This window comes from Mytilus californianus, unplaced genomic scaffold (genome assembly GCF_021869535.1).
Source record: "Mytilus californianus isolate M0D057914Y unplaced genomic scaffold, xbMytCali1.0.p SCAF_9, whole genome shotgun sequence".
NCBI classification, from domain to species: Eukaryota; Metazoa; Mollusca; class Bivalvia; order Mytilida; family Mytilidae; genus Mytilus; species Mytilus californianus.
Window position 1 is genome coordinate 51,499,101 of NW_026262745.1, and position 144,179 is coordinate 51,643,279.

The 144,179-nt window shown below is 32.0% G+C and overlaps 3 protein-coding genes and 1 long non-coding RNA gene across 9 annotated transcripts in view; 2 read left to right on the forward strand and 2 right to left on the reverse strand.

The window, feature by feature from the left end:
- The first annotated feature begins 1,325 nt into the window (after positions 1-1,325).
- LOC127715153 (uncharacterized) lies at positions 1,326-5,381 on the forward strand. Its single transcript, XR_007988195.1, has 3 exons — positions 1,326-1,791; positions 2,599-2,933; positions 5,110-5,381. It is a non-coding gene; the product is annotated as an uncharacterized LOC127715153 (long non-coding RNA).
- Positions 5,382-24,702: 19,321 nt separating this feature from the next.
- Positions 24,703-46,060, forward strand: LOC127715221 (slit homolog 3 protein-like). 3 transcript variants are annotated; one of them, XM_052221242.1, is made up of 14 exons: positions 24,703-24,877; positions 26,404-26,475; positions 28,219-28,290; positions 29,919-29,990; positions 30,873-30,944; positions 31,216-31,287; positions 33,092-33,163; positions 34,089-34,160; positions 36,722-36,793; positions 37,935-38,089; positions 39,919-40,086; positions 41,979-42,146; positions 43,912-43,950; positions 45,391-46,060. In XM_052221242.1, the coding sequence occupies exons 1-14, from the start codon at positions 24,753-24,755 to the stop codon at positions 45,465-45,467; spliced, it is 1,308 nt and encodes a 435-aa protein (XP_052077202.1). In that variant the 5' UTR covers positions 24,703-24,752; the 3' UTR covers positions 45,468-46,060. The 3 variants fall into 3 exon arrangements, with proteins under 3 accessions (XP_052077202.1, XP_052077203.1, XP_052077204.1); XM_052221243.1 differs by lacking the exon at positions 41,979-42,146; XM_052221244.1 differs by lacking the exon at positions 39,919-40,086.
- A 13,006-nt stretch (positions 46,061-59,066) lies between these two features.
- On the reverse strand, positions 59,067-64,725 carry LOC127715228 (A disintegrin and metalloproteinase with thrombospondin motifs 1-like). The gene is made up of 4 exons (XM_052221252.1): positions 64,574-64,725; positions 62,635-62,802; positions 60,836-60,874; positions 59,067-59,509 (listed from the first exon to the last, which is right to left on the reverse strand). Exons 1-4 carry the CDS (start codon positions 64,695-64,697, stop codon positions 59,433-59,435), a joined length of 408 nt encoding a protein of 135 aa, XP_052077212.1. The 5' UTR covers positions 64,698-64,725; the 3' UTR covers positions 59,067-59,432.
- Positions 64,726-97,703: 32,978 nt separating this feature from the next.
- The window catches only part of LOC127715216 (beta-alanine-activating enzyme-like), a 47,861-nt gene continuing 1,385 nt past the window's right edge, over positions 97,704-144,179 (reverse strand). The window contains exons 2-21 of one of the 4 annotated variants that reach the window (XM_052221234.1): positions 140,918-141,022; positions 139,355-139,438; positions 138,404-138,445; positions 135,250-135,315; positions 124,149-124,301; positions 122,732-122,823; positions 120,514-120,631; positions 119,933-120,150; positions 119,072-119,261; positions 117,929-118,158; positions 117,469-117,578; positions 116,178-116,359; positions 114,923-115,136; positions 110,563-110,675; positions 106,386-107,161; positions 105,005-105,156; positions 103,584-103,747; positions 102,813-102,938; positions 99,462-99,593; positions 97,704-98,332 (exon numbers count right to left, since the gene is read on the reverse strand). In XM_052221234.1, the coding sequence (XP_052077194.1) occupies positions 97,763-98,332; positions 99,462-99,593; positions 102,813-102,938; positions 103,584-103,747; positions 105,005-105,156; positions 106,386-107,161; positions 110,563-110,675; positions 114,923-115,136; positions 116,178-116,359; positions 117,469-117,578; positions 117,929-118,158; positions 119,072-119,261; positions 119,933-120,150; positions 120,514-120,631; positions 122,732-122,823; positions 124,149-124,301; positions 135,250-135,315; positions 138,404-138,445; positions 139,355-139,438; positions 140,918-141,022 (3,837 nt within the window). In that variant the 3' untranslated portion in view covers positions 97,704-97,762. Of the gene's footprint in view, positions 98,333-99,461; positions 99,594-102,812; positions 102,939-103,583; positions 103,748-105,004; positions 105,157-106,385; positions 107,162-110,562; positions 110,676-114,922; positions 115,137-116,177; positions 116,360-117,468; positions 117,579-117,928; positions 118,159-119,071; positions 119,262-119,932; positions 120,151-120,513; positions 120,632-122,731; positions 122,824-124,148; positions 124,302-129,304; positions 133,281-135,249; positions 135,316-138,385; positions 138,446-139,354; positions 139,439-140,917; positions 141,023-144,179 lie in introns of those variants that run through there. The other 3 variants (XM_052221233.1, XM_052221235.1, XR_007988236.1) reach the window with 3 other exon arrangements.

Genomic DNA, 144,179 nt, shown 5'->3' on the forward strand with positions numbered 1-144,179 from the left:
ATAAGAATAGTTTATCAAACTAAGGCATTACTTTTTATGTATTCTTGTTAGTGAATGTATGTATAGGTCATTATACTATTTGTTAACATGCAGTACTTTTTTTTTAAATCCTTTAAGTTTTTGTTCATATACATGTAGATTATTCATCTACCACTTCATAGTCCTTATCTTGATCATCACGCATATAAAAAAAACAAGATTGGAAGTTCTGTTTCATGTAAATATGTTTCCTTAAATTACTGTGGATTCATTTATTTTCGTAGGTATCAATTTTCGTGGATTGAGGAAAACTTGCATTTTCGTGGATATTTGATTTCGTGGTTTTTAAAAAATCTGCATATAATCATACAGCAGATTTGTAATTCGTTGAACATTTAAATTCGTCGTTTCCCTGTAACCACGAAATCCACGAAAATTGGTATCCAACGAATAATAATGATTCCACAGTAATATCGAAGGACAAACTAATAATACGATATAATGATAAAGACTATAATTTCGTTTTTCAATTTGAGGTTCAGTAGCTGATCATACAATATGTACATTTTATCTGCTTACCTGTTGTGCTAATCTGATTTGATACGAAACTTCTCTTCAGTCCGATTTCATATTTTGACTTCAGATTAAACATCCGCTTAAGTAGAATTTTGAAAATGAAAGACTGAAATCCATTATATAAATTACACATAGCTGAGAGGGTGATAAAGCAGATTGTTACCCAGAGAAAACTGAGGCAAAGCCGAGGTTGATAATGCTTTTTTAGTGGTACCAATCTGCTCTATCACCCTCTCAGCTCTTTGTTATTCATTTATTATACTAAATGTTCTATCATTATTGTCTTTTACTGTTTTTTGAATTTAGTCTACTTAACTATGACGTCACGCACATAACAACGTAATAGTTATTTAAAAAACAACAGAATGGAAGCGAGACAATTTTTTTTTTTCATTTTAACAGTCTACGAAAAGGTTCTTCTGAGGCCCGAACGAAGACCATGAACATTGTCTTCAGTTCATTGGTGTTAATTCAATTCATTGTCCTTTAAGTAAATAATCGATTTTTGATTAGTCTGCACGAAAGGGTGACATTCAAAAAATTGTCTCCTTCTGAGCCATTGGATAAAGTAAATTATCTTCCTCGTATTATCCAATTTAAATCTGGCATTTGACGTGAAGTATAATAATATAGGTTATTCGTTCCAAACAGCAACTGTTACAATATCACATTGTTTTGACGTTTGAATCAAATCAGTTTTATTATCTCTAATCATTTCCACATTTGAGAATCCGATCACTTTTTTTAACTTGAATTACACTTTTTTCAGAGATCACTGACAAAAGAACAAACCAATGCAACGCGTTTGTCAATCAATTCACTTTCAGTTTTAACTGATGTTCTTTATGATCGTTTATGTCTGGATTCGGCGCCATTAACACCTAGGAGTCAGTGTGATGTAACATTTTTATATGCAAAACTTAGAAGATTTGGTCAATATATGCCAACTAAAGGAACATATGGTGGAGAATTTAAAGACATTAAAGATGTCCATAAGAAAATCGGTGATGATATAGAACGAGTTCGACTTATCCGAAATGAAATCCAGCATTTTGGCCTCATTTTCAATGACCCACGACAGGTTCATGGAAATAAGACGAATGTGTCAAACTATTGCAAAAAGAATTGAACTCCATAACAAAAAAGGCACGGCATACAGCGATGACATCAGAGCTGTTTTACAAAAAGACATAAGCAGCCGTCAAGCAGAGGCTATGGAAACTAAAATTATGTTCGGTAACTATGATTTAAAATATGTTCACTTATTATGTTGTTTAAAAATAATGATAGCTTCTAATCTTTGTTTTTCAAGTTACCTAGGATGTTGCAAGGTGATTAACATTGACTAAGAAGAATTAATAGAACAAAGTATGATAAGCCAAAACAGGACACAGACACCCTGTAACAGTAGCTCAAAAATATAAGTGTTAATTTACTTTTTCAACATCAGGCTAATATCTGTAAAATATTTACAAGTGGTCAAGAGCCCGTGTTTACCATTGTGATTGTAAATTTTTAACCGTTCTATTCAGGCCATTGGAGCAATTTTTCACCAAACAAATATTTAATTTAAATTTATGATAGAAACACTTTGCTATTATCATGATTATCATGGAACATGTCTTGCTACTTTATAGCAATATTATCACTACATGTAGCGACAACATAACACTGCTGCCATACTTTATAAGGTATTAATCTTCATAAATGCATATTCCAAAAATATCACATAATTTTGAAAAAGAAGAATGTGGTATGATTGTCAATAGACTATCCTTCATTGCTCAAATGCACTGGATTTAAACAAAACAGTAACCATTTGGCATTAAACATTGAGAAAATCCATACCATAAAGTTAGCAATAAAAAAGCCACTTCATGACAAAACTTAAATAAGTTCAAACAAATAAAGATTCCCTTGGAGGGGGTACCGATCGCAAAAATGACTAAAATAGCTAGATGGATGAAATATGCCTTTACGAAATGTGTAATACATATAGTTTTTTTAGCTGTACGATATTGCTAAGCAGATATGTTTTTACAGAAAAACCTAGACTTAACATCAAGAAAACGTTTTACAAAAGTACAGAAGGAGAAGGTTGCACATTGGAATGCCAAATCCTGGTACCGTTGCCAGATGGTGCAACTATTCAGTGGTTTAAAGGAAAAGATGATAACAGGACAAATATCAAGGATGATCCAAACTGGGAAACAAAGTACAGCGGCGCTTCTATGCAGTTTCCATCCCTGAATATTTTAAACTGTGACGAATCTGATGAAGATTTTTATTCCAGCATAATAAAATACCCACAAGACAGCGCCGAGCATGACGATAGTGCGAGAATCGAGTGGCCGACTACGTTCCTTCATGTTCGTAAAGTAAGTTAGCTTAAACACTAATTCCAACAAAAAATATTATATGCTACCGCTTAAATATCCTTTTACAACATGATTTACTGTTGGTCGTGAATTTGTTACCTTATATTATTAATTTAATCATATACACATTGAAAAGTTTTTAATGATAATCAAACAGTAAATATGTTAATACTTTACTGTAATTAGTAACAGAGAAATACTTAATTTATACATATTAAGATGAATTGTTCGAAATCGGTAATGAGTGTCGTTTATTATTTTCTTAGTTTATGAAATAGTTAAACTACATGTACCAACAAAGAACTTATTGTTTATATTCAACATGTTCAAGAGAAATAAACAAAATTAATAAAAAAAATATAAATAAAACCCGAACCAAAAGTTACCTTTTTCTAGAGATACTGGAAAACAAATAATGAATTCAAGAAACAAAAGCGATGTTAGTTTTGTTCCTTAATAATGTCCAATTTTAAATTAAGACTAAAATCAAGTCCGTACGGTGACCTATAGTTTCCACCTTGTATGTCATTTAAATCATGGAAGAAAGTTGACTCATTAGCAATCATACAGTAACTTTTTATTTTTTCATCTTTGGTAATCAATGTTATTAAATTTTCGATAGCCCATTAGAAAAAACGACGAGTACAGTCAATATATCAAGTCTCAAGTTAACTTTCCGGGTGCATTTAAATATTTCAAAATTTTCATAATGTTTTTTGTGTTATAGAAAAAAACAACAAACATTAGATAAAACTATTTAAATGCTCAAAATTTTTTAAAGTTAGACAAACGGGCCGCAAACTTTATTGAACTTTAATATTTTAGTTAAAAGTTTGAAATATAAAGAAGAAATGTATTTGTAACTGTTCTGTGTTTTGAATCATTGATATAAGCGACATTTCAAATGTCAAAAATAATAAAATGTTACGAAATGGAGTTTTGTAGTTCGAGTTTCCGACATATTTCAATATTAAATGTATTCTGTTCCTTGGGTGGTCCACATTATTATAATAAAAGTTTGGTGTAAAAGTGAGTAATAATCATAAATATGTTGTTTTTTAATTATAGTTCAAGTTATATTGCATCTGCAGATGAATTAAAGTTAGACAAAAGAAAACACGAAAGGTTTATATTAACTTTCGTCCTATTTGAACATCTATATAAATGTAAAATGATATTGTATGATTTAAAAAAACTATCCACTACAGACAAATGACATAGATGTTCATGATGTTAGCAATTATAGGTTACCGTATGAATACTGCCTTCAACAATGAACACAACTCATGTCGTCATTTGCTTTTTGTGTGTTTTTTGCTCTTTATGTACTGGTTTTGTGTCATGAATGGATACCCCATATCCTTTAGTTTTTTCTAAAATGATTCTAGTGGCTTAATGTCGAGCTCTAACTTAATAATAAGCATAAAATAAGTTCAATGTTTACTTGGATATCGAAATTACACTCGAGTAAACGTTAAATGTTAGATGCGAATTGAAAATGTGATTTTTGGTTGAAATTAGAGTAACCCTGGAATTGCATATTAACTGTTTCATATAAGATTAAAATATATTTTAAAGGACCATTTTGAAAGTTCAATGCATTAAAACAAAATAGGTAACAATTAATTAAACTAGATGCGCATTCCGGTAATTTACATCTCGTCTAAGGTGCTCGGGACCAAAAATCCTAAATTCAGAGATCTGTTTTGAACGTTGTTGACATTTTATAACCGACAACGGCCAAACGTTGATAACCCAATAGGAACATGTCTTAAGATTTAACTGTTGTTTTTATTCGGTTTCATAACCTGACAACAGCATTTCAATAAATTAAGTAATAATGTGTTTTTCATGCATGTACTAACGTACTTAGCTACTGCGGTAGTGTTATTAACGCAGTTCCCTAGCAGATGTGTCTATCCAGCTGAAACACTAATGAGGTCGTGGTCAACATATTTGAAGATCTCAAACTTAATAAAACGTTGACGTGCTTTAAAGAGCTGACAAAAAGAACAATATATATTTCATAAACCTTTTTGTGCTTAGAAAATTTCATTGATTTTACAATTTGAAAAAAAAACGTTTTTCATTTCCAAATATGACTTGACAAAGACCGTTATTTCACTATGTCTACACAAACAGCCAAAAATGAAGATTTATGTTTAATATTTTGTAGAAGACTGAGTAAAGTAGTGGATCGGTGAACAAGTAGTTTTATCATAAAGACATAAGTCGATGCATGCCTGAATATTTATAATATTCTGACAGCAAAAACAATTATTATCAATGGAGAGAGGGACTTGTTCTGTAAGACATTTTGACGAAAAATTTGTGTAAAATAGTATTTTCGTTGTATTTTTATATATTTGTAGAATATGTACCTTCTATATTTTCAGTGTATATATCATACTCTATATAAACTACCAAATAATGTATTGTTTTAATGTACTCTTTTGTTTGTTGTATTTTTTTCATGTATTCGTTGCATTTACATTCGCTGTATGATGTCTGATCTCCGAATACTGCAACTTATCCAATAACAAAAATAGGACAAAATACGATGGGTGTTACACGTGGAATGGTAATCAAGGCAACGATTCACTGCGATTTTACGGCATGAGTTCGTGTTGTTCAATCTTTGTATTGTTTTCATCTTATTGTTTCAATATATATGGGAAATAATAGACTCTGAATAATTGGTGTTTGAAAGGATCTTTACAAATCTTTCACATCTGGTTCAAATTAAACATAAATACATGAATGTCCTCCAAATGCAATCACTGGTAGCATTCAAATTTAAGAGATCCTCTATAAAGAAAGATATATTTTTCAAACAAATTATTTCTGGTAAGCGATTCTGAATTTATGAAAGTTGAAGTTTATTCTCAGGACGGTGTGTTCTCTCTTCCTTAAAATAGTGTTTTAGTTTGGGTTTTTTTTATTTTATTTTTTTGTTGTTGGGACGGGGTTTTTTTTCAACTACTTTATTTTCTTACTTTTAAACTTGAATCTTACTCTTATTATAACAAATCCAGCAAAATAACCTAATGACCGATTCCTGCGATTTCCATCATTGGAGGCTCGTGTCTTGAGTTATAAACAGTCGTATTGTTCTCGTATTTTTGTATTCATAATGTTTGGAAACCTAACTGAATTTTATGAAGATCTTCGCATGTCACTTTAAAGTTGTTTCTGCAGTTTTGTCGTCTTTCTTCTTTTTCTATTGTCTCCTTTTTAAATTGATTTTTAAATTCTTTTTCTTTTTATTACATTCCGGTTGCCCTTTTTAGGGAGAATTTTGACAGTAGAATTAAAAATGTTATTGTGCAACCATTTTGTAATTCGTACAGATATTATAAACTGATTGTTGTATACTAAGTAGTTCATTTCAACATATCTTTTTTAGGCACCATCATTTCGTAGACAGATTTAATTTCACTTCTTTCATGTAGTTGTTTCTGTATATTCATATTTTGGTTTATGTATAAATAAGAGACACCGCTTAAGATAATATATGTATAATCCCAATTGATAAATTGTATCAATAATTTCACTGCAGTCCGTGCGTCAAAGGAAAAGGCAGTCACATACATCTCTTAACTATCGTCCTATTTCTGTTACTATTACTGTTTGTAAGATTATTAAACAGATTCGTTTTTAACATTTGACGTATATGTCTATGTAGAGTAACAACTTGTTGACAAAGTTTCAATCTGGATTCAAGCCATGATGCTCTACTGATACTCAGTTAATTATAATTTAGAATATAATAAAACAAATCATAAAATTTACAGTAATATGGATAACGTTATAAGTGGTATTTAAAGTTTGTATTTTTTTATGTACCTAGAACTTTTGATAAAGTTTGGCATAACTCACTCTATTAAATCTTTAACCGTCTGTTTTGAATGATCAGGTGTTATCTTGGGTAGATATTTATCTTTCAGATCGTCAAAAAAATTTGTTTTTAAGAAGGCTTTCCATCAACTCTTAAAAGTATACATGAACAGATTCTTCAAGGTTCAGTTTAAAACCCTTTCTGTTTAACATTTATATATAAATAGTTAAGTAAATGACATTGAAGATGCCATAAACTTTTTCAAAGACAATTTATTAGTTGTTATAGACGATGAGTAGTATACAGCAGCTGCTTCTTTGAATGAAGACTTTCTGTAGATGTTATATCAAAATGGGCTAAATCATGGACTGTTCAAATTAACTCCAAGAAAGAAAAAATATAGTGTACTTACTAGTAGGGATTAGGAACATCAGTTTGTATTTTTTGGGGATTGATAATGAAGAGGTTGGGGAAATAAATGAATCACTGTCATCTTGTGATAACATTTCAGTCTTCAATGAAAAGAACATATAAATAATTTTTTTTTAAAAGCATGCTCTCGTTTATCTGTTCTTCGACAAATTCAACGTTTGTAAGACATGAATTGATTTCTACGTATTTACTAAGCTTTTATTATACCCATATAAGAGTATGATGATGTTGTTTGCGGTAACTGCTCTCAGCATCGTTCCGAGCTTCTTGAAAATATTCAAATAGAAGCTGCTAGAAATATTACTGGACTTTGGCGTAATTCCCCAAGATATAATCTTTACATTGAAAAGGGATTAGAAACTCTTGAAAATACTCAAAATAAAACATAAGTTTATACTCTTTTATCAAATATTGAAAGGGATGACACCTGCTCAACCCCTCATACTTTGACGAATGAAAATAATTCTCCCCCTCCCTTTCCGACGTGTTAGAACTAGCTCTTACTTAATTAGTTTCATTCCTTTCACTATAAGGCTTTGGAATATTGTATAAAATAATCCCAAAGTTTATGTATATCTAAATCATACTAGACAACTTTTATAGGACTGATGAAATATTTAAGACTTTCAATTGTGGAAAAAGAAAATATAAAATCAATCATTGTCAACCTAAATTCCATTTGTTTAGAATACTATTTGTTTAAACTGTAACCACCGTGTTGAGGATAACCAAGACGTCTTTTTTTATTTGCCATTACAATTTTACAATGATGTAAGCCAGATCGCACTTAATTCCATTCACTCAATTGTCGATAATAAGGTGACATAGATAAATTGACCTATTACTTTTTGGAAATAGATTATTTTTGTCTGATGTAAAATTTGCTATTTTTAAATGGTGCAGTAATAATAAATCAGTGACACTCATCTTTTTGTTTGATAAAAAAAATATTTAACACTGTTTGTTTTTCCTTTCCTTTTTTTCACAATGTATTTTTTTTATTTCCTTTTTTTTTTCCCAAGCATCATTTCATTTATTCCACTAAGTAAGCTTTAGGCCCCTTTTACTCATATATTTCTTCAACTGTTTCGGTTCATATACATTCTTGGTTTTCAAATATTCGGCTTTGAGCGTTCCTGATGAAGGAAAATCTAGAAAAAGGCAGCGGACGCATGAAATATATAACGTGTTGTTTTCATTTTTAGAATCTATTCCAAACCTAATGTATATTTCTTATGATTTTTAAATAGTGTTGATATGTATATGTCTGAGAGTGTTCGAATAACTAACGCTTACATACTTAAAGATAGTACACATTTTGTTATCAACATTTTCAACATGTATTTTTGTGTGTGTTTTCGTGCATTTTCTACTGTAGCTCTAATATTCTAAGTCCAGTTTTTAATATATGATTGCTACATTGTACATGTTGTATTGAGCGAGGTTTTAAAGGCTGCACTTGTTGCTTAATTCTTTTCATATCTTAATGAATAAAATATGTTTAAAGTAAAAAAAATCTACAGAAGTCTTTTCAAAACAAGTTTACATTTGTTTTTATAAACTAAGATAAATAAAGTGTACATTCATGTAAATTTGCCAATCGGTATTGCTGAGAATCAATACATTTGCGAAATTTTATATATTAATATAAAATGTTTACTGGAAATGTAGACAATTTCATACGTAAAATGTTAGTTGGAACTTCGAGATAACTATTACTGTACAGTGGTAATTGTGTAAAGGTTAATAATTTCGTTGTTTTTTTTTAAATAGAAAATATTGTTTATTAAATATATGGCATATTTTGTTTGTTTCTTTATCTTAGTCACATCTAGGAGCCAAATTGTGAAGAACTTGTCTGTCTACGACTATAAGACTATATTTTGTTTCAATGCTCCGTCATTTTTAGGGGTCTCGGTGGCCAAGTGATCTAATAGTTCCTCTACTATATCACTAGGCTGTCAACACTGAGCTTGTGAGTTCGAACCCCGTAAGTGACAGGTGCGTTCGAATCTAATCTTAATATATTAGGATTAATTGTTTTTCCAGCCGAGCATTCTGGTCTCCCCAACCTATAAAGACAAACCGAAAACACAGAAAAAGTCCTGCAAGTTTTTCAACACAAACAAGCAATCATATTTTTCCTGTCATAGTCTTGTACAGTCGACTATACGGGATTGATTTTTCTCATTGTTGAAGGCCGTCCGATTGCCTATAATTGCCTACATCCACACCATTTGAATTCTGAAGTATAGTTGTCTTATTGGCAATAATACCACATCTCCCTATTTTTCTGATCAATCCGTCCTTTTTTTTTAATCCTCTGGAAGAAGAAAAACATGAAACACATCAATTTGAAAGTGGTATTTTAAATTAAGATTTGGACGAACAAATATCCCTGAGCCGACTATTAAATATCGATCTATATGCCCTTGTACATTCGTTTATATTGGTTAATCTGTTTAATGTTTCGATATTAAAAATATCGACAAAATAGATTCTATATCGACATTTTGTAATTTCCGTCTTGATTTGATTCTCTTTCCGTTTCCTTGTTATGATTAATGCGAAAACAATAAACGATAGAAAAAATATGGCAGACAGCGATCAACACAACCGCCGAGGAACATGCTCCTTACTTGAGATCAAATCATAAAAGAAAAAGACTTGTGTCCAACAATTTTAATGCAATTATAAACCTTGATGGATTTATAAAATCTTTGAGTTTATGATGTTGATAATATATCTTTTTCGTAAAGATTTACCGATTTTGTTACAAAAAAAAGTGCAAGTTCGAGGGGTTTTTTTTTAGGTCGTCTGCTTCAAATTCAAAAAGGCACATTATAACTAGAAAACCAATTTTAGTCTGAAACTGCAATTTTGACCCTAACATCACATGAATAGTCTAAATTCGAGACCGTTAAGTATTCTAGGATTTAAATACTTTTCAGATACTTTCTCGTACATGCTGTTTATATATATATATATATAGGTTATAACTACAGTACAGTCAAAACATAGACCTAACAGATGTTAAATGACAATATAGACATATCGACAGTTGAGCAGATACACCAGCATTCTAATTGTTGATATAAATTGAAATCGTCGATATCAAATCGAAAATGACGATATTGAACAAAAGTCGTCAACGTAAATTTGAATTATATCGCTGATATCGACCACTGTAGCAAATATATAAAGTAAACTCAAACGATAATGATGATTTCGCTATTGAATCGATATATTACTTAATTTGGACGGTTTAATTATGGATATTGATATCAATGATAAGATTTCAAGTTACGGGTCAAGTCACTTATATTCAGAAAGTTATGGTTAAGATATCTATCGATATTGATTCGATGTTGATGATAATGTCGATATCGTGACTTCATGGTGTACTTGGAAAGGCAATATTTTTTTTGGATCATATGCTGCAGTTTTCCATATTGACGATATCGCTTTTATTTGGACAATTCATGTTCCAAATTTTCATATTTTATAGTTGTCGATATCAATCATGCGTATTACTGGTTAATCTGTTTGATCGGTCGATATGGATACAATAAATTAGATATCCCCATTTTGTAATTTCTGTCTTGATAGGTTTCTCTTTTTGTTTCCTTGTTTTGATTAATTTTGAAACAATAAACGATAAACAAGTATGACAGACAGCAAACAACGACAGCTTAAACAGATAATCCAGGATTTTGATTGTCGATATGAAATCGAAATCCTCGATATCGAACCGAAATCCTCAATATCGAATCGAAATCCTCGATATGGAATCGGAATCGTCGATATTGAATCGAAATTATCGATAAAGAATCAAAATTGTTAATATCGGCCACATAGGAAATAAATTGAGTAAATTCAAACGATAATGATAATTTGGATATTGAATCGCGATATCAGCGATATCGCAACATGTAGCAGTTGAATTCAGACTTGCTTAATTTTGAAAGTTTGTTTGTTTATAACTTCCTTTTATGTGCAAGGTTATGGTCAAAATAAATATCGATATATATTCGATGGCGATGATATCGTCAATATAGTGACTTGACAATGTTGTTGGATAAACGATATTAGTATATTTTCTAGAATATACTGCAGTTTTCAATATTCATGATAACGATTCGATTTCGATAATTTATGTTCCAAATATTACTCTGCGACTTTTGTCGATATCAACAATTTGTGTAAAATGGTTAATCTCTGTAATGTGTCAATATCGACAAAATCGACGAAATAGATTCAATATCGACATTTTGTGATTTCCGTCTTGATTTATTTCTTTCTTCGTTTCCTTGTGATAATTAATACTTAAACAATAAACGATTAATAAATTCGTCAAACAACAACAAACGACAACCCCTGGTTAACAGGATCCTGACTTGGGATCAATACATAACCAAAAAGAAATAATTAACAAAATCGTTACTCAATTCATGCTCTACCGAAATTGTTGCATTTAGTGTAGTTTAAACATACAATCTACAAATGAACATTAGTGACATAGACATGTCCAAGACAAGGGGTTATAATTAGAGAAAAATGCTTAATAACAAAGTACTTTTGCTCTACAACAAATGTGCGAATGGCACATTATCAATCATAAACGATTTGTAGTTTTTTTTTTTTAAAAAGTCTAGTTTAAGAGTTTGTTGTTGTAAATTAAGTACTGTTTAGATATTATCAGTGCAATCAGTACTGTACTCATCAGTAGCGTGTCCGGTAATATCGTATGCTGTTTTCATTTATAGTTAAAAACTACAAAACAATCTAAATATAAACTTAACAGATATTAAATGACGATATACACAAATCAACAACTTAAATAGATAAAACCTTAACGTGAATTGTCAATATGGACTCGTAATCGTCGATATCGAAACTAATGTCATTGATATTGACCCCTGTGACAAATAAATGAAGTAAACTCAACCGACAATTACGATTTCGATATTGGATCGATATCAATTGAATCAGTATCTGCAGCAGTTAGATTCAGAGTTAACTTATTTTGAAAGTTTAATTGTCCATAATGATATCATAAATAAGATTTTAGCTTATTATTCAAGTCCCTTTGCAGAATTATGGATAAGACAACAATCGATATCAATTTGATGTCGATGATATCGTCGATGTCTTGACTTTGCCGTGTCTTAGACTAACAATATTAGCTTTTTTCTTGTACATATGCTGCAGTTTGTAATAGTGACGATACCAAATCGATTTCGACAATTTGTGCTCCAAATGTTCATCTGCTACATTTGACGATATCAACAATTTGTTTATTCTGATCAGTGTGTTTAATGTGTCGATATCGAAAATATCGACGAAAAAATTTCGATATTGACATTTTGTAATTTTCGTCTTGATTTGTGTACCTTTCTGTTTCCTTGTTATGATAAATACTGAACAAAAAACGATTAACAAATATGACAGACAGCAACCGACGACAATCAATGAATAAAAGATTCCTGATTTGGGATCAAAACATCACAAAAAGGGATCAATTAACCAAAATTGTACTGCAATTGTGCTAATTGATGGATTTATAAAATCACTGATTTTATGAAGTTGATTATATTTTTTCGAATTTCCTTTTTATAAACGCACACGTTTGAGGTTTTTCACGTCGTCCATTTTAAATTCAAGATTTCGAATTACCGAAAAATTACTTTTGGAATAGTTAAAAGATACCTTTTATAAATGAGCATAAGTGACTTAATCATATGTTAAATAGTAATAATTTAGTAAAAATGTATAATTAAGTACTTATGCTCTACAAGAAATGTGCGAATGGCGATTTATCACTAGTAACCGATGTTTAGTCTTAAACAGCCACTTTAACCTGAACATCACCTGCAAAAAGTAAAGATTAAGATCGTTAAGACTTTTAAAGGATTTGCGTACTTTTCATATATTTTGTTGTTGCAAATTCAGTGCTTTTAAGACAGCTTCCGTGGACTCAATCCCGTACTGTTTAGTAGCGTTTCAGATAATACTGTATGCTGTGTTTATATATACATGATATATTTAACAACTACAGAACAGTCTAAATATAGACCAAATTGGTTCTAAAATGCGACAACTTGCAAAGATATATCAAGATAACAAGTTCGAAGTTTTGTTTATACGTTGTCTGCCTTAAATAAAAAAAATGAATATACCAAAAATGTTTCTTTTGGACCATTTTAAAGATTTGCAATATAAAGGTATACGTAACAATCATTCATTTCCTGAACATAAGATTTATTTGTTCTCGGTTAAAAATAGGATAACATTGATTAGAAAAGGTTGGCAATACCTTGCGTTCTACTTTTTTCTGAGTTTTGCACAATTAAATTTTTATATTAAAACAAGGTATAGTTAGGGGTCTGGATGGGGTTTATAGAATAGAAAATAATGGGCAAAAAATGCAATATAAAGGGCAAACAATATAAAGAATAGAGAAACATATGCCGAAAAAATAAATAATATAGAATAATGGGGTTCTAAAATATAAACAATAGAGAATAATGGGGTGTTAAAATATGAAGAATACAGAAATATGGGGTGCTAAAATATAAAGAATAGAGAATAGTGAGGTGCTAAAAGATAAAGAATAGAGAATAATGGGCAAATAATATAAAGAATACAGAAAAATGACTTAAAAAATTAAAGAATACAGAATTGCCACCCCCCCTCCACCCCCCACCCCCCCCCCCCCCCCCCCAATCCACACCCTCATGTAGACTTGCAAAGAGAAACACTGCAGATACCATTAGTTGAGAAACACTTGCTAACCAAGTAAAATTTACCACGGTTTTTGGCGGGGTTCCTGTTGCTCAATCTTTACACTGTTGCATTTCTAACTTTTTGTGGTCGTAATGGTGTTTGTATTTATCAATATAACCCCTCCTCTTATAGTATCTTATTCCAATTTTGTCATGAAGCAATATTCGTGTAAAATATAACGAAATCGACTGATTTCAGATTTCTACCGTTCAGAAAATACTTATCGAACTGTAATGTTTTAAAATTTAAAATTATCATGAATCATAAACAGCAATCAAGACTTCGAAAACTGTGCCAATTTATTAGAATTATAGATGAAAAACTGGGTTCTCTCTGATGTTAACCTGTCGGCTGTGCTGTTACTTATACCATTATAATGTAACTCGTATTATATTTTCCCTCAACAAATGTACAACGCAATGTAATGTAAAATAATATATGTTTTTCTGCATACCTTTGTTCAGCTTAGGTGATACCAGAATGACAAAACAAACTATCAACAAAGTGGAAATACGAAATACATGCTGAAACATCGAAAATTTCTGCAGGAATCAGCATTAAATTGTATTTACTGAATATTGCTGTTGTGTGCGATGAAGAATTCATAGCTTGATTAGGGAAGATTTTATAATCAATCGTCCATAGCCTTGGATTATGATCAATATAAAAAACAATATTTATACTTGACAATTTTATCGCCACTTCGTCATTATGTGGGTATTTGATTTTAATATGGCCATAACGACCAATGTTTGTCTCAGTTGCTTTTATCAATATATATTATATAATTTCTACACTTATTCTTTACTCCATGACATGATATAATAGACATTTAATATATTGATAGATTTTAAATCATCGTTTTTTTATTATAAAATTACAATGTGTTACATCATTATTCTAAATATAAATTTTCTAGGTGTGAAAAAATACTTAATTACCTTTCTCAAAGAAATTTTTCTTACAATGAAGATGTGATTGTTTGAGTCATCGTAAGCTTGAATCTGCCACATACGCACACATTCTCATTTGAATAAAGAAAACCACAGCTAACGGTAGGATTTCTTAGTTATATCTCGCCAAGAGAAGACGTTTCAGAATCGCTCAAAACGTAAGTAAACATTTACTAGTAAATTGTATTATATTAAATTTTATATTTTACACCTACAAATGTACAAGTGAAAATTTTCAAACTGAATATACAGTTTAACTTACGTTTTGATTGTAACAGACTATTTTCATATTACCGACTTTTGACTCCGGATTATATAATTTTTCGACAGGATACAATCTTTGTGGTAGGACATCTTGGTACTCAGTCAAGTACGACCAACCAAAAGAAGAAAATCAAATATATAATCGGTGCAATTTGGGGGAAAATCTTACTGTTTTCCGATGATTTTGTCGTGTATAGAAAGCATAAAACAGTTAATTTTTCCCCCAAAATTGTACCGATTGAAAGCTTGAATTTACTTCTTTTTCGTTGCTCTCACTTAAACAAGTACCAGAATGTTCTACGACAGAGTAGGTAGCTTGTCAAAAAAATATAAACTCCGGAGTCAAAGGTCGGTAATATGAAAATAGTCTATTGAAACATAGGCTGCCGTAATGGTTCCTTCTAACATGACACATAGCATTTGTTGCATCATACTTTCCAACGTTACAGTTTCATAGATATCAAAAATTGTTGTAAATAGAACAAAGAACTGTGAAAACTTTTATTTTCTTTTGGAACGAAGATTCTATTTTGATATTCTTAACTAAATTATAACTGATAGAAGTAGGGGCATCAAGATCCGGTTTTGGCCAAAAAAATTAAAGTGTTTGAGAACTATTTCAAATTAGCACATAATCATGATAATGTTTGGAAATGCATAAAATAAAGAAATTAAAATGTGAAACACAAGATTTCTTATGTAATGACGTCACAATTACGTCATAATATGTACCAGTATGCAATAATGAAATAGTAATTATGTTATGCCTTAATGCCAGTTGTCTATTTGGTAATTTGGTTTTGATGGTAGATCTTTGATGTTCTTACAATTTATTGACATCAATCTAGTTTCACCTCTTTGCATATTGTATGAACATGTTGTATATATTTGACCTTTAATGCTTGTATCGTAATATCTTGTCTCATTGAAATATACCAAAATATCAAATATAACAATCTTAACCTTAAGCAAACTCTTACCGAAAGTTCGATTTCTGATAACGAAGTGGTTTTTGAAGTAAGGAATTGCATTGGTTGTGCCAGTATTGAATAAAATATAGTTAAAACTTATTTTATAATATATAATTCATTTGGACTGTAATTAAAACAAGATAATCCTTCACTAAACAATTATATGAATTTTAAAAATGCATACTCACAATGAAGAAACGTATACAATCCCTAGGATATCATCGTTCCGTTCTGTTGTTGCATTTAATATCGATAAAGCAAGCTATATAAATTTTCCGAATTATTAGAAATTCTTAACATCACTTAAACTAACCCATAAAAGAAATGCCTAAGAAGGAAGGAAGGCATTGATCCTGAACACTGCACTGACTGACCAAGAAACCAATTTTTGATTTAAAAAAATCAAGATGTCATTTGAGCCTTGAGCACTTGACAGTATTCTAAATTTAAAATGTTAAAAGAGAATGAGAATCCCTTTCTTTATGATACTCTTAATCACGCAGAAAGTGACTATCATTATCTTACATACACTTTTTGTACAAACATAACTTTGCTTTATATCACATTGTTCATGTCAATGTTTTTTGAAGCATAACTTAACGGCATACGATACAGTTACAGGGGAGGTAATTACGACGCTAACGTAAAATGTTATTTTTCGCGACGTCAAACTGTGACATATCGGGAAAAGATGCATTTTTTGACTGATTTTTTTCATTCAGACTGATTTAACTCGAAAACGAGTTCATGGACCCCTCTCTTTAAAAGTGACATTTGGCTTGATTATGTGTGAAAATTATTTGTGCCAATTTTTATAAACATTTCACCGATGTAATTTTTTTAAATTAGATAAATATGCAGAAAGAAATGCCGGTTTTTGACTAAAATCAGGAAACTGGGATAAAAATGAATTACTTCCAAAGATTTGTTACACAAATTCAAAGACACCTTATGTAGAGAAGATATTATAAAGGTTTTTATAAAAATCCGCTTGCGTTTATCTTTTCAAACAAAAAAGTTTGGTATGTCTTTCCAAAGGATAGAAATATCCAAGAAACCGAAATTTCCAGTAACTGTCAAAAATTTCGACCCCATTTATCTCTAAAAGTAGCACATGAAGGTATTTTTTTATTACATATTTGAATTTACTAGGTGAAAAATAGCTTGTATGCAAACTTTCGTCAAAAATTCAACGTGGGATCAAACTGTATCGTATGCCCTTAATACGAACAGTTATCGTACATGTGAGTGAGAACTTGTCCAGATTTCGTAAATTCAACCGGCCATTGATTTTCATTTGAAACGTTCAAGTAAGAATTAATTTCATAACATCTAAAGCTTACCGTGCGTAATCAAGGTGGTTCAACACCCTCGTAGTAGTAACTATAAAAAATCACAAAAAAATAACAATATTTGATCAAGAAATCATTGAAATGTTTATGTTTTATTATATCATTTTAAATGTATCAAAAACAAAAATAGATGTGTCAACCATCCAACCACCATGCTTTTGTTCGTGACTCAATAAAAGTTTTGTTATGAGTATTTTATCTATATCTTTCATTGTTCTGAAATCGTTATCTTTATCATATGGCAAAATTTGGGGTACTTAGCTAATTTGCATAGCGGCCATATTGCCTTGTCATGACGACAACCATTGCAACGAGACTACGCATGCCCCTAAAAAAAATGCAAATATTCCCATTCCTAAGTCGAATCAACAATTTGTCCGCATGTAGATGAATTGTACATGTTTTTTCGCCTTGTGAATGAACATTGTCTCCTTTAAACACTTTTGACCTTTTCAGTTTTAAGATCAGAAGCCAAGCCGAAATATAATCGCTATATAAAATAGCGCAAAATCGTAAAAAAGCAAGATTTAAAATAGAAATGATAATACAAGAAGAGGTTTGTCCTGATTGTCCGCATATAACAATGCACCTTTTTTGCAGGTTAAATATCTTTAATCTTTTAGGTTGCAATTCTGTAAATACAGACAATGCAATTTCCCATAGGAACTCCCTTTTCGGCTAAAACTGTGACACTTTTACTATGAAGTTTCGTGAAAAAAAATATCCCAGAACGGAAAGTTTATATGCACTACTATTTTATTCAAAGGTCAAAATATAGGGCTGTGCGGCATATTTTCAACATTTATATGCCCTGAAAATCAAAGAGTTTAAACTAATAACTAAAAATCTATACTACCCTTACCTCCATTTTTGGACCTCCTAAGAATTAAAATTTAGCCGCTACCATGTTTTTCTTTACTGGTTACATTCCCAAGTGATGTCTCTATGAGATTAAACACAGAGATCATCAATGGGAACCAGTACGTCAACAAATTAACATACCTATGAATATTAAATATCTCCCCAAAAGAGGCGTGGTTTGAGAAACAGCTGTATTTACAAAGTGCAACCTATACCAACATTTATTCAAATAGAAAACTCTATAAAAACACTTTTTCTCACAACAATACTTATTTATCAGAATTATAGCCTTAAAGAAATCACTGCATATACTCTAAGTTTCCTTTTACAGTACATTATATACCCCTACCCCTGTTTCAATTTTTTAAAGATTTTTAAAACAAGACTCTTATTATTGCCAGCTTACCCTATGTGCATATTTTCTGACATGAACTGTCTAAAACCTGTTTGAAACTATTCTGATAACAAATTGAAAGCATTTTAGAATACTATAAATGTATTGTTTAGTAGTTAAGCATTCCAACATTCACGACTTATTGAGGTATTTTTGTAATTCTAGCTTGTTCTTTTTTATGCCGCGGTCACAAAAAAAACACATTTAGGCGTTACGGCTTACTTTTGGGTTATCGACAGGACAAAAACACCCCATCAAAAATATTTAGGAAGGATCAATGAGTTGCAATTACTGCGAAGAGTAAATATAAGCACTTCTAAACAATTTAAATTACAAATAGGCATATATTATGAATTTATTTTGAATTCAGGGCTTTAAGTTAACCATGCATACTGTAAACTGTGAATTTATGCTGAGTCATCATAATTAAGGCCCAGGATTTTCTCAATCTTCATGAAATATTTATAAAACTTCATATTTAAGTCAAATTCTTTAAAATCTCTGAGATAAACCAGATTTTGTGAAATTCTGTATGTTCTATTTTTTAACCCTATATACAAACTTTTATTCAAATAGAAAACTCTCTAAAAACACTTTTTCTCACAACAATACTTATTTATCAGAATTATAGCCTTAAAGAAATCACTGCATATACTCTAAGTTTCCTTTTACAGTACATTATATACCCCTACCCCTGTTTCAATTTTTTAAAGATTTTGAAAACAAGACTCTTATTATTGCCAGCTTACCCTATGTGCATGTTTTCTGACATGAACTGTCTAAAACCTGTTTGAAACTATTCTGATAACAAATTGAAAGCATTTTAGAATACTATAAATGTATTGTTTAGTAGTTAAGCATTCCAACATTCAAGATTATACAAAGTATCTAATCCTGCCTGTGTCTCAAGTCCACATCTTACTGTATGCCTATTTGTCAATGAAAGTTCACAATTTCTGCCTCAAATGGTCAGTTTAGAATTCTTGTCACAACAGTATCATCCCTAACCATATATCTAACATAAGTTAGTTAATATATGAACTAGAAATGTTTAAACAAAGCCATATTTGCAAAAGTTGTATTTATGAAGATATCAGTCTGGTGCATAAATTCACTAAAAGTTTGATTGAAAAAACTGCTTACATCTGATTTTTGCATAACTTCCTAGCACAGTTATTGTTTACTTTACAAAAGACCTTTAAAATAAAAAAATCATAGCATTTACAAGTTAAATAATCTGTTTTATGACTCAGGGGTAGGCATTTTTCTCTGTTTTTTGTCCCTGGGGCCTCACAATTCCTAATTTTTTTCCCTGTTTCTAGCAATGTGGAATATTTACTACTATTACATATTTAGGGTAGAACACACTATTGTAAGTTTTATTGAGGTCTTTTTGTTATTCTAGCTTGTACTTTTCTATGCCGCGGTCACAAAAAAGCACGTTTAGGCGTTACGGCTTACTTTTGGGTTATCGACACGACAAAAACACCCCATCAGAAATATTTAGGAAGGATCAATAAGTTGCAATTACTGCGAAGAGTAAATATAAACACTTCTAAACAATTTAAATTACAAATAGGCATATATTATGAATTTATTTTGAATTCAGTGCTTTAAGTAAACCATGCATACTGTAAACTGTGAATTTATGCTGAGTCATCATAGTTAAGGCCCAGGATTTTCTCAATCTTCATGAAATATTTATAAAACTTCATATTTGAGTCAAATTCTTTACAATCTCTGAGACAAACCAGATTTTGTGAAATTCTGTATGTTCTATTTTTTAACCTTATTTATCTCACCTGCTTTTTGAAGTTTTCGGTCAAACTCTTTTGAAAACATGATGATTTTATCCTTCCCATTTCGTCAATTCCCTCAGTTCTTGGTCATTACCTTCATTTGTTTCTTCTTAATCGATTATAAAGGTTTTATCATCGGTTCAATACTGTCGCCTTAACTTTGCAACTCTTTTCATTTGGTATTTTATATATGTGTATGAATAGTATTGTGTGATTTTATTTGGGTTATGGATTGAATGAGGAGTTCCTCGATCTCCTATAAATGGAAGTTACGATTACTTACAGATACAGACACAGATATGGCCTCAAATCTTTTTTTAATTGATTTTATTTTATTATTGGTTGCTTAATGTCCAGTGGCATATATTTCATGCATGTTCAGGACGAGAACAAATTAACAATAAATACTATAATGGGTAGGTCCTGTTATAGAAGTCGTCTGGGATGAAGGTCGGGGATATTTGGACTGCCACTTGAAAATTAGGGTAAATTGGATTGGGACAGAAATTTTGCCTTGCAACAGCCTACCTACGGACCCCTCAAAGAGTTGCTGCAAGGGTTCTTGATGTGCAGAGAGCGCAGCGGATTCAAGTCCCCATTCTGACCGGACCTGGCTGCATACTTAAAGCCGACTATACGTTATGAGCTTTTCTCATTGTTAAAGGCCGTTCGGTTGCCTATAACTGCTTACATCCACTTCATTTGAATTTTGGTGGATAGTTGTCTCAATGGCAATCATTCCACATCTCCTTTTTTAATATTGTACATCCTGCACAGCCTAACGGACGCATCACTTTGGCAAATGTTTTACTATAGGTCGGAGGAAGACCTGTAGTGACTATATTTTAATTCCCCAGTCACTCTTGTTTTTTTTTAATTGAACATACGTGTTTAACCAAAAAATAAGAAAAAAACTAAGGATGTATATGTGCTTGAATGAGTGAGCAGCTAATGAGTGGGACATACAAAGAACAGCAAAATCCATATCAGGTAAGTTTTGGCTGAGGAAATTGGAACCTTTTTTTTTAAACTAAATACATCGGTTAATAATTTCTAGATTTTTCAACAGCGATTTACGAAAAAATGTTATGTAATTGATATCATTACATAAGTAGTGACTACTGAGCTGATGCGGTTCATTCATTTGTTGATATTCAGAAACATAGTTTTTTTTCGTCTTTAGTGTTCGGTTTACATTGATGCATTAACAGTTATATCACACGCCCTGACCGTAATATGATACATAATATTAAGCCCAACATCAATTAACCACGGTTTTATCGCTGATATTCTATTCTTGAAGGTAAACGGAAACCAATTATACATTTTAAATTTTCAAACCTCACTGCAGTTTACAGATGGTCTTCAGCACGTGGTGTTGTCCATCTGATTGCATTATCCGGCTTTGACTCATTACCTTTTTAAAAATAATTTCGACTTTCAATGACTATGAAAATATGTTCCGTAAATTTATGTTTAAATATATAAAACCGATCATCTGAGAAAAAAAACATTCAAACCGGTGCTAGGACGTTCTTGAACTTGCAGTGGGGTGAGAGTTTTTTTTTTTTTTTTTTTTTGTTGCTCCGTGTTGAAGACCACTCTGTGACTTTGAGACGAAAAACAGCAATAAAAGCGCTGTTCCTATGCTTTTTGTATTTCTTGCTGTGCATATACTGATTTTGGATCATGGATTGATACCCCATATCCTTTCTTTTCTATGGAAGTATCATTTACAGCCAAAATTATTATTATTCTCTGTTTCCTTTATCACTCAATCTTCCAAAAAGACTTATCTTAATGACCCAAATACAAGATTTGCTATGAAATCATATTCATTAGTTTGAATTATTTTTCATTACTTTCCCTTGTTAAATATTTCGCAATTTCATCTGAATATACATGATAAACGTGTTTTAGTTTTTATCTGGGATTATATAGTGTACCTTTTTTGTAGAAAATCATTTTTTGTATTTCATCATCTTTAGAGGTTGTCTAGATTATAATTTGATTATTAAAGGTACTGTATTGTAATTTAATAAAAAATATAGCTTAGCAGAACATTTCATAATGTAAATTTCTACCGACATTTAGTTTTTTTTTAAATCAGTGAGATGATTAATGTAATTTGTATTGCCCTAAAATAACTACAATTTATCATTTATTTTAGCGTACTTGTTTTTCTCATTTTTTTTGGAAAAAAAATTAAATGATACACATTCCTTAACTCATGATATAAAATGTGATGTACAAAAGGACCAATATGTCTGGAACTGTCTTTCCAGTAATTATATGACCTTTTGCAATTAATCACGCTTAGTCAAACGTTTTTTTTTCTCATGATATTGTGTGTTACAAGTCCGGAATATAATACTAATTTTATAGTACATGCTACAGTAGTAGTGCTTGTTTGCAATTAATAGATTATGTGCTCTTATGTTGTATTGTTAACCGGTCCCAGGTTAGGAGGAATGTTTGGCACCAGCAAACATATCTTACCCCGCCATATTCTGTATGTGCCTAGATTTTATACACACAGAAGAAGAAGTTTACTTAACAAGAAAATTATTTTCATTTATCTGTGTATAATATGACGCAGGTTTTTTTCAAAAGTGATGATTTTGTAAATATTGTTTAACAATTCACAGTGGTATCATACTTTAACTTTGTTTCGACCTGTTTATTTACTTTTGACTTTAGTTATTTATCCCTTATAATTTTTAATAACTATGTATTTGCATTCAGGTATCACAGATCAAAGTTATTCGTTCATTGTGTGTTAATTTACGTTTTTTGATTGAGTTAAGTCTTCCAATTGATATTTTATAGTGTGTCTTTCTATGTTGTGATGTTATACTATTGTTTCAGAAAAAGGGAGAAGGTTTGGTACCATTAAAACGTGTAATCCCGCTGCAAATGTTTGCACCTGTCCTAAGTCAGGAATCTGATGTACAGTAGTTGTCGTCTGTTTATGTAGTTCATACGTGTTTCTCGTTTTTATATAGATTTAGACCGTTGGTTTTCCCGTTTGAATTGTTTTACACTTGTAATTTTTGGGGCCCTTTATAGCTTGCTGTTCGGTGTGAGTCAATGCTCCGTGTTGAAGGCCGTACCTTGACCTATAATGATTTACTTTTTTAAAATGTTACTTGGATGTAGAGTTGTCTCATTGGCACTCATACCACATCTTCCTATATCTATCCAAAGTCACCAAACTGTAATTCAGTTGTTGTTGTTTGTTGTTATGTGTCATTTTTGGTTTTCGTTAATGGTTTTGTATATAAATCAGGCTTTTAGTTTTCTCTTTTGAATTGTTTTATATAAATTCGTCATTTCAGGGATCTTAATAGCTAATAATATGCGAATGGGTTTTGATCATTGGTGAATGTCGTAAGGCGGGCTTATAGTTGTTAACATTTTCATTTAGTCTCTGGCGAGGAGTTGTGTCATTGATAATCATACATAATCTTTTTTTCAATATAATTATATAACTTTTGAAGAATATTTGGACTTTTATAACATCTAGGTATTTCAAAGTTGAAGTTATTCTGTTTGTGAATGATATCTTGCCTGTTTATCTGTGAATAAGAACGAGATGCACTGAAACATAGAGCTACCGCTATTGAACACAAATTAAGAATACATTTTCAATTTGGGCCCTTTATATGCGCTATTGGTTTTGCTCATTCTTGAAGGCCATACCTTGACCGATAGTTGTTAACTTCTATGTCATTTGGCCTCTGGTGAAGAGTTGTCTCGTTGGCAATCATACCACATCTTATAATTTTTATTAAATTGTTTTCAAGACATTGGTGGTCCAAACGTTTTCGAAAAGGAAATTAAAAGGTTCCTTACTTGTCATTTGAAAAACGCTTTGACTTAAAATAGCAGTGATGATAGACCATTTTGTCAGTAAAATAAAATTGCGTTGAAATCTGAAAACATTTTGAATGCTGTTATTTTCCTATATTTTTATCTACCTGTTGTCAAAGATTGCTATGTTTAACACCGAAACCGATAGTTTTTGCTAAAGTTAACAGATTTGGTGGTACGTAATTCGCGTTAAACAATTATTTAATTTAACTTGTTTGAATATGTTTATTTTCAAAAGAGAACGAGAACAGTTTTGGAATCATGTACATCGTAACGATCATTGTAATAATAAGTTCATGCAAACGGCTTGTGCTAATCCGTGTATAGAATTGTCCTGTGTTTGCCAAGGCACAGAAGTGAAATGTAACCAGAAAAAATTAGTGAATATACCTGATGGTATACCTACTACTACAAAAACATTGTAAGTATGGTTCGCTTTTGTTTTTTACCATCTCTCTCTCTCTCTCTTTCTCTCTCTCGCCTCTCTCTCTCTCTCTCTCTCTCTCTCTCTCCTCTCTCTCTCTCTCTCTCTCTCTCTCTCTCTCTCTCTCTCTCCTCTTCTCTCTCTCTCTCTCTCTAAAACAATTGTAAGTATGGTTCGCTTTTGTAATTTACCATCTCTCTCTCTCTCTCAAAACAATTGTATGGTTTGCTTTTGTATTTTACCAACTCTCTCTCTCTCTCTCCTCTCTCTCTCTCTCTCTCTCTCTCTCTCTCTCTCTCTCTCTCTCTCTCTCTCTCTAAAACAATTGTAAGTATGGTTCGCTTTTGTAATTTACCATCTCTCTCTCTCTCTCAAAACAATTGTATGGTTTGCTCTTGTATTTTATCATATCTCTCTCTCTCTCTCTCTCTCTCTCTCTCTCTCTCTCTCTCTCTCTCTCTCTCTCTCTCTCTCTCTCTCTCTCTCTCTCTCTCTCAATATAGACATATTAATCATAAACACTTCTTTGGCTGTTCGTCAAATAAGTAACACGAAGCCTTTAAAAACATACAGTAAAACATAATGTTGATCATTAAGTTGCGTCTTTTGTGCTTCTGCTTTTTTGTTATGTGATCTATGTGTCGCTCTAATTGGTAAAGCCCTTTCACACATTGTTTTTTCAATTTGAACTTATTTTATGTTGTTACACCATGGTCACAGGTAAACTTTGACGGTTGACAGTGGCGTATATTAGCTTTCATTTCTTGTAAGGTAAATGATTGAATGACTCAATGTGCTTAGGAAGGGATGACCAATGGACAAAACCCGCGTCCCAAAACAGTTTTCAGCATGGTTTTCAGCAAAACAGTTTAAGCCTTCCGGAGTACCTGAGATCACCCTTAGTATTTGGTGGGGTTCGTGTTGCTCAGTCATTAGTTTTCTATGTGGTGTTTTGTATACTGTTGTTTGTCTTTTTATTTTTTGGCCATGACGTTGTCAGGTTATTTTCGACTTATGAGTTTGAGAGTCCTTTTGGTATCTTTCGCCTCACTTTTAAAGATGAAAAAGGCAATTTTGTTTATGCTTGCTTTTCGTACAGTGGAACATATTTCGTACATATTCGTTTCGAAAACAAATCAACAATAAATCCAGTAATTCTCTAGTTGCGCTAAATGAACCCCAACATAGTTTTTATGAGCATGCCCCCAGTCACGTCACATTACGGAAAGTGTCCACCTTATGAAAAGGACACTGTTTTGAGTAAACAAGAAAATCCACAGATTTGAGTGTCATGACGTCACGGATATAGATTTAAGGGAAGGTTATATATTTGAGCTGTACATAGATTTGACGCTTACACAGTTTCTCCGTGTTGATACACGTTTACCTTTTTTTCTCCTGAGTTTTATAGATGAATGAGATTGCAGGATAGTTTGAAAAAGCTAATTTAAAAACGCGTGTCTAGTTCAATGAATTTGAATAATGGTTTAATGACTATTCATTGATCCTTTATCTATTTCTAGAGATGTGCAACAAAACAAAATTTCAACTATAGCAGAAGATACGTTTAGTAAACTTACGTCATTGGAAATGCTGTAAGTATTGTTTATTCAATTAATGTATGACTTAAATTCCAGCTGTCTAATTCAATGGTCGACATTTTAAATTTTTTATCGTCTCTTATCATGTTTATGGTCATACTGCTTTTCAAACATGTATACATCCTTGAATTTCAACCTTTAGTAACTGTTAAGAATTCCTAAATAATTCAAAATCCAGAAAAGCGCCTCAATTTGCAAACACCAAATGTAAGAAGTTTTGCTTGTATTAATATTTATCATTTTTGCATCTTAACCATTCCTAAACTGTCCGTGTATCAATTTATTAATCATTAGAAACAAAGTTTATAATACACTCAGACAAAGTTGATTTTGGTTTGATTTGGCTATCATGTCAAGGTACCTTTTGGTCATAACGCTCTTTATTTGTACGGTTACTTATTAATCCTTGGCTTTCAAATATGTGGCTTTGAGCGTTCGTGATGAAAATAAATCTAGAAAAGCGCTTCAGACGTATAAAATGTATACATGTAACTTGCTATTTTCATTTGTGTCAGGTAATTTGTAAACAATCCCATGTTCTAACTTGTGTCATAACGACACTGTTGTGTGTACCATTGGTCGCATATTCCTCCTACTTTGCACTTAGATATTGGTGTGACCGTGGAATCACTTAATTGGTGATGCCAAAAAGCCAGAGATGCTTCACCTACATAATTGGATTTAGCAACATATGAATCTCTTTTCTTTTTATAAATTACTGGCATCATTGTAAGTTTTAAACAAACAAACAAATGTATAAACGAACATGAAATGTATTAAAATGTAAGATCCTTCAGTTGTTTTTTTGTTTTTTACGATCTTTGCGTTGGCCTTTCATTATATCAAATATCTAAATTTTTGAAAATATGCGTCAAATTAGAACAATTACATGTAAAAGATTAAGTCAATATGTGCGTTTAATGTTTTAACAAGTGTACTTGTAAATACAAATGTATGTTTATTATTAACGTTTTCAGCCGCCACATCACTGCTAAGCTTCAATGGTGTGTAAAAGAAGATCATTGTTTTTTTTAAGTATTCGTTATTAGTCTTACATTAGTGTGAATTGTGCGCCTGTGCAGCTAAAAAAGACGTCTTATTGACTTGAATATGTTATAGTCATTAAACGCCTCTCTGAAAACATTGATTTGTTCTAAGTATTAATTTAGACAACATTATGGCACAAATAATATTCAGTGTGGGCTTAAATGCAATTCAGGTCAAATGTCCATAGAAAATATAAACATCAAGTAAGGTAATATAGGAATGTTCAGTCAAATCATTTTAAAGTACAAACATTTAACATTCCAGTAATCAACATTGCATTAAATCCATATACGAAGCTAAGGTCGAAATGCTCACCTGGAATACAATTCACCAACTCCTTATCAACTCTTAATGGTTCCAAGGACAACTATTATCCAAGGAAAAATATTATGTACTTTTTTTCCCCGGAAAATATTTTAGAGAGGTGATAAATTCTCAAAATACCTTGATTTCAAGCTATATTGTAAAGGTTTAGATCTAAGATCAGTGTTGTGTTAACTAAATGTCAATAGTGGTTTTTATTTACATTTCATTAAATCTTTACCTCTTTAAAATTTTAACTGGAAATCCAATTTCCGCTACAACAGTCTATGCGTTAGGTCCTCCTATTTTCTGTTAAAGCAGTAAATTTCAATAGTTTTTTTTTATTAACGATATCTTAATCATGATAATTTTTGCATCTATTTTCAGACATTTAGGATTTAACCAAATTTCAACTTGTACAGCAGATATGTTTAATGGTCTTGTATCATTAAAAGTCCTGTAAGTACTTTTTTCATTAATGTTTGACTAAAATTCCAGTTCTCCAATTCTTTGGCAGAAATCGTAAATTGGTTGATCGTCCCTTTTTCGTCAAACAGTTTCCAGAGTATTTATACGAATTGACTTCAATCTTGCTTTTATATTGAACGTTCCGATTGATTGACCCCAATCCAGATTGTTTTATATCAAAAACACGTGTCACGGTCAATAAATTCAAATCATCTTTTACTGTGGATTCATTTATTCTTTTACAATTGTACTTTAACATTGTTATTACATTGGTATTTTCAGATCTTGATCCACAAACTTAATGTCTTTATTCACCTACCATTTTCAGATCTTGATGCATAAACCAAATGTTTGTATCTATATGGTATTTGCAGATATTGACCCACAACCAAAATGTATTTATCTACATTTTATGTGCAGATCATGATCCACAAGCCAAATGTATTTATCTACATTTCATGTGCAGATCATGATCCACACGCCAAATGTATTTATCTACATGGTATGTGCAGATCATGATCCACAAGCTAAGTGTATTTATCTACATGGTATGAGCAGATAATGATCCACAAGCCAAATGTATTTATCTACATGGTATGTGCAGATCATGATCCACAAGCCAGATGTATTTATCTATATGGCATTTTCTTGTAGGTTTTGACCCACAACCCAAATGTATTTATCTACATTTTATGAACAGATCATGATCCACAAGTCAGATGTATTTATCGACATGGTTTGTGCAGAATTTGATCCCCAAGCCAAATGTATTTATCTACATGGTGTGTGCAGATCATGATCCACTATCAAAATGTATTTATGTATATGGCATTTTCAGATCTTGATCCACAAACTAAATGTTGTTATTTACATGGTATTTTCAGATCTTGATCCACAAACTAAATGTCTTTATCGATATGGTATTTTCAGATCTTGATCCACAAACCAAATTCAATTTTGCACAAGCTGCGATTAATGGTGTTGTGTCCTTGTATTCCTTGTTATAATTTGTTTTATGATAGAATAACAAAAGACGGACATTCCAGTTTTCCAATTCTATGGTCGATAACAAGAATTAGTTGATGGTCCCTTATGGTTTTATAGCTTCCCAATTACTTATAAATCATTGGCTTTCTATATTGTTTAGCATTCCTGATAAATGTAACAATTCCGAAAAGGGATTCAATTGGCAAACAACAATTGTATAAAGTTTAATCTTTATTATTATCTCTTATTTTAGCATATAGGTATAATTTGTTATCTTTGTCGACAACCTCACTTCACCACTTATGTCATTATGGCACTGTTGTGTATACCATTTGTCTTATATTCCTTCTAACTTGTATTTAATAACAAATGTGACTGCAGAATCACGTAATTGGTGTCACGTGATTGATGATTCCGAAAAACCAACATTGGTCATGCGGCAGATCTTTTAGTATCAGATGTATTATTACCAAGAATACATTGATAAATCTGGTTAGAAGCATCTCATCCCAATATTTATTTAAGGACTTGTTTACTGTAGTAGTGATAATAGAATAAGATTTTATCAATCTGATTATATAAATTATATAGTTCTTGTGGTATTTAAATATGGAGTACTAATCTATTTTCAGGGTTCTAAGCTATAACCAAATCTCAATAATCGCAGCAGATACGTTTAAGGACCTTCTGTCACTGACAACCCTGTAAGTATTGATTTCAAAATGAAAAAAAGACAAATTCCAGTATTCCAATTATATGATCGACATCATGAATAAGTTGATCGTACACTGTACATTACATTTAAGGAGTTTTATTGTTGTGGTAGAATATTTTCACTGACCAATAAGAACAGACAACGCTATCTATGAACCTTTCAGGAAGTAGTGTCAGCACAGCATGACTCAAGTTCATTCGAGATTGCCAAAACGCAATGTATTGATTGCAGACCTACCGGAAGCATGCAAAAAATCCGTTGTTTATCGTCATTGTCTCATCCAAGGATAGATAAGGCTGTTACCGGTATAAACAACACTGACATGCAAAATATTTTTATGATATATACGTTATTGGAAAATATTTAAAAATGCCATGCATGACTCCTTCGAAGTCTAAAAGGGGTAAGCCTTTTCGATAGCTAGTTACATCAAGTACGACTAGAAAGTCAAACAACAAACACAACTGTTGTATTCGAAAAATGTAAATATTGTTTTACTTACAATTCATTAATTCCTTATCTATTTTCAAATTTTCATTAGGAAACCAAATTTTAATTATAGTAACATATATGTTTACCTTGCTTAAGAATTAATTTTTGAGTCATTGAAAACCCTGTTAGTGTTATTGTTTACAAATGGTTGTCTTAAATAAAAGTCTAATCTTTCAGTCGACATCATCAATTTGCTTATCATCCCATTTGATTCAAATGTTTTTCGACTATTGATAGGCCTTGTCTTTCAATTTTTGTTTTCTTTTGTGCGTTCCTGAGGAATATGACGTCCAGGCTCCTATCAAAAACACATGTCGTGTTCAATAAATTTGAATAATATTTTATTGACGTTCATTAATCTCTTATCTTTTTTTTTCAGAGTATTAGATAATAATAAAATTTCAACTATAGCATCAGATATGTTTAAGGATATTATGTCATTGGATGTCTTGTAAGTACTGTATTTAGGATAAAGAAGTACAGAAATTTGTATTCTCCATTTCTATGGTCGACATTATGAAATTAGTTCATCGTCACTGTTGGTCAAAAAGACTATTGACACACATTGAGTGTCAATAGTTTGGATTTTCGTGAGTGTTCCTGTTGAATGGGACTTTTAGTCTGACTGTAAAGGTTAAAATAAAAGATGTCGTGTCGTGTTCAATAAATTCAAATAATGTTTTACTGACGATTTATTCATATGTTACATGCTCTATTTTCAGAGGTCTAAGCAATAACCAAATTTCAATAATCACAGCAGATACGTTTAAGGGTCTTATGTCACTGGGAACCCTGTAAGTATTGATTTCAAAATTTAAAAAAAAGACTGAAATTCCAATTCTATGATCGACATTATGAATAAGTTGATCGTCCCGAATGGTAATACAGTTTTTCAAGCTTTTATAAATTGGTGGCTTCCTATTTTTAATATTCCAGATTAATGAATTCATCAAGAAAAGCGTTTTGATTGGCATACACCAAATGAATAAACTATTTTTTATCATTATCTTTATTTTCGCTCTTAGCTTATAACATTTATTCTTTGTCATCAATGCTACATGGCCACTTATTTATTCTGATATTGTTGCTTGTACCAATTGTGTTATGTGCTTGGAATCATGTCATTGGCGATGCAAGAAAAGCAACAGATACTTAAACGACAGCATGATTATTAAACAACAGATGTAACTCTTTATATAAATTACTAAGATGTTAACGAACGTAAAAAATGTTAAAAAAAACCGAATATGGGATATATAAAATTGCTACTCCTGAGATTTTCCGTTTTACGTGCTTTTCGTTGACTTTTCATACTCACAATTATTCATTTTAAATGTTTCTCAATCAAAGGGTCTAGACAGTATATGCAGTCAATTTTCAAATAATGTAATACCTATGTAAACGACGGTTACCAGCCGCAACATCTTTGATAACTTCGATGATGGATACAAAATATCATATGTTTTTTTTTAATGAGTTCGTAATCATTCTGACAAGCGATTTAACGAGGTATGACAAATAGGGCTGTTTGAATATCTAGAAAACAAGGATAACATAAAAAAAAAATGAGCAATAAAAAGACATATATTTGATGAATGCTTAAACGCGTTTTTTTTGTTTTGTTTTTTTTCTGTTTAATTAAAGGAATAACTGCACAATAGAGACGCTCTATACGCTGTATACTACTCAAAATAAGTTTCTCACACCCCATTTTAAACATGTTACAAGTTCCTAGAATAATATATGAATAGGAAATACACAAACAAATTGTTGTCTGCATTCTGGAGAATTTGTGTTTCTTCTATTGTTAACTGTTTGTAATTTACATTAAGTTGTTGATATTTTGGAATATTTTGGAAACGAGGTGACGTCATAAGATGAACAACTCAATAGAAAGTGCTAAGACAATAATGGCCCACTTGAATCGATTTTTATCAATTACAAAATTTATCTGTACGGGACTTGCAAATCACAATGCCTTATTAGCCCGTGCAATGCGGTTAAACATGAATTTGTCCACCTTATATAACGTGTGTGCTGTTTTATTGCTATCGGTAGAGAATGTTAAATGAACGATGTGGACACACAACAATATCTATGGATGTTTCCGGAAGGTTAGTCAGCACGAAATGATTGAAGAACGTTATGAGTCTTGATGACAGACCTGTTCGAAGCATCCGAAGAGCCTTTTGCCTGTCCACATTGCTCAGACAATGTGAGGACCAGAGTTTTTGAGGAATGTTATGATTTTATTCAGATGATGACGTCCCTTCATGTACGAAGGTCGAAAATATGGAGTTCGATAAAAGTAACAAAAGAAAAAAAATAGTTTCATGAATTAAGCCATGCATTTAATCCTTGTACCATGCTGTTAAAACGGGTGTTGCTAAACATGTTTTAGTTATATACCAATTATTAGAAACTATATATTTCCAACTGACGAGAATCATGCCTTTAAAGTCTTAAAAGGATCAGTTATTTTCGATAGGTAGTGACTTCAAGTCAGATTCTAAAGGTGTATATCAATACTAAATGTCGTATTCAATAAACCTGAATAATGTTTTACTGACGATTCATTAATCCCTTGTCTATTTTCAGCATTTTATCAAGAAACCAAATATCAACTATAGCAAAAAATGCGTTTAAGGATCTTATATCATTAAAATATTTGTAAGTTATATTTTTTACTAATGGTTATCCTAAATTTCATTCTCCAAATATTTTGTCAACATTAAAATTTGTTTATCGTTCCGTTTGGTCAGACCTTTCTCAGCTATTTAAACACATTGACTTTTAAATTTTTAGTTTGCTTTGTGAATATCGAATGAATGCGAATTCAATTCAGACTGGAAAGGGTCTTTATATTGGAAATAAACACATTTATTCTAAAACCAGTTGTTAGTATGATAAGGTATTGTTCTTCTCATATATTTTATAATGGTATGATACTAAACACCTAACGAGGGGCATGATGCTTGATTTTCACATAATGAATACATAATCTTTCAATCAGTTTAATTGAGGTCTGGAGCTGGCATGTCAGTAACTGCTAGTAGTCCTTTGTAAATTTATGTATCATTGTCATTTTGCTTAGTTTCTTTTGTTACTTATTCTGACATCGGACTCGGACTGCTTTTAAACTGAGTTTTACTCTGCGTATTGCTGTGTGTTTGTTTATTCTACATTGGCTAGATGTATAAGGGGAGGGTGGAGATCTCCCAAAACATGTTTAACCCCGCCGCATTGTTGCGCCTGTCCCAAATCAGGAGCCTCTGACTTTGTTAATCTTGTATGTTTTTTTTAATTTTAGTTCATTTATATGTTTTGGAGTTTAAGTATGATGTCCATTTTCACTGAACTAGTACCCTTTTTTTTTTGTTTAGGTGCCAGGTGAAGCCCGCCTCTGGGTGCGGGATTTTCTCGCTGTGTTGAAGACCCATTGGTGGCATTCGGCTGTTGTCTGCTCTTTGGTCGGGTTGTTGTCTCTTTGACACATTCCCCATTTCCATTCTCAATTTTATTAATATCATATGTTTTGTACAATAAATTTAAATAGTGTTTTACTGACGATTCGTTAATCTATTATCTATTTTAGATATTTAGATTACAACGAAATTTCAACTATTGCAAGAGATACGTTTAAGGGTCTTGTGTCATTAACTTACATGTAAGTATGTTTTTTTACAGAAAAAAGTACTGAAATTCTAGGTCTCCTAATATATGGTCGACATCATATATTGGTTCGTAAAACTATTATTCGACTATTGACACATTGAGTGTTATTTTGTTTTTCGTGAGCGTTCTTGGTGAATGTGACGTTCAGCCTGACAGGATAGGTTAACAATTAAAAAAACTATAATTGTGTTACTGCCTATTCATCAATGTCAGTTATAAGAACATATACTTTTAAGGATCTTGTGTCATATGCATACTGGTTAGTATTGTTGTTATGACAAGAAAGACTGAAATTCTGGTTCTCCAATTCTACTAATTGTAAACAATTCTGACCTAAAACAGTCAATTTGATCTGTACAGCTCTTTAGAAAACTGAACAATAAATGAGATAAATCAGACTTTTTCACTGCGGTAAATTCAGTACTGTTGAGACAATTCGCTTGCAATGAAGTAAGATCGTTCCGTCTACAGGTCTATGTGCAGTACAAGTTATTTACCTGTGCATAACAACAACATTATAAAATTGTCTGAAAAGCTTCTGAACAGTAATGGATTGACTGCCAGACAACTGTCTGAACGGGATGGAATTTATTAATGTTTTTACGTATTAATAATTGCATTGTTTTCAATTGTTTAGGTCTGAGCGTTCGTGATGATTGTAAAAAAAGCGCTTCGGACGCACGAAATTTATAAAGTATCATTTTAGAAAAACTCTATGTTCACATTAGTTTTCCGTGTATGCTAAAGGTTGAAACGTCTCGTACAATTTAGGTTTGTTTTAATATAACCATGTGGAGAATCAAGTTTGAATGGTAGATATTTGGTTGTTACTGTTATAGAGGTAGTGTTCAGTCACAGTGAAAAAAATTGTAAAGATGTTGAAACGATCCAGATAATATTACAGAGTCCAAGTTATTATAACAAGTAATCTATTCAAGGGGCTAATTTTTATAGCAATAATTTTCTGGAATGTATTACAACAACTGTTACACAAATCAAAATTCGTATCAAGTAAAGCGACTGTCAGGCAAGAAATAAAAAAAAAAGAATAATAATCATGTGAAACTAACGGTTTCCGTTAAACATGGAAATCATTACAGTTTATTGCAACGTATTTAATAATATTAGGTAACCTTTGCCTGTTTTCATGACAAAACATTATTGAAAGTGAATAACATTAACAACACTACCTAAATATCCCAAACAGGTTAAAAAATGAGTGTTTCCATGTCATATGCATGTTTCGACTGATATGAAAATTTTCAAACTAATACATGAATCTGAATTTTGAAAAAACGAAATCAAAAGGTAAATGCTTTGGGTTGAAAACTCTGTTATCAGCCATTGTCATTATCTGGAACATTAATTGGGATTTAAGATTATGTTGAAACAGGGGATGCTGATAGAGTTTTTTTTTTTGTGAATGGGATGTATACACAACAGTTTCTGCATCAATGATCGAAAATAAGAAAATTCATTGAAACAAGAAAAGGTTGAGGTAGGTTTAAAATGTAGATAGAACTTTAAAAATGGGGAATCATAATTCCTAGAAAGACGAATATTGTGAAAAGAAAAAAAACCGAATAGATAAGAATCACATATATATTTTCCTAAAAAATAATAGTTGAACACATGGTAAACACTGCGACGTTATGAGGGCCTTGTATAACATTGGTATCTATTGAATAGTTGGTAGGTAATCCATGTTGCCAATGGCGGAATAGAATAGATAGACTTCTGAATTTGAACGTTTCCGTTGTAGCGTGCCTGTAGCTATTCCCGGATGTCGTTATTTTGGTTCAATGATTGTCTTATCTTAAAATGTTTAATTGTTTCTTAATTCATCTTGCCAATGGCATGATATCCAAAAGTAAAAACATAAACAAGTCGACTTGGAGTCTATCGATTGTTATCTTTAACGTAGCGCGTTCAATTAGGGGGTCAGTGAAGTAAAAAGAGTGTCTTCGTATAATTTCCAATTTATGTCCTGCATATCCACAGTATAAGTGTTCCAAGCCATGAGACATATATCAATCAATTAGTGTTTTTCATTTTCCAGTGTAGCTCTTTTCATGACAATATTCACTAAAAAATCAATCTTAAAAAAATATTGTTTAATGAATATAATGGGATCTGATGTGATTGCCAATGATACAAATACTCACAGAGCCCACATGACGTGGATGTAAGCAACTGTAAGTCATAGTTTTTGGCCTTCAACAATGAGCAAAACCATTCAGTTAAGTTCGCTAAAAAAGGCCCGACATGACAAAATGTGAGACAATTCAAACGCAAAAAATCCAACGGACAAAACATTAAAAACCTTAGATTGGTACGAAGCACAAAAAAGAGACAACAAACATAATGACAAAACGCACAGTGTACCGATATAAGAGTACTAGCTGTTACTGAAAGCTAGTTAAAAGCCAAAATATTCTATCATACTAAAGGATGGTTCAAAACTGTTATAAGTTGAAATCGTAAAAAAGTCTCAGATATTATATCATTTAATTCAATTTGACAAATCTAACTTTTTAAATGTTTTCATTTCAGAACTTTAACTGGCAACGACTTTACATCAATATCACCCAATATATTTAGAAAAATTACAAATATAACCAGACTGTACGTGATGTTTACATATTTATTTTACTATAATAAGCAATGTCATATGATAATAAAAATAATCAAAGAACAAAAGAACAAATAAATGAAAAAAAGTTTGTTTACCTTAAGTCGTTTTGTAAGTTGCTTCTTGTGTATATATTTTTGTTTTTTATTTTGTTTTAACTAGAAACAAGTTTATTATATATCATCGCTGCAAAGAACTAGTTAACTTTGATTTTATTATCAATTTAAGACGACGTGCTATGATTGCCAATGAAACAAATCTCCACAAGAGACCAAATGACACAGAAATTAACAACTATAGGTCACCGGACGGCCTTCAACGATGAGTAAAAATTATACTGCATAGTCATTTATCAAAGGCCACGAAATGACCAATGTAAAACAATTCGAACAAACGAGCAAACTAACGGCCTAATCTATGTACAAATTGATAAACGAAAAACAAATATGCAGCCACAAACGACAACCACTGAATTACAAGATCCTGATTGGGGACAGGCACATACAGAATGTGGCGGGTTTGAACAAGTTTGTTGGCGCAAAAACCTCCCCTAACCTTGGACAGCGGTGTAACCGCTCAAAATAAGAATAAAATATGCAAAACAATAAACGACAAAAAATATGAGAAAGAGCAAAACACTACAACGACTCAATTACAGGCTCCTGACTTGGGACAGACACATGTAGTATGTGGCGGGGTTAAACTAGTTTAAAGGCGCGCCAACCCCCTCCCTAACCTGAGAAAGTGGTATAACAGTTCAACATAAGAACAATCTATAAAAATCAGTTGAAAAGGTCTTAACTTATCAATTCGATACAGAGCAAAAATACATCTAACAAAATCACAGAGTAGACGTGGCAGGGTACTTATACATCCCCACAACAAAAAGACATCAAGTACCGATCTGATAGTTCTCGCAGTTACTAACAGCTAATTCAAAGCCAATAACAACCAATTAAAAAACAATCATGCATCTAAGACTAAAATATCAATCAGTACACATCAAACATCCAATGGATTAAGAGTAAAGACGTCATAAACATGACCTTGATGTAACTTCTTTTGTTTTTGTTGTTTTATTTTTAAACACCATTATAATGTAATAGTTAAGCGCACTCAACGTTTATTTTTCAGCTATCTTGGCTACAACTCAATATGTTGCAATATGACCGATTTGTTCAAATGGAAAGCTTCTCAAACTGAACTCAATGAATTTGTAGGAAATTGCCTTGACTTTGATGCACTCACGGAAATCTCTGACTTTAACATATCAAACTGTACAATTCAGGGTAAGCCATTAATTTAAATGACTATCAGGACTAAAGCCTTGATTATAAGGTCAGTCATCTCTAAACGATAATAAATTCATTCCACAGAGAGAGAAAGTTCATAAAATAAGAAACAAACTATAAAATAAAAGGCACCAGTAAATGAGAAATTAAATCGGGTTCTAAAGCATAGTATGTTGTCCATGCATCACTAGTGACATTAATATTGTTGCTATTATCACATTAATTGTCTGTCTACGTCATCGGTTGTTAGGGGCGAATCATATTGGGTGATGTGGCGGTTGTGACTACTAAAACGGAACAAAACGTTGGTATTTTTTGTTAACAGAATTGTTCATCAAATATCTAATAGAAACATAACATCTTCATTTTCATGTCTATTTGCAAATCATTACGTATGAGTTCTCTTTCCCAGTCGTCTGAGTCATCCTCTGTTGGTATCGAATCGTCGAACTATGGGTCTATGTTGGGTGACAAATTAAGTTGTTTAGCAAGTTCACCCAGTGGTACATCATCGTCGTCGTCGTCGTTATCATCTGCGGTGCTATCAACTGTGTCTTGGATCACAAGATGGAAAGCCTGCCACTCAAAAGCACTTCTGAATTGTGGATTCTTTTGTGTTGTTCCACGCTCTAGTTACCCAGTAAATGGCGTCTAGCACATTTATCTCTCTGCAGAGTTCAGCGGCTGATTGTGTCTGATCTATCTTGGTGAGTAAGGAGGAAATCATTAATTTGCGGTAGCGTGCTTTGAAAGCTCTAATGCCCTCGTCTAATGGCTGAAGTACTGAAGTAGTGTTTGCTGGTAGGAACTTGAGTTTCAGATTGCTTAGACTGAGTTCTTTGAGTGGGAAGATGCGTTGTCAAGGAACATGAGTATGTGTCGGCGCTGTAGTCTCATAGTTGTGTTGACTGTGCGTAACCAGTCGATGAAGGCATTAGTTGTCATCCAGGCTTTCTTGTTCGAGAAGAAGGTAACTGGCAGGTTTCCTTCGTTGACGTTCTTGAAGCAGCGTGGGTTGAACGACTTTCCTACGACAAATGGTTTCAACTTTTCACCAGTGGAGCTGCAGGCGAACATGACGGTATTGATTTGAAATTGGCAGGTAAACACTAGTCAGTCGCCATGCAGGTGTTCTAATTGACCGGATTAACGTGTTTGTTTACATAACAATAATATGTATGGATGGATGATTTCAAATGACAAGGCCTGTTTTATGAGGTGATATTTTATTGATTTTGATTACACAAATACACAAATAACGGCCGGTATCCGGTTTAAAGGGATGGCCGGTTTTATAAGGTTACCTGACCGTTTATTTACGTACACGTCGGCCGGGACTTCTTGATTTGGCCAGTATGAAGGGAGAACCGGTATTAAGAGGGACCGGTTTAGAGAAGTTTAACTGTTTACTCTATAATCAGATGCATTTCTAATAAATACACACATGATACAAGTTACAATTCGATGTTCCAAGAAAATTTTCTCGCATATACGATTTGTTAACTTAATTAAAAAAATATTTCATCATTGTAATGATATTTGCATTGCCGGTGTTTATGGTCACCAAGTCCTGTGAGAGTCTAGTTGCATGTTATGGTAAGTTCAAGATGGCAAAATAACCTGGATCACTGTTGATAAAATAGTTTTTAACGCATATGACATGTTTATGGAATTTTGAAAGGACAATATAGTTTCAGATAGATATTTAATATCAAACAAATATATATAGTAAAAAGAATGTATCAAATATATTGTTTACAGATAAAAAAAATATATATATCTTAAAAATGTTTCTGAATTCTTTTATTATGATATTTGTATTTCAGTGGATGGTCAGTGGGGCTCTTGGTCAACAACATTATGTTCCGTGACATGCGGAAGTGGCACAAAATATAGGAATCGAATTTGCAATAACCCTTTGCCTTCTGACGAGGGAAAATATTGTGTTGGTAATGACACCGAGATATCACAGTGTAACCTAGGAGATTGTTCAGGTACATGTTGCGTTCATTTCAGGGAGAAAATGACCTGAAGATATGGTTCACACAGATTTTACTGCAACTAACTATAAAATTTAATGTTGTTTTTGAAACTTTGTTATTTATATGAAACAAAAGAAAGTGATGATCATGTTTTTAGCAAGAAGCGCTTCCTCCACAGCATCATTTTGTATTTACAGATCTTCATATATAGAACGTATACATAATAGGTAATGGGTTGGTGTCGTTCGTGTTGCTCAGTCTTTAGCTGTCTATGTTTTTGTTGTGGACTGCTGCTTGCTTCTTGGTTGTTTTTCGTTTTTGGCTATGGCTTTGTCAGTTCGTTTCGACTTATGAGTTTGATTACCCCTTTGGAACAAAACGTTGGTATGTTTTGTTAACAGAATTGTTCATCAAATATCTAATAGAAACATAACATCTTCATTTTCATGTCAATTTGCAAATCATTACGTATGAGTTCTCTTTCCAAGTCGTCTGAGTCATCCTCTGTTGGTATCGAATCGTCGAAGCATGGGTCTATGTTGGGTGACACATTAAGTTGTTTAGCAAGTTTACTCAGTGGTACATCATCGTCGTCGTCGTCGTTATCATCTGCGGTGCTATCAACTGTGTCTGGATCACAAGATGGAAAGCCTGCCACTCAAGAGCACTTCTGAATTGTGGATTCTTTTGTGTTGTTCCACGCTCTAGTTACCCAGTAAATGGCGTCTAGCACATTTATCTCTCTGCAGAGTTCAGCGGCTAATTGTGTCTGATCTATCTTGGTGAGTAAGGAGGAAAACATTAATTTGCGGTAGCGTGCTTTTAAAGCTCGAATGCCCTTGTCTAGTGGCTGAAGTACTGAAGTAGTGTTTGCTGGTAGAAACTTGAGTTTCAGATTGCTTAGACTTAGATCTTTGAGTGGGAAGATGCGTTGTCCAGGAACATGAGTATGTGTCGGCGCTGTAGTCTCATAGTTGTGTTGACTGTGCGTAACCAGTCGATGAAGGCATTAGTTGTCATCCAGGCTTTCATGTTCGAGAAGTAGGTAACTGGCAGGTTTCCTTCGTTGACGTTCTTGAAGCAGCATGGGTTGAACGACTTTCCTACGACAAGTGGTTTCAACTTTTCACCAGTGGAGCTGCAGGCGAACATGACGGTATGATTTGAAATTGGCAGGTAAACACTAGTCAGTCGCCATGCAGGTGTTCTAATTGACCGGATTAACGTGCTTGTTTACATAACAATAATATGTATGGATGGATGATTTCAAATGGCAAGGCCTGTTTTATGAGGTGATATTTTATTGATATTGATTACACAAATACACAAATAACGGCCGGTATCCGGTTTAAAGGAATGGCCGGTTTTATAAGGTTACCTGACCGTTTATTTACGTACACGTCGGCCGGGACTTCTTGATTTGGCCAGTATGAAGGGAGAACCGGTATTAAGAGGGACCGGTTTAGAGAAGTTTCACTGTTTACTCTATAATCAGATGCATTACTAATAAATACACACATGATACAAGTTACAATTCGATGTTCCAAGAAAATTTTCTCGCATATACGATTTGTAAACTTAATTAAAAAAATATTTCAGCATTGTAATGATATTTGCATTGCCGTTGTTTATGGTCACCAAGTCCTGTGAGAGTCTAGTTGCATGTTATGGTAAGTTCAAGATAGCAAAATAACCTGGATCACTGTTGATAAAATAGTTTTTAACGCATATGACATGTTTATGGAATTTTGAAAGGACAATATAGTTTCAGATAGATATTTAATATCAAACAAATATATATAGTAAAAAGAATGTATCAAATAATGTTTGTTACAGACAAAAAACTATATATATATAGCTTTAAAATGTTTCTGAATTCTTTTATTATGATATTTGTATTTCAGTGGATGGTCAGTGGGGCTCTTGGTCAACAACATTATGTTCCGTGACATGCGGAAGTGGCACAGAATATAGGAATCGAATTTGCAATAACCCCTCGCCTTCTGACGAGGGAAAATATTGTGTTGGTAATGACACCGAGATATCACAGTGTAACCTAGGAGATTGTTCAGGTACATGTTGCGTTCAGTTCAGGGTAAAAAATGACCTGAAGATATGGTTCAAACAGATTTTACTGCAACTAACTATAAAATTTAATGTTGTTTTTGAATTTTTTTTTATTTATATGAAACAAAAGAAAGTGAAGATCATGTTTTTAGCAAGAAGCGCTTCCTCCACAGCATCATTTTGTATATACAGATCTCCATATATAGAACGTATACATAATAGGTAATGGGTTGGTGTCGTTCGTGTTGCTCAGTCTTTAACTGTCTATGTTTTTTGTTGTGGACTGCTGCTTGCTTCTTGGTTGTTTTTCGTCTTTGGTTATGGCTTTGTCAGTTCGTTTCGACCTATGAGTTTGATTACCCCTTTGTTAACTTGCGCCTCTCTCTTTAACGATGTTGGGGCCTCGGTGGCCGAGTTGTTAAAGTAGCAACTACTGTAATCACTAGCCAGTCAACACTGAGGTTGTGAGTTCGAACCCTGCTCGTGCGGGTGCACTCGACTCTACTCCTAATTGACTAGGATTGTCAGTTTTCCTATCGAAGGTCGGTGGTTTTCTCCGGGCAATCCGTTTTCCTCCATCAATAAAAACTGACCGCCACGAAATAGCCCAAAAGCGGTGCTTAAAAGTGGCGTTAAAACACCAAAAATCAAAATCAAATCTTTAACGGTGTTTCAAAATGTTTGAAATTTTGATTTTGCCATTTGATTGATAACTTTCCTTTTTGAATTTTCCTCGGAGTTCATTATTTTTGTGATTTTACTTTTTTCATATAAAAGCTTCGTATCGTTATAAAACAAGATACTGTAAACTATACACAAAATTGATAAATGTTTATTGAATGAACAACATCAAAATAAAAAAAAAAAAAGGAAAAGAAATAAAAATATTAATATTTAGGATTACATATTATCATGATTATGCTTAATAAGCATGAACAGTCAGTTGTAAAATGACGTCTTAATGTATGCTGATTTTAAGAAATCTTGAATTAAATACAAATCAAAAACCGTACAAATCTTGTAGAAAAGTAATTTTGATAATTCTGAAATCGGGAAGTACATGCAATATAAATATTTACAATAGACGGGCTGCGTATGTATACATCCCAAAATTGAAACATAATCGAATTAAGACATTAGGCAGATCGACTATTACCAAAATTGACTACAACACAGCTAGGTTGTTAAGGAGAGAGTCAATCGGGAAAGATTCATTTGGGATGCAGCACGCCAATAGAACTGAAAACAGATTTGTTTTCAGAAATATTTATTATTTTTTGTATTCATTTACATTTTTGTTATTAATTTTTGTATTGCACATTGTTAGAAATATCTATATATGCATCAGTTTATTTTCAAACAACCATGTCAAGATAGATTGAATGTTGATTATCATCATATAATAATAATTATCGTAACATTTGATTTATAAAAAAGAAATATTAAATTAAACATATTCATACCAAAAATGTATATAAAGTCAGCTATTTTTACGAATTTCCAGTTTACAATTATTATGTTAGTTCGAAATTTTTTTTTATAAAAAAAACATTATCGTAAAAACAATATATAAAAAAAATTTCAAGAAAAACAGGGAAAATATCTTTACAAATTCATCTGAACCCTTGTTATGTTTTTTATTTTTATTTTTCAGTTACGTTTTGTGAAACTATTAATAAATTGTGTTTTTATATAAAGCCAAGTGACAACTAAATTATGTGTGTATATCAACTTTTCATGGAATTCAATCTCTGGTAATTGTATTTACAGTACTCTGCAAACATGGAAAAAGAACACACAAGAAATCAGGTATGTTGTTTAAAACATACAATACATACCTCTTAACTTTACCGTGATGATATTTATGTGTTAAATGATCAAGAACTCTTTAATCATACTGCGGAAATCTTTATCAAGGAAAATTACTTTAAACAAGTCTAATATAAAGAGCAATATCTGTCATTGTCTACATTTAGATATTTAAGTTTCACAAGAGAAATGTCATACCTAAATTCACGATAAACAATTTTTCGCTCTTTATTGCTGGTTTTCCATTCATGTCGGTGATGGTCGTTTGACCTCATCGTATGATGTTCATATTTCCTAACAATTTGTTTTCCTCGTAACTGTAGTGACGTTTTAGATTTCAATGAGCGTGATTTATGTTTAACTTGAAAATTAAAAAAAAGTCAAGAATTTCGATAACACGACTTACGTTAAGGCAAGAACGTAAATCAGTTTTAGTTTGTGACCCGGATTTGTTTTTATCTCTATCGATTTATGAGTTTCAAACAGCGGTATACTACTGTTGCCTTTATTTACGTTAAATTTTAACTGAAATATTTCATAGATACAAAGATTTGGTTTGGAAGTTTTGTAAAGACACATAACGTTTTATTTTTCTTCCTTTCGTTTTGTTCAATTTTATCTTCTTACTGATTTTTGTTTCTAAATATGTGTATATATGCAATCAATTCTTGATATGTAAATACCTTAGTAGCACAGGTTGCATTCTTTGGGATCCCTGTATTTTTAACAGCCTCACTTGACTAGGAGGAAAATAAATGAGTTTAAACATCAATAGTTTTACATATTTAAATAACCAGCACTTGCTTCCACAGAACCTAAAGGTTTAAGTGCCACGATGCCTAAGAATCAGGCAATGGTGAAAACATGACAAACAAAAACCCACTCAAGTTTACATTAGGTCAAAATGTATAATGGTGCACAAATGTAACATTTGTTTCCTTTTCCTTGTCCTGATAATTAAAGATATAATTCGGTTGAAATGCACTAGAAATTATTAATTAAGGGGAGCTAGCTCCTTAATTTTCTATAATTCTAACCAAAAGATATTTGGAGATTTCTTACATTACCAGACACGCAGAAACGAAAGACCTGCCATTTCTAACTCAGGACGAGAGAACTTCAAAATAGGATGGTTAGTTCGGCGGGTATTTTTCAGCCATGTTTTGAATTCTTCTAAATTGCCTGATTCTAACAAAGACTGGCACTTTATTATCAATCTTAGCAGTCATTTAAGCAATCAGATATAGTGATCTCAGTATATAGAATACATATTATATTTCTCAAAAAATGCGTTTAAAAATTGAGGACGAAGCATACGCAATTGGAATGTGTCATATTGGTAGAGTAGTTTAAGGAGATGATTTAGTTTTCGTAATATAGTTTTGACAATAAGGCAAGAACGTAAATCAGTATAATTTTCCAGTATTCAATTTTCTTCAGATAAGAGATTGCAGAAGACAAGGACATGGTTAGGAATCTTCATCAGTGATCTTGATTTGACGCATACACATAAATAAAAGGAATAAAAAAGAAGAGGGATCATGGACGTCATGTTTTAACATGATGGTGTATGAATGAATGCAGACTTTGGTTTTCTTTTCTTTGAAATATTACTTTGAAGGATAATCGGTTTAAATTATTCTGGTTTTACTTATTACATTTATCTACTATGTTACTTTAACAATGGGAAAAAGTTAGGTTAAACAAGTTCATTGGTAGCTTTCAAATACAAAATCTAATTTCATTTAGATATAATCGTTGCTAACATTCACATTATCATTTTGTTTGATTTTATTTGATGTTGCATTGTGGGGATATACGTAGGTCCATGTTGGCATTTATTTCCGTTGGATTTTTTTTGTATTTGTTATAAAAGATGAAAATAATGAATTTTATGTTTGTTTTTTGTTTTGTTTTGTTTGGTTTTTTTTTATTATTAATTCATATCATACATTCATTTAACTTACCCTCGTTCTTGACATTTATATTATCATGTTGTTTAATTTTATTTGATGTTACATTGAGGGGATTTACATGGGTACATGTTGGCATTAATTTCCGTGGGAGTGATTTTTGTTGGTTTTTGGAATAAAATATGGGATGAATGTTATGTTTTATTTCTTATTTGTTTGTTAACTCTTATTATTATTTAGCTCTCTCACTGCTGACATTTATATAAGTCGAAAAAGAACTGGTAATGCCTGGTAAAAACAGAAAAAAAAATGAAAACCAAAATTCAAACAACAGGTTTCAAAACACAACATAGTAATATTAGGTGCACCAGATGAGTAAACAAATCCTATTTCACATGTGGCATCTGTCATCTTACTAATGTCCTGTTCCGCATGTGGCATCCGTCGTCTTATCAATGTAAGTACATACCGTTGATATATATCATATTCGTAATAAACGATAAACATACTATCAATGACGTTCAATATACCTCATTGGTGATATAACCAACATACCATAAGATGACCATAAAGATGCTTTCCCCAGCACCATCACATACTGAATAGATTAATCGTATCTGCGACATGTCATTTACTTTCTATATACTTAAGCTTAATTCTGATGACTAAAACTGGTTAAAAAGAAATACCTAGTAATAAATCATCAAATGTTGTGCTTATATGTGCTCTTTGTAATAAAGGTGAGGCAGATTTCAATATAAGTTTCTAAGTTATCACGATTTTGAGCGGTCTGTGAAAGTTGAACTATTTCTTCACTGTTGATTCATCTTGCCATTATATATTGTTTATTAAGTAGTGTTTAAATAGTTTTATAACTTGTTGGCAGAGAAATTGTACGATTACCAATGTCCATATATTAAAAAAACTAAACTTAAAATCCATCTAAGACATAATCAGTACATACAAAGCAGGAAACTTAAAAGTCAAAGGAACAGCACTTTTATTTTATTTTATTATTTATCTCAAATCACAGTAAGGCCTTCACGGAGCAAATACTTTCACCACACGTCAAGTTCAAGACGGCACCTATCACCGGTTTAAAGGAATTATTTGCAAACTGACGATCACACCATAATTATGAATTGAAGAACAAAGCTATGGTGTAATATCAATAAAACTAATCTAGCAAAGAAATCAAACATGTATGTCATAATTTAGCCCAACAATCACACTGAGACGTGTTAAAAAATACAAACATTTAGACAACCACGGGGCACATCGAGATATGTGTTAGATAAGTTAATCCACCGGGTGGTCGAAAACAGACGCAACGCACGTCTGGTGTACCAAATTATAATCTTGGTATGTTTGATTAAGATCAGATTAGAAACTAGTGGGAAAAAAACCTGATGATATATCATATATTTCAAAAATAACATTCAGGTTCGTAGACTGCCCAATCTTCTGCTACTATTCAGATATCATCCATCATGCATATCCAGACTACTACTCTTCAATAACCTCCACCAGATACAAGATCGTTAGTTTAGACACAATGTTTCTTTCATCCAATTCATGATGGTGACCGTCAAACTCGTTTACTTATGATTTCAGTCGTTCTTCCTTTTAACTACTCAAAAAAGTTTTCCATTATAACAACATCATTTCCAATTCCACTATACAACATTGTTGAATCGGGGTTTGAACTAACAACTCCAGCGTTGACAGACAAATGATCATTGTAGATAAACAAATTAGTCAAATAACAAAAATATCGAACTCCAAGGAAAATTCAAAACGGAAATTTCCTCAATATATGGCAAAATCAAAAGCCCAAACACATCAAACGAATGCAAAACAAGTGTAACATATTAACATATTAACTATAATCTTAATTACTATAAAAACTATGTCAACAAAGAAAATCAAAATGGCATGTAGACACTCTATAGACAAAGCACAGAAGCAAAAATGAAGGACAAGAATATAAAAAAAAGACTATATCACAAAAAGATATAAACCACTTGTCCACTGAGGTTCCTTTTATTTTTTGCTGGCAACATTTGCAGTAAAATTTGACCCATTGTAACGGCAACTTAATTTGTTAACTTTTGATTTGGTTCAATGGTCAAAACATACATGATGTTAGGATTTTTTTTTCGTTACTTCTAAAATGTTTGATAGGAATAATATTGAAAAAGGCGGACACCAATAAACTAATGTCAAAAACCAAGAACAAGACAAGAATGATTGCCCATATTATGAATAACACAATAACAGGTGGAAAAGGATATGGCACAAGACTAAGTAATAATCAAGTGAAACCTAAAAACAAACATTCTCCAAAACATATATACTTGTCAAATACAGATATTCAAAGATCAGGGGGAAAGGGGGAAAAGGGAAGGGGGGGTCGATGTTTGAGTGGTCTAAGTAGTCCAACTACTGTATCACTAGCATGTCAACACTTAGATTGTGAGTTCGAACCCCGCAAATGCTTGATTCAGATCAAAACACAGAGCACTCACCTACGACATAAATTACGAAAATTTTCCTCAGAATAAAACAATCCTCAGCAAAATACTTGTTGTTGTGCTGTGAAATTAAAATCAGAGGTACATGAAAGCACTAATAACTTGAACATAACATCAATTATGTCCATTCTGTGTTGATTAAAACGATACTATTAAACAGAATAATTTGATTCCGTTAGGGCTTTATCAAACGAAAAGGTAATCTATTCCTTAGGATAGCTAAATAGCAACATATGAATAGTAGAACAATCAAACTTTACTCGTCATATATAGAAATTGACAATGAGGTCCGGTTGAAACAAAACTTTACGACAAAAGAGATGTGTTAGCTCCCCAATTGTAAACTTTCTATTTCTATGTAGCAACATTCCAGCAGCGCCTGCATACGGAGTATATATCTCCCAGTTGCTGCTTATAACATGTTAAAGGAAGCTATGAAACCAAGAGTTCACAGTGATAAAGTTGAAATCATCTTTTCGTAAATTTCACGAATTGGTTGACCGTTATGGAATATCTGTTTCACAGATGACGATTGATATGTTCCAATTGTCGTGACTACAATCCTGTCCCTTTTACTCCGAATGTGACCTACCGAATTAGACTTATCACCGGGTTTGTACTTACATGAGCAACACGACGGGTGCCACGTGTGGAGCTGAATCTGCTTACCGTTCCGGAGCACCTGAGATCATCCCCAGTTTTTGGTGGGGTTCGTGTTGCTCAGTCTTTAGTTTTCCATGTTGTGTTTTGTGTACTGTTGTTTGTATGTAGGTCTTTTTCCATTTTAGCCACGGCGTTTTCGACTTATGAGTTTGAACGTCCCTTTGGTATCTGTCGCCTGTCTTTAACTGTTTTGTATAAAAAAGAGAAAAGTAAGTATAAAAAAGTTTGTTCTGTACCACATGGTATACTAAAATTCAAACAGTTACAAGTATCCTAAGTTTGTAGACAGGGACAAATCTGCTGGAATGCATGCATCAACCATCGCACAACTTATACATTATGAAATCATTTGAAACTAAGTTCTAAACTACCTCAGCCAATGTTTACCTTATATTGTTTATGTTATTCAGTTAAGGTTCCTCTCGGTCTTATAGCTGGTCTAGAATTTATACATCCCTGGTCCTCAAGATGTTGAAAATGATTTTTCATGATAAATTAAAACATTTCAGTAACTAAGTTCAAAACCGCACTAGACTAAAATGATCTTACCATGATTCGTTATGCTGTTTTATTTCCTGTTGGTCCTCTATCTCGTCAAACACCCATTGCTCTCAAATACATGTACTTGGTTTTTTTTTTATTCCAAATGAAATTAAATTTATAACATTCACTATATAGATTAGTACTATCAACCCACTGATCCAACAAATTTAACATTGATAATGATTTTATCTTATTTACAAAATTCATTTACGAAGTTTTACTTTCTCTCACAAGCTTTTAACTGCTGTATCTTGGTCAATGTTTGCGTTTACCAAGTTTATTTGCCATGGATAGAAAAAAGGCGCTATCGCTAATGCCGTTTGAATATCAAAGACAACAAATGAATGTACATTGATATTGAATTACAATACGATTGATATGAGGTACGTATAAATAAGAACATTACAGCATGCATATTCATAAACAGCGAGATTTGGTAAGATAATGCATTCCTCTTGCATACGTTTAGACATGATATATTGTGTGCGGTACGTACCGACTGAGTATTTGTAAACTTTTTCGCTTGTACATTTATATGTGTTGCTAAGTAACTTGTCATTGTGTTCTAACCTTATGCATTTACATTTACTACAAATATTGATTTGGTGGTTAGACTCTAGCTGGTGGATTTATTTTAGAAAAATTAAATACTACTTCATAAATGTGTTGCGTCCGAAGCGCTTTTAAATATGTTCATTCAAAGGGAACGCACATAACAAAGCAATTGAAAACCTTGATGTGTAAGTACCTACACGCGTGGATAGCTATATGACCAAAAGAGGTTTAAAAAGAATCAAACAAAAACATCTAAAATTGATAACTCAAAACTGTCCCGTTGATATGTCTACTATACATACATATTTGAAACTGATGAGAGTATTTTTTTTTTTTTTGGAATGGTGAGGACGTCGTTTATTTTCAGGTGTATAGACATGTTGTAGCTGTTTTCACAAGTTTCACAAGTTCAACATTAATATGATTTTTTTAAGTTTGTTAAGGAACTCGATCCATTTCATCATTAACTGAAATACCGTGATAACGTCTGAAGGGAATGTGGAACCTATATCTATACTATGATAAAACTGTTAGTTTTTAGCTTATAATCTTCAAATTGATCTATTGGTAATCGTTTTTGGTAAATTTATTTTGTCATCTTACCATGTAGATAAGTACATGTAGAACGACACCGCTATATATCGATATACATACTTACACCAGCAGCTATCATTTTTTATTTTACTGGAGTCAAGGGCATTTTAAATTCACATATTTTTATGTGAGATTGACTTATGAACCGCTATTTTTCCAATTTGTGTTTCCTGCATTAATAAACTCATGATCTGGTAAATCACTGTCCCAAATTGAACAAATATGAAAGCTATGATACTAGTGAATGAATTTACAAAACATAAAACTTAGTTCATGATATCCATTTTACAAACACCAGTCCTGTTATACAAGTAGTCAGCAAAAATAAACCAATTAAAAGATTACTTGAGTTGTAAATATTTGTAAATTGAATAATCTTTGAAAAGGTATATACTTTGAAAGTCAGTTCTGGTGGCATTCCTTTTCATAAACTAACCGATACATAACCGTTTAAAGACCATTGACTATTTTGGTAAATATTACAATCACTACGTCACTTTCGAGTTTGTCCTTATTCATGTTATTTAATATCGATTGCACGTGAATCTACAAAGCGTATTCTGATTCAAAAACCTCTGTGATAAACCACCAAAAAATATATTACGACAAGACGTAAATACCTTTATCGCCATTTTGGGGGTATGAGTGATGAATTATAAAAAATGAGATGTGGTATGATTGCCAATGAGACAACTCTCCACAGGAGACCAAATGACACAGAAATTAACAACTATAGATCACCGTACGGCCTTCAACAATGAGCAAAGCCTATACCGCACAGTCAGCTATAAAAGGCCCCGAAATGACAATGTAAAACAATTCAAACGAGAAAACTAACGGTAAAAATTTATGTACAAAAAATGAACGAAAAACAAATATGTAACACATAAACAAACGACAACCACTGAATTACAGGCTCCTAACTTGGGACAGGCACATACATACAGAATGTGGCGGGGTTAAACATGTTAGCGGGATCTCAACCCTTCCCTAACCTGGGACAGTGGTGTAACAGTACTACACATTGTCCGTATTACTAAACAAATTTAAAAATGTGGTACAAACGAGTTTGAAAAGAAATCCTTACTAGATCGTAGTGATGAATGCAACAAGGTAAATTGGAATAAGATTGTTAAGAAAACCACTTTCTTGGCTGTATAAGAGACAGTTTGACAAGTTGGTCAAAGAATTAATTTGTGCACATAGACGCCTCACATGGCGACAACAGGGAAGCAACACTTGCTCAACTTCGTCTATTGAAATTTGTCTTTTAAGAAATAAATGAACAAGTAAATAGTAACGAAATATCATAATTTATTATTTGCAATAAAACAACTAATGAAATACGAGAACAAAATAGTTTCTGGTTGCTTTACCTTTCACGAGGTTTTAAACACGAGTTATAATTCAGCAGACTAAGCAGTATGGTGTCATTTTTAATTTGAAAAAATAATAGTTGTTAGATATGTTGTCTGTTAAAGCGTTTATTTGTCAGATGAAAAATGGAATGTAAACAGATAGCTATTGCCAATATACTGTAGATTCATTTATTTTCGTGGGTATCAATTTTCTCGGATTGAGGAAAACTTGTATTTTCGTGGATATTCGATTTCATTGTTTTCCAAAAGTCTGCATATAATCATACAGCAAATTTGCAATTCGTTCAACATTTAGATTCGTGGTTTCCCTGTACCCACGAAATACACGAAAATTGGTATCCAACTATTAATTGATTCGTCGTTCGTTGATGAAATTATAAAAAAAACTGTACTGCTCATTCAAATCTTAAAAGAGGAACGAAAGATACCAAAGGGACAGTCAAACTCATAGATCGAAAACAAACTGACAACGCCATGGCCAAAAATAAAAAGACAAACAGACAAATAATAGTACAGATGACAAAATATAGAAAACTAAAGACTAAGCAACACGAACCCCACCAAAAACTGGGGATGATCTCGGGTGCTCCGGAAAGGTAAACAGATCCTGCTCCACAATGTGAATAAGATTTATATATTAAAGAAAATAAGGTTCATATTTTAAAGAAAAATAACTCTCCTTTAAATACATAACGGAAATTAAATTTACTCTATTTAAGGCGTTTCTTTCTACCATTTCTTCGGAAATAATTTCATTTTCCAACACTTTCGTTGCCACAAATATAAGCACAAACTGAAATACTTCCAAAATATGAACAACCAGAGACCTAATAATCGTTACTGTCAATTCCCACAATTGTAGAATATAGGCTTTAGGACTAGTCATGGTCAGTTCCGGTTCAATTATTCTTACGTCAAGCTATCTATTCCTGCCTGACAAGACGAATGCTGAAGGATTTTGGCAGCGAGAACTACTGCGCATAGTTATATAATGACATCTTTTATCATTGAAGGACAAGTCTAATTAAATTAGATTAAAAGGGATTGCAGAGATACACATTTATATTAGTACTAGTCTTATGATGGTCTTGATGGAATTTACAGAATCTAGAATAATTGGCCAATACAGCAGACAAACATGACAAATAAGCCAAAAAAATACAGAACAGAGCAAAATAGGCCAAGACAAAATAAAGAATAGACAATAATAGAGTATTGAAATGTAAAAAAAATAGAGAAAAATGGTCAAAATCACCCTTCATCCATTCAGACCCCCTTTTATTGGTTGACGGTGCATTTTTCTCCTTTTCATGTTGAAGAAAACAATCAAATACGTTAAGAAACCCTACATGTATTAGAATTACAGAAAGTGCGACTTAAGATAAAATGATGCACCGATAAATAATTATCCACTTACAATCCTTCAGCTACCACAAACTGAAAGCTATACCAACAAACACATGAAAACCAGTTTTCCTAAATATATAAAAACTCATACTTTTGCACGAGGGACATTGATAAAGATGGAATGAAGGAAAGGCAACCATACATACATGCTGTATCATCACTTCTCTTCTCACATTGCAATGTTTCTTTTTATCTTGCTGTTTATCATTTTCTGCTATTACAAACATACATGTATCCGGGAAGACATAATACTCACAGAAATTACCATAACCTTGACTTCAAAGTGCAATTCTAAGAATATCTCGGGTCGAGTGTCGTAGACTTCCAATTATCGATAAAGTCTTTTGTAATAGAGTAGATATTTACAGAGAAAAATAAAGATATATAATCTGTATATGAACCAGGTAAATATTGACACACTTTTTGTTTCATATGGATTACTTCCTTTTGTCTAGTATTTTACATGTTAATATTTATATTTCTTATTCAATATAAAGCTGCTTCCTTCCAATGAAAACGCATTACAATAAATTGATTACAGCTCTAAGTTTGCTGACATTTTAAAGCGTAACAAATATTAATAAGTTGTTGTTTTGTTACCAATGAAACAAATATCCACCGGTGAAAAAGGAATATTATGACTTGGTTTTGCAGTCATTATGAGAACAAAAAATGAGTGGCTTGAGATAAGCACAATATCTGATTAACTTTCCAACATAAAAATCATTTTTTTATCTGAATTAAATAAAAACAAAGAAATTAATAGTTCCCATTGGAATATGGCTATTTCCCTGGTATTCTAATATTTTCCCATGAGAGTTTACTAGTTTCCCAAGGGAATTGTACAATTTCAAATTTTAGATCACTCTTATTGTTGGAATTAAAAACTCTCATGGGTAAAGTTTTTCCCAGAGGATATAAACATTCTCATGGGAGATAAGAAATTTGCATGGAGATAAAATGTTCATTAGGAAAGAAATATTCATATTGGAGAAAAAGTAACATAAATGTTTGTTATGCAGATTTATCAATCAATCCACAAATAGTCAACAGTCAGTTCACAATGCACAGTTATACTGCTGTATTGTCAATACATTCAAATAACTAACATGTAATAAAATTAAACTGATAACTTTTAATATTAACACAATTCAATACCTTTATAAGATATTTTTACACAAATTGTGCTAAATTATGTTGGGTTATAAGTCTTCAAAGTGTCTACATAGAAATGATTCATACCAACTAATTATCAACTATGGAATTCAATGAGCTTGCATGAACCACCTTAAATTTATACAAATAGTCCACAGTGATGTTTAAAATTATCTTAAATGTCGTTAGAAGGAGACGGTGCATTTTTTGGGCAGTGAATTCCAAAATATAAAACCATAAAAAGTTTAACGATACCATTACAAATCACTATTAGTTGTGCAATAATTATTTCTAAGAATAGATAAATCAAAAACTAAGTTGTCACTTTGTTAGTTATTTTTTGGGCTTCGTGCCAATGTGATGAATCAACCCGTTTCCAATGACTAACGAAGTTTCAAGCATAAAAATGTTGTGTTGCTACACTAACGTCCCAGGTAAGGGTAGGGTTGAGCTCTCACAAACATGTTTAACCCCGCCACATTCTTAGCGTATCATATGTATATTGTTCAATAGTCGTCTTTGGTTGCTGTCTGTCTTATTTGTTTACTCGTTTATCGTTTTATTATAAATATTCTGCCTTAAATGTTTTCACAATTGGTTGGGCAAAAGTCTTGTATAGCTTTCTATGCCTTATAGGTTTCGCTCATTGTTCAAAATTTACTGTGACTAATAGTATCGTATTTCAAGTTATTTCGTCATTTGTGAATAGTTGTCCCCTTGGCAATCATACCATATCTCTTTATTCTTACATAGATAGTCATGGGTAAGGCCTTATTTCGTCTTTATTTGAATTCGAAGTAATTGCATTGTTGTTTTATCATGAAAAGGGAATATCTTACACCAATAATTCATTTTAGGTAGGATATATAGATGAAAAATTTGAATTTGTAAATCAGAGATAGTTCCAAACACAATTGATCTATTTAGCAAAAATGTACCTTATCCTTTTAAAAGAGCATGGTGCCTTGGAAGCTAAACAAGTATTCGAATTGCAAAAACTTCTTTATTGTAGGAACATTGGGTTACACCTCACTGGTAGACATTGGCGAAAAAATCCATGCTCAGTTGGTATGATTAAAATGCATAATGCCATCAAATCAGGAAGTGAAAGTCTGGCTAACATGGATGGCTCACATGGTAGGACTTAACATAATGAATTGCTTACTAAATGTCACATATATCCTTAAAACAAAGCTGAGAATCAAGAAAAATTATATATTCAGTGGGTAATATGAAAATAAGAATATTTTAATAATAAGAGTCATATGAAACGAGTTTCCTGTAATTCTAATGTTATCGAAATTATTGAACCAATGCATGCCTATATACTAAATTATTTTCTGCATGCATGTTTTTGTTATATTTATTACGAATCTATAGCGCATTATCGACACATAATATTTCATTCGGTGATTGTTGATTGATAAGCTTTGGGTGCTTAACATCCAGTGGCAAATATTTCATGCATGTTCAGGACGAGAACAAATTAACAATAAATACAAAAGGTAGGTTCCGCGATAGCGTGCGGGATGGAGGTCGGGAAATTTAGACTGCCACGGAAAAATGATGGTACATTGGATAGGGACAGAAATTTAGCCTTGAAACATGGCACCGACGGACCCCTCAACGAGATGTTACAAGGGTTCTTAACGTGCGAAGAGCGTGACACTCTCTTTACACGAGGCATCGGATTTAACGTCCCTATTCTGACAGGACGTGGCTGCAAACTTTTACATCCCGCACAGCCAAACGGACGCCCCACTTTGGCGAGGATTTTACTGCCGGTCGGAGGAAGACTAATGGTGACCATATTTCTATTCCCCAGCCACCCTTTCAGTGATTGTTTATCGCACGCTAATTAACATTCGAGTTTGTTGCCGAAGTTTACCGGATCGTGACATTGATAAACAATCAACACAGAGCACGTGAAGCGCGAAACAAATAAGTGAGTTGACAGAGCCATGATATTGTTTTTCATATTTTCCCTGCGTTCCCATTTGTTTATTTAAACTTTTCCTTAATAGTTGTTAAATGATTTGTTGTATTAAATTTACTATTTGCCTTCCACAGCACATTTGTTTACATTCTTTAATTTCGGTTTTCCCCCTCGCTGTGCGGTGGCCAAAGTGAAAACGAGAGGTCTCGTAAAGTTATAACGAAACGTCTCTAGTAAATCGTCAATGCATACGGGAATTATAAGCGAATAAGTGTGCGGGAAGTTAAAATTCAATAGCAGTATATTGATGAAGATTTTGATAATACAAAGAATTTTCTTTTACAAGATAGTTCACATACACATATTTTGTAGTGAATCTTAGCCATTCAAGTATTGAAACACATTAAACTTTTTTTTTAATTTGAAATTTCATATGACTCAAACACAGAAAAACTCAACCATATACATTTCTGACAAATGTTATATGATAAATCATTCCTCATCACACAAGCTGATTTATTTGAACGGAAATTAGGGACATACAAAATGACGAATATACCACGAGACAAAAAGAGAGCAGGAAGACAAAAGAATTTCAGTATCTCACTGTTGAAAACATCATGAAAAAATACAATTAATAAAAACGTTTAAAGATTTGTTTTTCTATTAAAACGTATGCCCAGTTACAACATATGTGTCATCATTGTGAGGTTTTAAGGATCTGCGTCGAAAACTGTGAGAGAAAATTGGTGACGTCTTATGTAATTTAAAATTTTGTTGAAAAATATTTTTCTGTATAACTGTATCGTTTTGATCAACACAGATTTGACATATGTGATGTTATGTTCAAGTTAATCGTGCTTTCATGTACCACTGATTTTAATTCTGAAGCACAAAACAAGTATTTTGCTGAGGTTTGTTTTATCTGGGGAAAATTTTTGTGAGTGCTCTGTGTTTCGATCTGAATTTGCGTTTAGCACATATCCAGGTTTTCTCCACCATTTTCTACATAAGGAAATGCCTTCACCAAGTCAGGAATATGACAGCTGTTTTCCCATTCGATTGATGTGTTTGAGCTTTTGATTTTGCCATTTGTTAAGGGACTTTCTGTTTTGATTTTTCGTTGGAGTTCTGTATTTTGGTTATTTAACTAATTAGTTTATCTGCAATGATCACTTTTCTGTCAACACTGGACTTGTTAGTTCAAACCCCGATTCAACAATGTTGTATAGGGGAATTGGGGATGTTGTAGCGTTATGATGATGTTATAATGCAACACTTGCTCGAGTAGTTAATAGGAAGAACGACTCAAATCATAAGTAAACGAGTTTGACGGTCATCATCATGAATTGGTCGAAGGAAACATTGTGTCTTAAATAACTATCTTGTATCTTGTGGAGGTAATAGAAGAGTAGCAGTTTGGATATGCATGATGAATGATATCTGAATAGTAGAAGATTGAGCAGTCTACGAACCTGAATGTTATTTTTAAAATGTATGCTTTATCATCAGGTTTTTTGTCACTTGTTTCTAAATGTTTTTCTGCTGTTTATGCACTGGTTATGTCTTGGGTGGATTATAAGTTTAGGTTTTTTAATATATGGACATTGGTAATCGTACATTTTCTTTGCCAACAAGTGACAAAACTATTTAAACACTACTTAATAAACAAAATGTAATGACACGATGAATCAACAGTGTAGTTCAACTTTCACAAACCGCTCAAAATTGTGATAACTTAGAAACTTATATTGAAATCTACCTCACATTTATTACAAAGAGCACCCATAAGAACAACAGTTGATGATTTATAAATAGATATGTCTTTTTAACTTTTTCAGTTTTAGTCACCAGGATTTGTTTACTCGTACGGTGCACCTTATATTACCTACGGTTTCTGAAGGGGCGTGTGTTAGTTTTCAGCTTTCTATGTTGTGTTTTGTAATCTGTTGCTTGATTTATTTTTTCATTTTTTTTCTGTTTTTACCAGACATTGCCAGTTCTTTTACGACTTATGAATTAAAATATCCTTTTGTTATCTCTTGCCTCCTTGAATTAACAGCTTACTTATTTGACAAATATTAAATTACCTTGCAAATATGAACTAATAAAACAAAACAAAAATAAAATAAAACATCAAATTCATCACATCTTTTATTGCAAATGCAATAAGTGTGAGCTAAATTAATGTTTAAAAAGAGTTAATAAAAACAAATAAAAAAGAAAACATAACATAACATTCATCCCATATTTCATAAAAAAAATCACTCCCATTTGTCATTTGACAAATGAGGAAATTAATGCTAAATGTACCCATGGGAATCCCCTCAATGTTGCATCAAATAAAATTAAACAACATGATAAAATAAATGCCAAGAACGAGGGTAAGCTAAAAAAAAGTATAATATGAGTTAATAAAACAAAACACAAAAAAACATAAAGTTCAGCTCATCTTTTATTGTAAAAATAAAATAATCATTCCCACGGAAATAAATGTCAACATGTATCTATGTATATCCCCACAATGCAACATCAAATAATATCAAACAAAATAATAATGTAAATGTTAGCAACGATTATATCTAAACGAAATTAGATTTTAGTATTTGAAAGCTACCAATGAACATGCTGAACCTCAATTTTTCCAATTATAAAAGTGACGTAGTCGATACATGTAATAAATGAAATCAGAATAAATCAAACCGATTATCCTTCAAAATGATATTTCAAAGAAAAAAAAACAAAGTCTGCATTCATTCATTCACCATCATGTTGAAACATGAAGTCCATTAACCTTCTTCTTTTATTTCTTTGTACTAGTCAAATCAAAATCACTGATGAGGATTCCTAACCATGTCCTTGTCTTCTGCAAGCTTTTATCTGAAGAAAATTGAGTATTGGAAAATTATACTGAATTACTTTCTTGCCTTACTGTCAAAACTATATTACCAAAACTAAATCATCTCCATTAACTACTTTACCAAAATGACCCCTTTTAATTGAGTATGCTTCGTCCTCAATTTTTAATAGCATTTTTTTAGAAATATAATATGTATTCTGTATACTGAGATCACTATATCTGATTGCTTAAATGACTGCTAAGATTGATAATTAAGTGCTAGTCTTTGTAAGAATCAGGCAATTAGGAAAAACTTCAAAACATGGCCGAAAAATATCCGCCGATCTAACCATCCTATTTGGAAGTCCTCTCGTCCTGAGTTAGAAATGGTAGGCTTTCGTTTCTGCGTGTCTGGTAATTCAAGAAATCTCCAGATATCTTTTGGTTAGAATTATAGCAAATTAAGAAGTTAGCTTCCCTTAATTAGTAATTTCTAGTGCATATCAACAGAATTATAACTTTAATTATCAGGACAGGAAACAGGACACGAATGTTATATTCGTACACCATTATACATTTTGAACTTAATGTAAACTTGAGTGGGTTTTTGTTTGTCATGTTTTCACCACTGCCTTAATCTTAGGTAGTGTGGCACTTAGACCTTTAGGTTCTGTGGAAGTATTTGCTGGTTATTTAAATATGTAAAACTATGGACGTTTAATCTCATTTATGATTTCCCCCTGTCAAATGATTCTGTTAAAAATACAGGGGTCCCTAAGAGTAAAACCTGTGCTCCTAAGGTATTTAAATACCAAGAACTGGTTGCATAGATAAACATATTTGTTTAAAAAAACAAATTCAGTAAAAAGACAAAATTGAACAAAACGAAAAGTAGAAAATAAAAATTCATGTTTCTTTACAAAACTTCCAAACCAAATATTTGTATCTATGAAATATTTCAGTTGAAATTCTACGTAAGTCATGTTAACGAAATCCTTGACTTTTTTTTAATTTTCAAGTTAAACATAAATTACGCTCATCGAAATCTAAAACGTCAATACAGACATGAGGAAAACAAACGTGTAAGGATTTATATACATCTCACGATGAGGCCAAACAATCATCACCGACATGAAAGGAAAACCAGCAATATAGATCGAAAAATTGTTTATCGTAAATTTTGGTATGTGAGTTCTCTTGTGAAACTTTAATATCCGAATAAAGACAATGAGAGACATTGTTGTTTATATTAGACTTATTTAAAGTAAGTTTCCTTGATAAAGATTTCCGCGGTATGATAAGAGAGTTATTGATCATTTAACACATAAATGTCATCAAGGTAGAGTAAAGTGTTTTAAGCAGCATACCTGATTTCTTTTCTGTGTTTTTGTCATGTTTGCAGGATTCTGTTAATACAATTACCAAAGTTAATTCAATGAATTATAAATATACACACATAATTTACTTGTCATTTCGCTTTATAAAAACAAACAAGTTATTGACAGTTTCACATAAAACAAAAATATAAAAACATTACAATGGTTCAGATAAATTTGTAAAGATATTTCCCCTTTTCTCAATAAAATGTTTGATACATTGTTTTCTAAGATAATTTGTTTTATCAATTTCAAACTAATATTGTAAACTTGCAATTCAAAAAAGGTAATTGACTTTATATATAAAAAGAAGATGTGGTATGATTGCCAATGAGACAACTCTCCACAATATACCAAATGACACAGATGTTAACAACTATAGGTCACCGTACGGCCTTCAACAATGAGCAAAGCCCATGCCGCATAGTCAGCTATTAAAGGCCCCGAAATGACAAATGTAAAACAATTCAAACGAGAAAACTAACGGCCTAATTTATGTACAAATTATGAACAAAAACAAATATGTAACAAAGCAACAAACGACTACCACTGAATTACAGGTTCCTGACTTGGGAGAGGCACATATAAAATGTGGCGGGGTTAAACTAGTTTGAAGGCGCCAACCCTCCCCTAATCTGGGACAGTGGTGTAACAGTACAACATAAGAACAAACTAAAAAAAATTCATTTGAAAAAGGTTTATATACATTTTAGATATGAATATGTTTAATATTTCTATTTTATAAATAAAATGTTACAATAAATTATTATCCTATGATAATAATCAACATTCAATCTATCTTGGTGTGGTTGTTTGAAAATAAACTGATGCATATATAGATATTTTAAGAAATGTGCACCACAGAAATTTAAAAAAAATGTAAATGAATACAAAATTTATAAATATTTTGGAAAACAAATATCCTTGATCAGTTCTATGGACGTGCTGAATCCGAAATGAATCTTTTCCGATTGATTCTCTCCTCCATCGACCAAGCTGTGTTGCAGTCAACTTTGGTAAAAGTCGATTAACATCTGTCTAATGTCTTAATTAGATTATGTTTCAATTTTGGGATGTATACATACGCAGCCGTATATTGTAAATACTTAATTTGCATGTACATTCCGATTTCAGAATTATCAAAATTACTTTTCTACAAGCTATGTACGGTTTTTAATTTGTATTTAGTTCAACATTTCTTAAAATCAGCTTACATTAAGACGTCATTTTACAACTGACTGTTCATACTTATTAAGCATAATCATGAGAATATGTAATCCTGAATATTGATATTTGTATTTATTTCTATTTTTTTATTTTGGTGTTGATCATTCATTAAACATTAATTTTTTGTATTGTGTACAGTATCTTTTTTCATAACGATACGAAACTTTTTTAAGAAACACCATTAAAGAAAGAGGCGAGATATAGCAATAGGATAATCAAATTAACTGACAATACCATGGCAAAAAACGAAAAAACAACCAAAATGCAAACAGATGTCCATAAAAGAAAACAAAGACAGCTACAGGAAGAGCAACACCACGAACCCAACAAACCCCAACAACCCGTTACCTATTATGTATACGTTCTATGTATGAAAATCTGTAAATACAAACTGAAGTTGTGGCGGAAACGCTTCTTGCTAAAAACATGATCATCACTTCCTTTCGTATAGTATACATTTTCAAAAATCAGCATTAAATTTTGTAGTTAATTGCGGTGAAATCTGTTTGAACACCGTAGCTTCACGTCATTTCCCGTTCCCCTAAAGTGAACGTAACATGTACCTGGACAATCTCCTAAGTTACACTGTGATAGTTCGATGTCATTACCAACACAATATTTTCCTCCGTTTGAAGGCGAGGGGTTATTGCAAATTCGTTTCCTATATTCTTCGCCACTCCCGCATGGCACTGAACATGATGCTGTTGACCAAGATCCCCAATGACCATCCACTGAAATGAAAATATCACGAAAAAATGTATTAAGAAACATTAATTTTGTAAGGTATATTTTTTATCTGCAAAAAAAATTATTTGATACGTACTTTTAAACATATTTTTTTTTATATATATTAAATTCCTAATATCAACTGGCTATCTTAAATCAAAGGTTCATCAACATGTAAATTTCGTTAAGGTAGTACATAACACAACAGGGTTATAAATTTATAAAACTCAGCTGAACGTTATAATCACGTTCTATTGTAAAGAAATATTAAGCTTCTCAATGATAAAAATTAGTGTTTGTCAAACTGCTACATATCCAATGAAATTTTTCCGATAAAGTCAGTGTTTGAAGTTTTTTGAAACTTTTATATTTTTGTCAAAGGGTCAAAGTAAATATTGTGTCAAAATTTTATGAAAATTAAACGAGCCAAATTAAATTTGGTCAAAGTGTTTGGTACCACCTTAAAATATATGTTATCAACATTGATCCAGGTTATTTGGCTACCTTGAACGTATACATGAAACTTCGTGTTTATATGTTGTGCTTTGTGTACTGGTGTTTGTCCTTTCATCGTTTTTCGTTTCTTGCCATGGCATTGTCAGTTTGTTTTCGACTTATGAGTTTAAACATTTCTTTGGTATCTTTCCCTTCTCTTTATAAGACACCCATTAAACCATCAGCACTGGGAATGCAAATATCCTTACAGTGCAGAAATATTTGTAATTGAGATAACAAATCGTATATACGAGAATACTTTCATGGCACATCAAATTGTAGGTTGCACTTTGTAAATACAGCTGTTTCTCAAACCACGCCTCTTTTGGGGAGATATATAATATTCATAGATATTTCGTTTTGTTTACGTACTGGTTCCCAGATATGATCTCTATGTTTCATCTCATAGAGACGTAACTTGGGAATGTTAACAGCATAAAAACATAGTGTTGCTGTGAAAATTGAATTCTGAAGTAGGCACAAAGTGAAGGTAGGGGTAGTACAGAATTTTAGTATAAGTTTAAACTCTAACAAGTTCGTGGCATATAAATATTGAAAATATGCCGCACAGCCCTATGTTTTGACCTTTGAATTAAAAAGTAGTGCATATCAACTTTCCATTCTAGGATATAATTTTTTACGAAAGTTCATAGTAAAATTGGCACAGTTAGCCTATGGGAAATTGCATTGTCTATATCTACAGAAATGCAACCTGTAACTATGATGTGTGCATTTATTACAAATGCATCTAATTATTGATAGTAAACTACTTGTGTTAGCAATATTTGTAATTAACAATATCTTGTATTAATTATATTTGTAATTAATTTTACAAATCGTATAAAATGTTCATGTAAACACAAGTAATTCAATGTTTATATTGCATTTTTAGTAAAACGTCCTTTCAATTGACATGATAGTGAAATATTTGATGGATGATTCCATTAACACAGAGTACTAAAGTTTGTTCCATTTGAGTAGTAACAACCGCCACGTCACCCAACATGTTTCGCCACAAACAAGCGATAACGATGACAGAAATTTAATGTGTTAATAGCGACATTATAAGTACATCTAGTGATGCACAGACAACATGCTATGCTTAAGAACCCGACTTTATTCCTCCTTTACAGGTGTCTAGTTTAATGAATTGATCTCTCTATGAAATGTATTTATGTGTCCTATGATTATGTTTTCTCGTAATTATTATCATCTTTTCAAGATGATTGACCTTTAAAATCAAACTTTTGAACCTTAAAGTCATTAAAATAAATGACATACCCTGAAAAGTACAGTTTGATATGTCAAATTCAGTGATTTTCGTGACTGCATCAAAGTCATAGCATTGTCCTGAAACATCTTTGAGTTCAGTTTGAGAAGCTTTCCATTTGATCAAGTTGGTCATATTGCAACATATTAAAGGGTTTCGATCCAAATAGCTGAAAAATAAAAGTTGAGTGCACTATTCTATAACATTTCAATGGTGTTTCGTTTGCCGTTTAAAAAAAAAAAAAAGAAAGAAAAAAAAAAAAGAAGCTTCATCACACATGATCAAGGCTTTTACAATCATAGTTAACACATTCTTGCACCGGTGAGATATTCAAGTTGTTTCTAGTTAAAACAAAATAAAAAACAAAAATATTAACGATAACACAAGAAACATATTACAAAAGACTTAAAGATGTACTAAGGTGAAATTAAAAAAATCTACAATTTAAAATTGATACTATAAGAGCAATAGTTAAGGAACAAAATAAGCTTAAAATATTGATATGTTATGGAGCTCCTTTTCGAGATATTTTTTGGTTTTTTTTTAAATGGCGGGAAAAGACCGACTCGGACATTTACCTTATATTTGCATTGGTATTATTTTGGTCTCAAATCGAAAGATAGGAAATCTAGAATCTGCTTAAATTTTGGTAAATGAACTTTAATGAGCTATTGAAGTCTTATCTGAAAAGAAAAATGGGTGTTATGGGGCAAAATATTTTACCCTGTATTGAAGGAAAAAAACCAAGGGGTCCGAAAATCTAACACAAATTCCAAACCTCACCTAAGTACATCCTTAGGGTAAAAAATAGTTTGCTTCGTTTCTTTTGTTCCTTTGTTATTTGTATCATATGACATTGCTTATAACAGTATACGAAGATATGTAAACATTACGTACAGGTTGGTTATATTTGTCATTTTTCTAAATATGCAGGCTGATATTGTTGTCAAGTTGTTGTTAGATAAAGATCTGAAATGAAAACATTTAAGAAGTTAAATATAGCAATGTCATATTAAATTGAATAATACAATATCTGAGACTCTTTCAATTTATAACAGTAGCATAAGTAGTGAACCATCCTTTAGTATGGAAGAATATAATTTATTTATCGGTTTTTATTAGCTTTTAACTAGCTTTTAGTAACAGAGTACTCTTATATCTGTACATTGCGTGTTTTGTCATTATATTTGTTGTTTCTTTATTGTGCTTCGTATCAATATCAGGAATCAAGTAATTTCTAACTGATTTTTCAATTTGTTCTTATGTTGTGCTTTTAAACGACTATGCCAGGTTAGCGAGAGGGTTGAGCGCTCACAAACATGATTAACTCCGCCAAATTCTATATGTATCTATACCAAGTCATGACCTTTTAATTTAGTGGTTGTCATTAGTTGTTGTCTGTCATATTTGTTTTTTGTTTATTGTTCTGTCTGTTTTTTTTTTTTTTTTTGGACGTTTGAAAGGTTTCATTTTCGTCATGTCGGGCCTTTTATAGCGAACTAAAAGGTATGGTTTTGCTCATTGTTAAAGGCCAAACGGTGACCTCCAGTTGCTTACCTCAACGTCTTGTATGCTCTATTGAATAATTGTAGAATTGACAATCACATTACAGCTCTGTATTTTATATTAAACACCACAGACTTGAAGATTGATTTTTACAGTGAATATTGAAAAGTGAAAAGTCATGAAAAGAGCAATATTGGAAAATGAAAAACTTAAAAGAGACATTGATTGATTGATATATGTCTCACGTCTTGGAACATTTATGCTGTGGATATGCAGGACGTAAATTTAAAATTATACAAAGACACTCTTTGTACTTTACTGACCGCCTAATTGAACGGGCTTGCTAACAAGGTAACCCTCGGGAGACCCCGAACCGACTTGTTTATGTTTTAACTGTTGGAAGTCATTCCGTTGGCAAGATAAATTAAGAAACGATTACAAATTATTAGATTCGACAATCATTGAACCGAAATAACGACATCAGTTACTTGCTTCATAAACGCTACAACGAAAACGTTCAAATACAGAAGTCTCTCTATTCTATTCCGCCATTGGTAACATAGATTAACTATCAACTATTTATTGGATACCAATGTTATACAAAGGCCCTTCATTAGGTCTGCTTTCTAATGATCTTTACTATTGGCAAAAGTTAAACATAAGCTTTCCCTTTACATTATTGTTATCTACAAGAAAGATTTACGTCAGCGGTTTTTTTTTCTGACGTAATTTGATGTTTTAACTAATTCTTAAATGAATTGAATACCGGGTACATTCATTGTTTTTGGTTTTTCTTCGCGATGATGATATCCCAAGTCAAAGTGAACTGCCTATTTAAGCAGTTCATTGGCAGTTTTATAGCAGTATCTTGAATTTGTAGCTGTTTTGGGGTAGTACAAAGCAGTTTTGATTTAGGCAGTTTAAAAAATTTCTTAATATTATTTATCACTTTTTAAAGATTTAGGCACTTAATTGCTAGTTATCTTTAAAGGAACACTTCAACAGAATCAAACAACTCCTTAAACATCCCCATGCATTGCAATATCATAAGATTTGAATTTGGAATACAGGAAGACAACAAGAAAGATGTGTCATCTTTCATGAACAAAATGAAATTTTACTTGGGATATAATATACTTGGAAATAGTTCTTTTCACATTGAATATTAAAGATGGGCCTTGTCTCAATGGCAATATTTGAAGATTATAATCATATTAATTGTGTGAATTTTGGATTACATCTTAAATAATTCCGGTAAGTGCAAAAAATTGGATTCTATTATTTAGATTTTTTGAAATTGTTCTTTCAACGTTTATTCAACATACATTTTTGACATAACGAAACAATAATGACAAGTATGATATATTTATCTATAATAGCTTAATTCTTATTTTAGCTCCTTATAATTGTGACAGTCCAGCTGGTCTACGTGTCATGTATTTATAACAATTATATCAGAATAAAATTGTTTCGGTTTACAAATATACTTAATCATATTAATAGTCTTCTTAATCAGGTACTATAACAAGTACTTAATTTCAAGTATATCATTGTATATAAGATTGCATGAATCTTGATTTCCATTTCCATTATATCAGATGACTTAATTGAAACTTTAATTACATGTTGCACCTCTGACATCAGTATTTAATTGTAATACATAAAAGCTAAACATATTAACCATAAATTTGGATAACATAGAAGATATATTTTTGTTTATGATAATTATTACATGTTATTGTTACTTTTTTAACAGCTAGTACTAGTATAAATAATGCATAAGATCATGACCATATTTGCATTTTCCTTAGCAGTTATTTCCCAGTTTTATATGAATATTAATTAACTAGAAGCAGTTTAGTATGAATATTCATGAACTGAAAGCAGTTTTTAGTACCTAATTTAAATATTTCGTGAAAATAACTGCTAAAAAAACTGCCTAAATCAGCTAAGGAACTGCTTTGAACTGCCAGAATAACTGCATGAACTGTGAAGGTTTAGGAAAACTGCTTATTTTTGTATATGAAGTAACTGGTTAATTTTTGAAGGTTAAGAACGGCCAAGCATCAGAAACTGCTAAATATGTGAACTTAGAAAGCTAAGAAACTGCCAAGAAACTGCTTTCTATTTTGACTTGGGATCAAGTCTTAGTTTCGAGTTTTTTTTTCTTTTCACTATGTTCTTCTTTCTACGAAGTATGATTCCCCATTTGAAAATTCTATTTACATTTTAAACCTACCTTCCCATTTTCTTGTTTCAATGAATTTACTTATCTTCAATCATTGATGCAGAAAATGTTGTGTATATACATCCCATTAGAAAAAAACTCTAAAGGCATCCCCTGTTTCAACAGATATTAGCAATGGCTGATAACAGAGTTTTCAACCCTTTGATATCGTTTTTTCAAAACATGCAAAATTTAAGCTTCATGCATCCCTATAATGATATACTTTTATAAATTGGAACTTGGATTGAGAGTTGTCTCATTGGCACTCATACCACATCTTCCTATATCTATTTTGAAAATGTTCTTAACAAAGGTTCATATATATTGAAAATACGAAAAGTAATATGGAAAACACACTGTTTATAACCTGTTTGTGAAATAAAGGTGGTGTTGATAGGTAGAATGTTGTTTTATTCGCCATTTTTATATATCATATGCCATCATGCATATTTCAAAAAACTGTTGTATTGTCTAAATCTTAAATACTGGTTGATGATTGAAGCATTTGTTCAATATTTTGATACATTGGTTTTATAGGATTCAGCATATATAATGTAATTGTAATACAAAATGGTACCTTCTATTTATAAAATTTATATGCTCGCATTTTCAAACATTCTACAGCTTGAAAGAAAATCTGTAATTTGAAAACGGAATATTCATCATGATTCATGTATTTGAGCAGTGTGTTTCTCAGTCATGATCACGTGACTTGGCTTATTATCATTTGCTAACTAGGCTGTATGAACGCATGACTTCTTTATACAGATGATATGCTTCTACGTAGGCTTAATCTAATTTGCACAAAAACTAAAATGATACAAAAAAAGTATTTTGGGGGGATTTGAGCTTAAATAAGAATAACACTTTATAAAATTTCTTTTTGTCCGATTTCTTGATTTACATTCTTCAATGAATTCTCAAACCAAAACATTTGAAAATAATGAATGTATTGATACGTAGACATATCAATGCATTTTAGTGCAATTCAATAACACGTACTGAACAGTCTGAATATTGATCGAACAATCGTAATTGACTTCATTAATTGTTCAATGTTCTAAAAAACTTCGGATCAAAGTGACTGTTTCAGATTACAATTGTTGACTAGTAGTAGAATTTGAGAACTGGATTTTCAGTTCTTCTTTATCTTAAAAACAATACTAACATGTAATCATATGACACAATATCATTGAACGTATCTGTTGTTATAGTTGACATTTTGCTGTACGATCTGAACATTTGTTACGTATTAATGAATAGACAGTAAAACACTTTTAGATAGTTAGTTTTTCTTCTTTTTTTTTTATTTTTACCTTTCCAGTCAGGCTGAACATCAGATTCACAAGAAACGCTCACGACAAAAAAAAATACACTCACTGTGTCAAAAGTCGAATACTTTTTTTTGGCGAAACGTGACGATAAACCAATATATGATATCGACCATAGAATTGGAGAACTAGAATATCAGTACTTCTTTATATAAAAAATAATACTTACATGTATTCTAATGACACAAGATCTTTAAACGTTTCTGTTGCAATAGTTGAAATTTTGTTTCTATCTAATAATCTGAAAATAGATAAGAGATTAATGAATCGTCAGTAAAACACTTTTTAAACTAATTTTTTGATAATAGCCTTTCCAGTCTGACTGGAAGTCACATTCATGTGAAATTCACAAAACAGAACAAAAATTCAAAGTCAATGTGTTTAAATAGCTCAGAAAGGTTTTGGCCAAACGGGACGATGAACAAATTTATGATGTTGACCAAATATATGGAGAATTGAATTTGGGACTACCATTAGTAAAAGATAAGACTAATATGGAATTTAATGCCTGATAATCCTTAAACGTATCTTTTGCTAAAGATGAAATTTGGTTTCTTGATAAAATGCTGATATTAGACAAGGGATTAATGAATCGCCAGTAAAACACTATTCAAATTTATTGAATAAGACAGTTGTTATACAAAATGTTTTGCAACACCTGATTTTGACAGCATGGTACAAGATAGGCGAAAGATACCAGAGGGACATTCAAACTCATAAGTCGAAAATAAAACTAAAGACTGAGCAACACGAACCCCACCAAAGACTGGGGGTGATCTCAGGTGCTCCTGAATGGTAAGCAAATCTTGCTCCACATGTGGCACCCGTCGTGTTGCTCATGTTAGTACAAACCCAGTAATAAGTCTTAGTCGGTAGTTCACATTCGGGAAAAGATGACAGGATTGTAGTTACGACATTAAGAACATATTCGGTATCATCTGTGAAACGAATATTCCATAACGGTCAACCAACTCGTGATGGCGTCCGTAAAACCTACGAAGGGATGATTTCAACGTCACCACTTGGAACTCTTAGTTTAATAGCTTCCGAGTGAGCAGCAACCCTCTATCAAGGAAATCATGATAGGAAATTCAAGCCATTGAATATCGTATCAACTAGGAGATATATACTCCTTATACAAGTTCCTGAAACTATATAGGGAACAAAAATTAAATGTTAAATCCTTGAATTTACTTTCTCTTCTTTTTGTCTGTTTTTGACATCGATACTTCAGACATTCGTACATGAGGGGCGCCATCATCTTAACAAATTCATAACATTCCTCAAAAACTATTGTCCTGACATTGTCTGAGCAATGTGGACAATCAAAAGGCTCTTAGGATGCTTCGAACAGGTCTGTCATTTATACTCTTAACGTTCTTCAATCATTTCGAGCTGACAAACCTTCATGGAATATCCATAGATATTTGTGCTTGTCCTCATTGTTCATTTACAATCTTCTATCGATAGCAATAAAACAGCAAAAACGTAATATTAGGTGAAAAAATCCAATTTTTAAAACGCATTCCACGGGCAAATAAGGCATTGTGATGTGCAAGTAGCGTACAGGAAAATTTGTAAAAAAGTCTATAAAGTCGATTCAAGTAAGCCATTTTTGTCTGGGCCACTTTTTGTGCAGTTGTTTATTTTATGACGTCACCACTTTTCCAATATTCCAAAATATCAATGTAAGGTTAATACAAACAATTGAGGTCATATGAATGAGTTTCTTGTAATTTTAATACTTTTAAAAGTATTGAACAAATGCATGCATATATACCAAACTAAGTCCTGTGTGCACGTTGTTTTTTTTTTTTATATATTTATTACGAATCTATAACGTATTATAGACACATAATATTTCATTCAGTGATTGTTGATCGCAAGCTGATTAACTTTCGAGTTTGTTGCCGAAGTTTACCGGATCGTGACATTGATACACAATGAACACAGACCAGTGGAGCACGTAACAATTACGTGAGTTAATAAAGTCATGATTTTTTTTTTATATATTTTCCACGTGTTCCTATTTGTTAATTAAACTTTTTCTGATCGGTGGCGAAATATTGCTTTGCATTCAATTTGTTCTTTAAGAATCAGTTATTCCTATTTACCTTCCAGTGCACGTTTGTTTGCATTCTTTCTTCATGGTTTTGCCCCCACGCACTTGCGTTGTGCGGTTGCCGAAGTTCTAACGAGAGGTAACTGCATACGGGAAAATATTGGCGAATAAGTGTAGGGGAAGCCAATAATTCAACAGCTGTGCATTTATGAAGATTTTGATAATATAAAAAAAATTCTTTTACAAGAAACACCACGTACTCTTGTTTGATAGTAAAATTTAGCCATTCACGTATATAAAACATATTCAACTTGTTTTTTAATTTCAAGTTTCATATGACTTTAACAATAGAAGAAACACAAATTCTCAAGAATACAAACACTAATATGTGTGTATGCTTCCTGTTCATATATTACTCTAGGAACCTAGTACATGTTTAGCATGGGGTGTGAGAAAACTTATGTTGAGTAGTATACAGTGTATATAGCGTCTCTATTGTACAGTTATTCCATTAATTAAAAAAACACGTTTAAGCATTCATCAAATATACGTCTTTTTCTTGCTCAACATATTTTCAGAGAGGCTTTAAATGACTACTATATCATAGAACAACATATTTAAGTTAATAAAGACGTCTTTAAGCAACACAGGCGCACAGTTAACACAAATGTAAGACTAATCACGAATACTTAAAAAAACAATGACCTTCTTTACACATCATTGAATATGTTGAAGCTTAGCAGTAATATTTCGGCTGAAATTGTTGATACTATAGGTACGTACTTACAAATATACTTGTTCAGACATTAAACGCACATATCTTTTATTTGTAACTTTTCTAATTTGACGCATATTTTCAAATTTTAAAAGCTTTGATAGGACGGGAGGCTAACGTAAAGATCGTAACTGAAGCATCTTACATTGTAATACATGTAATGTTCGTTTAGACATTTCTTCTTTTGTTTAAAAATTACAATAATGCCAGTAATTTATAAAAGAGATTTATATGTTGCTTGATACCAGTAATGTAGGTGAAGCAAATCTTGCTTTTTTGGCATCACCAATTAAGTGATTCCACGGTCACACCAATATCTAAGTGCAAAGTAGGAGGAATATGAGACAAATGGCACACAAAGCAGTGTCGTTATGACACAAGTGGTCACTTGAGATTGTTTACAAGGATTAAGTAGACGTCCACCTAAGAATCAGGCAAAATAAAAAATAGCGCATTCACACAAAGATTATAAAGTAATTATTCAAGTTAAAGATTGATATATTCAAAATGTTTTGAAAAATTATCAGAGTTGCTGCTTTCTTTAAATTAAAGATAGATAGAATACTTTTTTGAAATATGTGAAATATATTTACAAAGAATATATAGTAAAACAAGGTGATTAAGATTTAGAAAAAAGCAACTTTCCCAAACTCGTTTATAAAAGTTATGAATATAGGTTTATTAAGAATATATTGAAATATCTAAATACAAAATGTCTCAACCAACAAATTTACTTTACTGAAAACTAGTAGTTTTTGTTGCTAAAAGTCACAACAGTTACTTCCCCTGGAAGAAATCTACACTAGGAGGCGCTGTAGTAACAATGTCAGCCCCAATGAAGCCTGAAATTTTTTTCTTTTAAACACTATTTTGGAGATTCCATGGTCACATCAATTTCTAAGTTCAAAGTAGGAGGAATATGCAACAAATTGTACACAACACAGTGTCGTTATGACAAAATTAGTTACGTGGAATTGTTTACAAAGATTAAATATGGTATAACCTAAGTAATAATTTATATGTAGTAAAACAAAGATTAACTGTTATTACTTAACACAAATGAAAATAACAATTTATACATTCCATACGTCTTAAGCGCTTTTCTAAATTTACTTCCATCATGAACCCTCAAAGCCAAATATTTGAAAGCCAAGGATGGATTAGTAACCATACACATGAAGAGCTTTTTGACCAACAGGCACATACAAATGATAGCCAAGTCAATCTAAAATCAACTTTGCCTGAGTGTATTGAAACCTTTGTTTCTGATGATTAATACATTGATACACGAACAATTTAGGAATGGTTTACATGCAAAAGTGATAAATAATAATACAAGCAAAACTTCATACATTTGATGTTTGCAAATTGAGGCACTATAACTGCATTTTTTAATTCTTTAGGAATTCTTAACAGTTGCTAAAGGTAGAAATCCAAGGATGTATACATGCTAAAGAAGTAGTATGATCATTAACATGATTAGAGACGATCAGATAATTCATAATATTGACCATTAAATTGGACAACTTGAAATTTAGTCATTCATTAATTGAATAAACAATACTTACAGTGATTCCAATGTCGTAAGAATATTAAACGTATCTGCTGCTATAGTTGAAATTTTGTTTTGTGTTAGTTCTCTAGAAATAGATAAAGGATTACTGAATTGTCATTTAAACATTATTCAAATTCATTGAACTCGACATGCGTTTTTTATATTATTTTTTTTCAATCTGTCCTGCAATCTCATTCATCAGTAACACTCAAGAGGAAACAAAATGTAAAGTAAAAGTGTATCGACACGGAGAAACTGTGTAAGCGTCAAATCTATGTACAGCCTCACATATATGTCCTTCCCTTAAATCTATATCCTTCACGTCATGACACTCAAATCTGTGGCTTTTTTGTTTATTCAAAGCAGTGTCCTTTTCATAAGGTGGACAGTTTCAGTAATGTAACGTGACTGGGGGCATGCTCATTAAAACTATGACGGGGTTTATTGAGCGCAACCAGTGACTTACTGGATTTATCGTTGATTTGTTTTAGCCAAATTTATGTACGAAATATGTTCCACTGCACGAAAAGCAAGCATACAACAAATCGCCTTTTTCATCTTTAAAAAAGAGGCGAAGGACACCAAAGGGACACTCAAACTCGTAAGTCGAAAATAAATTGACAACGCCATGGCTACGAAATAAAACGAACAACAGTCAAACACCAATAAACAAAACACAACATAGAAAACTAAAGAATGAGCAACACGAACCCCACCAAAAACTGAGAGTGATCCCAGGTGTATCGGAAGACTTAAAGCAGTATTTCGCTTGCGCTGAGCCATTCGATTCATTTACCTTACCAGAAATAAAAATTAAGCTACGCCACTGTCAACCTATCCAGCTTTCCTGGGACTGTGATGTAACAACATGAAATAAGAACAAATTGAAAAAAAAATTTGAAAGGGCTTCATTAGAACGACATCGAAATCACATAACAAAAAAGCAGAATGACAAAAGATGCAAATTAATGATCAACATTATGTTTCACTGTTTTGTCTTCAATGCTTCGTAACTTATTTGACGAACAACCATAAAAGCGTTAATGATTAATATGTCTACATTGAGAGAGAGAGAGAGAGAGAGAGAGAGAGAGAGAGAGAGAGAGAGAGAGAGAGAGAGAGAGCGAGAGAGAGAGAGAGAGAGAGAGAGAGAGAGAGATTATATTTTATTTGCTTTCACTATTAATTGTTTGCTTGGTAAAATACAAAATTGAACCATACTTACATTTTTGTTGTAGTTTTAGGTATACCATCTTGTATATCCACTAAATTTTTCTAGTTGCATTTCACTTCTATGCCTGTGCAATCACAGAAAAGTTCTATACACGGATAACAAGCCGTTTGCAATGAGCTAATTATTACAATGATCGTTACGGTGTACATGATTCCAAAACTGTTCTTGTTTTCCCTTTTAAAAGTAAACATATACACAATGTAAAATGAAATAAGTGCATAGCGTAAACTACATGCAGCTATATCTGTGAATTTTAACAAAACCTATCGGCTTCGTTGTTAAACATAGCAATATTTGACCCAGGTAGATAAAGATATAAGACGTACTAGTACAGAGCCATTAAAGGAGAACGTCCGGCAAGGTCTAGTTTTGTCCTAATATTCGAAGTACATCTAATGAAAGATTTTTGACATTTTTAAACACGTAAGTGTCTTCATCAGTCCATTCAATTAGTTTATGTAAAATGTTTGAACTGATTTGGTCATTAGTGAAGCTCAAATTCACGCTTAAATATGCAAAATCTATCAAATATGCCATAAAACGTCATTTTTCAGATAGTTTTTGTCGAAAATGGAAGTGGCCGCATTCGTGTTCAGTCTCAACCTTTATATATGTTATGTATTATCATCAGATACAACATATATATAAATATTAAGACTGAACACAAATGCGGCCACTTCCAGTTAAGACAAAAACCGTCTTAAAATTAGCATAAATGCTTAAATTGTTAAAAGATTTCAGTTATATTGCACGAATTTATGATGCTATTACCTGGTGTATATGCATTGTATTGTAAAAAAAACGTCCATAATTGAAACAGAAGTATTCTACTTTCCAAAAATAGGTCAAAGTTTATCTTTTAACATATTGGTAAAAATGCTATATTTTGGGGCCAAAAAGGGGTCTTACCAGGCCTATTCCTTTGCCTTTGACTACAAATGTCTTGAAAACAATTTTATAATAATAAGAACATGTAGTATGATTCCTAATAAGACAACTCTCCACCAGAGGCCAAATGACATAGAAGTAAAAACTATGGGTCACTGTACGTCATTCAAGAATGTGCAAAAACCATACCGCATATTAAGCTATAAAAGGGCCCGAACTGAAAATGTGTTCTCGTATTATTTTCAATAACGGTATCGCTATGTTTCAATGCAACTCGTTCTTATTCACAGATTAACAGGCAGGGTTTCATCCACCACTAGAATAACTTCTTCTCTAAATTACAAAAATGTTATAACAGTCCAAATATTCTTCAAAAGATAAAAGTGCTTAAACCAGCATCTGCAAACAAGAACTTCTATAATATGTTCTAGAAAATAAGTATATATTCCGGACTTGTTACACACAATATCATGAAAAAGCATTTGGCTCAGTGTGATTTATATGAAAAAGTAATATAAATACTCGGATTCCAGTTCCAGTCATACTGGTCTTTTTGTACATATCATATTTTATATCCGTGGTTAAGAAGTTTCTATCATTTAAATATTTTGGGAAAAGAATTGAGAAAAACAAGTACGCAAAAATAAATGACAAATTGTACTTATTATTAAGGGCAATACAAATTATAGGAATCATCTGTCTGATTTTGTAAAAATTAAACATTGTTCAATGTCGGTAGAAATTGACTTTCTTAACTACTAAGCTATAGTTTTATCATGTTTACAATACAGTACCTTGTATAATCAAATTACAATCTAGACAATCTATGGATAAATATGATGAAATACAAAAACTGATTTTCTACAAAAATGTACACTTCATAACCCCAGATAAAAACTAAAACACGTTTATCCTGTTTATCATGTATATTTAAATGAAATTACGAAATATAAAACACGGAAAACGATAATCTCATAGAAAAGAAAGGATATAGGGTATCCATCTAGGACACAAAATCATTATTTGAACAGCAAGAAAATACAAAAAGCAAAGGAACAGCGCTTTTATTGTTGTTTTTCGTCTCAAAGTCATAGTGAGGCCTCCAACACGGAGCAACAAAAAAAACCTCTACTGCAAGTTTAAGACAGCCCCTTAGCACCGGTTAGAATGGGTTTTTTTTTCAGATGATCGGTGTCATTGAAACATAAAATTACGGAAATACAACATATTTATATAGTCATTGAAAGTCGAAATTATTTTAAAAAAGGTAACAGGTCAAAGCCAGATAATGCAATCAGTAGGACAACACAATGTGCTATAGACCATTTGTAAACTGGAGGTAAACCGGACACTAAAGACGAAAAATAAATATGTATCAGATTATCAATAAATGAATGAACCACATCAGCTCAGTAGCCACTACTTATGTAGTGGTATCATTTACATAGCATTTTGTCATAAATCGCTGTTGATCAATCTAGAAATTAATAGCTGATAAATTTTGATTGAAAAAAAAAACAAGGTTCCAATTTCCTAAGGCAAAACTGACTATATATAGATTTTCCTATTCATTGTAGGTCCGTTTAGCTGCTCACTCATTAAATAAAATTGAGAATGGAAATGGGGAATGTGTCAAAGAGACAACAACCCGACCACAGAACAGACAACAGCAGAAGGCCACCAACAGGTCTTCAATGCAGCGAGAAATTCCCGCACCCGGAGGCGTCCTTCAGCTGGCCCCTAAACAAATATATATACTAGTTCAGTGATAATGAACGCCATACTAAACTCCAAATTGTACACAAGAAACTAAAATTAAAAATAATACAAGACTAACAAAGGCTAGAGGCTCCTGACTTGGGACAGGCGCAAAAATGCGGCGGGGTTAAACATGTTTATGAGATCTCAATCCTCCCCCTATACCTCTAGCCAATGTAGAAAAGTAAACGCATAACAATACGCACATTAAAATTCAGTTCAAGAGAAGTCCGAGTCTGATGTCAGAAGATGTTACCAAAGAAAATAAACAAAATGACAATAATACATAAATAACAACAGACTACTAGCAGTTAACTGACATGCCAGCTCCAGACTTCAATTAAACTGATTGAAAGATTATGTCTTCATCATATGAATATCAGGCACAATCCTTCCCGTTAGGGGTTTAGTATCATACCATCATAACATATATGAGAAGAACATAACCCGTGTCATGATGCAAAGACCCTATAAGTGAATCAATATTAACGCCAAAATATGCAATCTTTAATGACCTGACAACAGTATCGTAACTATATCCCTTCTTAATTAGTCTATTTAAAGGTTTTGTTAGTATGAGGTGAATACTGACATTTTTGTGCTTTATAAAGAATATTTCCATAAAAAATTGGATGTGAAATACCTGAACGTATAAGAAGTCTGCATGTTGAGCTATATTTACGAATGATGTCCTTATACCGATGATAAAATTTAGTAAATGTTTTGACTAGTTTGTGATAGCGAAAACCCTGGTGTAATAATTTTTCAGTAATACATAAATTTCTCTCGTTAAAATCTAAAACATTGTTACATACACGAGCGAATCGTACAAGTTGAGATATATAAACACCGTAAGATGGCATATATACATCCTTGTGTTTCTTTTAATTTTGGGCTAAACACATATGTTCAATTAAAAAAAAACAAGAGTGACTGGGGAATTAAAATATGGTCACTACAGGTCTTCCTACGACCTTCAGTAAAACCCCTGCCAAAGTAGTGCGTCCTTTTGGCTGTGCAGGATGTACAGTATTAAAAAAATGAAGATGTGGTATGGCTGCCAATGAGACAACTATCCACCAAAGTTAAATTGAAGTGGATGTAAGCAAGTATAGGCAACCGTACGGCCTTCAACAATGAGAAAAGCTCATACCGTATAGTCGGCTATAAGTAAGCAGCCAGGTCCGGTCAGAATGGGGACTTTATATCCGATGCCTCGTGTAGAGAGAGCATTACGCTCTCTGCACGTTAAGAACCCTAACAACTCTTTGAGGGGTCCGTAGGTGGCCTGTTACAAGGCAAAATTTCTGTCCCAATCCAATTTACCCCAATTTTCCAGTGGGAGTCCAAAGATCCCTGACGACCATTATTACAGGACTTACCTGTAGTATTCGTTTTAATTTATTCTCGTCCTGAACATGCATAAAATATATGCCACTAGACGTTTAGCAACCAATAATCAAATCAAATCAATCAAAAAAAAGATATGAGCCCATATCTGTATCTGTATCTATAAGTAATTTTCACCTCCTATATCAGGAGATCGAGAAAATCCTCATTTCATCCATAACCCAAATAAAATCACACAATACTATTCATACACATAATTATATCATTACCAAACGAAAAGAGTTGCAAAGATAAGGCGACATAATTGAATCGATGATAAAACCTTTATACTTGATTAAGGAGTAACAAAGAAGGTAATAACCAAGAATTGAGGGAATTTGTTTTTAATACATTTAAAATGATATAAATAAACATGAACATTTCAATGATTTCTTGATAAAATATTGGCGGCTTAATTTGTTATTTTTGTGATTTTTTTATAGTTACTACTACGGGAGTGTTGAACCATTTTGACTACGCAGTGTCGGCTTTAGATGTTATGATATTAATTTGTACTTGAACGATTCAAATGAAAATCAATAGTCGGTTGAATTTACGAAATCTCGACAAGTTCGCACTCACATGTACGATACGTGTTCGTATTAAGTAATCCTTAAAAAACATTGACAGGAACAATGTGATATAGAGCAAGGTTATGTTTGTACAAAAAGTATATGTAAGATTATGATAGTAACTTTTTGCATAATTAAATATATCATGGACAAAAGGGATTATCATTCTCTTTTAACATTTTAAACTTAGAATACTGTAAAGTGTTCAAGGCTCAAATGACATCTTGATTTATTTTAATCAAGAATTGGTTTCATGGTCAGTGCAATGTTCAGAATTAATGACTGACTTTATATTTAGACATTTCAGTTGAAGTGCTGTTAGGAATTTCTAATAATCCGGGGAAATTTTAATTACTTGCTTTCTTGACATTAAATGACACAACAAAACGATGATATGTAGGAACTGTATACTTTCTTAATTGTTAATATATAAAAAAAGAGGAGATAGAGAAAACTAACGGCCTCATTTATAACAAAACAGTGCATTTAAATCATATAATTGTTTTGTGAAGGATTATCTTTTTTTTATTTACAGTCCAAATCTATAAATTATAAAATGAGTTCAACTAAATTTTATGTCACAATGATCAACCAATGCTCCTCCTTACTTCAAATACATAAGAATTGCCATTTTAATATTTTAACACAATTAAACCATAAAGTTAAATAAACTTTTTAGTTTGATATAAAATGCAATTATTTCTTTTTTGTTCTTTTTTTTAAACACATATAAACGTTTTAGTCTAAAATATTTCCTGTATATAATTACTTTAGTTGCACAGGTAACAGACTATGGGTCACTGTTTACAAAATGAGCCATCTATCCAGGGGTAATAGAAGGCCAAAAATGTAGTTCACTTTTTACCTTGTATTTACAATTAGTTTCAAAAATACATTCACATGATGTTAGAAGCATCCAACTCTATATCTTAACTTTAACATAGTAAGTAATTAATAAGATATCCATACAAAAGATGTGCATTGAACGCAACACACATAAGGCTAACACTTTTATATCATTTTTATATATATGTATATATTGATAAGATCTATAGTCTTATATAATAAACCATAAAAAAAATCGTTTAAAGCTTTTATTATTTTTTTTGTCTAAATTTATCACTGACTTCAATTTTGTCTTATCGATGATGTCTATACCTTTTAATTGAAGAACAAATTTCAAATTAATTTTGAAGTTATATTTCCAAATACTATAAATATTTTGTGGTGCTATAGGCGTTTTGTTGTATTTTATTGAATTCCTGATTAATTTTCCATAGAGTCCATTTAGAATATGTAATAATTGTGTTTAGAAAATTGTCATATTTGAATATTCCAGTGTTTATTCCTAATATCATGTCCTTTTCAACAATAGGAGTATTTATTCCTATGTTTGATTGGATAAGTGTTTCTTGAAGCTTGTTTACAATTAACTTTTATGTACTACAACTAAAAAATAAGTGTTGCAGGGTTTCTATCTTGTTGTCATTTTGACAAATATGGCAGTTTCCATTTGAGAGTTTCATTTTTGTAATCTACATTCAGTATAAAGAATATCGTGAATTGATCTCCATTGAAACTCTTTACTTTATTTTCAATTATCATTAGTTTTAATCCCGACCACAAATTTTCCCAAAGTAAATTGTTTCCAAATATTACCTCCCACTTAATTTGACATTTTGGAGATACGTCTTTATTTAATAGCATACGAATATTTTTGAGTTTAACTTTGACGGTTTTATTATTTGGTTGTTTAAGTTCATAATCTCAAGGTCGTTTGATATCTTTAATTTTATTTCATTGTGCAAATTCTGGTTTCCGCAAGATTTCAAAATTTGCACGAAATCTTTAGGAATTGCCTTTTTAATTCTAGAAAATTCGGAAATATAATTTCTCCGATCAATTAGCTTCCTATAAATTTCATATTGCAGCTGATAAAATCGGTATTTTCTGAATTCCAAATGTCCTTGATTGTTTTGATATCGCTTTTTAAAAATGAAGGGTATAACAATGGTTACTTTTTTAACAAAATAGAAGAGTTCCTAAATATTCTCGTATTTAAAACATCTCTTTTATTGAATGGTATATCAATATTTTGTATGAAACCTGATCAAGTATTTATATTTTTCTGATAAAATTGTGGTAGTTGGTTTCTATCTTAACCATTCAAATTTGAATATTTACATACAAAAAAGGTATCAAATTTCCGTAGCCAATACTTACCAATCGCATTCCAGCTTTCCAATGGTTCCTGCAGTAAGCGATATAAAAGTTTTATTTGTTTACTTTTTATTAACATATCTATACTTACCATACCCATCCCCCCTTTTATTTCATGCAAGCAGCAGACCTTTCTGTCTACCTGGTTAACTTTTCCGTCCCATATAAATTTCCAAATTATATTATTTAGCTCTTTAGTATATTTATCCGGAATTCCTCGTATTTCAATCTCATATGAACAGAGAGAAAGTATCATATTTTTAACTATAAGTGTTTTACCTGTATATGTAAGCTTCCTACTTTTCCATACGTGTATACAATTTTTAACTTTATCAATTATATTTCTCCATATATCTTCGTCATCTATTTCAGCACCATGGCACACACCTAATGTTTTAACATTACTTTTGATCTATTTGATTTTATTAAATTTTGGTCTTTTTCTTTTAGAAACCCCTAAAAGTAAGCCTTTAGTTTTGTCATAATTTATTCTAGAGCCCGAAGCTTTTTCATATAAGGACAAAATCTTGAATGAGTTTTCTATAGATTTTTCGTTCTTATTAAATACCTGGGTGACACCTGCAAACATACATAATTTAGTTTCTATAAAGCTTCTATTTCAATGTTACCCCTAATCGCACATGCCATGGGTTCAGCCTGTATGATATACAAAAGAGGCGCTATTGGACATCCTTGCCTAGCTGAGCGAGTAATCGAAAAGTATCGTGATACAAATCCATTGGTTTTAATACACGAAGTAGCATTATATAATAACATTTTGATCCACGCTCTAAATTTACCCCCAAATTCAAAATTCTCCAAAACAAAATCTATCCATTCCCATTCAACCCTATCAAACGCTTTTTGTTGATCTAAAAATAAAATAATTCCTTCGTCTATGGCAAGCCGTTGTGGAATTTATTCCCTATTTATTAATATTAAAAAATCATTTATTAACATTAAATATTATTTTGTAATATTAATAAATATTATTTTGTAATATTAATAAATATTATTTTGTAATATTAATAAATCGATTTTTTAATATTAATAAATCGATTTTTTAATATTAATAAATATTTTTCAATATTAATAAATAGGAAATTTTTAATATAAATAAATGGGTTTTATTTATTATTATTAAATATTCAATTTTAAATATCAAATATTCGATTTATTAATATTAAAAAATAATTTGTAATATTAAAAAATAGATCCTATTTATTAATATTAAAAAATCATTTTTTAATATTAATAAATCATTTTTTAATATTAAAAATCCATTTTCTAATATTAATAAATGGTCTTTTTTTTTAATATTTAAAAATGAATATTTCATATTAAATATTCAGCTTGATTTTTTAATATTAAAAAATCATTTTCTAATATTAATAAATACGCCACCTATATATAAGAGTTGTTTGAGCGCTTTTATATACGATGATCATACGTTACTGCAAGCATGTAGCTGAACTAGATCAGTGGAAAATATGAATATCAAAAATATCTACGAAACACCGGCTTTTATCCTGCTATCAACTAATTGTTGCATAAATAACATGTTCAAAAATAAAGTTTTGTTTATTTTTACTTGTATAAATAAAGCCTCTTGTACTCCCACCTCCATATTGAGCAAACGGTAATGAGAACATTTCTGTTTCTGCCGTGACAGTTCAATTTCGATCAACTTCGCGGTCAGCGGTTAAAACTATGTAGATTTCTTTAAAAAATGTAAAAATTCAGACTTGGATTTAAAAACTAACCATTAAAGCGTCAGTTATAAATTGTAGGATATAAACAATAAATGTACATTGTCGGAAATACTAAATGTATGTGTACTCGCTACTAAGAAAGAAGAGAAAGCATGGAAAAGAGTTGCTTTTCGTTCTGTTTCTAAATCTTGAACAAAATAAGTTTGATTTTAACAGGTAAATGTAATTACAGGTGACCAGATTATCAAAGCTTTACCTGTTACATTCATGATATTGTTAATATTTGACATACGTTTAATTTCTGTAACAACTACCCCCAATAAATGGCAAGCTGACATAACAGGAAAAAAGTAATAAAAGTTATTTTTATGACTATTCAAAACAATAAATTAATTCATACACGAAAACGAAAGATTTATATTCTTACGGTTGCTGTTTTTTCTTTATCTTTTTCTCTAATCTTTTATTCTAATAATCACTTTTTACGTTGACTTGCATATTTTAACACACGACAAAAATCACAATCCAGTGATAAGAAAACTGTTTTTTTATTAAATTTAAGAAAGGACTTATCTTTTTAGACAATCAGTTGGGTTGTTTTTTTTACTGAAATCTAGAAAACATTTTTTTTTATAATATTTTATAAATTTACAAGTTAAAAACATTACTAAACATAAACATATTAATAAAAAAGCTGTCCATTTAATAGAAAAATATGGTAATAAAAAAAAGGTCCCAGAAAATAAGCCTTCTACAATAATTATTGTATATTACCTCTATGTGGTTAAGTGACGTCCCATAATTAATTTAGAGCTCTTCAAACTAGACGAAGAACATTAAGAAAAGAAAGTTCAGTGAAAATGGACTTCACACTTAACTCCAAAACATATGAATCAACTAAAGTTAAAAAGCATACAAGACTAACAAAGGCCAGAGGCTCCTGACTTGGGACAGGAGCAAAAATGCGGCGGGGCTAAACATATATTGTGAGATCTCAACCTAGCCAATGTAGAATAAAGAATACGATATATGCAAAATATACAAGTGTTCTAAGTCTAGACCACACAAGCGGCGACCAAAGACACCGGTCATCGTTAATTGATGTAAAACAGGGAGAAATAGAAACCATTTCATCCAAAAGGTATAAAATAAGAGAGTTTATCATCAATACATTTTTCAAGGCCATACATTTCACGGCATGATGATACACTTTTATTACAGTTACTTATCGGGGTTATCTAGACGGCAACATGTATATTTTCATTTTCATCAAACAGCCCAACGAAACATATTCCCAAAAGACAGCTGTACAGTCCTTTTTTACTGCACCTTTTTTATTGCAACATGTGCACTTTTTGTTCCTCATAGCAATTTAAGATTCGTATAAAGTAAGAACATTTCTGTAGATGCTTTGTTTTTGTTCTGAAATAGAGATTTAAAAAATATTATTTCCTTACAAAAAAAATATTATAAGGTCCTTTGTGGTCCTATGTGCTACATTGTGCTTTTTTTGTGCTCAAAGGAGGTACTTTGTGGTGTTTAAGAGACAACAAAAAACATGCTGTCATAGTGAATTGAAATGTAGAAAAATAAGTCTCAGAAAAAATAACTGTGTAAGATATTTTTTAATAAATTTGGTTTATAATTTTTAAATGTATAAATGATTTGGTCCATAATTGAGGTCATGCATAACTCTACCTCTACCTCTATAACATGGCCCATGTGGTGAATCACATACTTTGGCCAGCAGGTGATAGTTCATGTGGTCTTTGTGACAAACCAGACACCTCCTACCATATGCTTCAAAACTTTTACAGGTCTAGTGCTATGGGTAATTTTAGAGACCAAGAACCTACTATACCAATAAGATTCTCAACAAGTACTTGCTATAAATATAGGACATTCAACAAGTACCTGTTATAACTAAATGACATTCAACAAGTTCATACTATAAAAAAGCAAATTCAACATGTAACTGCTATATGTATAGGACATTCAACAAGAGCCTACTATACCGATAGGATATTCAAAAAGTCACTGCTATAGATATAGGAAATTCATCGAGTACCTGCTATAACTTTAGGACATTCAACAAGTACCTGCTATAGCTATACTATAATCAACAGGTACCTGCTATACGTAAGGACATTCATCAACTACCTAGTAATTATATTGGACATTCATCAACTACCTAGTATTTATATTGGACATTCATCAACTACCGGCTAGAACTATGATATTCAACAAGTTCCTACTGTAACAAAAGGAAATTCAACACGTACCTGATATATATATAGGACATTCAATGAGTACCTACCTACTTTTCCAATAGGATATTCAACAGGTACCTGCTAAAGCTATAGGATATTCAAAAAGTACCTGCTATAGCAATAGGACATTCAACGAGTACCTGTTATAACTATAGGACATTCAACCAGTACCTTCTACAACTATAGGACATTCAACAAGAACCTTCTATACCAATAGGATATTCATCAATTACCTATTATAGCTATAGAACATTCAACAAGTACCTGCTTTATCTGTAGGACATTCAACAAGAACCTACGATACCAATAGAATATTCAACAAATACCTGCTATAACTATAGGATATTCAACAAATACCTGATATAACTAGATGACAATCAACAAGTTCCTACTATTATTAATGTAGGACATTCAACAAGAACATATTTTACCAATAGGACATTCAACAAGTACCTGCTTTAACTATAGGACTTTCAACAAGTACCTGCTATAACTATAAGACATTCAACAAGTACCTGCTGTATCTATATGATATTCCACTAGAACATACTATACCAATAGAATATTCAACACTTACCTATTATAGCTATATAACATTCAACAAGTATTTGTTATATCTATAGGACATTCAACAAGTACCTGCTATATTTATAGGATATTCAACTAGAACCTACTTTACCAATAGAATATTCAATAAGTAAATAGTTCGAACTTTCCTTAATTACTTGTCTGGGTCGATATAAGATGGTCCGAGTTGACTTAACATAGTCGGTCCAAAATTTCTCCGGATCGACTTGTCCAATAATCATCATTAAAGCGTTTGATAAATGATTGGTTTGCCTTATATTAAACGCTAAGGTAACATTGATGTTGATTTTTTAATATTAAAAAATCAGCGTATTATTTAATATTAAAAATTCATTTATTAATATTAAAATATCAGACTGAATATTTAATATTAAAAAATATTTTTTTAATATTAATAAATGATTTTTTAATATTAAATATTCATTTATCAGTAATATCAAAAAATGATAGTAGTTTTTAATATTAAAAAATCGATTTATTAATATTAATAAATAGGGAATAAATTCCACAACGGCTTGCCATATTCGTCATCTTCATTGTCAATATATTCTATAATTTCCTGAATCATTCGGTTAGCCTTGCTTATATTTCTACCTTTAACAAATCCTTTCTGATCTGTATGAATAATTTTTGGTAATACTATTTTTAGCCTTTCAGATAAAATCTTTCCAATAATTTTATAATCACAATTTAGTAAAGTAAGCGGTCTCCAATTTTTTTATATTTTCCCTTTCTCCTCCTTTATGTAGTAAGGTTAAGACCCCCTTATGTTGAGAATTACACAATACATTATCATTATATTAAAGATTTCCTGTAGTAAAGTAAAGAAATCGTCTTTTATTATGTTCCAGTATAAAATATAAAATTCTGATATTATACCATCTTCGCCAGGTGATTTGTTCTGTTTAAGTAATTTAAGTACTTTTTCTACTTCGCAGATATTTATATCTCTATCTAACATTTCTTTGTCCTCTATACGTACCTTACCTATTATGAACTGACAGAGTTTTTCGCCCGCTGTTTTGTCCCAGCCTTCCGTGGCAAAAAGTTTAATGTAAAATTTTATTTGTTCATTCAAGATAAAATCAATGTCACATTTATGCTCACCGTTTTCTGTTTTTACAAGTTGCCATAATTTGTTCTGCCCATTTTTCTTTTCCAAATTGAAAAAGTATTTAGTCGACTTTTCCCTATCTTCATCCCAATTCGTTCGTGATCTTATTTTTGCAGACATAGTCTTATTTGTATAATATTCCTTAATCTTATTTTCTATTTCTATTAATTTTATTTTATTTGACCATTTATATTTTAGTTAATTACCTGAGATAACGAAGTGATATTTGAAATATGGAGGAACAGTGCTTGTGTCAGTGTGAAATAAAATATAGTTGAAACTCATTTTATGATTTATAGATTCGGACTGTAAATTAAAAAAATAATCCCTCACTAAGAATACCAAAATAGAATCTTCGTTCCAAAAGAGAAAAAAAAGTTTTCACAGTTCTTTGTTCCATTTACAATAATTTTTGATATTCATGAATATATATTACGTTGGAAAGTTTGATGCAACACATACTATGTGACATGTAAATAAGAACCATTACGGCAGCCTATGTTTCAATAGACTTTGTTCATATTACCGACTTTTGACTCCGGAATTAATGTTTTCCGACAGGTTACCTACTCTATGGTAGGACATCCTGGTTCTCGATCAAGTAAGAGCAATTTAAAGAAGTAAAATCAAGCTGTTAATCGTAACAATTTTGGTGGAATTTTAAATGTTTTATGTTTGTCTCAAATTGCACCGATTATACATTTGATTTTACTTCTTGCTCTTACCTCACTGAGTACCAGGATGTCCTACCATATAGTAGGTAACCTGTTGAAAAATTATATAATCTGGAGTCAAAAGTAGCTAATATGAAAATAGTCAATTACAATCGAAACGTAAGTAAAACTGTATATTTAGTTTGAAGTTCTCACTTGAACCTTGTATGTTTAAAATATGAAATTTAATATAATACAATTTAAATCTTTACTTACTGGTAATTTTAGAGCAATTCTGAAACATCATATCCAGAAATCAACGCCACTTTGCTTATTTGAATATTATACTAAAGAAATCGGATACGGGTCACGGAAATTATATTGAAATGATAGGGAATTTTGAAAAAAAATATCTGTTTTAACTTTAATTTAAGTGATAGACAGGTTGCGGGGACAGAAAATAAATATACACAACAATATACACCATTTAAACGAAACATAATGACTGTGTCGTTGCAAAAATCAAGGTTCCTGAGTTATTTTAAAAATCGAAGCGAAAGGCTTTTTTTTTTAACATTGCAGTATAAAATACAGGCTAAAATAGCTGAAACGTCAAATTTGCAAACTTCGTGTTTAAAATTGGCTAACAAGGGCATTACAAAAGCAGGTTACGGGGATGCAACTTGAAACTTGAATGTCCAAAGAATAAGCAAGTCCAAACCTTGTATGTGTAGTCGTTGAACTCTAGGTTCCCACGTAAAGTTAAAATTTCCCTATTTCAAGAAGAATTAACTCACGAAAACACGAAAAATTCACTAAATTCGCGTTCATTGTTTTGATTTTGACCGCCTGCCAATTTGACGGAAATATCAGAGTGATTATAAACAAGGACTCTGTGACGGGAAACTTATAATATCCGTGTTTTAAAGATTTTAATGATATCAAGTCAGTCAAGTTCAAACTATTATCACGTGGTACAATTCTCATTTACATATTATGAATATTAATTAGCAAAAGTACTACTAATTTCTGGCTATGCTTTACTTGACTAGATATAATAAAGAAATCCTACCGTTAGCTGTGATTTTCTTTATTCGAATGATGATATGTGCGTATGTGGCAAATTCAAGCTAATGCTGACTCAAACAATCACATCTGTATCGTAAGAAAAAAATTCATTCAAAAAGTTAATTTAGTGTATTCTCACACCTAGAAAATATATATTTAGAATAATAATGTAACACATTGTAATTTTATATAAAAAATATGTTGTAACATCGATTAATATATTAAATGTCTTTTATCTTATGTCATTGAGTAAAGAATAAATGAACGTTAAAAAATAAATATTGGAGAAAGCAACCGAGGCGATCGTTGGTCATTATATCCATTTTTAAAACAAATACACACATACAGATGATGTAGCGATACAATTTTAAAGTATAAATATTGTTTTTAATATCGAATATAATCCCAGATTATGGACGATTGACTATAAAATCTTCCCTAATCAAGGTATAAATGCAAACAAATACCCTTTATCGCATGCAACACCAAGATTCAGTAAATACTATTATCTGATGATTCCTGCTATTGGTTGATAGTTTGTGTTTCCATTCAAAGTGTTTTCTATTTATTTTACATTTATAGTCTTTTTATGTGAACGTTTCTTGACTTTCGAGGGGTGAAGCTCCCCTATTTCATCCAGTTTTTTTTTTTCGAATTTAAGAGTGACGACATGTTAATAAAACCCCTAACTTGCAATTTTCGGAGTCCGACGTAATCGGAAAATGTTTTAAACGTCATCAATTCAATAATTTTATAAATCAATAAAAAAGCATAATTTTGGAACATAAATTGTCAAAATCGGAACGATATCGTCAATAATGAAAACCGCACCATGTGTACAAGAAACAAACTAATATTTTTTGTCCAAGCTCACAATAAAGTCACTATATCGTCGACATCGAATCATAATCGATAGTTATCTAATTTATAATTTGCACATAAACGTTTCTTGGGCCATAAGTTGAAATCTTATCTTTCACATCAATATCGACATATAAACTTTCTGAATTAAGCAAGTTCAAATTCAATTGCTACAGATATCGATATCGCCAATATCCATTCAATTTCTAAATCATTATTGTCGTTTGAGTTAACTCTATTTATATGCTTAATGTTCATATTATCGATATTCAATTTAATATCGACGATTTCGATTCCGTATCGACAATTAAATTATGGTTCATCTGTTTAAGTTGTCGATCTTTTTAATCGTCTTTGAACATCCGTATATTCTATAGTTAGACTATTTTGTAAATGTTAACTATTTATAAACATAGCATAAAGTTTTATCTGAAACGTTACTAAACAGTACTGGATTGATTCCACGGAAAATGTATAAAGAGCACTGAACTTACAACTACACAATATCTGAAAAGTACTCAAACCTTTTAAAGACTTAACGTTCTTAAATTGATACTTATTGCAGGCGATGTTCAGGTTAATGTGGCTGTTTTAGACTAAAAATCGGTTACTGGTGATAATGCAGCATGTTCACATTTCTTGTTGAGCATGAGTACATTATTAGACATTATATAAAATCTCCTTGTCTGGGAAAGTCTAATTCACTTACGCTCATTTGTATATAGTATATCAAAACTATTGTAAATGAAATTTTAATCAATCTATCCAAAATTTTGTATTTGAAGCAAACGACGTAAGAAAACCTAAACCTTGCACTGTTCATGACGTAATTGGTATATCTTTCCGTAAACATAAAATATCAACGTCATAAACTCGGTGATTTTATAAATCTTTCAAACAGCATAAGTGTGATAAAATTTAGGATAATTAGTCCCGTTCTGTTATGTTTCGACCCTGGGTCAGAAACCTGTTATTGTTTGCTGTCTGTGATACCTGTTTATCGTTTATTGTTTCAATATTAATCATAACAAGGCAAGGGAAAGAGAAACACATCAAGACAGAAATTACAAAATGTCGATATCGAATCTATTATGTCGATATTGTCGATATCGACTCATTAAACAGATCAACTAGTATACGCGAATGGTTGATATCGACAGCTATAAAAGATGAACATTTGGAACATAAATTGTCGAAATCAAATCGATATCGTCAATGAGGAAAACTGAAGCATATGATTTAAAGAAACTAATTTGCTTGTCCGAGTACACCATGAAGTCACGATATCGACTTTATAATAGACATCAAATTAATATCGATAGTTATCTTAACTTTCAACATATAAGTGACTTGACCCACAACTTGAAATATTATCCTTGGTGTCAATATTGACAATTAAACTTTCCAAATCAAGTAAGTCTGAATCGGCGATATCGATTCAATATCGAAATTATCATAATCATTTGAGTTAACTCTAGGTATTTGATACAGTGGTCAATATCAACTATATTCAATTCGATTTTGGCGATTTCGGTTAGATATCGTCAGTTTCAATTTGATATCGACGATTTCAATGTATATCAACGATTAAAATTCTGCTTTGTCTGTTTAAGTTGTCGATATGTTAATATTGCCATGTAGAATCTGTTAGGTTTATGTTTGACTGTTCTGTAGTTGTTATCTATATATAAAAACAGCATATAAAAGAAAATATCTGAAAAGTACTTAAATCATTAAATGACTAAACGGTCTTGAATTTGGACTGTTTAGATGATGGTAGGGTCAAAATGGGAGTTTAAGACTAAAATTCGGTTACAAGTGATAATGTGCCTTTCGCACATTTTTTGTAGAGCATATTACATTTTAACATGACATTTTATAAAAAAAATACCCTTTGTCTTTGAAATGTCTAAGTCACTCATGCTCATTTTTAGATAGTATATTTATACCGACTATTTCGGTATATCAAAAATTTTGAATTTGAAGCGACATAAATAAAACTCGAACTTTTTTTCGTAATAAAATCAGTATATCCTTATAGGAAAATATATTTTGTTTTGTTTTATTAACTCAAATTATACATTCATTTAGCTTACCCTCGTTCTTGACATTTATATTATCATGTTGTTTAATTTTATTTGATGTTACATTGAGGGGATTTACATGGTCTTTTCAGACTCTGCGCAGTGTGTAGTGTGAAAAGAGTGATAAACGTATATGCAATTGTTTTGAAAGGGGTAAATCATACTAAGTCTTGTAAAAACCAATCTGATCAAACAATAAATTCTCTGAAACTACCATCTACATGAGTTTTTTTTTCAATGACAACATGCGCAGATCTGCATATACAAAATGTACACGATTTCAACAAACAATCGGCACACCTATATGAACCAACTGTACTCTTCCTTCCTTCCGATTGTGCCTTTTTCCAAATGAGGCATATTCGTATAGGAACTGGTCAAGCAGAATTAAAAGAGGCTATCCCTATCACTTTAACTTCACTTTCCGATATTTTTATGAGATTATTTATCTTGGCCTAATTTGAATTGTGTGGCCTTATAAGATGTTTAAATAATTTGCTTGTGACCAATTAATAGTTTTTTTTCACAAAATAATGTTATAATTGTGCTGTTAAAAACTCACTGGAACAATCGTATATACTGATGGAATGATAAGTACTTTCTATTTGACTTGCATACTAATTCCAGAATTATCATAATCTGCGATCCGCAATTTAAACATCTATAGAGTTCTAGAAGTTTACCTTCTACAGATTTCTAGAAGTTTCCGTAATTACTATATAGACACCAAAATTTGACTTACATAGAAAGATATAAGTATTCTCAAAAGATCTCTGGAGTTGTTGGATTGACGCTTTCATTTACGTTAACAAAATCATACTAGTTTGTGAACTTATTGGACATATTTATATTCCGTTGGATTCCGTTACAGTTAAGAGAAGAATTCCGGATAAGAATAAGACTTTAGGATCGGTTATTCATATATTTTAACAGCTAAGTTGACATTTCTATTTGTATAATATTTCTTTTAAATTGAATAATAAATCTTGTTAAATTTTATTATTGATTTTTGTTCTTTTTTTTGGCTACAATTTAAATGTGATTTCTGGCCGTAACAGAAATTAGGGGCTTGTCCGGGATAAATATAGGTTGCACTTCGTAAATACAGCTGTTTCTCGAACCACGCCTCTTTTGGGGAGATATAGAATATTCATAGATAATTAATTTTGTTTACATACTGGTTCCCAATTATGATCTCTAGGTTTCATCTCATAGAGACATAACTTGGGAATGTTACCAGTAAATATACATATGCATATTGTTTATATTGAAATCTGTGGTTATACTACAGTCAAGGTAGGGATAGTTAAGAAATTTAGTGTTAGTTTAAACTCTTAGAAGTTCAGGGCATATAAACGTTGAAAATATGCCGCACAGCCCTATATTTTGACCTTTGAAAAAAATTGTAGTGCATATGAACTTTCAATTCTAGGATATGATTTTTTTCAAAACTTCATAGTAAAAGTGGTACAGTTTTAGCCGTAAAAGGAGTTCCTATGGGAAATTGCATTGTCAATATTTACAGAAATGCAACCTATAAGATTAAAATTTTTCTGAATAGATAGAATTTCAGTATTCTATTGAATTAGAATTGTCTTCACATACTACTACCTTGTTTTGTAATTATTTACTTATCACTTAGTCTAGTTTAAATTTCATTTATTAGACATTGAAGGTATGGATGAATGAATTTATCATATTTCTATATTCAACATGTTTTATGTATCATGTTTCTTAATTCAGCAAGTTTTATGTATCATAATTTTTAAATCATGTTTAATGTATCACAATTCTTATATGATTTGCATATCTATAAATACTTGAATTGGATTGGTCAATTAGAATTTTTCTGTTGGTTTACACTTCGATAAACCATGTTACCGAAACTACTTTCGTAATCTATTCATGCGCGATACACATGCTTGCAGGGATCCCGGGAATTTAAGCAAATTGAGATTAAAAAAACAAATGCATAACAGTTGTTTCTATTCTAATGTATTTATAACAAGAAATGAATAAAATAAATGCACTAAAGCTTCGAAAATGTATAAAATTAAAATTTAAATAAAATTCCGCGAAATTTCATGAATGATTTGGCGAGTTTACGTCATGGCAAAACACGACGTCATACGAATGAAAACTTTCAAGGGAAAGATTACTTCGTTACTTGTACGCTTTCAATTCGGATAATATCTAAATAAAATGAAGTTTTGGAGGTAGGTGCTATTTCATTTTAGATTCCGTTGCATTTATCGAACATTTATGGATTTTAGAAAGTCAATATGGCGGCCAACTCCTTAGTTACGACCTGCCAATTGTTCATTTGATGGTAATTATAGTAGCCTTTACACAAAAAAATGTTAATTAAAAATATTTGGCTTAAGAATTATAAGGATTAAACACATTTTTTCTAGAGGTTATTGATGTGTAAACCGGGTCTCTAACTCACAAACTTTACATAAAAGTCCTTCGGACTTTTATTCAGTTTGTGAGTTAATCGCCCCGGTTTACACATCAATAACCTCTAGAAAAAATGTGTTTAATCCTATAATATTTCTTTTGTTTAACGTTTATTATCCCCGGCTTAGTATATTTCTAGGATTTTGATTGGTTAACGCACGTCGTTACAAAACCCATAGCCCCTGGGTGTTGCTAACCCATATACCCGGACGTTGCTAACCATTATCCCGGGGAACTTCACGCAAGTTTTCCTTAGTTCAATGGTTGCTCCTTGTGAAATATTGAATTCTGTAGATTATCCATGATGTCTGTAATTAAATATTTAATTCATTAACGATTTTGTCCTATTATGCCGATTAATTACACTCATTATTAAATGCATCACTTGACTGCCACATTGAAGGAATGGGACTACTGACCTAGCTATGCAAATGATCCACGTTGACGTCACGCTATCTATGACATAACTCTCATAACATTGAGCGCCAAATTTATCCAGTTTCTCTGTCTCCGGATTTAAAACGTTTTATATTTGCCTACCTGTAGGGTTCTACCAAAGGTAGTACCCTACACCCCGTAAAAAATGTGTCAAATTTCCAAATTTCAATAAAACTTTTTTAGATAATAAAAAAAAACGTTGTTTTCACGTTACACTTTGTACACGAATTTCCCTAAAACTCGCCCGATTCGGACTAAGACCGAGGATAAATTCGTTATCTACGTTCATATCCGTAGATATGGGTATTTTAACACCCTTCAGTACCCTGTACACCCTTCGGCTGCGCCTCAGGGTGTACTGGGGTACTTCAGGGTGTTAAAATACCCATATCTACGGATATGAACGTAGATAACTTATAATCTTCCACCTTTTATTTATGATTATAAAAATGCATGAATTATTTTGTACTGGATATATTTTTTGTACCTTAGCTTTCTTTTTTTGGTTGGATTTATCTGAATTCATACCATTCTAATATAATTCAATTTTGGATGTAACACGTCTTCTGAATGGATGAAAGCCTTTTTGTCGATCAGCTCAGACATAAATTTGTTATGTGACCATGATGTCATCAACATTTTTTCATGATTAACTCCTTCAAATGGAATTTAGAATTGAATTATAAGAAATGACTGGAATATGTTTTCTGTCGAAATAACCTCAAACATGTGGTGCTCCGCGGGTTATTCAGTGTGCACCACATTTTTTATATTTCTTCATTCAGAAAAAATATTAGTCATTCCTTAAATAGATCTTCATTGAGATAGTTATAACTGATTTTTTTTTCATATTCCAAAAAAACAATTATGATGGTTAGACAATGAACATGACTTGTTTAAATTTGACAAATACCCGAATCATTGAATGCAAGGGATATAAATGGAATGTGGGGTTTATGAAAACGAGATAGCAATTAAACGACAGATAAAATCGAAATATATCTAGAGGTTTAATAAATACAATACAGTCTTCAACAATGAACATATTTATATAACTCTAGAATGTATAAAAAGTTGTAATTGTTAAACAAATATAACATATCATAACATGTATAACTGTTTCGTTTTCACAAGGAAGGTTAGTTGGTAACAAATAGAACGTTTTACACAGTTGACTTGTTTTTATTTTTTCATGTGAACAGATAATGTCACAATTCAAAACCAATCTTTCATTCTGCTTTCTATGCAACAACTGAACAGCAGCGTTTTTACGTGTAAAATGTACATTTGTTTTCCACTTTTACATGATTTACACGCCTTCTTTTATCGCAGGTTTCAAAAAAATATATTCCAAATTACAAAACATAGCTGCTCTTTAATTTTGACAAAAAATTGAGCAATATGTTAAGTAATTCTTAACAATTATGACCTTATAATTTTACTCAAATAGTTTCGTCCGATGTGTTTGATTGGAACACGTAGATACTACTATAAACAGATGTTGTTCTATTAAACGGTTAGTTGTGTTTGTTTGAAAAATGCATTGTTATATCTTATGATTGCTTTTAACATTTGTTTCGACAATTTTGTTCTGAAGGAACGTCGAGGGATCTGGCTGACAGTGCACTGGTAATAATTATCCTTTATCTAAATGCATTCAACGAAAAAATATTGCTGTTAATTTAATATTCACCCCCATTATTGATGGAAAAATATTCGTTAAGTAATTCCTGTGAGTAACCTGTTGATAAATGATTGTTTTAACAGTACTTAATTGACTGCATGCCTGCAAGCAAACTGTCTGAAAATGTACTGAACATACTGTAGTGGAAAAGACCGAAAACTGACTGAAAACCAAAAGAATGACAATACAACTTATTAGACATATTAATATTCTGTTGGATTCCATTTCAGTAAAGGGAAGAATTCCGGATAAAGAAATAAACTATGGGATCAGTTATTCATATATTTTAACAGTTAAGTTGACATTTCTATTTGCATATTTCTTTTAAATTGAATAATAAATCTTGTTAAATTTTATGATTGATTTTTTTTCTTTTTTTGGCTAAAATTTAAATGTGATTTCTGGTAGTAACAGAAATTGGGGGTTCGTCCAAGATAATGTAAATATAAGATTAAAATTTATTGTTCGGTACACTCTATACCAAGTTGTAAAAAGCTCCAATATGACAAATGTAAAACAATTCTATGGAGAAAACTAAGAGGCTGATTTATGTGCAAAATAGTAAACAGAAAAAAACAAATATGTTACACAACAACAAACAGTCACTGAATTACAGGCTCCTGACTTGGCACAGGCACATACATAATATGGGAGGGTTAAACATAACTGAACTAATTGTAAACCAAACACTCTGAACTTACATTATTTTAATGGCAAGACAAGATAAAAAGTTTTATTAGTACAACATTTTTTATTTAATACTTAAACAATAAACAAAGTCATTTCTACATCCAACAACTAAACAGTTATCATAAACAACAGGTGAGGAAAATATTTGTCCTGACAGGAAGTGCTTTAAAATAATCTCCCCTGAATAGAAGTCAACAATATAGAGATATCCATTAGTAGAGGCAAATGTGACAAACTTCTTTACTTTCCCTTTCTTATGTATGGTACCATTTTGTATAGTGTCAGCATTTAGTTCATTAATTTGCTCAGCTTCAAACAAATTACAAGTGTTGTTTTTACATGAAACATCCTCTTGTTTGAAAACATTAGGAGGGCTACAATTTGAAAGAAAATACATATTGCTTTGAGAATCTTTTCTTTTAGTTTTAGTTATATCATGACATTGATGAAAATAATTTAAAGTGAAAGTAAATGCTGAGGAATAAACAGCTGATTCTACTTTCACTTTCCAAATAAGGTATCCTTCCATTGATAAACAGTACAGGTGACAATCATTTGATCCAGCAAGAATCACATCATCAACAACAGTAGGTGATGAAAACACTAAATCTTCTACTGTGAACGTCCAAGTCTGCAAACAAAAATAAAATTTATTAAAATACATAAAATAAATTCAAAGTCGAACAAAATATGACCAGAAGATGAGTCATCTGCTCATTCTTTGTGATTTTATGATGAAGCATGAATCATACTGTCATTTGATTGATCTATTATCTTTCCAGTACATTCAATATCAGGCCAAACAAAAAAGTATGTGTGTTTACTGTATCCCTACCTACCCTAATTTTTATCCCCTACTAAAGTTTTTTTTAACCATTTTTGATTAAGCACTGTTAAAGTCACAATGTTGCTCCCATAGATTCAAAGTTAAAAAAATTATGAAAAATTAAAAAAAATCCCTACCTACCTATCCTATTTTTTCAGCATGTAACAGTTAACACACATACTTTTCTGTTTGGCCTCATAAGTAATTATGTGCAATAGTTTGAGATTATCTATTTTAGTTTGTTCTTCAATCATTAGTTAAATTTAGGTTAGCTTGTTGCTAGGTGAACAATGAATTTTTCATTAGCTATTGTTAATAAAGTAACAAACTGATCAAATTTGATTGATTGATTGCTGGTTGCTTAACATCTAGTTAAGGTCAAATATGATTTTAAGTCACCTTTTGTTACTTGTCCTATAAATTGACTGACTAGCAATACCTATTCTAACTTTTTTCCATGAGCAGTAAACACAGACACATGTTATTGTAATTTTGTGATACAACTAGCAAAAAAAAATCTGAACTTCATTGTTTTGTACACACTCAAGTATATACATGTGTCATTTTTTTTAATATGATGAAATATTATGAGGAAATGTAAATTCTGTTCAAACAAATTGATCTGGCAAATTCAACAATCAACAAATAATTGTAGTGTTTGCAAAGGTCACCTCTCTTACATCAGGTCTGTTTTATCTTGTTCTGATGGTGACCTCAATATCCAGATTCGACATATCATATGTAGTGTATCTATAATCTGATTTATGGTTGCAAAGCTCAATGCTGTAATAAAGGTATTTCTACAAGTGTAAGGTGTAGAAGGGAACTACAAAAATTAAAAAACCACACGTTATAAATTTCATACATCCAAAGTGCTTTTCTGATTTACCTACATCAGGAATGATCAAATTCTCACATATTTTCAAATATTTACCTTTTGGCCTTGAAAATTGATATGATATATTTGCTTATTAACACAACCAACACATATGCCACTTGTAGTCAGCATTGGTGAAGAAAATACTGGTTTTGTACAATTATGCTTCCATAATAATTTTCCATTGTCCTGAAAAAAAAAATCAGTTAATGTACATGTTTTAGCAGTGCAGATATAAAATTAAAAAAAAAAACAAAAAAAATTTTCCAAAGAATACCTTTCTTACATGTCTCATCTCCATGTTCAGTGAATTGTACAATCTTGGTCAAACCCTAAATTTGACAGCTCACTTTATAATGAACATGTGTGCAAATTTTCAAGTTGATGCAACTACAAACTACCCCGAATCAAAATCTGAACCTGAAACAGGATAGACAGATGGACATCATAAGCAGGTAATGATGATGAATGGTCACTCTTTGGCCCTGCTTTGTACAAGACCAACATGCTGAGCAGGATTTTTTATCATGCTAGTTTACTAGGAAACAGTTTGCAGGAAGACATGTAACCCTATCCTATCTATGGGTTTTTCTCATTTTTGAATACCTTACGGTGACAAAATGATAGAAGTTTGACAAAGCCGGGGTTCAAACCGACAACCTCCTACACTCAAGGTGAGTTTCTGACACTCAAGCAGAGCACACTACAACAAACCAGCCAGGCTGTTGAAACATTTTTGAGATAACTCTTTTCAAGTTTGTGGTTCCTATATGGTCAAATCCAACCTGCTACCTTAAGTGGCTTGAAGGCGACCTTACAAGCATCTGATGTTCAGTAGTTGTCGTTTGTTGATGTGGTTCATAAGTGTTTCTCGTTTCTCGTTTTTTATATAGATTAGGCCGTTGGTTTTCGTGTTTGAATGGTTTTACACTAGTAATTTTTTGGGGCCCTTTATAGCTTACTGTTCGGTGTGAGCCAAGGCTCCGTGTTGAAGACCGTACTGTGACCTATAATGGTTTACTTTTATAAATTTTGACTTGGATGGAGAGTTGTCTCATTGGCACTCATACCACATCTTCTTATATCTATTTAGTGTCATTCGACAGGACATGTAACAATCAAAAAAGAGTATTTTCTTGAAAAATTTCTTTATATGTTTTTTTTTTTACCTTGTGACCTAAGGGGTACCCTAAAGATTCCCAAGTGTTAAAAGTTTAACTTAAACAGAAATAGAATGTAAAAATTTACTGAAAGTTGAATTTTCTCAAAATGACTTTATTATTATCACACAAAAAGTCACAAGAAATAATCTAGACATCTCCATATGAATTTGAAATGATTTTTCTTCTAAATAAAAAAAAAAAAAAAACGGTGACCTATAATTGCTTACATCTACGTCATTTGGTCTTTGGTGACTGGCTGACACCAAACAAGAACAAGAGTGCACACGTTGAAATGTCTTGCCTGCTTTACTGACCATTGATTTTATTTTGATAGTCCTAAATATAAAGTTTTACTACAAGTATCATATAAACTTAACATGATCAAAGAAAATGAGGTCAAGGTCAGATAATAACTGATAGACAGACATATACCATACACCAAATATAGTTGACCTCATGGACCTATTGCATATAGTATATAAGAAACAAACTTAACCAGGAAAACTTAACAGTGACCAATGAACACTAAAAATGAGGTCAAGGTCATATAAAACCTGCAAAACTGACATGTACAATCGTAAAATATTTCAATACACCAAATGTAGTTGACCTATTGCATACTTTATTAGAAAAAAGACAAAACTTAACTTTAACCACTGAACCATGAAAATGAGGTCAAGGTCAGATGACACCTGCCAGTTGGACATGTACACCTTACAATCATTCCATACATCAAATATAGTACACCTATTACTTATAGTATCTGAGATATGGACTTGACCACGAAATTTAACCTTGTTCACTGATCCATGAAATGAGGTCGAGGTCAAGGAAAACTGCCTCACAGGCATGAGGACCTTGCAAGGTACGCATATACCAAATATACCAAATACAGTTATCCTATTACTCATAATAAGAGAGAAATTGAGATTACAAGAAATCTTAACTTTTTTTCAAGTAGTCACTGAAGCATGAAAATGAGGTCAAAAACAATGAACATATAACAGACAGAAATTTCATAACACAAGGCATCTATATACAAAGTTTGAAGAATCCAGGTATTCTATCTACTGAAATATTAAGCTTTTAAAAAGTTTGTTAACTCCGCAGCTGCCGGATCACTATCCCTATGTCTGGCTTTCTGTGACAGAAGTTGCATGCTCGACAAAAATTATCAATAATTTCCATGAAAACAAGATGTACCAATTCTTGTACAACTCCATACCAAATCTCTACCACTAGTTGTTTACCTTAAACTGACCTATTCACAATCAGTCAGGGGTACTACTTGCACAAGTTATTTTAACTTCTTGAAGAAGTAAATATTAATATACTTATATAAGTAAAATTGTAAGATATTTATACAAGTGTATTTTATTTGCTTGTATAGGCAAATTATTTTAATGGCTTAGTTATTTTCCTTAGACATTCAGATATTTTTACTTATACAAGTAAAAAAGTCATACTATCTTCTTTTCTTGAACTTCTCAAGACTTTGTTCTAATAGAATTTTTAATTGTCTGTCCTTTGCAGATGTCTTTACTTATCATTTAAGTGTAATTTCATGGACAATGAAAATCTCATTTGTCTGTTATCTTCAAAACACTGCTCATTTACAAGCCTCCAAGGGGCAATTTTTGAAGGCCTTGCGCAATAACTTAAGATCTTTGCGCAATTAGTTTCTTTGTTGAATTAATGAGATGAAACATTGAACTCTAATAAAAAATTATGAGCTAACCAGAGAAAAATTGTTTAAGGCATGTTTTTACATCCCAAAACTTGAGAATTTTAGGGATTTAAAAAAAAATTACTTATGCAAGTAAATTTTTTGAGAAAATTAAGGGGAGATTATTCAAACCTTATAAGAAAATATGAACATAACAAATTTACTTATATAATTATATTATTATTTACTTCTTCAAGTAAATAAAAAATAACATGTACAAGTAGTACCCCTGACTGACTTATACATTCTTTAAGCAGATGCCGCTGCTGCCTCCTGGGGAAATAGCATGCCATAGTGCCTCTTTATAACTTGGTCGAGCCGAAATAAAAAGGCAAAAATGTTTTGGCAAATGTCACACTAGAGAGGGTAACAAGGCATATTCTTGTGAATAAATATAAATTAAATACAACTTTAGTATAAATTTTAAAAAAAACAAACAAGAAAATTACATATCAATGCTTTCAACCATTCAAAATCATGGATACTTATATAAGGTGAAATCTATTGGATAATACTTACTCCATGTAATGCTGCTACAATTCCTCCCAGAGTGGCACAGAAAATCAAATGTGGTTGAGATGAAACACATGGTGATGCAAAGATACTACCGTGGCCAATCATGGTACACCATACTTTCTTTTTAACCTAAGTTTAAGTCAAAAATAAAAATAATCAGAATTAAAGGGTACAAGAGGGCAACTATCACCATGATTACACTATATGGCCCATTTTCAATATGATACATTTCTCTCTATTCAATCTATGATAAATTAGGAAATCAAATCACATTTTTTTTGACAGAATCATCAGTGAAATTTATGTTGTTTTATTTCAATGAAAGTAAACGAATTCATAACCAAAAAAAAATATTTTGAAAATTGTCTCCATGCAAATTTGCACAATTCTAGTTAACTATCTCCACTTGCTATGCATTATATGGAGAAAATTTGACAATTCTTAGTCAATCCATAAAACACCAATTTTTACTGTAAATTCAGAAATTATTGTGTACATTTATCATTGCTATTTTTCAATAATGGACAAACTTTTAGAGATAAATTATTGCGATCCTCACCCAGTGGTATTATTCCAATTAATAAAAACCTCATTGCAATTTCTGAATTTACAGTATTCAAAATTCCTTCTACAGGCTCATAAATATGAGTTTCACTGATTCTTTAAGGCTGAACAGGGACTTATTGTTGCTTAAATCCAATTCATTTGCACTCTGTTAGATAGTTTTCTCTTTGACAATCATACCATATCTCCTAACTCTATATTAAAGCTTACTTTTACATCTACTGCATGCAAACATTGATCATGTGACCCACATATAACCAATGAAGTGACAGGATCTACAACTGGTGAGCTTTTAATCTCTCCTCCAGTTTGGTATTTCCACCAAATATCTCCATTCATACTGTTGACTGCATATAAATTATAATCATAACAACCTGAAAAAGTGACGATAACAATCTTAATCTTACATAAGCATAACAATCATGTTTTATACATAATAATCATGTTTTATACATGACAATTATGTTTTATACATGACAATTATGTTTTATACATGTCAATTTGATCCCAGCACTTATGTTGGAATTAACACTTTATAAAATTACAGCCCTGATTTGAGGTTGATACAAAGATATAATGATCTAAAAAAAGTATATGGTTTGAGGACGAAGTCTGAGGTCAATATACTTTTTTCAGGTTGATATATCTTTGTACCGTGTAGACCTCATACAAAGAATACAATTGTTATATAATTATCGTCAACATGTGGGAAATAGAGCAGAAATTCCATTGATCTATTGTTACAATTGTGTCACAATGTAATGAGGATTTTTTCTTCATAAAAATAACTGTGTACCGTTATATCACTTTTCTACATGTATCTGTTGTTTTCAGTCTACCTTTGAAACACATTTGAACATGCAACTCTTTCTAAAGAAACATAAAAAGTTAGAATATTCTACAGGTTTTAACTAACAATAATATGACATATGATTTGATTGGTTTTATTTTTTTCCCTTCAGGGATAAACCACCCACTACGTAAATGCAATATAAATTTGGTGATGTTTTAATCAAAATATTTCAAAATCTAACAAATTATTCCTTTGAAAGTACATCAAATATATACATACGATTTATGCCATGTTTGTTGAGAAATATAGGGTTTTAACTTTATTCTATATGATTGTATATAAGGGATCATAGATTTATTTTTACAAGGAAGCTCTGAGCATGCTCAGAGGATGTAGCAGCTTTTTAAGAATGTTCTTCTCAGCAGTTTATGTGACAATAATTATTATGATCCATTAAGATGTCAATCAAATCTATAGCATTTCTATAGAAAGGAAAGTAAAGCATTATAGAGGAAGCTCAATTAACATTTTTCCTGGATAGAAGAAATGATGTATTTTTGTGGATACTTGGTTTCTTGGTTTTGCAAAAGTTTCAATACAAACCTATATGAAATGTATACTTTTCTGAGCATTTGAAGTATTGAATTCGTGGTTAGCTTCAACCTAGAAAAATTGGTACCCAATGAATAATGATGCATCCACAGTATGCAAAAATTATTCCTTTGTAAATCATATAATTAAAAAGAAACCTATTTGTAATCAAATGACAAAAATTAGGATGGTATATATATGAAGAACATAAATTCACTAAATTTTCCAGAGCATGAAAATGACATACCGACAACAACAAACTCTCCACATAAAGTAATGCAGGCTGAAGATTCTATTCTATTTCCAAGAGTTGTCTCCCATAGCAACTGTCCACTATCAAACAATATGGCCGAAAATTTATGAGAATGAGATCCAATGAACACGGCCATTCTTCCATCACTGAAACTATTCATACAAAATAAGACTAAATAATTTAATATTGTCTTTCCCTTTTAAAACACAACACATGAAACTTAAAAGCAATATATGTTGAAATGTTTCACCTTTATTCATGAAATCCACGATATTTGGTGTCTCATGACGAGTAATAGCAAATCCACAGTAGTATATGTTTTACAAATACTCCTTCATATTGTTTTCCTCTTGTGTAAAATCTATCTTATGGTGGTACCAAACACCTTGACTAAAATTAATTTGGTTCATTTAATTTTTATAAAATTTTGACGAAATATTTACTTTGACCCTTTGACAAAAATGTAAAAATTTCAAAAATTTTATCTGAAAAATTTCATTGGATATAAATATTGCAATTTGACAAACACTAATTTTGATCATTGAGAAGCTTATTATTTTCTTAACAATAAAATGTGATTAAAACCTTCAGCTGATTTTTACAGAGTTATCTCCCTGTAGTGTTATGTACCATCTTATATGCAGTATTCTATCATACATTCTGGTACAAATCATGCAAATCATATGTAAAGAAGTTAACAATTTAGGGAAATATTTGTGTATTGCTGAAAAAAAAAATTACAATTTATAAATTTTGTGTTTCACGCTATTTTAATAAAACTATTCTATATCAATATTATATTAAAATTCTTTTGACATTTATGCATGTATGTGCGTACTGAAATTTTATGTATAATTAGTTATATGCCTGTAAGTTATATTGTGTCTGGAAATAACGTATTATCTCTCTTCATGTTCATGATGTTTTGTTATATTATTTCAGCATCATCAATAATATACAATGAAATAAAAATAATACAAGCTTTGGACACACATGTGTCATCAATTAAATATATATCTATATATATAAAACAAGTTTTGTAATTTAGAGAGCTGTTATCAGAATTTACAGATTATATAGTTCTATTCTTTCTGTTGTCAAAATGAATATCTTCCTTTGCAAAAAAACGAAAAAGTGTAGAAATACACAAAACTGCACCTTATGTGCTTATTCAATTAAAAATACAATTCTTCCTCATGTTCCTTGTCCTTTTGTCTCTGGCAGATCATACCACAGATTCTGATTTCAATATAAAAATACATTTTTTTCACAAATTCTGATAAACATGTTAAATAAAGTCTAAAGGGGGGTCGCAATTTTAGAATTTGTATGGTGAGGCATGGAATCAATGCAAACTTATTATAAAATTACAAACCTCAATGAAGCTATAAGTGGAGAAGCATCAACACATTTTCCTGTGTTATACATCCATTTTTCATTCAAGGAAAAACCACATGTACTTTTGGTTGTTGGTGTTTCTGTAGGTCTATCTTCTATTTGATTCATATTCTTATTAAAGCCAAATTTGGAACTACTGACTGCCATAAAACTATGTAGATCTGACTCTACATCACATTCATTTACAAAATAGCTAAAATATTTAAAATCAGAAATTGTGTTGTCCATATGAACCAGACAATTGGAGCATCTGTTACATCTAGATATGCATATCATTTTAAATCTAATTGGTGTCAAGTTTAGTAAGGATAAATCAGTTTTCTTTTCCCAAACATTTTTTCTGATCAGATCATTTTCTGGGGAATGCTGTTCATCCAGGAGTTTTTCAGTGTCACTAATTTTCCTTTTCCTTGAAATCTTATGTAGATCAAATTTATCTGATACCTCCATAGATATGGTTTGATTACCTAAATTTTCATAATTTGACCTGTCTTTTGATAAAAATGGTTTCATAATGCCTTTGTTTTGAATTTTGTCAATTTCAGCAGTATCTAGTTTCTTTCCGATAGTAAACATTATTTCTTTAAAAATTTCACCAAAACTTTTGTGCAAAATATAATCCAGTAACCATGGAAACTGAATATTCAAATCAGTTTGTATCCTATTGGCTAGTTGTACTGCCTGCAAGGAATTCCCACCACTGAATATAAACATTGCCTCTTCTTTCACCTCTCTGCTAATAACTAGAATTTCCTGTAAAAAAACATAAATGTTTATAAAGTGGTTTGTTCTTTTTTCTGTTTGGTTTGTAAAAGGATCAGGGAGTAACTAATTATTCTTTTCCATTATTATTTTTAATCAACAGGAAAACCTATGTTTAGTTTCAAGGAGCCTTGCAATTTGTTTAAATGAGTTGTCGTTTTAGCTGTTTGTCACACAATGTCTGCCTAAAATGTTATTGCAAATGTTTGTATCAATTATCTTGCACAAAAACCAATCTTACAAGATGCTATGTCTTAGAAATATTTTGAGTATCAAAATGTGGCAGGAGATAATAAACTTACATGGTGTCTCATCAAACATACTGTTTTTCTTAGATGTTTTTCTGCTTTGTATCAATCTGATGAGTGATTTCAACTGATTTTTATAGTTTGTTCTGATGTTGTACTGTTGAACCACTGTCCCAAGGTAGAGGAAGGTTGGTGCCTTCAAACATGTTTGACCCCACGACATTCTGTATGTGCCTATCCCAAGTCAAGAGTTGTCCAAGAGTTGTCATTTGATGTCTGTCATTTTTGTTTTTGTAAATTGTTATATTATAATTTAAAAAGGCTGTTAGTTTTGTCAATTGAATTCTTTCCTATTTTTCATTTCGGGGCATTTTAAAGTCAACTATACAGTATGGGTTTTTGCTCATTGTTGAAGGACGTACAGTTGCCTATAATTGCTTACATCCACTTAATTTGAATTTTGGTCATACGTGCCAACCTCTGAAACCTTCAAAGAGGGAGATCTCCCCCTCAGCTATGCGTGAATGACATTTTCAAGTTAAATATATGACTTGTTTATTTATTCATCTACACAACACCAATAAAAGTTAATGAATATGCTTTATTTCTTCAATTCATGGATATAATTTATACAACTATTATATCAAGGTATATTTTTTTTTTGCCTTTTTCAATATGTCAGAGTCAAATAATTCATAACAATTTTTATTTTGATTTTGTTGTGAGTCTCACACTAAGCATGCTTTCAAACGTCATACAGACCACCAGAAGAAACCGAAAAGTTGATTGAACATGATGTGCAAAATGAAGACTCATTGCCAAGTGAACTTGGTCGTATAAATTAAAAATATTTCATTCAATCTGCTTGACATTTCGATTTGCAATTATCTATTTCTTCTCAAAATGGGAGGGTTGGCAGGTATGACTTTGATGGATAGATGTCTCATTGGCAATCATACCACATCTCCTTATTTTCATATCGTAAATTCAGTAATTTTTGCATACAATTATTATCATGATTATTAGAATTATTAAACAATGGACAGATATACACCATTAATTATATTTGCAATCTCAGAAAATACTGCATACAAATAACGCTATAAAATTTCAAAATGTGAGTATCTATTTTTGTGAAACCTATCCTGTTGCATTTTTTCAATAATAAAAAAATAGCAAAAATTTCTGAATTGATAGTACGGTATGCTTATATTAGAGTTCTCTAGCCAAGAGTTCTGATTCCATGTAGTTGTTATATGAACAGCTTGGTACACAACAAAGTTTGTCAACTACTCTTCATATTTTCACTAAATGAAGTTTGAAACACACTTTTTCTCCATTAACGATGATAATATTTGACTGTTAACGTGCAGTGGGTAATATTTCATGTATATGTTACAGTGAATTTGTATAATCAGGGATTATGTAGAATCCCTGATTTTTCAGGGATTATGTAGAATCCCTGATTTTTCAGGGATTATGTAGAATCACCAAAATCATTAGTGATTATATATAATCCCTGAAAATTACCAGTGATTTTACATAATCACTGAACATTTATATAATTATTCTACAAATTCCCTAGTATGATTTCAAGGATTATCAATAATTCAAAGATCCTGTGTTTGATAAAAATTAAATAAAGATAACTTGTCATTTGTGTTTTCTTATTCCTTGAAAGTTTAAGTGAACAGTAAGTATTAAATTGTTTAAAGGCTCCTACCATCTCTTATATTTCATATAGATTACACTCTTTACATCCTTATACATTAACATAAGGTTGGGGCTGGTGGGCATGGATCTAAAAAAAAAAAAAACTTAAATATCTGACGATGATATGCAATCTATTTAATTTCAAGTTCATCATGGTTTACCAAGATCATTTATATGACAAAACATGTTCAAACTGTAAATCCACAGTGCATTTTATTTGTAGTGAAACAAATGGTGAGGAAGGTTATGAAACATCTGTGTTTATTTTGTGTTCAAATGAACAAGAAATTAAAACTGAGAGAATTGACGCAACTAAATGTATAGACAAATTCGTAAGGGTTCCGCGGAACCCAGTGTCTCGCCTACTTTTGCTGTTGTCTATGTTTTCAGTGTGATAGGATAATGCACATAATAGATTTATTTAACAGTTACTGAAATGGTTTGTGTATCTAATAAATGTTTTAAAAACTGTAACTGCAGACTGAATGTAATGTTAGCTGGAAAAAAAACTAAGTCCATTTATAAGTAATGTACGGATAAACAGGAAATAATTTGTTTTTAAATTTCTTTCTAGATACTAGCTTTTGATCATAAACAAGTTTCTGTCCAAGTTTGGTACAAATCCAGGATAGATTAAGAAAGTTATTATTTTCTTTTTTAAACTATAACCACAGAGTGAATGTATTGTTTGTTTTTAAAAATATTGTGCTTAATATTTTAATATCATATGCTTAATAATTTAGTATATTGTTCCTAACATTTTGATATGTTGTGCATAACATTTTAATGTATTCGAGGTTATCATTTTAACATTTTGTGCTTTACATTTTACAATCTATATGTTTATAATGATGTTTTAATATGATTTTAAAGAATGAATTATTTAACTTTTATTCATTTTCTATATAAATGAAACTAATTCTTTATTTCAGTTATTCTGTATAATCCCTGACATTTATTCTAGTGATTATACATAATCCCTGAAAATTTTAGTGATTATATATAATCCCTAAACTAACCAGTGATTCTACATAATCCCTGAACATTTTAGGGATTCTACATAATCACTGATTATACAAATTCACTGTAACATATATAAGGATGAGAACATATTCAAGTGCTATGAATATGAATCCTTCTTAGTACTAGACCAACAAGGTAACAGTTAGCAGGAAGACATGTCACCTTAGAGCCCAATATCCTTTGCTTTTGCTCCTAAGTGAGGCATATGTAGCAGAGAAGCAGCACAAATCCAATTTTCAGGCCTTTGGTTTGACCCTGCCAATGATCCAAAAAATGACCTCCCTCACTCAAGTTTAGTATGCTATAACAAATGAGGTAGTTTTCCTCCACTGAAGGTTACCTTATATTAAAATTTTTTGAAAACCTCTGTCAATCAAACAAACAAAACTGCATGTAGATTTTACATACCTTCCATACTTTAGTCAGATATTTCTCCATATCCTTTTGAATTTCTTTTGGCTCATCAGAACATTCAGAATTAGCTTTTACAATTTTCCACAATGCTTCTACATCACATTTACCTGTAAAGCACATTGAAATTTAATAATATACTGAGAGGGGCCTCGGTGGCCGAGTGGTTTAAGTAGTTACTACTGTAATCACTAGCCAGTCAACACTGAGGTTGTGAGTTCAAACCCCGCTCGTGCGGGTGCACTTGACTCCAATCTTAATTGACTAGGATTGTCATTTTTCCTATCGAAGGTCAGTGGTTTTCTCCGGGGCACTCCAGCTTCCTCCACCAATAAAAACTGGCCGCCACGAAATAGCCCAAAAGCGGTGCTTAAAAGTGGTGTTAAAACACCAAAAATCAAAAATCAAAATCAATAATATACTGAGTAAAAAAATTCAGTAACATATATTTTATTTAAAAAAACTTTAAATAACAAAATTTCTAAAGTTGCAGAAAGGAATTTTTAATAATTTTGTTTGTCATGTTTGTGGAGTAAAAATAGTAACTTATTGTTTATTGCCCTTGTTACAATAATTGATTTATTGTTATGTTTAAAAGTATGGAAATTTGCAACCAAAAATGTGTGTTGCTAAACTCTGTTTACTCAGTATACAGAAGATATGTCAAGTGGGAAATTTTACACGAATCTTGATACCAAATTTCAGGAAGTTCTGATTTGTAGTTCCAGTTAAAATGTGACATAAAAAACATCATCAATGGCTGTTATGTGAAGGTATATATAAGTATATGGTAAACAGGAATTTGATAAGTGATGAAGGTAAAAATGTGTCACATGGTATATATATCATACTCAAAGAAAATCTTCTACCATAATTAAGGAAGCTCCAATTTGTAGTTTCTGAAAACAAGAGTGCACACGCTGAAATGTCTCGCCTGCTTTACTGACCATTGATTTTATGTTGATAGTCCTAAATATAAAACTTTACTACAAGTATCACATAAACTTAACATGATCAAAGAAAATGAGGTCATCTTCAGATAAACAAAGCCAGAAATACATGTACATCTTAAAATCATTCAATACACCAAATATAGTTGACCGATTGCTTATAGTATACAAGAAACAGCTTATAGTATACAAGAAACAGACCAAAACATGAAAACTGTATATTGAGCCAAGAACATATGAAAATGACTTCAAGGTCAAATAAACCAAACGGGACAGACATATGCATCTTAAAATCATTCTATGCTTTAATAGAGAGTTGTCTCATTGGCACTAATACCACATCTTCTTATTTACAATGTATATTTAAATATAGTTGACCTATTGCACATAGTATCTAAGAAACAAACTTAACCAGGAAAACTTAACATTGATCAATGAACCATGAAAATAAGGTCAAGGTCAGATGATAACTGCCAGACAGACATATACACGTTACAATCATTCAATACACCAAATATAGTTGATCTATCTCTCATAGTTTAAGAAAAACAGACCAATACACAAAAACATTGAGCATAAACCGTAAAAATGAGGTCAAGGTCAAATCAAACTTGCCAGACTGACATGTACATCGTAAAAATATTTTCATACAGCAAATATAGTTGACCTATTGCAAACAGTATAAGAAAAACAGACCAAAACACATAAACTTAACTTTAACCAATGAACCATGAAAATGAAGTCAAGGTCAGATGTACACCTTACAATCATTCCATATACCAAACATAGTAGACCTATGGCTTATAGTATCTGAGACATGGACTTGCCCACGGAAACTTAACCTTGTTCACTGATCCATGAAATGAGGTTGAGGTCAAGTGAAAACTGTCTGACAGGCATGAGGACCTTGCAAGGTACACACATACCAAATATTAGTTATCCTATACAGGGATGATTCCATGTGTTTTCAAATGGGTCCCTTGACTATCAAATTGGGAATTTTTTATACATCAAATCAAAGACAAAATAACATTATTTTCCTGTAAAAATGGAAAATGTATATTAAGTTTCACCTGTACACTGCTATAAGAGGTTAAAACATTTTGAATAATCCTGGACGTGCTACTGATTATGATATATATGATTACCAGATCATTTGACGGTTACTGGATTGAGACCAGGGAAGTTGTTACATGAAGATCCTTGCACATGATGCACTATCTTTTGTAGGCTTGCATCGTAGCTATGGTAACCTAGGCCTTTTACATGTATAACAGATAAACATAAACCACTAAAAAAAATTATCCATTCGATTGGGTATTTCTTTCAACAACAGGTCATCTTTATTAAATTTTCATTGATTCAGATTGATTTCAAATTGAACTGGTCAATTGTCGAATTCAAAAAAGCAATCACGTACAAAAGTTTAAGTACTTAACTGATAAGATATTTTTGTGATTTTTGCTTGCTGTTTGATATGTAGTTCAATTAAAGCATTGAACCATTGTATTTAGATATTATTTGGATCATCTCCACAACTTTTTAAACAGTTCCATAATGTTGACATTCTATTTCACAAATGATCTATCATCCACATGTATTTTCAAAATACTCAAACTTTTGTCTTTTGAGGAAATAGAGCCTGACAAAATATAAAACAGTGTTCTCCACAGGCTGTTTTAGCGTCGCGGCACTGAGACACTATATTTTTTTCCCGTGATGCTATAACAATTTCCGCAACCCTATAATTATTTTGAGGATGCTATTTTTCTTGTCTGCAAAACCATGTCCTAAATTTTGAACTTTCATCTAATTACCGCTTGTGATCATAAAAATTATATCACCTTTTTATTAAAATAATTTCTTTTACAAAACAAGTGTTCATCACATTATATTATAAGCTCTGCTGAGCAATCTGCTTTTACAAGATCGGCACCAATTAAATTCATCAGTGTTATATCAAAATCTAAATTTTGCTCTCTGCCAAGGTCTGCTTTAGTGAAACCTATTTTGACAAAAAGCATCTTTTTTATCGACCTGCTGGGCAATCTGTTATTACGAGATCAAATACTCCCGTAACATTTTCATCAATTAAATCCTGCTGCTAAAACGTTTACTAATTAAATCGTTGTTAATTAAATGCGATCGTTGACAGCAGTCTTATCCAGATTTTAAAACGCTTTGACGACAAATTTGGAAAAATTATACTTGCCTAAATCGGTGACAGAAACATTTCAGGAAATATCGATTTTCCGTTCATTTTTTCCTGAATTGGAAATTTAAATTCACATAAATTTTTTGGGGTCGCCGGCTGATTTTAGGGCCGCTGAGCAGCCCTAGACTATATAGTAGAATCATCCCTGCTATAATAAGAGAGAAATTAAGAATACTAAAAATCTTAACTTTTTTTTCAAGTATTCACTGAACCATGAAAATGAGGTCAAGGACAATGGACATATAACAGACGGAAACTTCATAACATAAGGCATCTACATACAAAGTATGTCTTCTACCTTCTGAAATATTAAGCTGTTAAGAAGTTTATTAAGACTGCGATTAATGCTGCCATCACCGCTGTATCACTAGCCCTACATCTCGCTTTCTGCGACAGAAGTCACAGGCTCGACAAAAAAGCAAGAAAAATGTCATAAGACAGATGGACAGACTGACAAATGGGTAGACAGACAGGATAAAAGTTTCTCATGGTTGTGGCCCGTTAACCATTTCCAGCTTGGAAAGATATTTCTCATATTACACTGAACAGGGTGTTATGAATAAGTGATATGAAAAAGTGCATTAATTTGGTTGGCTAATCCTGCAATGTGTTATAAAATTAAGTACACTGTCTTATTAAAAAATAAAATAAAAGACGCATGTGTCTGAGGACACGAATTCCTCCAATCAAGCTTTGCAATAGTCCAAGTAAAGAAGGGGCATAACTCTTAAACGGTTAATGACATACTGCCAAAAATTAAACTCTTGTCTGCCTGATGTGGATCTTAGCATTGCCTCTGAGTTTCATAAAATTTGCATGTGGAAATCTTAAGTTTGAGTGCGGAAACGAAAAAGGGATGGACAAAGGAACGGAAGGATGGTCAAGGATAAAACTTAATGCCCCCATTGCCTACAGCGGGTACATAAAAAAGGGATTAAATCATGAAGCCAAAATACAAAGTCATTCCTGCTTTCCTAAAAGCAACATTCCTCAGGCAAAGTTGACCTTAGATTGATTTGGCTATTTTTTAGGACCTTCATTGGTTGTATAGCTCTTCAACTGTTTTGGTTCTTAAACATCCTTGGCTTTCAATTATTTGGCATTGAGTGTTCCTGATGAAGGTTAATCCAGAAAGCGCTTCTGACGCATGAAATTTATAATGTGTTGTTTTCATTTTTTAATATCATATTACCGTGGTTAGTCATTGGTATTTTCTCTATTCTGATGACTTTATCCAGCCAACAATGAGCAGGAAGGCAGTATTCTGTTTGTGTTTTCACTTCGCTGAATAAGTTATTGAATGACGTTGATGTAACCTTGTTTGACCATTCTACAACAACAGCTACTAAAATGCTATCTTTATATAGGACTTTACAAGTCTTTATTCTTTCTAACCTACATACAACCTGAAAAATATGTTAAGATATTAAATAAGATGTTAAATATGTCATGTCATTGTTGAAGCTGTACAATGACATGTTTTTAAATTCCAGTATTTGTAAGAATCAGGCAATTTTGAAAAAAATCAAAACATGGCCAAAAAAAACCACTCACCTAACCATCCTATTTTGAAGTTACCCTCATCCTGAGTTAGAAATGGTAGGTCTTTCATTGCTGCGTGTCTGGTAATTCAGGAAATCTCCAGATAACTTTTGGTTAGAATGATAGCAAATTACAGAGTTAGCTCCCCTTAATTGTTAATTTCTAGTGCATTTTAACCAAATTATATCTTGAAATACCAGAACAGGAAAAGGAAACGAATGTTATATTTGTGCACTATTATACATTTTGAACATAAATTAATGTCAACTTGAGTGGGTTTTTGTTTGTCATGTTTTCACCACTGCCTCATTCTTAGGCAGATTGGCACTTAACTTCAACATCATTTGGTCTATGGTGGAGAGTTATTACATTGGCAATTATACCACATCTTCCAATTTTATTTACAAACAAAAACTGCTCGCCAAATTTTATTTTAATTAGATAATTACTACGCACTTTGGACAAAAAGTTCAAAGGTTACATATTACAGCTGTTTTGAAAAAAAATCATTCAGCTTCTAAAAAAGTCCTTTGAAGAAATAGTTCTTTCTTAATTTTAGTAGTAACATGATGTACACCTTTTAACAATTAAACTGGTACTCTCCGCATTGTGTTTTTTTTCCAATTGCACAGCTTTTTACTGTTTATAGTAATCTGTCATTTAGATTAATCACTGTGATAACTACCAACAGTTGTCATTTATTAAATTATGAAATCAATTCATGTAACAGGGTATAAATGGTTGCTTGTAGGACCAGTTTCATAAATTAGTTTCTATATTTATTAAAGGCTAAAGAATATTTACCTAGCAAATTATCAAACTTGAACTATGTGTACTGAATACACATTCAAATGCATTTAAAATGTATCAGTATTAATGGATTGCTATTGCATTAGACTATTAACCTGCTCAATCTCTCTTAAATCTATCCTTTTCCCATGCCTTTTGATCTGGCTATCTGTTCTCCCAATATAGATGATTTGACCTTGACTATTAATGTTGACAAGGTCACCAGTAGGTCTCAACACTTTTTCTGTTACAGTTTGCTGGTCTTCATTGTTAATGAAACACATTCTATTCAAACTTCCTGCAAACAGCAAATTTGCAAGTTTAAACTGAGTATCTTTTTTTATTTTTGGTCAATCAAAGGAGTAAGTTCGGTAAGAGCCATATTTGGACCCAATTATAAAGTTCAATGTTACAAGATAAAAAATGTTTTAAGTAGACTTAAAGGCATGTGAGAAAGTTACAAAGAACTATTTGTGTCAAAGTTTTATTCTAAAGCGTTGATTTTTACATCCCAAATAGGACAAGATAAGAGATTTTGGCTAAATTTGCATAAATCGGCTGGATTTCAACCAAATTTAGGACCAGGAAACATAGAGCACATGCAGCGATAAACTAAATATACAAGTTAGACATGTAAAATGTCTTTACAAACATTATTTTAAAAGATCTTATTTGTTGACGTATGCGTTCTATGTTTCCTGTCCAATAATCAATGGAAATTTACCCCTTTTCATTTATTTTTTCGTGGAAAATCAAATTGAGTACTATTTGTGAAGTCATGAATAAAACGCAGGTACGTAAATTTTCAAAAAAAGGCTTATTTCCTATCTAGTCACTGTATTAGCTATGATTCAAAGTGATATTGGTCAATAAATCCTAATTTTTAAAATTTAAGCTAAGAAAAGGGGCCATTTTACGGCCTTATCAAACCTACTCCTTTTTTTCTGTTTTCAGAATCTGCTATCTTTTGGAATTAAATGGTTTTAAAACAATTTAAATATTCAGAAATCTTAATGCTGCATGTATTTTTGTGTCGGATAAGATCTTACAATGTATATACTGGTTTTCCCATTTGTTTCTATTTTACTTTGCTTAATAATTTTTAAAAAAATTGATTGTTGGTGTTGAAAGTCATATTCAGCATTCTGACTTTATCGTGACTGCAAGTTTTTATAAGTGGAGGAAGCCAAAGTGACTGGAGAGAACCACTGACTTTAAGCAGTAAAAAAGGTAATCTTAGCAAATTAAGGTCAGAGTCTAACCTACTTGCCATGAGAAGGGTTCGAACTCACAACTTAAGTGTTGACAGACTTGTAATAGCTGTAGATGACTTAAGACCATCCAGCTACAGAGGCCACCACTTACTTTGAATGCCACATAATGGTGATTAATTTTACTTTCACATACCTATGTACAGATATCCCTGTCCATTTTTTATAACTTTGCCATTATCGTCTTTCACAATGAATTCTGTATCAATCATTGGTTTTCCAAGTGGAACATCTTCTATCACCTCCCTTAAAGAAAAGACTCAACACTTACAGAGCGTAAACAAATTTCTATTTTATCAGATTTATACAATGAGCTTGCTTAAAGGGATATTGCAGAAACAAATTAAAACACAGGGTACTTTAATAAAACATGTGTGAGAAGATTCTGAACAGTTGCCACAATAAACGTACACTTGATTTTATTATAAAATTGTTCGAGTGGGCAGTCTTGAACAAAAGCCCTCCACCATCTTCTCCCCCATACATATTTTTTCCTTAACTTTACTAGATTATTCCAATAACTTCACCATTCAAACTCAATTTAATTAAGTCAAATTATTGAAACACTAAGTACATTCAAATTTAAAACTGAATACCTAAAGTCTGATTCTGTCACCTCATAAATAGAGGACCAACAGGATACTTCAGTGATACCATATAAATTGTAGAATTTAGTGCTATTTCCAGGAGCTCTCCATTGTTGAAGGTGAGAAAGTGGTGGAAATTGTTCTCCTCCCAAGGCTAAAACTCTCAGTGATGAATATTCTGAGAGAAGTGATGTCTGAAGATCTGTGAAACCGAATCTGCTAAGTAAAGTTGGTGTACACTGTAATGGAAAGAGAAAACTTTTGAAAAGAATATATTGTTTCCTGTTAAAATACTTTTTTTTATTGTAATATAAAAAATAAGAGGATGTGGTAGGATTGCCAATGAGACAACTCTCCACCAGAGACCAAAGGATGTAGAATTTAGCAACTATAGGTCCCTGTATGGCCTTTAACGATGACCAAACTCATACTGCATAGCAAGCAATAAAAGTTCCCCAAATGACAAATAAAAAGTAATTTAAATGAAAAATACAAAAGGCTTACAGTGTAGCAGGGACTTTTTATACTAACGGGACTGGTCACTTATAACAATGTCTATACAAATTTGCAGTCCAAACTGTGCCGTCGCTGATGTCACGTGACTTCATAGCAAATTATTTCATATTTACTAAGTGTTCTTCATAACTATATGTTCAAGTTTAATGAAGTAACATTTTTATGAAATTTTATACATTTTGTCATTGCAAAATGCTGTTTTTGAAAATATTCCTCGGATAGTTTTTTAAATATAAATCTTTGAACTTTGAGGTATTTTGTTAGTAAATTTCGAGTGGCCGCCATCTTGTTCAATATGTAAACCCTTTTGCACGACTGGAGTGTTCTTCTAAACGATATGTCTTAGTTTAATAATTTAACATTCTTTTAAAATCTTATATTTTTTGTCATTGTAAATGGATATTATTCAGATTTTATATTAACAAATATTAAATTACAATGTACTTTGAAATACGCAAATAAATACTAGCTTCGTATATCAGAGATACGAAACTAAGTTTATTGTTGGGGTGTAGTTTTACACGGGCGGCTTAGTTATTAATTAAAATCAATAGAGACGAGTCCCGTTAGTATAGAAAGTCCCTGAGTGTAGGAACCTTAGTTTAGTAAAATTTAAATGCAATAAATAAAACAAACCTGCATAACACTGACATTATACTTTGTCAGTAACCATAGTAACCTATTTGGCACAGCTTTCATGGCATCAGATGTCATCAGTAAACATGATCCACTACTCAAGGTCACAAATATGTCTACAATACTTGGGTCAAAGGTTAAAGGTGATGACAAAAATACGACGTCTTCTTCTCTTATTCTAAAAGTTCTCCTGAAATGAAGACAAGGGTGCTCATTAATGAAATTTTACATTCTCTATTAAAAGATTTACATGATTTACTTCTCTTTGTATAATTGTATTACTTTTTTTAAATTTTTTTCAGAACATATCGTCTTTAATGAGTGTATTATCTTCAGTAGTCTCTGATAAATTTCTGCTTACTTCCACCTAAAAGCAGCCCAAATCTGGAATCAATATGATTGGCTTTCGGTCCAGATTTTGTTGACCTTTGAATGCCTAAGCTTTTTTGATTTGACTGCTGATTGAAATCTGTCTCAATAATATTAAGTTAAAATCTCTTATTGAAGAACATGGATGATTGATTTGTTTGTAGTTTGCTTAACAACACATGCAACAAGTAGCAAATATTCCTGGCATTTTCAAGACAAATATATGCAAAATTGCTGGAAGCTCTGATTTGAAGTTCCTGAGAAAATTGTGACCTAATTTTAAGGGATGGATGGACTGTGACAAAATTTTAAGGAATGGATGGACGGTTAGGAAAGATATAAACTAAAATTCCCCACTACCAACATAAATTTCATATTTTATAATAGTTAACTTTAAGTTTGCATACATTAAATTAAGATACAACCAATGACTCAAATAAAACTAAAACTTCCTTTGCTACCCCTAAATTGTTTTAATGGAATAGTCCATACCTTTGATATAAAATGTTAGGAACAATACAACTGTGAAGAACTTTGACAATCTTTGGTGTACCAGTAGTGCCAGATGTTGTGATGCAGTATGCCAGGGATGTCCTCTCTGTCTTGGGGTGTGGTGGTCTTTTTATCTTTATTAAGATCATGTTGAGATGCTGTAAAGTGTCGTTACTGATAATCTCAGTACTGAATTGAAAGAGAACTTTTTCTAAAGCCTGAAAAATTGTATGGAATAACCTTGAAACAAAAATTAACGACAAACGAGAAAAATTGTACAACATATTTACGAGGACAAGGACAATGATGATGAATAAGATGATGAAATCCAATGCATGACATATTGATGATTATGATGATGATGATGATGTACTAGACTGACACAAGGTAACAGTCTACAGGAAGACATGTAAGCCTACCAGGACACATGTACATATTATGACTCAGTTCCACATAAATTTGTATTTAATTATGTTTAAGTAAAGCTTTTGGCATGTATATACTAAAAGTGAAAAATCAATTATTAATATAAAAAGTGTACATTTGTAATAAAGTTCACAGAAACTAGAATATCGACTTACTTTTAAATTAGACGACTGAACAAACAAAATATTCACTTTCAGTTGTTCTAACACATTCTGTAAATATCCTTTGCTACTGGCAGTAAAATTCAGGAAGGCATTGCCACTCTTCAAAACCCTAAAGTACAAAGGATTTACAACATACAGCATCATGTTTTTCAGACTTATATACGGTATCCAATACATGTATTATGACCTTTGTTAGTCTTGTATGGTTTTTTAATTTTGGTTCATTCATATGTTTCGGAGTTTAGTGTGACGTCCATTTTCTCTGAACTAGTACACATTTTTGTATAGGGACCAGCTGAAGCCCGCCTCCGGGTGCGGGATTTTCTCAATGTGTTGAAGACCCATTGGTGGCTTAGGGCTGTTTTCTGCTCTTTGGTCGGGTTGTTGTCTCTTTGACAAATTCCCCGTTTCCATTCTCAATTTTATTTACATTTCTGCTACCTATCATCAAATCATAAAATCAGGAGAATTATGATAAATTACATAACTACTACAAAAGCCAGATTTAAACAAAGACTTGCATCACAATTTCTGATCAGTTCAACTATACAGACACAATAGGCATGTAAGGCTTCAATTATCCAATTCTTTACAGAAAGTTATAAGTGATAACAATATTTTACTGTTAAATGAAAATAAAAGCCATCTTGAACAATATACAATTTTTTTGCATAATCAGATAATGATAATTTGAATTTAAAAACAACTAGTGTTTTTATTAATGTGTCTCCTGTTGTTATTACTGAATCATATAATTTAACACATACGCATATATCTAAAAACAACCACATCTCACATCAGCGGTGTCAATACCAAATACTTCGGATTCATCTATTTTCCTGCATACCAATTTTCGTGGATTGAGGAAAATGGTATTTTTGTGGAGGTTTGATTTCCTGGTTTAGCAAGAGTCTCCATACAGACCAATAGTAAAAATTTTGACATTTTAATTCATGGCTTACCTTTACCTACAAAATCCACAAAAATTGGTTTCCCCACGAATAATCACGAATTCACATTAAGTAATATTAAATAGGACACTAAAACCAGTTAATGAACACTTATTCAGCTCCAGATTTCATAGGCCTGTTCCTACATACTCTCTCAATAGTTAGTAAACAAAGGTAATATTGAATTAACAGTCCACATAAAACAAGCAAACTATTGTGGATACTGTGCTTTGTCTATATGCCATTTTGTTTTTCTTTGTCAACATATTTGTTGGTTTTTATAGTGATTAAGATTATAACACAATGTTGACTGCTGTACCCCTTATTTTTGACATTTTTACCTATTATATCTGTTTGTTTTGTTCACACATTGTTGTCAATATAATGGAATTTTATGTGACTGTCATACAAGTGAGAGGTTTAGCTAGCTATAAAACCAGGTTTAATCCACCATTTTCTACATAAGGAAATGCCTGTACCAAGTCAGGAATATGACAGTTGTTTTCCATTCGTTCAATGTGTTTGAGCTTTTGATTTTGCCATTTGATAAGGGACTTTCCGATTTGAATTTTCCTAGTTCTGTATTTTTGTTATTTTACTTTTCATTATTATTTGTGGAATACCAATTTTGGTGGATTTCTGGGGTACAGGTAAACCACAAATTTAAATGTTCAATTGATTACAAATTTCCTAAAGGCTTGTATGCAGACTTTGGTAAAACCATGAAACAAATATCCACAAAAATGAAAGTTTTCTTCAATCCATGAAAATAAATAAGTCCGGGTTTTTGTATTTCATACACACTCAAGTAAAGGCAAAAATGAACACATAGTGGTGCTAAGCATATATATCCCACATGTAATTCAGAGTATCAGAAAACTCATCACTGTCCAGCTGCTGACAAAATTTTTAGTAATTTTGTAAGGAAGTTTCAGAGAAAAGTCAGAAAAAAATAGACATCAAAACAGACAGAAGGACAAACAGACATATACATGTACAGTGACCCATACTTGCTTACATCCACCTCAATGGAACTCTGATGGACAGTTGTCTTATTGACAATCATAACACACTCCATATTTTTATATTGGTCATTGCAATATAGCTCCCACTCCTATGTTAGGGGTATAGAAATGCACATACCAGTATATGGTAAAGCTATTTTTGTTACTTAGGTTCATTCTTGTTTGCATGGTCCATGGTATTCAAACTTATTTAAGTAAACTCTTGATTGTATGGTCCATGATATTCAGACTTACCCTATGAGAACAGCAGGAACATACTGGTTTGGTTCTAAGCAAAGACCAATGACATCTGGTGATTCTGTATGGCATTCAATCAAACTGCTTATCTACAATGTTTTAATTAAGATTATTATGCTTTATGTTGAAATGCCAGATTTTGATTGGTTAGTAGGAGAGAGATAGTTTACTCTATCCCATGGCTTATACTCCTGTCATGGAGAAGCTTGATCAATTGTGCACTTTATTAAATATGGAAGGTTTTTATTTACAAGACAACAGTTTATTTACTTCGAATTTGAAATTTAATAGACAGTAATATCAGAACATTCAGTATAATAAATAAAATAGCACATAGCTGAGAGGGTGATAGACTCAGCTGAAAATTGTTACCCCTCAATTGACAAAATTTTCTCTGGGTAATCATCTGCTTTATTATATACTTAGTAGTAAATACAAGTAAATTGTATTAGTAATACAATCAATGACAATCGTGCTGTATCAGCCATCTGTGATGACATGAGTTTCAGTCAATGTTGCAAAGGTTTTATCAAACCCCTTATCTGTATGACGTCACGTAATCGGTTTCATTCACAGTTACCAAGGCTTTATCAAACTACTAATATGTATTACTTCATGTTTTGTGAAAAAACATCTCACTCAGTTGTTGTTGAGGTACATGTATATAATAAAGTGTATACCATATGCCTTTTTCAACATCACACACCATATCAACCCTCAACCAATATAATCCCTTGAGCAGAGCTCTTGGGATTATAATGAAGTCTGGGGTTGATACAGGTGTGATATTGAAAAAGCCGTATAATATTCTTTACCTAGCTATCACCCTCTCACTTATGTGCAATTCATATTATCATATTTTTTGTTGTAAATATAAAGATATCCACTTCTTCATTTAAGCAAATATTAATTGCTCATCCGATAAGTGGAGTACTCCGAAGTAAGCATAGGTATACCTGAACAGAACAGAACAGAACAGACGCATTAAAACAGAATAATATCACAGAGATTTTGAACACTATATTGTTCTGTCCATCAACATATAGTTATACATGTATGTAAACAGATTTTCAAGAACAATACAAAATGTGCAGCAATTTGAAATAAAAACAGAAATTTTCAATAAATCTTAAGTGTTACAATGAAAGGTCAATCCAGACACTGTGTTTTACAAATTGGGAACTGTATGACACTATAACTAACAAATAAGCTTTATTTATTGCATGATTTACAAAACAAAGACAAAACATAAGCTATACTGAAATGATTTATTTCTATTTTATATGAATGATTTTTTCGTAAGAAATGCCAATAAAAAATGAGTTCGTTTACAGCTTTGACAACCCTGATAATTATTTTGGTATGCTACAATTTTTTGGCATTTAATAGTCCCTTAAAAGTATTGTAATCTTACCTTACTGGCCACTATCATTACTTGGTTATATGCCAAACCTACTGACACCTTTCCATCATCATAAATCACAGCCATTCTGTCTTTCCATTGGTCACAATCTGAGACAAGGTCAAATAAAGTCAGTTCCTTTTTCATTGACTCAATCATAATTGGCTAAAATATAAATTCGACATTTTCAAATTCACAAGCCATTTCAAACCTCCTCTTTGTTAAAAATTACTTAATGGTCTAAAATAATGATATATGTCTATACCATCATGCCTCATGGTAAAAATAATAATCCAGATTGTGTCAAACTCAGTATTTTTTAGGTAAACAACGTTAATACTTTTTACTGTAAATTTATAATATCATGTGTGCTGTTATTTTCTGTGACTCATTTACATTATAATAGAATGTCAAAAAAATATGACATGCAATTTTCAACTATCATGCACCATATGTTTATTTTTGGCAATGATTTGAGACTGTTTCAAAGAACTCCTAATTCAATAAGCTGCTGAAGTGATCTGACCTTTCTAGACCACTTAGCCACTGAGGAGTGGTATCTCAGTAAGCTTTACTCATTACTGATAGCAATTGTCAGCTGACTATGTTTTTCCCATGGAACAGAAAATCGTACAGCTTAGGAACATTGTTAATACAGTAGTTTCGCTCAAAGGAGACATGTTAATGTATTTCATTGACCAATGTAAGCGATCTTGGTTTTCCACACATCAATACGTTTGTGCTAATAGTTACAAATACTATAAATAGAGATCCGGTATCTTTCCTCCTTTCAAGTGGCTGTTTTCATTTTGTTAACCACTTACAAGAGACCAACTATATAAGGGGACTTCATTTTCCCCTCTAAAGTTGTGGCCTTAATAATGGGAAACTAACTAAACTAGCTACCGCTATCACAGTCACTATCACAGTCGCTATCACAGGGCACTATCACACTCTTTAGTGGATATATATTTTAAGTTACTGCGTTCTCTATATCATATCAATGAACCTCTGCGTTATGTAGTTAAAGAGATATCGCAATAATGCCATTAGTCTCAAGCACAGCCGTGAATCAACCATTTTTATCAAGCCATAATACCGATTCAAGTGAATGTAATTTTCCTCACAAATTTAAGTAGCATTGTGCAATGAAATCTTTGATATCCCAATAAAAAACAGGTTTGAGCCATCATATTATAATGCCACTTTTTACACATCTGTGTAGTATTGTGTCAAATAGTCACGTTTGATGACAGGGAAAAACCATCATGCTCTTTGAAGCCATTACAAATTGCAAGATATCAGCTCATAAAGTGAGCCGATTCTCAAAAGACCAAGTTTAATGATCAGAATCCTACCAGAACACACTTACTGTGGATTCATTATTATTCGAGGTGCCTAAGTGGCCGAGCAGTCTAAGTAGTCCAACTACTGTACCACTAGCCAGTCAACACTAAGGTTGTGAGTTCGAATCCCGCATGTTGCAGGTTAACTCAACTCCAATCTTAATTGACTAGGATTGTCAGTTTTCCTACCGAAGGTCGTGGTTCTTTCTGTCCATTCCGGCTTCCTCCCCCAATAAAAACTGACCGCTACAAAATAGCACAATACTGTTGAAGTGGCGTTAAAAACACCAATCAATCGATCAATCATTATTATTCTTGGGATACAAATTCTCTTGGAATTTATGGGAAGAGAATTTGTGGGCATTGATTAACCACGAATTAAAATGTTCAACGAAGTACACATTTTCTATAGGCTTGTATTCAAACTTTGGCAAAAACACGAATTTCAAATATCCACCAAAGTACAAGTTTTCCTCAATCCACGAAAATGGTACCTGTGAAAACAAATGAATCTACAGTATTGCAATCATTTCGCCACAGAAACCTAGCACGGTAACATGTTTTGTACGAGTTAAAACTTTCACGTGTGTTAGCTTTCTTCAACCACTTATCTTTAATATGACAGATGGTTCATCAATCCATTCTTTGATTCCTGAATAAGATTGAAAATTGTGACACCGTATATATGCTCAAGATCATTATCAAGAGTATGCCACAACAGTTAAGCGATTATTTACCTTGTTGACTTAAATCGGACTAACATTAATATTGTGAACCATCTTGAAAGACCATCTTCATTGTAATATAGGAATGTCTTATCAATGACATAACCGCACATGACATCTGCCATGCTGATTCAGAAGAAACCCAAGTGTCCATGGGCCATTTCAGAAGAATCAAGTTATGATGGCTAACATTTATGCTCCTTTGGGCAAATGTCCCAGGTGACCTGTTTAATCATGACAGGAGTAGAAATAAGATACTCTATCCAGCATGGCAACTACAACGAAATCCTTTTAGCCTATGTTGAATAACATATAAATGTTATATGTTCTATCACAATGATCAAACACAAGAAATATTTTGCAGACCAACAGGGTCTGCGCCTTAAGACTGAAATAAGGGAACAACCATTTAACTTCAAGGAGGGGGTTATGGTTTTTTCCTAAAAAAATATTCTGATCCCCAATTTGATGAAAAAAAATACTGTGGTCAAGCAGATGACAAAAAACAATATTCTGAATCAAGATTTTTCCCATACCTTATAGTGTTAAATTTTGAAAAAAAAATTTGATTGATAGCATCAAAAAACTAATAAAAAAAAATTTCTGACTCAGACAAATAAAAACTGCTTCGCTGAGCACAGCTGGATACGCCCGCAGAGGTCCAACCCTGAACAGTTGGGGCAAAAATGGACACAATATTCAAGCTTGATACAGATTTCTTGCTGTTGTGCAATACACTGTGCTGTTGCGCAATACTTAGTAAATCTGTTGTCAGACTATAAACAAATAAAGTTCAATTAATTCTCAATGTCATATTAGAAATTTATGAAAATGTAAAGGGAGCTTACATCAATAGATATAAACAATTCAACAAAGTTTCATGAGAATTGCTGACAGCATTTTTGAGTTGTTGTCCGAAAACTGGAAAATCCCCCCTTTTTTAATGAATAAAACCCCATAACTCAGAAATATAAAATGTAAAATTTATAAAATTCTAAACAGAGCTTACATCAATAGATATAAACAATTCACCAAAGTTTCATACTAACTGCTGAAAGCATTTTTGATTTTTTGTCCTAAAACTTGAAAATCCCCCTTTTTTTATGAATAAAACCCTAGCCTGTAACTCGAAAACGTAAAATCTAAAATATATAAAAATCGAAAGGGAGCTCATGTTAATAGATATAAACAATTCACCACAATTTCTTGCAAGTTGCAAAAGCATTCTTGAGTTATTGTCCGAAAACTGGAAAACCACCCTTTTTATTATGAATAAAACCCCATAACTCGGAAACGTAAAATCTAAAATTTATAAAAAACGAAAGGGAGCTCACGTCAATAGATATAAACAATTCACCAAAGTTTTATGCAAATTGGTTAAAGCTTTTTTGAGTAAATGTCCGACATGTTGACGACGGACGGACGGACAGACGGACGGGTGGACGGACGGACAGACGGACAAGGGTATACCATAATACGTCCCGTAAACGGGCGTATAAAAACCATAATCCCCCTTAAAGTTAAATGGTTGCTCCCTTAGCCATTTGCTGCTTAAATTAACATGCCTTATCGGATAATGTAAATGTATAAACCTTCAGTAATGATTGGCAGGCTATGTTAATCATAGTAAGATTTTGAAGACAAATCAGAAAATGATGTGATGTCATGACATCAGTTTATAAACAGCAAAAAAATACCATTTAACCTAATATTCTGAATAAACTGCTTCGCTGAGCGCAGCTGGATACGCCTGCAGAGGTCCAACCCTGAACAGTTGGTGCAAAAATGGACACAATATTCAAGCTTGATACAGGTCTGAATTTGGATAGTAATTAAATATTTGACATATTAAAGGTTTCTGAATAAATGTAGTCAAAGAACTTGAAATTGGTTATATGAATTGAATTTATATTCAATTAAAGATCTCTTGCTGTTGCGCAATACTTAGTAAATCTGTTGTCAGACTATACCGGTAAACAAATAAAGTTCAATTAATTCTCAGTCATATTAGAAATTTATGAAAATGTAAAAGGAGCCTACATCAATTGATATAAACAATTCACCAAAATTTCATGAGAATTGCTGACAGCATTTTTTGAGTTATTGTCCGAAAACTGGAAAATCCCCCCTTTTTTAATGAATAAAACCCCATAACTCAGAAATGTAAAATGTAAAATTTATAAAATTCTAAAGGGAGCTTACATCAATAGATATAAACAATTCACCAAAGTTTCATAAGAACTGCTGAAGGCATTATGAATTTTTGTCCGAAAACTGGAAAACCCCCCTTTTTTATGAATAAAACCCTGTAACTCGGAAACGTAAAATCTAAAATTTATAAAAATCAAAAGGGAGCTCGTGTCAATAGATATAAACAATTCACCACAATTTCTTGCAAGTTAGTGAAAGCATTCTTGAGTTATTGTCCGAAAACTGGAAAATCCACCTTTTTTAATGAATAAAACCCCACAACTCGGAAACGTATAATCTAAAATTTATAGAAAACGAAAGGGAGCTCACGTCAACAGATATAAACAATTCACCAAAGTTTTATGCAAATTGGTTTAAGCGTTTTTTTAGTTAATGTCCGACATGTTGACGACGGACAGAGGTATACCATAATACGTCCCGTAAACGGGCATATAAAAATGTAAAAAAGGAATCAGAACTTTTTCTTTGAGGAGTGCACAAAAATATTGTTTTTACTCAACCCTTTAATTGTCAAATGCTATCTAAATTCATAACTTGAACAAATTTGGAGCAATCAAGCATTTTCTAATTTGATTCTATTTAAATCATACAATATTCTGCTATGCATTTTATTAAGAAAAGAGGTATAATTTGTACCTTTATTCTTGTGTTCGTAAAGGCAACTCAACACAATATAACTGAACATCATGAAAATTGAAATGACAAACATTCAAAACTGTGCTTGTCTTAAATGGGCTAATCAAATTCATTCAAAAGCATGACTGTGTATGCAAGCTATGAGCCAATAGAAGCATGCTTATTTCTACCCCAACATTTCATGATTAACAGTTCTTTTACAAAAAAGTGGTCTTTCATGACAGATCCCTAAGAATTTATCCATAGATACCTAGTACCAGTCATCCAATCCTTTATTGTGTGCCTTTGGTTATCTTTTAAACTGGAACCTTTAAATGAAAGTATGCATTCCATATCCCCTTTGAAATAGGTTAAATCTTTATTATCTATGTGTCTTTTCAATTCCTTGAGTGAATCAGGCTAACCTTGACATATATATTCTTTGTGAAACAAGGTCAACCTTTCCATTTCATTTGTATAAAACAGCCAATCCTTCTAAAGTCTGTCACACAATTCCATTCCGATTTCCTTCATCACATTAAACTAAATATCCAGATCCTATTTATATCGTGTTGAACAGTTCAACCATGAAACTGAATACATGGATGTATCAAATTAATGTGTCTGCATAATTAATGAAAAATAAGTGTTCCACACTTTTAGCAAAAATTGCAAACGCAGGATGTCGTGAACTTCGTGAACTTCTATAACATTTCACAAGATTTATCACCAAAGTTTTGTGATACACACATCACACTTTTAATTGACAATCAAGATAATTGTTTTGGTTCATGACACAAAGATTGGAAGTGAAAATATATATTAAGTTAAGCTTCATGATTTACACAAAGAAATTACTATAAGAAAAAAACATTAATTAAAAAAAAATATTTAAAATTTATTTTATTGAATAAAATTTAACACAGTAACCTCAATTTCAAACAAGAACTTTTTCTCTATCATTATTTTGATGGTACATATGGTAAGCAAATGCACTTCTCTTACAGTTAACTTTAAAACAATAAATATACATGTATTAAAAACATTTAAGATATGAATTTCTTTTTTTCCAATTTGATATCATCTATCAGGTTTTTTTACGTCAGGTTTTGTTCACATTTTGAGCCTAAGAAAGGGTAGTAAAATATTCCCCTTGTTCATTACAAGGCTTTTATTGGCTTCCACAATCCATTCAAACTGGTAGTGAAATGTTTGTGAAGTATAAATTCCACAGTAAAATGCCTATCAAAACATTAGACATGAAAATTTCCTGATATATTTATGATGTCATTCACTAGTTACATTAAATTCCATCAAAATATCTTTCATTATATACATTATGTACAATATCGACCTTAACTGAAGTTCACGTTTTTCTAATGGCTGGGAAACTGGCGACTATTGCCAGATCCTGACCACATTTGCATCTGTTGATTCGGAATGTTTCCTTGAAACTGATAATCTAATCCTTGACCCCACTGCATTCCATCCCGAGAATTTAATCCAAAGTTGCCCGTGTTGTGACCTAATGAACCCTCAAATGATCGATCCATTTGTCTAGTCAGAGTGGACAGACCCATTGATCCTACTGATACACTTTCCGTAAATCCTAGACCTTGTTGTCTTATGACATTTTCAGTTAGAAATTCTTCATTATAGGTACCTCTTTGAGATCTCATTTGTTGAAAATTTTGAGACATTGAAGTCTGGTCTAGCCCTAGATTATTCATCATCTCTAAGTTCCTGTTTTGTGAAGTGTTACCTGATCTGGAATATTGGATTTCACTGTCAAACAATGACCTTATTTTCCTATCTCTAGCTTGAGGACTAGTACTTATAGACATGGTCCTTGAATCTCTAGGTCCCATTTGATAGCTTGCTTCAGGGTTACCTTGAGAATAAGAGCCTAATGAATCAGCTCTATTGTCATGACTACCATTGTTTACATTTGAAGATGGTTTCCCACCTCTGTGCCTATTTCTATTGCGAACTCTGTTTCTTCTCCTCTTAAATTTTGTATCTGAAAGATTTGACCTTTGGTTATTAGTGTTCTGCAAAGTGTCTGCTCTCTGAAATAGTGAATTTTCTGAGAGACTAGTCCTTCTTGCATGCATATTTCTTAAATTTCGATTACTATTTTGTGGCTTTGATTGGGAGCTATTTATTGTAAACGTTTCAGAATTCAGAATTTCTGTTGATTTGTTGGATGAATTTTGAAAAAAGTCTAAAGTCAGATGATCCATAGAAGAAGATTTTCCAGCCGGTGGAAATGCAGAAAGTATGCTCATTCGTCTCTTTTCATCTAATAAGCTTATTAAAATAAGTAAAGGTCTCCAGTGAATCAGACCAGCGGGGGAATTAATTGGATTCAAACTAAACCGGTCCGGCTCCTTCCAATCTTGATCTCTGCAAACTTCCACCATGGCCCAATGACAGGAGGCCAACTCCTCATTTTTTGGAACATCAATACCTATACCATTGACAAGATCCATTAAGGCATTGAATGAACCTTGAGGTCCAAGAATGGCCATTTTCAATGCACGAAGGGCTGCAACACGAGTTGGGGTCACATTTGCTTGACTGATTTTATCTGAATCTTCAACGGTTTTAAATATGCCTGGTAAATGTTTTTGAGATGCATGATAGTACAGATCATTACACTCAATAAAGCACCCTGGAATGGGACACTTTTCAAGCTTTCCCTGAAAGGGTCTGCCTTTTCTGGTATTAGATTCCTCCCTTTCTGGATAGCCTATCCTGTGATTTTGTTCCTCCTGATCCCTCCAATCAAATTCTCGAGAAGGAAAGTCCTCCATTACATTTCTTCCTCTCAGAGAGTCCTTCACAAATTTGTCTCGTTTGGAATCATCCCTCCAATCAAACTCTTGAGAAGGATGATCTTCTGTTACATTCCTTCTTCGGAAAGTGTCCTTCACAAATTTATCTCGTTCAAAATCATCCCTCCAATCTAATTCCCTAGAAGGAAAATCTTCCTTTTCAGTCCTTCCTCTCAGAGTGTCCTTCACAAATTTGTCTCGTTCAGAATTATCCCTCCAATCAAACTCTTGGGAAGGACGATCTTCCATTAAATTCCTTCCTCTTAGAGTGTCCTTCACAAATCTATCTCGTTCAAAATCATTTTGTCTGTCCATCAATCCACTTTCTCGATGCTCAAATTCACCAAAACCCCTATCATGCCTATCAAATTCATTGGCATTATTTTCCCCATTCATTGGAAAGTCTCTTCTTAAGAATCGGTCACCTTCCATGGATGAAAAGTCCCTTCTGAAATCAATCTCCTCATTTCTTAAGTTAGCCAGATCTCGACTTTGGACAACTTCATCATCCTCCATAAGAACAGGACCACCTCCCAAACCCTGTCTGTTTCCTCTTTCTGATCGGCTCATGTGAAAATCAGGGTAATCTTCCACAAAATCTCTTCTCTCCGGTGCAAAGTGTGAACCTTGTTTTATCATTTCCAAATGACTACGATGCATGTCATTTGGTCTTCCCATAGAAAAGTTGGAATGATCTCTCATCATTTGACTGCGTTCGACATCATCAATATCAAAAGGTCTTCTAATGAAATCTTGCTGTTCATCATACCCTCCTCTCATTCGTTCCCTTTCTTCATTAAACAGGACATCATGACGTCTTCTCAGAAATTCATCTTCATCATGATGGAAGTTAAAGCGTTCTCTTCTCATGTCATTATGTTCAAATCCAAAGTTAAAAGGTTCTCTCATGAAGTCATTCTGCCTATGTCCAAAATCAACCGCTTCCCTAAAAAAACCTCTATTTTCAGGGTTGATATCAGAATTTTGTGCATTGAAATTCATCGGTCCCATCATCAAATCTCCCCGATTCATTTGAAAAGGGTCATTTGATCCAAATGATTGACCAGCAAAGTTCTGTCTCATGACGGGAGAAGGAAAAGCTGGGCCAAAATTTCGTCTATCAGCTGCAGCAGCTATTGCACGAGCAGCCTGTCTCAATCTTCGAGCACGGCGTCCTGCAGAGCTTTCTTGAAATCTTTTCTTCCGAAAACGCCCATACTTTGAGTCTGCTTTTTTATGAGAAGATTGTGCCATTTTGCTTTTGTTTTCTTCCATTTGAGGCTTTGCAGCACCTTCAGCGGCCTGCTTTGCAGCTTTGCGCTGTTTTTGAGATGGTCTGTTTCTTCTCCTATTTCTCTGCCTTAATAAATTGGACCCAGTCTTATTGGCTGGTGATTTCCCAAGATCCTTCTGTGAATATCAAGAAATTTGACTGATTAATTGGTGCTTTTATGTCTGTCAGTAATTTCATGCAAATACTTTTAGAAAAAAGGAAAATTATTTAAAGATCCTCATTAATTTTCAATTTACTCACCAAAACAAAAATAAATGGAGAATGTGTCTATGGGACACAGATGATGCCCCCACTTGCATATAAGTTATAAAGGGGCATAATTCAAGAACGGTAAAAGTGATGCCACCAAAATTTGAACTTGATGTTTTATGGTAATAAGCATTGTGTATAAGTTTCATAACATTTGGTTGAGGCAAACTGAAGTTAGAGAACGGAAACCAATTGCAGGACATACAGACGGACAAGGGTAATGTTAATGTCCCCTCCGGTGATGGCATGGGGACAAAAATATACATAAATTTAAACTGGATGATAATGGTGATGATGAAATGGTGTTTAATGTCCAGTTGTGATTATTGCATGCATATTAGGATGAGAACATGTTAATGTAAAATCAATATTAAATCCACATTGTAATAGACGAACATGTTGAGCTTGGTTACCATGGTTACTGTTGATTCATTATTTATCATTGGAATCTAATTTTTGTGGATTTCATGGGTACAGTAATAAACATAAACATTGTCTGCACCAGATGCGCATTTCAACAATCAATGTCTCTTCAGTGATGTTTGAGGCCAAAATATTTGAAAATCTAAAGCTAATTAAAAAGATGAAGAGCTTTAAACCAAAAAAGAATTAAAAGATATACAGGTTTAGCCATAAATAGAAATGTTCAGCGAATTACATATTTTCTATAGGAATATATGCTGACTTTGTCAAAACAACGAAATCAAATATCCACGATATTGAGTTTTCCTCAATCCACAGCAATTCACAATATAACTGTCTGCAGGAAGACATGTCACCATATCTGGACATATCATTCTGCTTCTAAGTCAACCAGTCTTTGCTTCTACTATTTTTGCATATCATTATTTCCAAGGGGCATTACTCGTTTAAAAAAAGTTGATATGCACTGATTTTTTATCTTGTCTGAGACATTGCTGATATAAACCTTTGATATAAATTTCATAAAAGTCTGGATAGAATTGTACACATAAGCACGCTTACAAGACTGGATGGGTGGAGGCCCAATATTTCTATGTCGCCTCACAACCTATAGTTCGGGTGACAATAAAAGGTAAAGTGGCATATTTTTAATTACTTGGCATCAATACACTAAAATAAAACATTCATCAACATGATCAACATGACCAAAGAGATAAATGTCAGATTTTCAATATTCAAAAGTCATCATGATAAATGACAACTAAGTTGACAAAATTGACCTTACATGTAGATGGATTTGGCTTTTTTTAAGGTTCTTTTTAGTCATATTAGCCTCTTCAAATGTATGGTAATTATACATCCTTGGCTTTCAAATATTGGGCTTTTAGCATTCCTGTTGAAGGTAAATCCAGAAAAATGCTTCGAATGCATTAAAATTATATGTTTTCATTTTCTATAAATTAAAAAATACATTTAGCACATGTATATCAATTCAATCTAGTGAGCCAAACAATAACATTATATTTATAAGTAAATAGGGTCAGATTATCAAACACTGTAATAGTTTTATGATCCCTCTCATTTGGCTTTCCAGATATATATATGTGAATTATTATTACAACACATTAATCTTATTTTATAAAATGTTTACTTTAAATGATCTTTCAGGGGCCTCGGTGGCTGAGTGGTCTAAGTAATACAGCGATCACTAGCTAGCCTGTCAACACTGAGGTTGTGAGTTTGAACTGGCTTGTGGCAGGTGTGTAGGACTCCAATCTTAATTGACTAGGAATGCCAGTTTCCTGCCTAAGGTCATGGAATTACGAAGAACACAAAATATTTTAATTGATTGTCATCTGCTAAGTGAATGCCACATCATACAAACTAAAAGTACATCAACCAGTTTTAAAATACCTGACTCTGTTGACCAGATCCTGGCTTCTCACTGGTAACTGACTTAATGGCATGGTCTTGTGGTTCCTACAAATATATTTATCAATTATGGACTTTTGTCGAGGTCAATAGGTTATATATGGACCTGGTCAGATTATATAACGTATTGACTGAGAGAAAGTCCTTAATTTATGTATTACATATGTAAATAGTGTATTATGGAAATGGTCTTCAATGTTCTTTCTGTGTATTTTACATTATATTTTGCAAGATTTTTAATATTGACCGTCAATATATATTTTACATTGTACTTTGCAAAATTTTTAATATTGACCGTCAAGATATATTTTATATTGTATTTTGCAACATTTTTAATATTGGCCGTCAATATATTGGTATGAATAGAAACATAGCGTCCATATACTGAAATACAGGGCTTCCAAAATTATTTTTAGCCAGCCGGACATTTTATATATTATCCCGATTTTAATCCCTTAAGACTAAATAAACAAAAGGTAATTATGGTATTCAGTTGCTGAGTTGGCCATCCCAATGATTGACATTAAAAAAAAACGATATTAAACTTTCTTTGATTCAAAATCGAAGTTCTGACGTAAACTGGTAAATTGGCAGTGCATCATTCGAAGTGTGCAACATCAGCGTACTTATATCTGCCTTAGACTCTTTATTTGTGCAAAATAACGTCGTCAAAAACTTTACATTCGTTAAAATCTTATACCGGATGTTATCTTGACAATGGTAAAACATGGACCAGAGACAAATACGTAAATTCCGTGTACGTTTGCAAAGCATGAATGAGTGTATGTAGCTCTTTCTACGTTATATCTTCAAGAAAATATTCGAAATAAACATGAGATAAAGGTATCAATGACAATTTAAGCATTTTTTGAAGAAATTAGGATGCATAACTAAATTTCACACCTGGGCGCATGCGCACACGTGTACTAGGTCAAACAGAGACATGTCTCTGGTTCAAACAACGTGGTTATGACGATTTTTCATTTTCACCTTTCTAATTTTTTCATCAAATCATATTTGTAAACGTATTTCTGATAATTTCAATCTTTTATGACTAAATTAATTAGATGCAAACCGCTGAAATGTAAGTAAATAACTTTGAATAGACCGATTAATGTCCGGTTCAAAATAGTTTACCTGTCACCTGAACAGGTAAATTTCAACTGTTCGACAACTAATTAGCCTTGATTAAAATGAGAAGGTATTAAAGAAGGGGTTGTTTTGATAGTACTTAATGATCATGTCACTTTTATGACAGGAAATGTGTGGCTGCTAAAGGCAAAAGGTTGGGTCAAAAAGATCGCGAATTATGTTAAAATGACCATCTGTTAAGAAAGCCTTGAAAACTAAAAAGTAGATGACCGTTTCATGCTTTGCCCAGCCGGACTTTTACCGGACATTATACAAATGTCCGGAATATATGACCGTTTTGGAAGCCTTGCTGAAATACCCTATGAATCACGTGATCGTAATAACCAATGGATAAAGAAGAATGCTACACCATATTTAATATTATATTATATATTCCAATTTGCAATGTAACATGTTCTCAAAATTCATACAGCAGGACAAAACTTTACACAATTTATGACATCAATATGCCATTTGAGCATTCTACAAGGAATTTGGGTTATTTTAAAATTATTTTTAAAACAATTACGTGTATCATTTTCTCTATTATCTTTTATCATGTTTATGGTTGTTTTAAAACATAGTAAAATGGAAACTTTTTTATTCGAGTGTCACTGATGAATCTTTTGTAGATGAAACACGGGTCTGGTATACAAGGCCAAAAATAAAATTCAAATTGTTTGATGGTGCCTACCTATTCACCTAAAAAGTAGCCTACAAAAAATTTATGACACAAATCCGTTCAAATTTTTTTTTTAAAGATTTTTTCTGCTCTAACGTCGTTTTCTTGTTTAAAACATGTAACTTATGTTGTTAGCCCCCCATAAAATCACTACCTACCTACCCAACCCTACAAGGCATGGGTAGGCATCATCAAACAAACAATTTTTTAATGGTGACCCTAAATTTTAATCCTGGCATCTATGATGAGTTTATAGTAAATATAGTGAATACATGTATATTATATGAATAAAAACATTGATTTCAAACTAGACAGCAACACAAGAACAATAAACTGCTGACACAGAGATATGTGTCACCTGTAGGCATAAAATTCAGAAAAAGACAATCTGATGGACAGCAACACTGTTAATTAATTCAAAGTCACTGGACCAACTAGTGGGTAGGGCCTCGAAATGGTTGACAAACTGATATGTACAGACAGCAATGTAACTTTATAGAAAATATTGTCTCTGGTAAGTAGTTTCTATCAAACTAACTTAATCAGAAAACTAAACATTGAAAATTGCTAATTGATTGAAAGTCACCGGACCATTACCTAGGGGGCAGGGCCTTGAAATAGTAATGAAACTTTAAAGAAAATATCATTGATCTATTGCAAGCAGTTCATATCAAACCAACTTAAGCAGAAAACTTATCACTGAAAATTGCTAATTAATTGATATTCACTGAACCATGGCCTAGGGGGCACGGCCTCAAAATAGTTGTCAACCTGATATGAACTGATAGCAATGCAACTTCACACAAAATATCATTGATTTATCACCAGTAGTTCCTATCAACCTAGCTTAAGCAGAAAACTTAACATTTAAAATTGATTATTAATTCAAAGTCACTGGACCATGGGCTAGGGGCAGGGCCTCAAAATAGTTGTCAAACTGATATGTACTGATAGTAATGCAACTTCGTACAAAATATCATTAATCTATCACAAGTAGTTCCTATCAAACTAACTTAAGCAGAAAACTTAATAATTGTTGACAGCGTCACCCCAGCTGTTGCCGGAAAAGCAATCACTATGTCTTGCTTTCTCCGATTTCGTGGCAGGCGAGACAAATCATTCAGTAATGCAATGTAATAATTCAGCCTATATAGTGCCTCTTCTAGTTCATCAAATTCTATCAATAATCCTTGAGTCCAAGTTTGACATTTTTGTCTGATGCTAAGGAAAGTTCAAGATTGGGATTAAAATTATGTATAAAGTATGGATTTATAAACTTTAAAAAAAAAAACAAAGCTATCTAACCTTCTTAAGTGTACCAACCACCTGATCCTCTGAAGATTTCCCCCCTGTATCATTTGGCTCCTGCAATATAATATGATATAAATAAATGAGAGGGTGATCAAGTAGATTGTTACTCTGAAAAAGCATTGTTAACGGAGGCTATGTTTTAAAATTTATTATACTGCTTGCCAACTTCCAAAAAAACAATTTCTTGAAAAATAGTCCCAGCTAATTTTGGTCCTTGGTCTGAAAGAATCTGCTTGTTGTGTGGTAGAAGGTTCCTGCCACATTCTTTATGTGCCTGTTCCAAGTCAGGAACCTGTAGTTCAGTGGTTGTCATTGGTTCATGTCTGTCATATTTGTTTTTCTTTAAGTGTTTTGTTATAAATTAGGCCGTTTGTTTTCTCAATTGAATTGTTTCATATTTTTCATTGCCTTTTACAGCCGACTATACGGTTTGGGTTTTTCTCATTGTTGAAGTCTGTACAGTTGCCCATAATTGCTTACATCCACTTTATTTGAACTTTGTAGGATAGTTGTCTCATTGGTAATCATACCTCATCTCCTTATTTTTTTATTGGACTCTTTTTTGCTTTTGGATTTTGGATATTTAATCATGTGTTAATTATTAGGATTTGCCAAAGTCTGCTTTAACTATACCCAGAATCCACAATATATAATTTATAATAATAATAAAAGAAGAATGTGTCCATGGAACACAGAAGCCCCCACTGCCCCCACTTGTAAAAATATGGCAAATTCAGAAAATTTTCAATTTATACAGACACATAACTCAAGAACGGTAAAAGTTACGCCACCCAAATTCAAACTATATCTGTGTTTGGTTGTAATAAGCATTGTGTATAAGTTTCATAACATTTGGTTGAGGCAAACTAGGACTTACAGACGGACAAGATAAAACTTAATGTCCCTCCCCCGCGGTGGGGGCATAAAAAAAACAACAAAATATACTTTAAATATCATAATTACCTTCTTAATTCTGACCACTACTTGATCAGTCGCTGCTTTTATTGGCGAATCAGTCGGTGCTTTCACTAATGAGTCAGTAGGCTCCTACAATAAAGATGGAAAGTTCTAAGATCGAAATATATATCCATTCAAGTGGAACAATCAAAAGACCATGCTGCCTGTCATTTATGAGGGTCTGAATGGGGGGGGGGGTCCTTCAATTCTGCGAATTGTGATCTCTAACTTTTTAGTCCATTTTTCTCCATTCCTTGTAAATTTTGCCCATTGTTCTCTATTCTTTAATTTATCTGCTTATTAATTTTTCTCTTTACTTTATTTTATTTGCTTATTAATTTTTCTCTATTCTTTATTTAATTTGCTTATTCATTTTTCTCTATTCTTTATATTTTTATGCCTTAATTCTGCACTTTTTGCACTTTGTTCTCTATTCTGTAAACCCCAACTACACCCTCATTAATTAAACTAGAGGCTTTAAAGAGCCTGTGTCGCTCACCTTGGTCCATTTGCATATTCAACAAAGGACACTCTCCAACATTATAGGCAAGAATAGAATTCATGACAAAAATCTCTGTTTTGTTGATCTTGTGTTGTTGATCATTTAGTTTGTTTAATTTCTCTCTATCATCTTCAGTTTTTGCTCAAAACACAAAAGTGGGTAAAAAAAAATCCTCGTTTAAGGGCATTCACTCCTATAAAGAGTGACAGTCTACTAAATATATCGGCAAAATTTGACTTGTTAGTAGATCTTGCCTTGCTGATTTGTGATTTAAAGTGTCTATTTTATTAATCTACTATAATTTTTATCATATAAGGCAAGACGCAAAAAAAAAGGTAAAAATCACCATTAAAGGGCAAAAACTCAAATAAGGAGTCTTCAGATAATTTCATATTTATTGTCTTAATTGTAGATCTTGTCTTGCTGATCATTTTTCCTTATCTATCTCTTATAATTTTAAGATAAAAGGGAAAAAACGCAACAAATTGGTAAAAATAGTCATCAATGGACACTAACTCTAATAAGCAGTTGACCATGTTGACTGACAATTTTGACCATGGGAACTTATTTGTACAACTTGTCTAGCTGATCATTTTGGCAATTTAAAGTTTCTCTCTATCCATTATAGTTTTCAAGATGATAGGGAAAAATGAAAAAAAATGGTAAATATTATCATTAAAGGGCAATGACTCCTATAAGAAGTCGTTTGACAGTTTTGACGTATATGGACAATTGGTAGAGCTCAACATTCTGAATATTTGTGCTCCTGTCAGATTTTCTCTATTTATAACAGTTTTCAAAATAATAAACAAAACTTGCATTTTACCCCTATGTTCTATTTTTAGTCATGTCAGCCATCTTGGTTGGCAGGCGGGATCATTGGACACATTTTTTTTAAACTAAAGTTTCTCCAACTCCAATGTTATTTGGTCTCTGGTGGGCAGTTGTCTCACTGGCAATCATAACACATCTTTTTATTTTAAAATGCATCACCAAATAGCCATAACTTGACTGTAAGATTAACAGAATGAGGGAGAGGGGGGTTGCTGATCAGATTTAATACCCACCTGCACAGTGATATCATCATCATCAGGACCTATTTCATCGACCATAACCAGATCACCAAAGTCTTCTGGGAAATCTGGTGACTCATCATCATCATCATGGACACTCTACAAAATGTGTAAAAAATATATATCTAATTACCATGACTACGGTATATAAATTTCGCAAAATAGAAAGAATTATTTAAAAATATTCTTATTTCCTTCCTTCTTCAATTTTCCTTACAAACAAAATAGAGTAGATATCATAGGCAAGTAAAAATAGTTTTTTAAACATTATACACAGACTAATATATCTGTTTGGTGACCTATAGCTGTTAATGTCTATGTTATTTGGCCTCTGGTGGAGAGCTAATTAATTGTCTCATTGGCAATCATACCACATCTTCTTATATTTATATAAACAGATAAATAGGGTAATGTTCTGGATTTCAACCACTGTTAACATGGTAAACAGTGATCTAGACTTTAAAAGTGCTCAAGTAAAAATGTCAATAAAATGTGTTAAGGAATGCATGAAAATTTATGGTAAGAAGACAGGACACACTTGTTAATATATTTTTTTAGTCTGATTATGGTTACAGGTTACAATGTACATGATGTACAAGATGTACAAAGTATTCGGACAACTGCTCAACTTACAAAAGAAGTTGGTTCACTAACTCATAATTTTGGCCCTTAAAATTTTTAACTGTGATAGTGGTATGGAAATTTGATGAAAACATATATGCTAATGTGTCCTTAGTGTCAGTTAAAAAAGTTTTTCACCAATTGGGTTATTAGTGATATAATGTATTTTAGACGTCAGAAAAGTAGATGAATCTTATTAAAACCTGAAAATTTGCATAATTTGGCATCATTCATTACTGCACCACAAAGGCAATAATTTACTGAATCTGTAAAAAAAACTGAACATGCAATATAAGTTACCAGTCTTCACGATAAACTTTTAAATCTACAGGCCAAGACCTCAGTTTTTGGAAAATTTTAGTTAGATTCTGTTGGCTTGTAGAGATGATTTTTACAGGCCTGAAATCAATTTTACAAGCCTGGGCTGATGGGCCTGTGGCTCAGTGTGAAGACTGAATTACAGTTTATTATTACTTGCAAATCTAAATATATATTACGTCTTGAACATGTTTAAAGGCTATTTTATTCAGAGCTCCAGATAAGAATTCACAAATTGGGGTTTTTACCCACCATTTTTTTATGTAATTGGGTGATAAAGTTTTTTAATTGCATTATCAATTCCAATTCACCCCTCAAGCAAATATCAAATTGGGTTTTTCACCACCAAGCTCCTTAATGTATTGGGTTTTTTCATCAACACAATATTGAATATTTAGGCATGTTTAATTATAATCACATTATATCAACCCCAGATGTGTTTCCATCTTCAGTGATATTGTTTGCCTCAAATTACAGCCGAAATTCGGCTTTTTCCCCTAGAGAAAATTCCCAATTACTAAAAAAAATGGCTTAAAATTCCTCCCAAAAAGTTTTACATTTTCCCAAAACAGTGATGGCATTGGTAGTAATGATTGTAAATATCGTATTCATGTTATTATTTTGATATTAGAAAGCACTTTTGAGATCCGGTTTTCTGATCAGAATCATCATGGTGTTTGTAAAACATGTGGTTTTCAATGCATTAAGTACCATCATTGCTTCTGTTTCTTTCCCCTCTTCGAAAAGTACCTTTTAGGTTGAAAATGTCTGACAACCAAAATATACATGAAAACAACAGTGCAAAAAAGACAGCAAAGGTCAGCAAAAAATCGCTGATGTGTTCAGAATAAAATATACAATTTTCCCAATTTCCATAAAAATATGCATTTTTCCCAATAAAAAACGGTAGAGGTAGTTTTGAAAAAAGACAACAATATCACTGATCTTAAATGTGTTTCTTTCTTTGTATATGTGCTTAGCTGTTTTATTTGGTTTATTCACTGACGAGCAATTGTACGTTTAATTTGTGTCCCGTTTTAAACGTTCTGTCAGTTTTGTATTTTCTCAAAACTTATGTAAACTGCAGCTGGTGTCACTAGTTGGACAGTAATTAATTGCCTTTCTAGATCCCATATGATCACCCTAGTTTATAGTTGGGGTAGGTGTGGCTAAGTGTTTAGATTTTTATGTAATATATGTGAAATTTAGGTGCTGTAAGAAAGTTTTGCCAGTCCTTTCACCTATTTGCCAGATCTACTTTTTAATAAAAATAAAAAGTAGTTCCCAGATTTAAGATATACCCCAAAACCTTGAGATTTATAGGGTGGTTTAATGATGGAGACCACATTCAACTTAAATTTACAAATAATTCTCCAACATCAAGTAAATAAATGACAATGTTATACTGCACTTGCCAATAACATGAATAAGACAACTATCTTAAGCATCCAGAACAATTAGACCAAAACAAAGAAAGTGTCAAGCTGCACAATTTGACGTAAAAAACGGATATGTGTATTCATTCATCAACTAAAATGAAAAAAATAATATATAAACTGTTTTTGTTTAATTCAATTTACATAAATCTGGGTTAAGTTGTCCCATATCAGAACTTTTGGTTTCCGATGCTTTCCAACTACATATCATGTCATAATTGATTTGGCCTTTCACTTTTTCCAACTGATTTCGTTTTTGACGAAACCCCGTGTTTATCGTTCTATAGCAATGTTCTCGTTAAGGTACGCAAACACGCCCGTGCGTTCAATGGACGCTTCCTAAAATCAATAGCTGAGTCTTGTTATCATCATAACTTTCCCTCAGCTATCAAAAAGAAGCCAAAAACATGCTTCTATACAATATTTTTATCTGATTTACTTTCGTTTTAATTCATCGTATGTTATGATAAATCCCGGGCAATTTGAAAAAATATGACAGCATGTCACACGCTAATTGGATAAACGCCGAGAAGATCGAAATGTTTTCATAATAAAATTGAGAATGGAAATGGGGAATGTGTCAAAGAGACAACAACCCGACCACAGAGCAGACAACAGCCGAAGGTCACCAATGGGTCTTCAATGCAGCAAGAAACTCCCGCACCCGGAGGCATCCCTCAGCTGGCCCCCAAACAAATATGTATACCAGATCAGTGATAATGGACGTCATACTTAACTCCAAATTATACACAAGAAATGATACAAAACTAACAAAGGCCAGAGGCTCCTGACTTGGGACAGGCGCAAAAATGCGGCGGGGTTAAACATGTTTTTTGAGATCTCAACCCTCCCCCTATACCTCTAGCCAATGTAGAAAAAAC

What these genes read in the sequence shown, in the direction of transcription:
- LOC127715221 (XM_052221242.1), top strand. Translation starts at nt 24,753, where the DNA reads ATGCAAACGGCTTGTGCTAATCCGTGTATAGAATTGTCCTGTGTTTGC. An exon ending in CTTACGTCATTGGAAATGCT is followed by an intron (nt 26,476 to 28,218) that starts GTAAGTATTGTT and finishes ATCTATTTTCAG; the next exon opens with ACATTTAGGATTTAACCAAA. An exon ending in CTTCTGTCACTGACAACCCT is followed by an intron (nt 29,991 to 30,872) that starts GTAAGTATTGAT and finishes TTTTTTTTTCAG; the next exon opens with AGTATTAGATAATAATAAAA.
- LOC127715228 (XM_052221252.1), bottom strand. Translation starts at nt 64,697, where the DNA reads ATGACCAACTTGATCAAATGGAAAGCTTCTCAAACTGAACTCAAAGAT. An exon ending in TAACTTAGGAGATTGTCCAG is followed by an intron (nt 60,875 to 62,634) that starts GTACATGTTACG and finishes TTGTATTAACAG; the next exon opens with AATCCTGCAAACATGACAAA. An exon ending in AAACACAGAAAAGAAATCAG is followed by an intron (nt 59,510 to 60,835) that starts GTATGCTGCTTA and finishes AATTTTCTTCAG; the next exon opens with ATAAAAGCTTGCAGAAGACA.